General features: G+C 41.3%; 6 protein-coding genes and 1 long non-coding RNA gene across 14 annotated transcripts in view; 4 read left to right on the forward strand and 3 right to left on the reverse strand.

Moving 5' to 3' along the window:
- Positions 1–1,655: 1,655 nt before the first annotated feature.
- Positions 1,656–21,427, forward strand: LOC135260970 (E3 ubiquitin-protein ligase MYLIP-A-like). The gene is made up of 7 exons (XM_064346749.1): positions 1,656–2,003; positions 3,516–3,706; positions 15,718–15,903; positions 17,416–17,613; positions 18,075–18,239; positions 18,781–19,189; positions 19,824–21,427. Exons 1-7 carry the CDS (start codon positions 1,917–1,919, stop codon positions 20,001–20,003), a joined length of 1,416 nt encoding a protein of 471 aa, XP_064202819.1. The 5' UTR covers positions 1,656–1,916; the 3' UTR covers positions 20,004–21,427.
- A 2,423-nt stretch (positions 21,428–23,850) lies between these two features.
- Positions 23,851–34,945, forward strand: LOC135260978 (GMP reductase 1-like). Its single transcript, XM_064346763.1, has 9 exons — positions 23,851–24,777; positions 28,317–28,436; positions 28,716–28,799; positions 29,216–29,389; positions 29,740–29,821; positions 30,439–30,545; positions 31,773–31,815; positions 33,010–33,169; positions 33,723–34,945. Exons 1-9 carry the CDS (start codon positions 24,691–24,693, stop codon positions 33,901–33,903), a joined length of 1,038 nt encoding a protein of 345 aa, XP_064202833.1. The 5' UTR covers positions 23,851–24,690; the 3' UTR covers positions 33,904–34,945.
- Positions 34,946–35,800: 855 nt separating this feature from the next.
- On the reverse strand, positions 35,801–99,415 carry LOC135260985 (ataxin-1-like). 6 transcript variants are annotated; one of them, XM_064346803.1, is made up of 5 exons: positions 99,325–99,389; positions 80,074–80,124; positions 74,357–74,466; positions 45,658–47,709; positions 35,801–45,155 (listed from the first exon to the last, which is right to left on the reverse strand). In XM_064346803.1, exons 4-5 carry the CDS (start codon positions 47,419–47,421, stop codon positions 44,607–44,609), a joined length of 2,313 nt encoding a protein of 770 aa, XP_064202873.1. In that variant the 5' UTR covers positions 47,422–47,709; positions 74,357–74,466; positions 80,074–80,124; positions 99,325–99,389; the 3' UTR covers positions 35,801–44,606. The 6 variants fall into 6 exon arrangements, with proteins under 6 accessions (XP_064202873.1, XP_064202865.1, XP_064202891.1 ...); XM_064346795.1 differs by lacking the exon at positions 80,074–80,124 and having other exon boundaries at positions 99,325–99,415; XM_064346821.1 differs by lacking the exons at positions 74,357–74,466; positions 80,074–80,124 and having other exon boundaries at positions 99,325–99,398.
- Positions 57,213–63,525, forward strand: LOC135261007 (uncharacterized). The gene is made up of 3 exons (XR_010331806.1): positions 57,213–57,808; positions 58,820–58,988; positions 63,347–63,525. It is a non-coding gene; the product is annotated as an uncharacterized LOC135261007 (long non-coding RNA).
- Positions 99,416–105,036: 5,621 nt separating the features above from the next.
- On the reverse strand, positions 105,037–111,279 carry LOC135261009 (protein FAM8A1-like). Its single transcript, XM_064346843.1, has 5 exons — positions 110,576–111,279; positions 110,090–110,210; positions 109,819–109,942; positions 108,814–108,953; positions 105,037–107,594 (listed from the first exon to the last, which is right to left on the reverse strand). The coding sequence occupies exons 1-5, from the start codon at positions 111,072–111,074 to the stop codon at positions 107,450–107,452; spliced, it is 1,029 nt and encodes a 342-aa protein (XP_064202913.1). The 5' UTR covers positions 111,075–111,279; the 3' UTR covers positions 105,037–107,449.
- A 13,244-nt stretch (positions 111,280–124,523) lies between these two features.
- On the reverse strand, positions 124,524–126,316 carry LOC135261017 (fatty acid-binding protein, adipocyte-like). Its single transcript, XM_064346855.1, has 4 exons — positions 126,155–126,316; positions 125,369–125,541; positions 125,188–125,289; positions 124,524–124,769 (listed from the first exon to the last, which is right to left on the reverse strand). Exons 1-4 carry the CDS (start codon positions 126,225–126,227, stop codon positions 124,716–124,718), a joined length of 402 nt encoding a protein of 133 aa, XP_064202925.1. The 5' UTR covers positions 126,228–126,316; the 3' UTR covers positions 124,524–124,715.
- Positions 126,317–134,285: 7,969 nt separating this feature from the next.
- Positions 134,286–144,179, forward strand: part of LOC135261025 (zinc finger protein 704-like) — a 26,059-nt gene continuing 16,165 nt past the window's right edge. For 2 of the 3 annotated variants that reach the window (XM_064346876.1, XM_064346884.1), the window contains exons 1-2: positions 134,287–135,288; positions 137,262–137,485. In XM_064346876.1, the coding sequence (XP_064202946.1) occupies positions 135,031–135,288; positions 137,262–137,485 (482 nt within the window). In that variant the 5' untranslated portion in view covers positions 134,287–135,030. Of the gene's footprint in view, positions 135,289–137,261; positions 137,486–144,179 lie in introns of all 3 variants that reach the window. The other variant, XM_064346867.1, reaches the window with a different exon arrangement.

A 144,179-nucleotide genomic window follows, 5' to 3' on the forward strand; every position in this document is an offset into this window, starting at 1 on the left:
CAGCTATTGGCTCACTGCAGCAGAAGGAAATGGGTTTGATCATCTTTGCCATCCCAGAGTCTTCACACTCGGGGTTCCTGAGTTGTGCTTGTGATTTATGTCCACTGGACTCGCGGGCCGTCTGACTTGTCATTTCTCCTTTCTCCGATGGTGTCGTCCAGCAGCAGACCGGCTAACTTTTAGCTTCTTGCTGTTGTGATGCACAGCTTAGTCCAAGATGCTTCTCTCACAAAGGAAGCACATAATGTTACTGCGCATCCAGCAGCCTCCTTGGATAACTGTCTTTAATGACATCATCTCTGCTATCAGTGACACATCCCTTATCGAAATTCAGGTGACATCACAGAATCTCAGTTCCTTGGGTCTCTATGCCTGTGATGTCACTCAGGGTGATGTCATCAGCTGTCCATCTGGCAAGCACATGGTAATAAGCATTGTGTTGTGTTACAGTATTACACAGGAAACATGGGGAAACCATAAAGGAACACAATATTAAAGGCTCTGTATTGATTGCCTGAAACAACTCATAATGTTAATGTTTTTCTTCTGTCTAAAAAATCTATTGTTTTTCAATTATATTAGTAGCAGTGATGCGGGGGTAGCACTCCAAAGGACTGTTGCATATGCTTTACAAGAAAATTTAGTTTTTGGTTGAAAATGTTTTCATAGCTTCACATGCATTATAAGCAGGCATTTTAATTACCCTTAGTTGTTATTGTCCATATCGGCATAAACACACTACTCAGCAATTAACTCCCCTCTCAGTGCCTTTGTAAGTAGCACAACACTATTATTAAAGGACTGAGTTGACATGGAACGGCATGAAAAAAGATGGAAATCAACTGGCCTGGCTCCAGGTCTGCAGTGGATAGCCTAAGGGGTGTAATTAGTCAGCCAGGTTCCAGCTCAGTAGTGGGAAGACTAATGTAAATCAGACGGCCTGCATTCAGCTAACTGTTAAATGGGTATTTCTGAGTGCTGTCAATGGTTCAGGCAGAACAAGACCAAGCACTCTGCAAGCACAGGAGGGTACTAAGCTGTTATATAATGCCCCGCTACTTATCTCCCATAGGCCTATGATTCCAGAGATATGAACAGCTTTCATCTGAGGTTTTATTTCACACCATCTCCTGTTCAAATATTTATTTAACTACGATGGTAGTCAGCTGAAAGTAGACAGTAGAAATCAACATTAGGTTACAAACAGTTCCCTGAGACCTAGGCTGGTTTTTTCCCACGCCGTGCAGGAACTGCCGCAATGGGCTATGGGTGGCAAATTGTTCACTCACTCACTCACTCACTCCCGACCGTTGAGGGACGTTTTGTGGGACGCATGCGCAGCTGGTGCCAACTAAAATGTGTCTGCGGAAGGGAGTTGCGCCTTGGGTCTGGTCGGTTACGTGCTTGTGTTTATAGGCTACCCAATGCGAATTGTCATATGCTAACCTGATATGGGTTGTTTATGACGTCTTTAGTAATTTGGGCTTCAGCTCAAAATCTGTTACAATAAACAGAAGGCGCAAATCAGATGCAAAACTGTGGCAGATCCCAGTCAAAATTTGATATGGCAATAATATCTTTGACCGGTGTACCCGGACACGTTGAGTCAATTTTCTGTATTTACCAGAGGGGGGCTCCAAGATGTTGTCGATGGCATTTCTAGTGAGAAGGTCCGGCGCAGCTTGTATGAAAAATAGCCTATGCTGTGCTGAGCTTCGGTCTGACGTTTTGCAGGCGGTGCTTGTTCGCAAAGCAATGCATTAAATAGTAAGTACTGAGAGCGAGGAGTTAAGATAGAATGAGTCGGGAAGAGGTGCATGTCTTGGTGTAGGGGTTTCAGTGAAAAAGACCGAGACTCGTTCATTTACTTTTCATTAAGAAAGGCAAAACCAAAGACATAATTTATTCAATCCAAAATGCTTTGCCATATAACACGTCCGGATTCGGTGGTAATGGAGGTGGAGGTTGATGCAAAGGCGAATGGAGAGGACTGTCTGAACAAGGTAGGTGATTGTGGCATCCATTCGCTTAGTAGCCTGCTTCTTTTTTCATATGAAAACACCAATCTGTATGTGCTCACAATAAGAAAGTTTAATAAAGACGGGTTGATTGCTTGACTATGTTACACTTTATATGCTGTTTGTTGAAAGTTGGCAGGTCGGTTAGGTGTAGGCTACTATAGTTTTGAAAGGTAACTTGGTCACTGTTTTGTCTGAAGATTAAATATGAAATCTTATCGCTAAGTATGTTTGCAGCACTTTTCAGACGTGTGCAATTCATGTTTTGTAGCAAAATGAAGAGAAAGTCACTGTTTATTCTAGGAATAGCACCTTGATTTGCATGATAGTTAAATGGTTGATGAATATGATCGGGGAAATGCGTTTTGTCATGTGTCATAGCCTATGTAAAAGGAAGCGGTATTCCATGAAGCTGCTTAAGGAAACTCTGTAAACAATACGTGTGGAAAATGTAAGCTATGTAGCTGGATAGTATAGGCTAACTTACTATAACTCATATCTTTTTCGCCACGAGACTTTATGCATTGTCAACCGAACGTTATTCGGCTGTATGTGTGTGCGTGCATGTATTGTGGCACACACACACACGTTTTCTCTTCCTAAAGCGAGTACTGGGTACGGGTATGGGACTGCTATTTTTAAACAGTAACACCTACAACAAATAATTGTTTCTGGAGTCAGAGTCAGTGGATTGGATGTTTAATTAAATATGAATGCCCATGTGGATCGCGTAAATGATCCATTCAGAGATCTCGGAGCATTTTGAAGGCGCGTGGCCGGTTACGTAATAGCTCCGGTGTTCTTTCGTTCTGACAATTGGAAGCTACAGCTTTTTAGCTTTTGGTACAGGATGCACATTTCTAACACCAAACGATTAACTGTCCTACCATTTCCGGTTCTGATGTGATGAGCTCATATTTTTTCCGAGGCTTTAAACCTTTAAACGAGTAGCGATTTTGACGTCAATGTCAAAGACGAAGCCAAACACTAGCGTCATAAATTGTTACTATATCTGTACTTCATTGGTATGGATTTCAAAAGTTTATTCATCCAAAATGTGATGTTTTTTCTGTTAGTGATTAACTTAAGTTAACTTAAATCCTTGTTATGGTGATGCTTGTATTTTGGGCAACTTCTGTGTTTTAATATTTCGTATTATCCTTTTATACAGTTGTACATTGGCATTTCTGGCTATTTAGACTGCATAGTGTAATAGTGTAGCACAGCAGGGCAACCTAAACTTGGTTCTGGAATCGCCCATGATGGGGGAGTTTCAAGTCGGCTGGAATCACAGTGCCTCATTGCTCACTAGGCAAGTTGGCCTGTGTCAAGTGTCTTCCTCCAACTCCTGCCAGACTTACAAACCTTAGTGTGATAACAAGCAGGCACTTGCTTTGGTGGAGAGCACATTCATGTCTACACTGTCGAAATTGATAGCAGTATTTGCAGCGATGATTCTTGATGAATCCTTCTTCATTCCTTTACTTTGTTTTTCAGGTGTGCAGGAAGCTGGGGATCATTGAGACAGACTATTTTGGGCTGCAGTTTACTGGCAGTAAAGGGGAGAGCCTGTGGCTGAATCTGAGGAACAGGATCTCCCAGCAGATGGACAACCTGACACCCTGTAGACTGAGGCTGAGGGTCAAGTTCTTTGTGGAGCCCCATCTCATCCTGCAAGAGCAGACCAGGTATGCATGCTAACGTTGCCTTAGGGGTCTGAGGGACAGGGATGCTGGAAGCACTGTATTGAGGAGGGTTCAGTTGTCTAAGAAAGTGAGATTATCTTGGACAACACACATAGTTTTACAAAAGATCCATCAATACACATGGACATTTACTGAAGCAATTCCCATTATGTACAACTCCCAACAGTTTGGTTTCAGGTCTTTAACTACTAATCTTTTATTACCATAGTAGCACTGTGTAAACCCATGACAACCTTTCTTTGTAATACTTTAAGCATGAAGGTGACACAAATGTGTTATTTTTTCAGCCAGAATGTAAAGTTGAATAGTGAATCCAAACCACGACAATGATTACATGCTCATTTTGTGCACATCGGTAAATCTTATTTATCTTTGAGAGTTTTCTTGAAAATGTTCTTACTTTTGAATGTTGAGTAATTGCTATCAGTTAACCTTGACCTTGCCTGATAAGTGCAAGACTGAGGCACTTTTGATATGGAGCTGTGACACTGACACCATTGCCAGAAGTTAGCTGTATGACTGCCAAGCGAAGGCATTTGGTGGTTTCCTTGTACAGTAGAATGCCCTATAGTAACCTCAGTCCTGTGGGTGTTTAAGCCATTTTTTTGGTCAGAGCTACAGCCTGGTGGCAACAGGAATCTCTCTCTCTCTCTTTCTCTCTTTCTGTCTCTTACACACACTCCCACACTCCCACACGCACATGCACACGTACACGCATGCACACACTCAAACCTGATAGTTGAGTATATAGATTCCATATGTTAGAATATTAGAACGGAATCTTGAATATTAGAGCAGTCATCGTGAGTTAAGAGACCTTTGATGCCTGCCCCTATGTGTCCAGAGTTTTCTGGGTCAGTGGTTGTAAAGGCACAGTGTCAGATGAGGTTTAGGCTCAGTCAGATATAAGCTTGCCTAGGTTTTACAATTTGAAGGAATACAATGGTTGTAGGAAAAGGCAGAAATTCATTCCTCACCTGGATTAAAATGTTATATTTTTACTGGAAGTAAAGTGAGCTCCAAACCTGTGACAGGTGATGTAGTTTACAATCATGCTTTATACCAGAGGTGTCCAATCTTATCTGAAAAAAGGAACAGTGTGGTGATTCTGCATTGAATAAAACAAATAAAACAATAAATAATTTCATTTTTTGAAGCTTTTTAGCCATTTTTTGAGTGCAAACCAATTTCCTTTCAATTGATGATATTTCACTGGTTTCAACGCACCAAACAAATTAAAACGGGTGAGCACGGTGATTTCGCATTGGTTACATCCATAACTATAATAAAGAAGGTGTTGTCTGTGTATTTTATATCAATATCAGAATTATGACAGGAAAAAAAAAAAGAATTCTTGTAGAATTTTGGTTAAATAAATCTTTTTGTAGTGTGCTCCATGGTTAGGCTGAGGAGAGTGGTTTTGTCAGCAATTCTTCCTTTGAGGTTTCCTAACTTGACCTCTGACCTGATAAACAGATGGTCGTCTGTTAAGCTGGGGGAATGAGTCAGACTCAATGAAGACTGCGAATTAAACACTCATGGTATATTCGTTACACATATTTTGTGGGGACACAGACTGAATTTTTAACAGTATGCAACAGTGTTGACCTGTGTAATTAATATAGAGGATCCATGTATAATGCGTGGGCTTTTTCTGTCAGGGGTTCCTCTTTCTATTGAATCAGGCTTAATTTAAAAAAAAAACATTGTGGCCCAGTTTCTTCTTTCAGTTTAGCTTCACAGACTTCAGGACACGTGAAAGCCTGCACACACATGCGGTGATATAAATGTAATGTGAACCATCCTCTTGAACTTGTGCAGTCATGCTTGAATAACTGGCTATTTAAAATCCCTGCTCAAATGCAGTTCTTACTCATGTGGGGACACTTATGAAATGGTCCAAATGTCTTACTGGATAATATCGCTGGATGCTGTTGCATTTAATTAGCCAGGAGGTATCTGCAGCTGTGAAAGTCCTTTTGTTCTCCTAGCAGTATGCATACTGATGTGTGAAGTGCTGCTACATGCCAGGGTTTATCATAGGGTTCATCCTCTCTGTCCATTACCCCCCCATCCTTGGCTTTTCCCTACTGCCTCATGAACATAGACCCAACACCAACTGCAGCGCTTGCCAAAAGGAAATCATACCCTCCATCTTCTTAAAGAATTATTCAAAATTGTTTCAGATCGTGAATTGTGGTCTTTTCAAGCAGACAGACCAGACAGTATTAACTCTGAACATTCACGGAGGCTGTGAGGTGGGCCTCTCAGATGACGTAAGATCTATAGGGTTAGACTCACAATGCAGAGCACATTCTGTTCCCGGCAAGGGAAAGGGTGGGGGGCGGTGTGGGCTGAGGGGGAAACGTGCACGTTTTACATGCTCTTTGCCTAAAGCAGGCAAGCCTGTGATGGGATGGGTGGGAGTGGTTTTTTTTGGGGGGGGGGGGCAGTATGGAGTGCTGACAGAGCGCTTCTTTCTCACTGTAGTTACATAACTCCACTCTGGGATGTTAAATGGTTGTAAAGTGCTTATATAAGGTTAAATGCCCTCTTACCAGAACTCCTGGTTTAGTATTTCATTATATTCATAATCATGTGTCAAGGACTTTTCCCAGACAGAAGCACTGTTTTGCTGAGTCCTACATAGAACTTTCAAATGCAATTTAATTTGATAACATGCAAAAAACATTCTCTTACTTGGGTGGAGTTTTCCTGTCAATATCTCTCCTCTCATTAGCCCACTGTGCTTATTGAAAATCATGAAATCCTTCAGTTTCGTGGACAGGCCATGTTTGCTGTAATGATTTATGTCTTTGAAATCAATGGGTAAGAGCTTCCGGTTCTCAAGCTAACAACACAACACTGCTACTATTTTGTAACCGTGAACGTCATACATGACTAAGAGACAAGTACTCACTTGAAGGGATCGTCAAAATGAACTAGAATGGAAAGTCTTGCATTTATTATTTCTCTGCATCATTGACTTCCCTTGGGTAGTTTGCTGTTAATGTTTGTCAGTGCTGTTAAATCCCCAAATCTTTCCTCTGTTTGTTGACTATTTAACATTCCGATCAGGATTCTAAGGTTAAACGGAGCATCTACAGTGTTAATGTGGCCTCTATTTCCATGAATGTGCTCAAAAGAGAGGCTTATAATTAGCCGTCTTAAGCGTTTTTTTTTTACAGCTCTTGGTAAATTGTTTATTTGCTCCACTATATTGAAGGAGTGATGTAGACTCCTTTAATGTAGAAGAAGCCATGCATGTTTGTGCAGCTGTGTTGTGTGTGGCCTTACTTAGAGATGCATGATGGGAAGCGGTTCACAGACCCCTGTGTTTTTGACTTCTGCGTTGTCGCTGGGTGAAGTGGCTGGAGCTAGGTTGGTCTTAGATGAGCTGGGCCCATGGGCAATAAAGTTTCCGATAGCTGGATCTGAGTCAGACTTAGGAAAACTGGTTTCATAGGCAGTAAAGCAGCTAAACAAACTTTGGAATGGCCTGAAGTAGATGTCCTCAGTCATCCTCTTGTCCTTGTTTAAACCACAGTCATCTCCCTGCCTTCAAATTCTGGAGAGTTTAGAAGCTGGGAATGATGAGTAACCAGATCTCCTTTGTTTTATTTATTGACATGCCCCTTTTGAAGTTACTACAATGATTATTATGATTATCATTATTATAAAACCCAGGGCCAGACCAGAAAAGTAATTTAGATTTTTTTTCTTTTATTCCCTCTGTTTTTAGTTCAGATTAAAGGACATAAATTCTATTGACTTTGTTGTTTCTTTGCATCTGTTGTCTTTCACAGCTTTTCTTGGGGCTTAAGGGAAAAATGACCCAGACACCAAACATACCCAGTTACCAACAATTTGCAGCACTTTGACCAGAATGGTCTTTTATGAGCAAGCATTAACAGGCCTGTAATGTATTGGGCTGTGTTCATAGTGGTCTGTGAGGGTGATCTGATGTCCCGTGAATCGCTCAACCGCTTTATTGTGCAGAAATGTATCTCCCATTTTAAGAACAATCTTCCCTGTTGGAGAAAAAAGGCCTAGCCTAGCACCCAGCCTAGTTTCCACTCAACTGCTCTGGTGTATGTGTCCTGTGATCTAATACTGTGATACCATTTAAACTGATAATTTCGGCTAATTTCTACTGAATTATTTAATGGCACATTAAATAATTAATACATTCTTTACATAGTGTAAACCTACTTTCACTGTACTGTACATGCCTGGTCACCAGACTTTATCATATGCTAAACATGCTACCAACTCGCCTTAGATATAGCTGACACACAGCTAAGGTGGGTCAGCTGCCTCATGGCTGTCAAACAGCTCAGTTAGGAAAATGTCATTGAAATTCAGCCCATGAGCCTCCATTAGCAGTCTCCTGTCTGCCCTACTTCAGTCATATCAGTTTGTTTTTCTACTCAATGAATGTTTGCTTTATATTTTATTATTTGCTGGGTGGGTTTTTCCCTAGGGAAGTGATTAACCTTCTGGTTAAGTTCCTTAAGATGTACATCACAACCATAATAGAAAAATCAACAGTGGCCCCATCAACTTGTGCCGGTAAGTGGTATAAACAAGTGCTAGAATCAGAATTAAAATCTTAGCATGGAATGTTCAGTGCTGGCAGTGTGGTTCAGTGTTTTCAAGCTGCAAGGATGTGGAATATAAAGATGTGAAAAATAAAAATAAGAATAATGAAAAGAAGAATAAAATTTTAAGTGTAAGTTGTATCAGTGCAGTGTATAGGTGTAGACATTTGTCTATTATATAGGTGTCACACGGCAGCATGACACCCCTGGGAGGGAGATTGGTAGTTCTGGGGAACACCGTTGGTTGCCGCATGGGGAGAGAGAGAGTGCACCCGCACAAACACAAATAAGCAAACATCTTCACCCTTCTCCTTCACGGGTGCCAGGCGAAAACAATAAACTAAAACAACGAACTAAAATAAGAAATACAAAAAGAAAGTAAAACGGAGCGTCCACTTTTCAGTGTGCTGCTCGTAGCTGGCCCGCTTTCCACCTACAGTCCTTTCCTTGGCGGTTTACTTTCTCCGTAATGTTCAAAGAAACAAAATTGAAACGAAACAAAACTAAAACCAAAACTACTCTCTCGGTGTGCTCCCGATCTCGGCCCCGAACTGTGGAGAGGAACACACCTTTAAGCACTTGGGCTGATTCGTTACAGTAACACAACCCAGGTGTGTGTGCTCTCTCCAACAACCGGTGCAGCCTAGACCAATCCGGTTCACCGCTGGACCAAATGCCACAATAGGTCATTGTGTATATTTGCCTCCCTCCTTCCTTCTTTTACAAGTCTTTAAAGACATAGTTCGAACCCAGTGTCTTGTCTTTATTCTAAACACATTCTTGAGTGACATTAGGAGTCTTGAGTGCCCAAGGCATTGTGTGATTTTATAATAACTATGCACAATTGTATATGAATATTCTTCACCAACAAGACAAGGCATGGAAAACAGTTTTTGTGTCGTTAAGACTGAGTATGGAAATAAGTCTATCTGTTTTATCTGAATAAGTAGGACATACATTTTTGAATCCTTTTAATAAAAGCTGAAAAAATAACAAAAGCATTTCATGATGGAAAATGGGAACTTAATGTACACTTTAAAGTTTAAGCCAAAATGCAAATCCAGATGATATCTAAGTGATATATCACTGTATTTAAGGCACTGTAGATTTTACAGTGCCTTAGCAGCTTGGGCAGGTAAAGTCCTCTGAGGTTACTGCAGTTCATTGACTTAGAGTAACCTCCAGGAAACTGGTCCAAACTGTTATCAGACGCCACGCACATTCTTCTGACAGCACATTGTTGCCAAAGCTACTGGAGGATATTTTTTTTTTCATTATAACCACTATAGTATGTTAACTTAAAACAAGGCTTCTATTCCTGATTTCTGTAATGTTCAGAACACCGGACACTGTGTCTCAGTAGAACATTTGTGGTCTATCATTGTCAAAAATACAACCCGCTTTTTTCAGGCAGAAAGTTTTGTGTCCTCAGAAATACTTGGAAATATAATAGAACATGAAACCAAAAACCCCAAGACTCAGTCAGAAGAAAAAAAATCAGTCAAATCAAATTCAGTAAAGAAATTAGGCCATTTCAGCCTCCTTGAGCATCTCCTTCCTCCTGGTTTCCATATTGACCAGTGACCCATTTTCTGCCAGTATAAGATTATGAGCTTGTAATGTAATTATTCTTGCTCGTGGGGTGAGCACTTCACTGCCGTATCTAGGTATCCTTCTCTGTATGAAAGCTGACTATTATCAGAACACATTGGCTCTGCCAGGGGCCTTTAGCAGCTGTGTGTTAGAACTAATTTACAAGGCAGGGAAAATGAGTTCTATCAGTTATTCCCTTAACAGGGTTGTTAAAAAGACCAATGTACAGTCATTTCGGGTGATTTGCAATTACAGGGCTTCCACACAAAAAAGAATAATGTTGCATTTCTTCAAAGAAAACAAAGCAATGCTTTCCACACCACTCCCACCATTTTCCCTTTGTTACACAATCTACCATATTGATATGATTTTTTTTTTGCCTATTTGGAAAAAAATCCAGCAATGTCACTGGCCAACCCATGAGACTTCCCAAAATATGCAGTTTTTAAATGATATTCTGATATAGATGCACAGTGTGGAACTGATAGTCACCCTAAACTTTGTTGTGATTATTGTAATTACAAATTGTTGTAGTTGTCTGGTTTGGGAGCAGTGTAATACTACTGCGGGATGAGTGGGGGTGGTGGTAGTTTGGTGTGTGGTGAGGGGTGTTCAGGACAAAAATAACCCCTGCAGGATTTACCTTGAGTCTTTGGTCACTGCGTCTGCTTGCCTGACTGGTAGTTCATCTGGAACTGTGTGTTTGTGTGTGTGTGTTTGTGTGTGTCCGTCTGTGCATGCACACCTGCACGTGCGTTCAAGAGAAAAAGAGGGAGACGTGAGCTGAATGCGTCCTGGTGTTTGCTTTATTTTATTTTTTCCCCTGTTGGACATGCTTAGAGGCTATAATGGCATGACCCAGGCTATCGGAACAGAGCTCTAAATAGCATGAAAGTCTTAAGAGCTGAAACACAGGACTCAGGTTAAAAAACTGTCAGCCTTTTTTGGTGTTGTATTGCCAGTATTTGTTTTTTGAAAAGAGTAAAAATCCCCCTCTAGCACTGTCGAGGGTGCGGTAAATAGAAATAAGCCTCGCTTTGCTGTTCACCCCACCCAGTAAGTCCAACTATGTTGAAATTGATTCTTTTCATATGGTAGCTGCAGTGTCAAGAGCTGACAGAATCAGACTTTTACTTTCATAAACCCTCTTGAGAACAAAAAAGGAACCAAAATAACTTGTTTTGTAGATACATGGATTAAAGAGTACTGATGTTTTCAGAATCTATGTTGTTTTGGAAACCAAATGCAGCAACGAATGTATACAGCACCTCACTCTGTTTGAATCTAAGTTGGGAGAGGGTGGTTAGTTTTCTTTACCTCTTGTTAGCCTTGTTTACCCCTACAGGGAACTGACATATTTTCTTGCTGAGAAACAGTGTAGCTTGCTCAATAAATCTTTAATTTTGTGGTTGTGGAAATATGTCTTTGCTCTAAGATAGAGGATTTTACCAGCCACAATGTCTACAACCTGTTGAACTGGGTTGACCCTCTTAAAATCAGACTTTTTTCTAGGTTATTGGATTCTCAGATGCTGCTACTGGATGTCTTGTACATACAGTAACTGACTGACAACTATTTTCATGGCCCTTGAAATGCAGTCAGTACTGGTCATTGGGCCTGTCAGTCACATGTGCAGTTTCTCACAAATGAATCACAGGCTACTCCATAACCTATGTTGAATTTGTGGATTGATAGAGTTTCACTGCCTCTTTGTGAATGTGGAACATGAAAAAATGCCCTCTAGCTTTGTGTCGTTGCAGTGCACCGTTTGGATCTCTAACTGAGATGGAGCCAGGCTGACAGGGCACATGGTCCCATGCGGGGAGTGTTGGAGAGGGGAGCCTGGTTCCTTTTATGCTCATACACAGGGCCCTTTTCTACCAGAGACAACAGACAGGGAAGCTTAATGAGTGCCGCCTGCTCTTCATTTACGCAGTGAAAGGGGGGCCAGTGTCAAACTGACCTCTAACAACACCAGAGATTGTGTCGGAGGTGGAAAGAGATGCATGGATTTGCTCTGGTCTACTTACGCCAGGTTTCGGAGAGAACATGTGGGGCCTGTCTATGAAGTTCTGGCTATACTATAATGTTTTTCACGTAGTAGCATTGTTTTCATGTTGTTCAAATGTGTTTATCAAAATAAAATATATTAATGTATTTGTTTGTTGAATAGCTGTTGTTCTGTATCTCCAGATGTCCAGCAGCTTAACATAAACAGGTGATTTGCATCTAGCCTAATCAAAGTAATGATTTGGTGTGATCTTAACTTAAGTTCTGGTTGGATTTATCTTTAGTTGATGTATTGCTTGTGTGCCAGAGTTTCATTTGAGCATTTAATTCACTGACCTCTTAGCCTTTGTGGTTTCAAAAACAGCCAAAGGTCACTCCAGGAATTTTCATTCAACACAAGCGTTTCTTGTTTAGTTAATTTGCTTAACTGTGAACAGCCATTGGCTCAGACTTACTGAAAATCCATGAATATTAAGCAGGATATCGACTCTTTAAGCTTTTGTCATAGAGTTTGTTTTGTAAGTCACACTTCTTGAATAGGTAATTAAATAATCGCGGTTTTTAATGAGGTGTCCCAGCTCAGTCAATCATAGACTAAACTATCAAACTATAAACAGTGGAACAGCCACCACAAACAAGCACGAATGTGCAAGGAGCATTGCTCTTTCATGCTCCAGTGCTTAAGGGAATGCAAAGTGCCCTGTAGTAACCCCCAGGTATTGCCTTTGTTTGTGAGTAATGCCATCCTGTGGGTGGCTGTGAGATCAGGTTCTCCCTCCCTAAGAGAGCTGCACTGGTGCAGTCAGACATTGCTACTTTTGTTCTGACTCAAAAGAAGCACTCTTATCAAGGTCATGAGTTTGGCTATGCGCTTTTGGTTTTTTTTAAAAACTCTCAGTACTGTTTCTCTATATTTCACTCTTACATGCTGTCTAGAGAGAGTATATCCTGAAATCAGACGAAGCAAAACGAAACACTGCTTAAAGTGCATTTTCAAATGAGTGTGCGGTTGTATTCCTCGGGTTGAGATCAAGGGTTTATATGCAGAAATAACTGGTGTTTTCAGGAAGTGTGTAGGATGTTAGTGTTAGGGGAGGTCTGAACTGGACCAGACCAAGCAGTTGGTGTTCCACACCCTTCAGCGTATCGTGGAACAGGCATAATTGGAACAAGTTGTTCCTTGTAAACTAACGAAGGATTGGTCTTGGTGGGACCGTTGTTTACCTCCAGCAGAAGTAGGCGGAGTGGAGGTTCTGTGAATATCCTGCTATGTCTCTGTGTCTCTGTCTGTCGGAAACGTAACTAAAAAGGTTGTGGTCAAATAATAATGGGTGCCAGAGAAATTAGAGGTCCACAAATTCAAATCTTAATGCTACATACTAGCATACAATCACATTCTAGACAGTTCTGTGCTTCCCCAACAGTTTGGGAAAGGCCCGTTCCTGTTTCAGCATGACAATGCACCCGAGCACAGAGCAGAAAGGGTTTTTGGCAAGAACGGTGTGGAAGAACTAGACTGGACTGCACAGAGCCCTGACCTCAACCCCATCCAACACTTTTGGGATCAATTGGACAGCCAACTGCGAGCCGGGCCTAATCACCCAATCAGTGACTGACCTCACTAATGTTCTTCTGGCTTAATGGAAGCAAATCCGTGCAGCAATTCCCGAACGTCTAGCCTAGTATAAAGCTTTCCCAGAAGAGTGGAGGTTGTTTGTTGCAGCAAAGGATGGACTAACTCCATATTACATTACATTACATTATAGGTATTTAGCGCGCCTATCCGGCACTACAACAGAGTAACCAAACTCAGGATCAAGTCCGCTTCATATTAATGCCCATAATTCTGGTTGGGCTGTCAGATGTCCACATACTTTTGGCCATGTAGTGTATGAAGTGGCCAATCATGAACAATTCGAAAAGAAGCCAGAAATTAAACACTAATGGTTTACAGTACCCATAGTTGCAGATCCTTAGCTTACCTATAAACATGAATGTTCTGTACCTAAATTAAGAAGACTAAATGAAACTTGAGCCATATCTAGATGGTTAATACAGTTCATGACATATATCCAAACATTTTACGTGGATACTGAATATTTACATAAGAAATTCAGATGAATAATCTTGCTCAAGGGTGCAACAGGAGTGCATGTCATGGAAAGAAGTGCCTATCTTTGGCCAGGCTGCTGCATCACTTTTGAAGATTCAGAAATGTGTTTGAGTAGTGCAGTCTGAGGTCATCCCTGAAAGCCTCCATAAAGTAGAGCTGAAATCACAGTTTATTGATTGAATGTCCTTGAGAGGAGAATAGTGCAGCGGTCTGCTTGTAGAATTTAATCTTTTCAAAATTGACTTTTTGGCTCCGACTCAGTCAAACCATAGTGTGTTTTATCCATAACTAGGGAGCTATGTTTTTGTTGTCTGTGATATATTTAGACTGTTTTGCCATTCATTTCCACTTATAACCTCATAATTTTGTATGTACTTCTTAGTATGTTTACGTATAGTTACAATGTAGTATAGCTAAGTGTAAGTGGTGAGCATTGTCTAACTCTCAATCTGCTGTGGCTTGATTGAAGGCCAACCAGTTGCACAGTTAGTGGGAAAACAAAATGAGAAAAACAAAATATGCTCCTTTCCTCAGATCTTCCCCTCAAAAACACACATGCAGCAAGAGAGTCTGACCCAAATTCCCAAGGTTGGACAACTAACCACGCTAAATCAACAGGGTGGAACCAAGCCGTCAGGTTTCTATTTGGAGTGTAGATGATGGTGTCTGAGTGAGAAGCCAGGCATGTTCAGCTCCAGAGATGACCCATGAGCCCTTTTGGTTATCACTTGGCAGCATACCTCCGGGGTCACAGACCTCTAGCAATACTAGGGTGACACCGGTTCCCAAACACCCTGGCCAATCGATAAGGGCTGGAGTTGTTTTCCAAGCCACGTTTCCAGAACAAACAGCTTGGTAAACATTCTGAAAATGAGTTGTTATCTACGTTGCTATTTTTGTGCGCTCTGGAGGGTTCGCATTCTTCTTTTGTCTAGCAGTGAGAGTGCATCTTAAAAAGCAGACAGTCAGCTGCTCTATCTTGTGTTTCATTAAAGCCAGTGAGTTGAAAAGAAACACGTACTCACTTGAAAAACATAGTGGGGAACAGTGTGCACAGCTTGTTTTCTGGGATGGTATTCTGAAATCTTTACTTCGATTGCACCACCAGGCACACAAGTATTTATTCTGTCGATGCTGATTCATAGACACGGATGCTTCCCTTGCTGGTCTTTTGTTGCATCATGCTTGATGAGATGAGGTTGCTCTCTCTAATTGTTATTGGCATGCATATTATTTAATAACAGAATTAAGAAAAATACAGTTGCTCTTGCTTGAGGCTGTTCATGTTCATGTCTATTCTACACTTTCATGGAGGAGAGCGTAAGAATGCTGCAAAAATGACAGTATAGTATATTGGAGTAAGGAGTATTGTAACCTAAAGGTTGCAGGATCAAGGCCCTGCTAGGACAGTGCTGTTGTACCCTTAAGCAAGGTACTTAACCTGCATTGCTTCAGTATATATTCAGCTGTATAAATGAATGTAAATGCTGTTTAAAATGCTGTATGCCTGTAATAATGACATAATTCATTGATATTACTCATTCCCTAGGTGAGTCGATTTGCAGTGAGGCATTTGCACAGAAAAAACTGCAGCTTCATGTGGCGCTTGTTTTGAAGGTGGAATTATTCCAAATGTCCCTAATTTTATTCCTCACTCGCGCTCTCTCCCCCATCAGGCGCCTCTTCTTCCTGCACATGAAACAGGAAGCTGTCAGCGGAAGGCTGAAGATGGGTCCTGAGCAGGCCGAGGAGCTGAGCGCCTTGCTAGCACAGGCTGAGTTTGGGGACTACAACCAGAACACAGCTGAGTACTACTACTCCCAGCTCTGCGGGAACGAGCCCAGCCAGGCCACCATCAACAGGTGAGATTGAATTGCAGGAAAAAGGCCTACAGGGTTCACCCCTGTGTGTAGTTAAACCTAATACAGAGCTCATACGATCATGTGTTTCAGCCATTATTCAAGCAGTGAGGAGCCATTTCTGGTAATTAGTGGTTTTTATCATGAGCAATGACAAGGTTGGTCAAAGTGGAAGCTTTAATGTGTTTTAAACCCTTTGTACATGTCCTCTTATTCAATTTATTCCCAATCACGGAATATGTTTTAGTGAACTGCGTTTAGTGAGCTTTACTAAAAATAGAACTGCTAAGAGTGTGAGATGAAATGTAGAAATGTGTAGAAAACCTAAGAACATTCTGGAAAGATATTTTCCTTCTGCACCTCACTGCTTCTCTCAGCAACTCATGTCATTTTAATGTTGTTTTTTTAAAATTTAGCATTTCTTTATCCATAGTGTTACACAATATTACCAAATGTACAAGTTACATTTTTAATTGATATATATTTTTATATGCAGTATTATTTTTATGTTTTAAAATAAGTATTTAACATTACAAAAACAATCATTCTATTGGGCGGAGGTAAAGAAACATGTAAGCTGATACTAACTAGGTGAAAGGGCACGACTATCACTGTCGCTAGACTGCATATCCACCAGACAGTCCTGAGAGAGCACAAAAATATATGACTCCCAAACAAGAAAAAAACCTTGGCTGTGTGACTCAGGTTAAACTAGTTTATTGGCTTTGCTTTATTGCCTTCATGTTAATCTCATATAAGTTGTTCTTTTGGTGATTTATGATCAGGACGTTGATGTTATTATCACAGTACGTCCAGCACTGTTGTTCCAGTTTACTGCATCAACAAAATTATTTTAAATTTTCACATACATGGAGCTGTACTGTAGCTCAGTGTATAATCACAAGTGATGCATTTCCCTGTAAGTAGTGTGGTCTGTTGAAGCAGTTTTTGCAGGAGTTTAAAAGAAAACTTGTGCTTGAATATTTTGAAGAGAATAAATGAAGGAGAAAAGTGTCCTCATCAAAGGCATTTTCTTTCAGGCTGCAGTTGTTGAAGTTCTTTGAACAAATCACATCTGTTTTTGTTTGGACGCTGCCAATTGTCAAGGAAATAGGATGTAACAAGTGCTGCATGGTTCAAATATTATGGACGTTTTATTTGGGATATTGTCTCTGTTTTGTTTGTCTATGAAAGGGGGTGTTAAATTTATGCACTGCCTGAATCATTTTTATGCAATTAGCTGGTAATGCTTCTCATCTGACAGTCTGCAGAGCCCATGTGTTTCTCTGTAGTTCTGTAGTGATGTGCAGGTGTGCGTGCGCTGGTGCGTGTGTGTGTGCACGTACGCAAGTGCGTGCGTGTGTGTGTGCACGTACACAAGTGCGTGTGTGTGTGCACGTACGCACACGTGTGGTGCATAAGTGTTGGGTGAAATCTGTGCGGTTCAGTATGCTTGGCTCGTCATTGTTTCTTGGTTCTGATGAACACCCTGCGCTGTGTTTTCTGCACGGACAGCGTTGTTGTGAGACACAGGGCCCTGGAGGGACTGGGCACAGCCTCCGCTGAGTACCAGGCTCTGCAGCTGCTTTCCTCGCTGGAGCACTACGGGGTGGAGTGGCACTGGGCCAGGGACGGCGAAGGCCAGAAGCTGGCCGTCGGAGTGGGCCCAGAGGGCATTGCTATCTGTAAGCAGGACTTCAGTCTTATCAACAGGTAAATACCTGAGCTGTTAAGAGCTGGCTGTGTCCTCCCGATGTCTTCACATGGTGCTTATTGAATCCTCTAATGGGTGGAACTTGCTGGGGCTGTCAGTCACTCTGAGACTAACCATTCTACGGACTTTGCTCTCTAAAGCAATACATGGATATATTTTAGATTTAAAAAACAAGAGGCTACATATGTCATGAGAATATACTGTTCAGCCCTTCTAGGATCATCATTTACTAATACTAGAGAGTATTCAGTCAAGCCTAGATTTGAATGCCCCTGACTGTATTTAAATGTATATATTTCATTCTTTTCTTATATTACATTGAGTGTGGCAGTCATTGATTTCAACAAAACATTCCCTGAAATATGCTTAGAGCCTTGAACAGAGTACACTGCCTTGAAACTGAATATAAGCTTTTAGCATGAATGTTCTCTCTTTCTTTCTCTCTCTCTCTTTGTCTAAGAATCACATACCCCATCATCCAAATAGCAACCCAGTCAGGAAAGAATGTGTATTTGACCATCACCAAGGAAACCACCAACAGTGTAGTCCTACTCTTCAAGATGATCAGCACTAGAGCAGCCAGCGGACTCTACAGGGCGATCACTGAGACACACGCCTTTTACAGGTGAGGTGCCATCTCCCAATTGTAGTTCCGAGGCTGAATGTATTCCCGTGTTCCTTGCTGAATATGTTTGTTGAAGGTGATGTTGTTGGCCAATTGCATGATTGTTGCATCAGAGACTGATATAAAGCGCTCATTATTTGTCTCTGCAACTGCCATGCTAATTCAAATAATTTCCAACCTCGAATAAATGTTTACCTCAGGTAAACACTCTTTAGGTTAAAGGCAGCAAATTATGATAGCTGCACTATTAAATTAACATTGAATAGAAGTTAGAAGGATTTTTAAACACTACCATAAAATGGTATTTGGAATGATGACCTATATCTTTAGACAGTCACTGCTTTTTAATTGAGTTGAATGTGTTACACGTCACATTATTTGCATACTAGATTCCCTTATGTAGGGCAGCATTTATAAATAGCTTTATTTGCTGACACTGTCACAGGTTCATGAGTGTGCAGTGTTTGCATTCAGTGAGCACTGTTTGCATTCGTTACCCAGTCCACGTACACTGTACTTAGTACCCCTTGTCGACCCTTAGATGTGACACAGTGACGAATGCAGTAATGATGCAGTACAGCCGTGACTTCAAGGGCCACCTGGCCTCCCTGTTCCTCAACGAGAACATCAGTCTGGGCAAGAAGTACATTTTCGACATTCGACGCACGTCTAAGGAGGTGTACGACCACGCACGGCGAGCTCTGTACAACGCCGGCTACGTGGACTTCCTTTCCCGGGGCGGTGAGCGCAGCCCGGTCCGCTCGCCTGTCAGGTCCTCCGAGGGCGGGGCCAACTGCGACAGCTGCCAGCAAAGCCAAGACCTGCAGGAGAAGCTGCAGAGCCTGAAGGAGGCGCTGTTGTGCATGCTCTGCTGCGAGGATCAGATTGACTCCGCCTTCTGCCCCTGTGGTCACATGGTCTGCTGTCAGAACTGCGTCACCCAGCTCCAGGTAAATATATCATATATGCCTTATGCTGCACAACTATTAATCACCTATAACTTTCATCTGGTACGCGCGTATAGGTATATCACCACCTATTTACTTCTCTTACTGTGTATCCCACATATTAACAAAAGTGGTTCATTCTGTTGTCTCTGATTCATGCAGTGTTGAATATATTTATTATCTGTACCTGTCTCCTGTTGCATAGATATTCATTATGTATGCCAGTCTCTTACTTCATATTGTGTGCATTGAAAAGCTGTATATTCCGTATATTTGAACTGATTGAAGTGATCATATGCAGTTATAAATGACCCTGCTTATTATGCATGGTCCTCATTCTGGTCCTCACAGGCCTTGAGTTTGAGACCTACGTGTTTTGTGATTCCCTTCCTGATATTGGAAGTCTCAATGTTAAGCATATAAAGGTTCAGTCTCACTTCTTCATAATATATAAGCATTAGTCCTGTCATGTATAATCATTACAGTATATCAAATGTGGAAAGTGGTATAATAGTGCATGCTTTAGCTTGCAAGACTCTGCCCCACAGTGCTGCCTGCCTGTAGCTGATTGATGTGTTTTGGTGAAGGCAATAACACGTTCTGGCTAAAGTAATATGTTGTGCTTTTCTCCCCACAGTCCTGTCCAGTGTGCCGATCTGAGGTTGATCACATTCAGCATGTCTATCTGCCCACCTGCGCTAGCCTGTTCAATCTGGCTGTAACGGGAAGCACCAAACTCTCTATTCACCGAGGGCTGGCCTCGCACAACTGCCCCAGCAAAGACTACTCCACAGACGAGAAGCTCTACCACTCATAAAGCTTGCTACCCCTCCAGGCTTTTCTGTGTGTCTTTGCCTGTCCATTGGTTCCAAGTGTTCACAGCGCCCCCTGCCTATTCCACAGAAATCAAACCTCAAAACGATTGGTGGATCTGTTCTTAAAATAAATGTCTATATATATATTTTTAAACAAAATGTTATCAGTTGACCTGAGCAATATTTTTTGTGCGTATCCTTTCCTTTTAAAATTTTTTTTTTTTTGCCACAGCCTTGCATTATGTTTCAAAAAAGGGAATTTCTTCAATATTATTTTGCTTTTGGGGTTTGTAAGTTTTTCTACAAATGTACATTTGTGAGATTTTACTTTGTCTTGTGTTCACATTTGGAGTTGAATTTTGGGTGTGAGGGTATAAACATGGTGCAACACTTTATCTTCTACAGGGTTAGACCTCATTAAGACTCGGGCATCTTTATATTCATTAGTATGCCTCAGTGAGAAAAGCTATTTTCAATGTTTTCAGGTGAGTGTATGAACACACATATATTAGCACTGATCTGGGACTGAACCCCATTCGTTTTTCAGGGCTTTGTTCTAACCTAACCTTAATAACTGCTGGTAACTAGGTTGGAAGCAGGTTCATGAGAAAACTCACTAGGGGATTAATCCATTTTAGGGTTGGCAGTGATTGTGTTTTATGCTGGACAGATTCAATGCAAATTCACTGATCCTGAAATGATCTAATTTGCAGTTCCCAGCTGATCCACATACCGTAAGGATCATGTGAATCTGCACAGAGTCAGCACAACATCTGCAGCAGGACAATGCCATAAAACACAACCAATAGGCTATATCCTGGATGTTTCAAAAGAACCTTTATTATGAGTAGTACTTTGCAATTGAATGCCAAGATATGATACATTTTAAACTTTCTTAAACTCAAGGACGCAGATAATTATTGATCAAAGTGCAGCTTATTATTTGCTTTAAATTTCACTGTTTTCCATTATGTAGCTTTCTGTACCAAGTGTTGATTTCTCTGCGGTTGACTAGTGAGTTCTCCACAATTTAAAGTGTGCTAGTACATACACCAGTGCAATACTACCTGCTTCTGAATGCTTAGAGATTTTGGTAGGAGACAAAACAAACAAAACACAACATTGTCACTTTACCAAGGAAGGTTGCTATTTGGATTCCTAGGGCTTGCCATAATGTAGCAATGGGTGAATCCTGTGTGCATTTTCTTTCTTTGCACAAAAATATGTTCTGTTTGTTGACCTATTAAATCTGAGTATTTGAATATTTTTTTTAAATAGTTTTTTTAATCTTGTTTTGTCATGAAATTGCATAGCAGACAAAGCTTTGTTTTTGTTCTTCTGAAGCTAAAGATGACACTGTAAATCTAGAAGTATTTTATCTTTTATATTACGTATTGGAAGACAAATAAAGTGTTTTATATCCTAATTGTGTGTGTTAATGTATCTGATATTTCAATGGCTTGCCTTTGCTGTGGAGTTTTCCACTGTAGCTTATATCCTTATCACAGCTCATGAGTACATTGGTCAAAGTTTGCATTGGGTCAATGAACAAAAATGTTCAGGTCTTACACAGAATGACAATGCCACCTGTACAGTAAGTTAGTTATAATATAGGTTATAGTGGTTCTGTACACATGAGCAAACATGACCGATGACTGATTTTTTGCTTTGCAATGCACATGGTCAATGATCAACGTTTATTGATCATTGAGCTAATTTGCAGAGTCTTTGTGGTCACATTGAGGTTACCAGTAGCATCTCTGTGGGTGTTTGGTTGCAACCATTACACGTGGAGCTGCTAATAGACCTTAAACTCATTTATGTGTAATCTCATGTTGAAATGAAGTTTTCAGAAAAGTTAGAAAAAGATCACCTCTAAAAGTGTTCAGTTGGAAATGCCAAGCACAATCCACAAAATAGGTAGAACCCATGCAATATTGTAGCAGATCTTCACATGATTTTAGCCAAAGCTGAATGATGTGGAGTACCTGTTACCAGAGCCACTGTTCAGTAAATATCCCATAAAAATCTGTACATATATTAAGATGTGTCCCTACATTACATAATGGGAAGAGACAGGGGAGAAATGTTCTGGAGATGAAGAATGTTACGTTTTGTACGTGGGCCACCTTTGAAAGGGCAATATATTCCCGGACATCAGCTGCTATGTACATGTTACTATCAACTGCTCACAAATCGTTATGGCAGGGGGTGATTAACAGATGTGTTATGCAATATGTAGGCCTTCAGGCACAGCAGGTCTTATATAAGGTATTGGCAAATTTCACAAGACCACTGACTGATATTTAATGTATCTTTTTTATCTGTGCCTGTTCTTCTTTCTGTACTGAGCTGGACATGGTGATAGAGCACATAGAATAGGTCAGAAGGCACTCACCACCAAAGCTACAGGTGTGATTTTCCTGTCAATAATCTATCCCCTAGACTACTACTAGATTATTCAGTTGGTGTGGTAAGGGAAAGTGATGCCTTTTAAGGTACTTGCCGTTAAAAAAAATGGTCCAAAATTAAGTGTAAATGCAATCTGAAACAAAAATTGTCACAATGTTTTCTTTAGAATTATTTTTTCTATGAACTTAATGGGATAATTTAAACAAAGCTTGCCCATTTGAGCAAAGAGTTATAAATATATTGCAATTTAATAAAATAATGAATGTCATATGTCATACTCATGAGTTGATTAAAGGGATATACACGGCTTTTGGAGTTACTGGGCATTTTCACATAACTTTCATTTACATTCCTAGTTAGGCTATATTGTCTTGTTATATTGTATCAACAGCTATATTCAACACAATCCTCTAAAAACATACTATGGGCACCCTGAAATATGTGATACACAGTAATACAATTTTCATTCACAAGTAATGCAAAGCATGTATTCCTCTTAACACAATGTTACTATTAGCCATAAAAAAAAAGTGTGGCCAGACACTTTCAAATTTGAATAAACGATCAAGAATGAATGCTGCAGTGCATTTGTACTAATGTTTAGGGGATTTTTTTTAGTGGGTTCAACCAAACAGGAATACTGTCTTTAACCCTTGCCAGCCTCTTTCAGTGCGGTTCCACATGAACAGTCTGTATAAACTAAATCAATGGCGTGCGTGATGTATTTGCTCTGCATACGTCCTGCTGACCCCAGAGAGTCTTGCATACAGTACAGTGGCTTATTAGGTGCATGCAACAAGTAAGGTACTTCACTTCAGTGAATATCCTCTATGGTGATTGTGCCCCTGAATACCAGTCACCAGCCCCCATGTCCCAGGTGGGACTCAACTATACTGCAGTAACACAAAGTACACCAACAGCTGTGGTTCAGTCTATACTGCAGTAACACAAAGTACACCAACAGCTGTGGTTCAGTCTATACTGCAGTAACACAAAGTACACCAACAGCTGTGGTTCAGTCTATACTGCAGTAACACAAAGTACACCACCAGCTGTGGTTCAGTCTATACTGCAGTAACACAAAGTACACCAACAGCTGTGGTTCAGTCTATACTGCAGTAACACAAAGTACACCACCAGCTGTGGTTCAGTGAGGAAGCTTGTCTTTGCCGAGTGGGGCCTTTTTTCTTTTTGCCCTTCTGCCATCTTGTGGCCAAATGTCATGTGGGCTTAAAGCACAAAAGGATATGTCACACAAAAATTATACATTTACTATTATATAACACACAAAATATTTAGTAAATCAGGTTATCGGGTCTCTTTCACACTTATATAAATATTACAGTTATACCTGCTGTATATTCTGCAATTGTATCTATATTTTCAGAGCTAAAATATGTACAAATATATTTATTTATTTCACACACTTCAGGAGGTAGCAAATGAAATATGCTCATGTACTGGCACAAATTACAGAAACACTGCATTTATAAACAGATGAAAATTAGTTGAAAACAGTTTTTTGGCATAATATGTAATAATTAAAAAAGAATAATAATAACAATTATTTTTCGCTTGTATTATTTCAAATTAAAAAGAAATAGAAGATAACTATATACATCTTTACAGATGAAAATGGCTCAGATACAACAACAGAAGGGCACAGATGAAAGTTTCAAGAGTAGTAAACTTGTTTAAGCAGTGTTTCCACAATTTGCATCAGTTCTGTATGTTATACAGTGGGGGTATCCTTTGTGTGTCTGTCTCAATATGTTTCTCCCTACAGTATGCGTTTTGAAAGCCCTCATTATTCTCCCTCTTCTCACTTGCTGCAGTATGTCCCAGCATCACTGTCACCTATTTCTCTTTCTCTCTTTCTCCTCCCATCTCCTGCCTTTCTCCTCTCGCCCCGCCCCTCTCTCTCTCTCTCCACGCCCCCACTGCAGGGTATTGATTTCAGCAGGTTCTGCCCTGTGCAGCAGTCCCTCAGTCAGACCGCAGAGGTGCTGTTCTGTGCAGTGGCTCTGGGACCTCCTCGCACGCCGTGCCCCCCCGATCACTGCACTGCAGCCGCGCTAGCAACGAGCCCGAGAGAGAGGGGGGGAGGAACGCAACTGAGCACGCCCGGGGAAGACATGGGGACTCGGCCGAGGACGCTGGCTCGCTCCCACGCGCAGTAAACCCTTCCTTTCACGCCCTGGTTTGAGTTCGGGTCCGGTGGCGGCGTTTATAGCGGCCAGGCTCCGCAGGACTGCCCAGTGCCTCAGGTATGCCATCATGCCCAGGCTGGACGTGGATCTCAAGCTGGACTTTAAAGACGTCCTGGTCCGGCCCAAGAGGAGCAGCCTGCAGAGCAGAGCAGAGGTAAAGCATCTTTATCTTCAGCGCACTTCACAGACCTCAGATTCACGCTCTCTTACAATGACCATCGTTTATTATTGTGCATATGCACTTATGTAGGGCAATGTACGGTACAGAGCATTACAAATAACATGACAGAACACAAATGGCACATAAGCAACTCCAATATAACTGAACCCTGTAGTGAGTGTAACTCCAGCATGAGTCACACAGTCATAACTTGCCATTAACCATTCATTTCAATAAAACTCACCTGCTTCATAATTATTATGGCATGTATAATATTTCAGGGACAGAGAAGTAGAATGTGTGCAGAGTCTCAGATGCCTGGACTGTTCTGTGGCTGCCAGAAAGTTTTCAGATTTGAGGGATCCCTTAAATGTGTCCCCCTCAACAGCAACACTTCTGGGCCTGTGACTCAAATAGCATCTGCATGTAGTTGACCTTCCCTTAGTTGTAGGCCAGCTGTGCCAGTAGGGAACTGCTGGTGTGTCTGCAGTCAGTTGCCAAATGTAAACTGGACAGCTGAAGATAAGACACCAGGGTTGGAGTGAGCCCAGGTGAGCCAATAAGTCAGCAGGTTTTCTTTTCCTCTAAAAAAAAATACCAAGCCAGATGTCATCTATGGTTACTTACAGGCAGGTAAGTTAGGTTAGCCCTGCACAAAATCATTGATTGCTTAAGGTAAAAAATTAACGAGTGCTTTGCCTCCAGGGATGTATGTGCGTATAATACTGTGTACTGTATCTCATTTTGTGCAGGTCTCTTATAAAATCAGGAATGGCCAAAGTTGAAGCATCAGGATTTCTGACTTCGTCCAAACTAGAAAGCAGCAAAAAAAGGTCTTGTTGATTCAAAAGAAATGTAATTCTAAAGAACACTAAAGTAATTCTGCACTCAAGAGCATAATAGCAGTAGGTGAGACCTGCAACACACACTGTAGTTTTTGGTCGTATTGGAAAAACACACATGTACAGTAGTTGAGATGGATCAGTTGAAAGGTGGCCCAGGTGATGGAGCCATCAGGTGAAGTCTAACAATTACATGTACAGGGAAAGTGACCAACAGTAGAACAAGCATGTGGGATGCATCTGTGTACTTTACAAAGCAGTGAAAAATTGTCTTGTTGCATAAGTATGTTCCCAGTCCATCATATGTCTTAAAACAAACCACAGGGCATTTCCTCATGCTTCACAACCTCTGCTTTCAGTCAGAACGTGGAGCTATGCTCTTGTACTCTGTCACCTCTTGAAAACCAAACACCCTGTTTTGTCTGCAGTGACCTACACTGAAATTTCAGGCTTGTTAAACATTGCACCAGGTCACATGCATTGCAAATGCACATTATGTCCAACTGGAAAAGCAATGATTTTAATTCCATAACTGTGCTGTCTAAGCCACATATGTGGTCTATATTCTATTTTTGTATCTATTTATATAAATGATAAATACATTGTAACATATAGATATGGTTTACTGAATATATTTGTTGAACAAGACTTGATCGCAACCAGTGTTGCAGCAGGGAACATGAGGAGTGGCTGGTGGCCACTCCCTCTTTTCCCAATGCAGCATTATGACATCACAAAGTAATCGCGCCATATCTTGGCTGGCTGATTTTAATAGCCCTGCTGCCCCTGTCCTGTGCAGGCTGCTGCAGAGCCTAAGTGATAAACAACCCAGACTCGCTCAAAGAGAACTGCAGATGGGGCCATTTTGACAGGCCACTGCTCTCCAAGGTAGAGTGGACTCAACTGTCCAGAATTCATCAGCTTACATTTACATCCCTAATCTTTATTTCCAATCATTTCCCATCAGACTAAAACAATGCAATATCCCATCCTTTACTCTCATGCCCACACTATAACATGGCTGTTATCTTAGGACTTTCTACTGTTTTAGCATAAATCCATTAGCGTAAATCACAGGTACCGGAGGCAGAGGCAGTGGTGGCATTTAATGAGATCCAAGGGAATCATGGAGGACTGGAGGCAAGCTTTTTTTTCCTCAGATGAGCACAGAATATTCCTATGGCACAATGGACAAAAGAGAATTCTGTCTATCATTGTTCGCTCTCGCTGGTGTATTTTTACAGCGTATTTGAAATTTGCGCTGCCATGCCTCCCTAGATTCTGTGATCTCGTCATGTACCCACCATCTCATTGTGTGTTTATCTGTATGCTGTCATTGAGTGATCAATTTATTTAAAAACGAAGAGCTTTCTTTGCTGTGCAAAGCCAGTACAAAGCTGAGAGGGAAAAGCAGTTAGGGAATGGAACTTCAGGTTTTCAGGCTATGTCCCGTGAGAAATGTGAGGCAGGTAACCTGAGTTGATTCTGTAAAAATGAAACTTTATGATCTGATAACAAACTATGTGGGCTATATAAACTTCACTGGTTAAGCGCATATTGAGGACCAATATAGTACCTAAATATGATGTTGGTGGTTTTAATTCTGTGTACCTGTGCATTAGATTTAGACTTTGGATTGGGCTCAGTACTGGAAGATCTGATTTCAGAGTCCTGAATGCTATCTCGGATTACAGGACTCACCTCAGTTGCCTCTCTGAATGATTCAGTGAGTCTTCAGAATAATGATCCCTGTCCTGCATCTTTCATGATTATAGTGGGCTCAGCAGTTTGGAGATTCTGCTGACGGTACACTGCACCTAGAAAGAAAAATAGAATGGATCCTATCCAAGTGTATTGCAGTGAAACATCTAGACGAACTGGATGTGCGCTATGTAAGGTATACCCAGTCAGTGTATGTGTAATTATGCTGTCATTTTAAACCTATTTTCTGTATCTACATTTTTTTCTTTCTGCTTCCATTTTGGAATAGTCAGTCATAACTGTTCACCTGTTCCATTGCTGCAGGGCCACCTGTCGATCCAGACTGACATTGTCCAATGAGTGTGTGTGCTGCAAGCCATTGCTTCTTTCCAGTCTCTGGGCCACTTCTGCAATTATTTTGTCAAATAACCATCCTTCATGAGCAGCTTGAGCTTATGTACAGTAGATGCTTTGTTGAAAAATCTCTAAGACAATGGGCGACACTCATTAACTAGATATGTTAAAATGAACACAATAACCTATCCTTGGACCCCTAGCAATAAAAAGATGTCCAGTCTGTTGGCATGACGCTGAAGCTGGCAGATATCCTATATCACAGTGTCTGTGAAGGAACAGCGTGAAAGATTTGTATTGCATTTAAAAAAATAAATATCTGTAACTACAGTTATGCCTATATGGCTTGGGTTAGCTTCATGACACCTCATTGTTTGTGATCAACCCCAAAGTAAACACAGAAATTGTTAATTGTGTTGTACCTGAAACTGGCTTTTACACAGAGCATTTACACTTATGTCCAACATACTATGAGCTGAAAGTATAATATTGAGGTTCACCTTAAATAAAATTTTTTTTTTTTTTTTTTTGCTGCACTGCCAGAGCTGAACCATTGTCTTGTATTCTGTTCCTGTGGAGCAAAGGTCCTGCTGCAGCAAGTTCCCTAAATCCCGTCACCTGATGTGTTAAACGCAGGTGGACCTGCAAAGAACCTTCACATTCCGCAACTCCAGGCAGACCTACCATGGAATTCCCATTATTGCCGCCAACATGGACTCCACTGGCACCTTCCAGATTGCACAGGCCCTGAGCAAAGTGAGTTCTGTCTCTGTCTTTGTCGACTGACAAAGTGCATAAAAGTTAAAGACAGCAGGCCAATCACAAAATGGTTTTATACTGACTCACTTAACTTTTTTAGGACTTGAATAGCTGTTCCTAATCTTGCTCAGTGCTCAGTTTAGAAGTTGGTGCTTTAGAGAGGTTTAAAACCCAGCTAAGGCTTTTGATTGTGGAAAACATGTTCACTGCAGGTGACAAAACTTTTTTTTACTGATTTATTTGTGAAAATACTGTATGTATATTCTGTTGTTCTAGCACACACTCTTCACAGCCATTCAGAAACATTACTCCGTGGAGGATTGGAAGGCTTTTGCCGCCCAGAGTCCTGACTGTCTGGAGGTGAGGGTCATGATGGACCTGACCACACACAAAGAGAAAAAAAATGCCATTTCTTCGAAAAGAGGGATGAGAAACAGTCTCTCCATGATGAAGTTTCATGTACAGTAGCACATGTGTCGTGGGTCAGTTCAGTGTGGTGGGGGGAGCATTTGAGCGTCATCATTATTCTTATTATACAGCATATTTTTGTTGTGATATGTTCAGTCACTTTGTTATTGGATGCTCAATGCAACATTGAGCATCCAATAACAAACATTTATACATTTATATTGTCTTGGTGTGTTTGTGTGCATGTCTTTAATTAGTCAATTGTGTTGTCAGTACATTCTTAAGGCCATTGGTGTTTTAGAGGTCAGTGTGTTTAGTCAATGGTCAGTGATCTCCTGGATGTCATGGTCTCCATTTCTCTTCCCCAGTATGTGGCAGCCAGCTCAGGGACCAGTAAGGCTGACCTGGAGAGGCTGTGCAGTATCCTGGAGAGTGTGCCTGGAGTCAAGTACATCTGCCTGGATGTGGCTAACGGCTACTCAGAGCATTTTGTGGAGTTTGTCAAGACCGTCAGAGACAGATTTCCTGACCACACCATTATGGTGAGGCCTCAAGTTGTTTTTGCAATGGCATTTTTTAATGCTTTCAATATGCATCTTGCCATGCATGTAATGGCAATATTTCTTTACTTAAATCACTATGTTGCATTTCTGCTTGCTTCTACTTTGCCCAGAACAATCTACTGCACTGTAAATGTCTGAGTGTTTGTTCTTTTATGCACTTATAGTTTATGTATTACCCACATTATACAGTTGGATGGTTTTCAGCAGCAGTTCTGTTATCTGATTAAAACCCAGTGGTCTCTCACTCGACTTCATGGCATGTGACCAGAATTTTTGTCCCTATATCTTATGTTTTCAAATCCCATGGTGCTCTGCTTGGTGCCTGATAGGCTGGCAATGTGGTGACAGGGGAGATGGTGGAGGAACTGATCCTTTCTGGAGCTGACATCGTAAAAGTGGGCATTGGACCAGGTGAGTGTATGTATCTTATGAAAATGTGTTTTGCTTTACATGCAATGGTTTTAGATAAGAATCATTATCTATATCCAGAAAGACTGATTAGGATAGTGGTTGTGTATGATGATTCTGGATAATTTGATAGGAGCTGTAACTGCCAGGAACATGTATTCGCTGAGAGTAAAAATTGTTACACGTCATTATAATACAATCTATTATAACCACCTCAAATATGCAGTATCTGTTTAAAAATACTTTGAAATACTGGAATTTGAAATATGTTTTATTGTAAGAAGCTTAAAAAGGACACTGCTGGAAGTATCAATAACATACCAAGAAAATTAATTTTTGTGTTTTTTTTAAACATTGGTACATCTCTCCATTTTCCTAGAACTTTAATGTAACAATCTCATGTGCCTAAAAATGGGTTGATTAGTGGAAATTTGATATCCCCTTGAGTCCCAGCATGAAATTACAGCACAGTCCAATCTTTGGAAGTTGTTTTTTACAGCTGTTCTGTGACTGGGCAATGTCCACTCAGAGACTGACAGTAATGGGGTGTGATGAACTGCACCAGTGGTATAAATTACAATACCTTTCATAGCAACATGCTACTGCTACACTGTCTGCAGGTTCTGTGTGCACAACACGCATCAAGACAGGGGTGGGGTACCCCCAGCTCAGCGCTGTTATGGAGTGTGCTGACTCCGCCCATGGACTGAAAGGCCACATTATCTCAGTGAGTCCTCCCATGACTTTGCCTGAAGACCTTGCCCTCTGACTCCTGATCCTTGTTACTGAGGCACAGTAGGGAGTAGGGACAAAAAAAAGTTTTAAAATACATAATTCAGTGCAATTCAGCATTGATTTGTTTGTTATTGTTACTTACCATTTCTGATGTTTATTTTTTAGAAGACTTAATGGCATGGATCTGAGAAGATATGTAAATAAAAGTAAATATTTCTTTAGGCCCACCAGGGGGCAGTGTTGTCCTTTCAGATGTCTGTCAGTTTCACTCTTAAATAATGCATTTGCCTTGCAGACACTTTGATAAATATTGCCTCACAAAGTCAGCGCAACATGTAACTCTTTATACAGCTATATTTCTTTCTGGTTCTACTGTGGTAATGTGTCTTCCCTCAAGCTCAAGTGCAAACCCATTATCCCAAGGTTATCAGATTAGCACTGGGCCAATTATTTTAAAAGGAAGCCTGCATTCCAACAAAGCACTTGCATATTGCAATTGCTTTGGTAGATTTAATTAATTTGATAGTTCAGGTAAAATAATCATACAGTCCTGGAATGAAAGTAACCTTTACAGTCTAACCTCAATATCAAAACAAGAAAATGTATCTGCACTAACTAGTTAAGTACCGCACAGCACTCAAAGCATTAAAAATGCATGTCTCATCAGTCTACAACAGAAACACACAGTTAGACTATTCAAAGGAGAATATCAAAAGTCTTTACCTGAAAACAATTGTTCAGTTCTGGTGTTGAGGAGCATCACCTTCTTTGGTGAAAACAACTACGAGTACATCAAATGGTAAACGGACTGCATTTATATAGCGCTTTTATCCAAAGCGCTTTACAATTGATGCCTCTCATTCGCCAGAGCAGTTAGGGTGAGGTCTGCTAAAGGACACTTAACGCAGGCAGGGTTTGAACCGGCAACCCTCCGACTGCCAGACAATCGGTCTTACCTCCTGAGCTATGTCGCTCCATCAGGCTGTTAAAAAAGGTGAAATACATAATATTGGGTCATATCCCTACAGTTTCAAAAAGCATAAATGTGAACAATAAATGTGAAAGAAACTGATTTATAGAGGCAAGGTATGCCGATTTTATCATCGCTGTTATGTTCTACCAAGCGTTTCCTAGTGATCTTTACCACTGAGAGTTGTCTCTGAGAGTCCGATGTTCCAATGACAGTTGCGGTTTCCTCACAGTGTCCTTTTCTCACCAGGATGGAGGATGCAGCTGCCCAGGTGATGTGGCCAAAGCCTTCGGTATGCACTGTGTGCCTGTCTGCTTGCAAAGGTCCAAATCAAAGACTTCTTCCATATCAAAGTCAAACAAACATCCTGAGTAAGACTATGCTTTCTAAAAACCCAAAGGCTTGAATGGCTGAGTGTTAATTTAGGTAAATAATAAATGTGCTCCCTAAACCTAAATTGGAGTTAAGAAAGTGAAAAGTTTTACATTGGATTATTTAATTTACATTATGGCATGATTCATACAGCTTCAGTGGATAGAGTCCAACATAGAAAATGACAAAACTTTAGTAATCCCAGAGGGAAAATACAGTTGGTAATTTCTGCAACAGCAGAATCATTTAATATCGTAAACCTTTTGTATTCAGATTTACTTCTGAATACAAATCTACACCCCCAGCCACAAACTGAGATTAGGCTACCAGTACAAATCATGCATAGGGCGTTTGCTTGATGTTAGTAGGCTGGGGCTTCTCTTTCCATACCAGTGAGCCAGTTTAAAATGAGGAATGTACAGTAGGCACATAGTACAGTACTGAAAGCTATCAAGCTGGCTAATGTCAGAACCTCACAGGAACCAGACCTGCTCTATGGATTCAGAGGGCTTTGAGTGGTTAGGCTTCCAAGATGCAGACTGCAGGACTGGCCTTTTCTGCTCGAATTGGTAGCATCAGTTTCACAAGTGGGGAAATAACATATTGACCTGGCGAGGAGAAGCCTGTGAGAAATGTGACAGCCCTTTACTGCCTGCTGTGGTTGCCATGCCTACCAGGTGTCCAATGAAGCCTAAGTGCCATTTGTGTGGGCGGGGGGACTGTCTCAGCTAGGAGACATGGACTAATTATGGACAAAAATTTAGAAGTTTGTTTCACTGCAGGTTGAAACTGGAATTGAATCATTACAACCCAATTTACATACACATGACACTATGCAAATTTTACTAATTCAATAATGTGGCGTCCACTGCTTCCACTGGTCATGGTAAATACACCTATAAACAGACTCTCTACCACACCAGTGACTGGAGTTCATCATTTTTTGTCACTGCCACCATCCATACTTACCTGTCTATAGGAGGTTCCAGATTTTAGTTCCAGTGCTGCCTAAAAAAACATCAAAACAAATTATTAATTTTGTTGGCAATTGGCAATTGTCAGTCTGTCTCCTCTCTCCTGGAATCTCGACCCCTGTGCTCATGCTTGTCCGCAGCGGCGGGGGCAGATTTCGTGATGCTGGGGGGCATGCTAGCGGGGCATGACCAGTGTGCTGGTGACATCATTGAGAAGAACGGGGTGAAGATGAAGCTGTTTTACGGGATGAGCTCTGACACAGCAATGAAGAAGTACATGGGAGGAGTTGCAGGATACAGGTAGGGAGGGGTCCTCTCAGTGAACTGGCTCAAGCATGTACTTACATGCAGTATATCATGTATAGGGACAGTTTTGCATTTTTTCTCTCTAAATTTTGGCATTGGACGTAGGACCGAGCATCTCCATTCTCCAAACCAAATTTTAAATGGCCATTCATCTGCAACTGCAGCCAAAACCCCACTGCTGATTCGAGAGAGTGTGGACATGCACAGTTCCCCAAAATGTGCAGTGTCAGTATTGGGCAAATTTGAGCATCTATACCTGCACTAAACATTTGCTAGCAGGTAAAGACATTAAAAACATGCCCTGTCCTGTGTCAACTCTGCCTAGAGGCACCAGACTGTCAGTGGTCAGTCTGGCTAAGGTCCTTTCTGAGCTGACAGGCTTAGAATGTTGCAATAAAGCACACACATTCCTATGCAATTAGCATCAACACAGTGATTTTGAAGGCTTCTGATTGTAACTGAAAAGTGCAACCCAGCAGATGACCTTAGCACAATAGGAACAGATGTGATATGATCCAGTCCATCATGGTTTATTCTCTTTCACCAGGGCTTCTGAGGGTAGGACAGTGGAGGTCCCCTATAAGGGCAATGTGGAAGATACCATTCTGGACATACTGGGGGGACTACGCTCCACATGCACTTATGTGGGGGCCACTGAACTGAAGGAGTTGAGTCGCCGGACCACATTCATCCGGGTTTCACAGCAATTCAGTAGTATGTTCACCTGAAATGCAATGCAGAGACACCTTTGCGCAAATGAACATGACAAGCATGTATGCACATACATACACACACATGCAGACACACGCACACACACATACATGCACATACATGCACACACACACACACACACAAACACACACACACCCATTTCAGTAAGTCAGGTTTCACACCTCTTCTTTTTATAGTTAATATGAGAGACATAAAGTATGTTCTCCTCACAGCTTTGGCCTGTGTACTTTGGTGAAACACTACTTTTTACTCAAAAACGGTTGCTCAGTGTTGCTTCTGGGCCATAGGCTGGTATCAAAAGCAACACACTTCTTTCTCTCAGGACCCTTGGTGCCAGTGACTTGACTAATTTTATTCAATGCGACCACTGTGTGAAGAAGCATGGTTCAGATCTCCAAACAGGTCAAGGTTACAGACAACTCTTCCACATTATCACAGATTTAATTGTAGATTCAGTTTAAAGACAGGGACATATCTGTGCTTTACACATTATATCCTCCAACTATCCCTTCTTTTTAACTGATGAGGGTTTAGGAATAGAGGAAAGTTATGAGAATGGTACAATGGATAGCAGTGTGGTGGAGTGGTAACAGGAATGGAGCTTTAGATGGGTTCAAATCATTTAACAGCCCTTTATTTTGCTGCTTTGAGCAAGGTACATAATGTGAATGGCTACAGAAATTAGTCAGCTGCATAGCTAAATGGATCATATGTTGAAATGTAAGCTCATGGGACTGTGAAGTAGATAATTACTGTAATGTATGCTGGCTTTCATTTCTGAACTTCTCTTCTTCGAATGGATGAATGTTTTTATTAGCTTTGGTCTCTAATTTTGCATGTATGTGTAAAATGCGTTGCTCTGTGCGTGCTCTTCTCTGCTGATGCAGACGACCCATTCATTGGGTGGGTTGGTTCCCTGTAATGAAAAGCTTGTGGGCTGGGTCATTCTGGAAGGCTCGGGAGATAATAAACATGTGAACAAAGGGACGAAGCAACTTGTCTTGAACAGCAACGTTAAATAAACTGTTCAAAATGGCAGTGTGGTGTCATGAGTCATGAACTGGGCTTATAAGCATTAAGTTTTTGGTTACAAATGGGGTGCTGTAAATCAATATTATATGTATACATGAAAGAAACATATCATTTAAACAGGTTAGACTGGAACTGTCTGTACGTAACACGTATTACACAACAAGGAAGATGCACATGAAATCATCAGTCTTCTATACTGATCCATGGTCTTCGTATTGGACCCCTTTTAATTCTGCATTTCAGGGTGCATTTGCTTCGAGGGACGATTTCATCTGGATACTATCATGTCCACTGATATCTTTTTAAAGCAATCTATTTATTAACTGAGTAAGAACCTTGCCTCTCTCATCACCAGCATAGACAAGCATGTAGGTGTATGTTGGCGATGGTCTTAAGTTTGTGTGAGGTCAAATCCAAACAGGATGTAAAAACACTTTCATAGGGCATTTAGTCTGACCACAATAGTGGCTTGTCGTGTTTGTAATAAGCTTGTTCTAAGCTTTTTAGTAAGCATTACATATTATTAATAGTATTTATAATTTTATTTCAATGAGTGCTAACTTGAAAATTACATTACAGTGCATGTACTTTAAAATATGTTAAAGAAACAAGCACTCTATCAGTTAAATACAATAGTCTCTTAATTAGGTCATATCCTCCAAAACTGACCTTTACAAAATGGTATTTGTATGTTTACATTTACCTGTTAAACTAATTGTTAAATAAATCACCTTTAACGGTCCATTTTGATAGGGTTAAATGGACAGGAAGGAAGCTGATTATCAGAAAGTTCATTCTAATCAATTTCTCTCCAAAAACCATAAATACATTTTAATGCAAATATTAATAAAGAAAGGCAACTGCAATTGGCACTGTTATTTTATTAGTACGAGTATACTGAAACAATAAACTTGTACTGGTATACAGACATTTTTTTTTTCTTTTTTTAAAACAAATTTGTTCAAATCATGAAACAAATATTGTTTTATTATTCATAATAATGAAATAATTTCTAACTAGAAAACCTGCAAGCACCATCAAAGAAAAGGACCATAAAATCCAATAAACAGACTTGAGTGTATCCTACAAATAGACACACCACAATTAGAAAATATAACTTGAATTCTTCCATTTTTTTATATTTGTTGTTTTTTTTATATAAAAAAGCTAGTGCAAGTACAATATATTACACTGAAATTACAGAGAGTTTGCACGCATATGAGGAGAAACAGAAGAGAAAAAAGATTCCTTTCAATATAAGCTCTCTACTCAAGATAATTCTGCTTTTAATAGTACGGTGCAAAGCATTTCCCCTCTTCCATGGTCTCTTGCCATGTGGCAGAGCTGCTTGTAGTATACTTTCTCTGTCTGATGGCAAGAAATGAGAAAACAGACACACCCTCTGTAGCTACGCCAACGGAAGACTTCACCTCGTCACATCAACACCTGTACTTCACTGCCCAGGGCTATGACACTTTCAATAGAACACCGTCACCATGTTACATAATCATGGCTTCCTCTGTCTTTCATTCTTCTCAACATAACCAACAAAAATAAAAAGTAAAATAAAAAACGATTGAAAGAACAAACAACAGGAACAGCGTGCATGTCAGTAAAATTTGTGGGAAATGTGGGGGGGGGGGGGGAGAGAGAGACTACAACATCATATTCGCCATCATTCGACCAGCCAAAACACAAGGGGGACACATTGCACTTTAAGTTAACAGCCACAAGATGAGGCCCTACTTTTATGTCATACATTTAAATGACTGAAACACAAGCCACAACATTTCCTGACACTCTCCATTCGGATTAATTGATAATTACACCCTATACCCATATATCTTTAACAAGATAACAAGAGGGCAATCTGTTTCACAGGCTAGGTGGGTGAGTTTTTGGAGAAACGCTAATGTGTAAAAAAAAAGACATTCAAATGTGTTACTCATTTAGATATGCTGTGTTTTCAATGAGATTACATTGTTATAATACCGGTGGAATTCCCACACTGTCTATATGATGGCTTTGAGAGCATAGACCTCAGCAATTCTGTTGTCTGGTGATTTTAGCCTGACAAGGACCCCAGATTTGTCTGCCTGATGGCCTGTTTTTCTTTTTTTTTCTTTATAAAGCGGAGGAAGGGTGTCTGGATGACATAAAATCAAGTCAAGAGTGAAACAAACAGTGTAATTCAATAACGCCGCTTGAACAAAGTGCCTGCTGTGTGGACTCGCCGGCGAAGCAGCGGCTAAGAAAGGAATGGTTTCATATGACCAGGCCAATAAACAGTGTTAGCTGTGCTCCTCGCTAACTTGTCACTTGGAGACAGTAAGGTACGGTTTGATAAGGAGCCTAAAATGGGAGTGCAGACACTCGGTCATTTAAAGGAAGAACAACAGTGCTATCTTGTGACGACCACTGCCATAAAACTAGAGCTAGACCTTCCAGTCAACTTTACGGTCACACAAGCATAGCCTGTGTCCTATGTGACTTTTTTCTGCTGTTAAGCAACTTTGGCCAGTTCAAACAGATTCAATTCCTAATAAAAATGCTAATAACTATGCTTATAAAATAATATGACTCAAAAGAGACCAGTCCACATAAAACAGTCCTAATGTAGGGCTAAACAAAAACAAGCAGTGGGCTTGTCTGTGTCAGGGCCTGAGTGTTACTTCCAGCAAATTGCCTGAACATCGTCAAGACGTCAACAACAGTCAAGCTCAACAGTGGATCTGGGTGAGTGCCAAATTGATAGCAAATTTGAAAAACAAACACCTCAAAATGCATACTTATTCTCTCCAAATACTGAACGTCACATCGAATTCTCTATTTCATTTGTGCAACTGAAAATGAAAACAATGAAACAACCACAACAGATGTATAAACCTCAAATGAGTGCATTCCAACAGTTCTGCACCTGCTCCATCAAAACATTCAAAAAGCAGATCTATACATCCCTACTAAAAGGTGACAATGCTACATATAATAATAATGATAATAATAATAATAATAATAATACATTGTAATTATCATTTTACCACTAATTATTATGATATTATCATATCTATAAAAAAAACAACCCGCAACAAATCAAAAACAGAAGGTAAGCCAGAGAGAAGAGGTGTGCAATTTGTTTTGAATTGGTGAACCATGAGGCTACAGCAGCCACCCGTAAACCCTCTACTATTGCTCCGTAGACTCAGGAATGAGCGAGGGGGCTTGGGAGAGGGGCAGTGGATGGGGTGGAACGGCTGTTTCTGCAAAGTAACAGTAACTCTGCTACTTCCTATGACAATGTTCATCACACAGCGCATATTACTCATAGTCTTATCTCATAGCCTCTCTCTCTCTCTCTCTCTATCATTTCTGTATTTTTGAAAAAAGTGTCAGACTTCAAAAGGACCAGGCCTTATAAACAACGGACGAGGCCTTTCTCGGCATCAAAAGTGCATAAACAGTATTACTAAATCTACACTAATAAACAAGTTTATGTGCATTTTTTAAAAGTGGTCCCCACTTTATGAGGTTTTTTTCATTGTCAGTCTCTCACCATGACAACAGTATCACTACTCACAAAGGGTTATGAACAAATGCAAGCTATTAGGGTACATAATGAGGTTACAGTGACAAAGCACGGCCACTAGAGGTGCTGGCGAGATGCAGACAGACCCCCAGAGAGTCTGTCTCGGCATTACTAAGTGTTCAACACTTTGAGGTCTGTCGTCCGGGAACAATCCCATCAAATAAGGACCAAAAAAGGCCAAAAGCAAGTTAGGAGGTTAGGCAATCAAAATGACATTTTTTCTGCATTTCAAGGGGAAAGAGGACCACCTCTGCTCCTGGGCCATAAAAGTGCTGCTTCCGTGCACCATATCTACTGTATGAGCACACGCCCCTGCTAATGCACACACACGCACACACAAACGCATACGCACACACACCAGCCCCTTCCCTGAGTAAAATCTAAGATTTTTGGCCTTCGGTGGGGAGTGAGGGATGATGTCACATGCAATTGGTTTTATCATGTGACCAAAAATAATTTTCCTCCATATTGTTAAAACATTTCACACTGAAAATGTTGCCCATGAAAAGTAAAGGTGGAGGGGATGCTGAGGTGTTAAGAATAGAAGACACCAGATGCACTCAGTAAGGCATCCCTGCTCAGTGACAGCCTGCTAGAGAATGATTCTACAGTCTGCCTTCCATCACACATACTGCTACTAGCCTTGTACTTGGGAGACAAAACATTGCTGAACATATATTGTTGCGTTCACTTTGGCAAGTGACATCATTATCAGCTCCCTAAAGCACTGATCTATTCTGTACAAAAATAAAAAATAAAAAACAACTCCTAAGTACAATGCTTTTCAGGAAAAGTTAATTACTCCTCCTTTCGTGTCTACTTTCTGAAAATAAAGGAAAATAAAAAGCTCTCAGGAACGTACGCTGATAGCTTGACTATGTGAAGATGTTCATGTGTACAGAAAATTGCATGTTTTAATGTTTTAAGATCATTGAAGGGCGGGATGCTGTTTGGGGATGATGTATTGCAAGCTGGAAGTGGTTAAGAGGCACATGGATAACCAGGTATGACACTCCCTGTCTGCATATTCTCCAGTTTGAGGCAAGAGCTTTGTGCTGAGGACTGTAAAAGACAAATCTCCAGAAACACAGAAAGATAAGTCAATGGGGGTGGGGGTAGGGATGGGGGGGGGGGGCAGGCAGAGGGTAATGACTCACTCACCACTCTGAGTTGGCACAACGGGAGAGAGAAATTATTGGTATTGCACATAGTAAAAATGAAACCAAATGGCTGAACTGATGCCAAGATAGAGATGGCCTTACAACCTCATACGTCACTTCCAAAGCATCCCATTACCATACCTCGACTGGGAGGAAGAAAAAAAAAAACACTAAAGGTTGCTTTATTTCATAGCTTCTCACTATACTATTGTACATTCAATCAGCTGTTAAAGACTGCAGTGGAGCAGTGACAGCCTCAAGCATCTTTTCTGCCTTTGCGTCACCGATTCTCCAGCCGTGGCCTGCTCATCTACAGCCTGATAATCGAAAATCAAATCAAGGTGAATCGATCAGAATCAAAACAAATAAACAAATGGCGCGATACTGAAAGTTCCCGAACTGGGGAAATTAGGCTGGTCAAGCACTAATCATAAAGGGCTGATAAGGTCATTACGTGGAGTGGGGTTGTCGGGACACACAAGTCCTATCAAAATAAAATACCAAGAAATACCAAAAATACCAAGACCATCACTGCATATTGTATCATAAGAGTGTTATTATTACATTTCCCTGAATTTTCTAAATGGTAGGCCATGCAACTGTAAAACAAAACAGTCAAACAATCTAAACAGAATCCTGTCTCTGTTCATTTCTGCTAAGAATAATTTGGGGTACTCTTTTGGTTGAGTTAATTCATTCAACAATGAAGACAAGAGTTCCACTCAGATTTTGCTTGTGCTGGTAGATTTGATTAGCACACTTTCCAGATAGCAAGCGACTCCGAACCAGTTCCGCGCTGGCTGTGCTGACTTCGGGCCAGAATTAGCACAGGTCCGCCATGGAGTCGCTTGCTATCTGGGTTGTTAAATAACTTCTACACATTAAAAAACCCTAGATCGATAAACCTCATAAATGTAAAGAATTCCCTGAAAGTTACATACACTAACAGCATTATTGTTGTGGATCATGAAATGACTGCATCTATGCACAACCAGGATCTAAGATGATGTGTAAATTCTGCAAGCAAACAGAACTGCTCTATCCAAACAGTCTCCCTCAAATCAATCTCTCAAAGACAATATTACTAAATGTTGTATTAACAATCCAAGAAACCCTGTTTCACTGCAAAAATAAAGCATTTCAAATCTGTATGGGTGTATTCGATCATGCACTTGACTCATGTACATTGATTCACTGTGTTGTATCACAAGAGAACACACCTCTCTCTTGGCTGGCAGGCCTCTTGGGCCAATCAGAGAGCCACATAACTGTAATTGTTTACGTGTAGTTCTTCCTGTTCCTTTTCTACATGATAATAGGGACTTTAAGCATTGAAGGCTGTAGCTACGGTGAGCAGAAATAAATCTGTGCCCTTATTGCACATGTGTGAATTGGACTTGATCCCATCTGCCCCCGTAGCCTGCTTATCTGCTACATGAAAGTAATGCCTTCCTCAAAGTAGATGAGCAGATCAAGTCAAATTCACACATGGGCACAAGGGCACAGATTTACTTCTGCCCACTGTAGCCGTGACCGCAGCAGTCAATGCTTGAAGTCCTTATAAAGAGAAGAGAAGACCCGCATGTAGGGCTTGCGGGCAGAACTTGTCACTGTAAAGTACTGGTCACTGCTACATTTAGGTAAATTAATTCCCAACATTCATTGCATCCCCAAGACCCCCCCCCCCCCCCCACAAAAAAGAAAAGTCTCAAACTCTCCAGCTGTGCAAATTGCAAGATTCTAAAAGTATAACGTTAAACAGAAAACACTGTATCTTTTCATTATATATACTGTGTGTATACTGTACAATACAGTATATACACAAATATGCACACAAACTACAGTACAGAACAGGGAAATCACTACATATTGTTTCCAATCACAAAACACAGGCAGGCCATTTCAGTGTTTCATGGAAAAGTGTGCATGTGTATATGTGCACACATGCATTTATGAATGCATATTCCAGAAAACAATATGCATGCACAAAATATACATGTGCCATAAATACATATGTGTATGCATAAACCTACAAACATACACATACATATATATGAAGATACATATATGTAGGAGACAGACACCTCTCACATGTTTGTGGATAGACCCTTGAACATTGATAAGGGAACAATTTCCATTATCAAATAATCTTTTCAGTCTCTGACTTCTTTTCACATAGTTTCCATATCCCTCTGATGTTCAAAGTGAGAACGTTCTTATTAACAAATCCTTCCTGTCAGATATCCCACAAAACACTGAAAAGATCATGAGGGTTAAACCAAGTAGGAACAAACAGGCAACACAACAACAAAGAAAATAGAATTATCAGAGTTAAAAACACACTCCAAAATTCTCTTGTAAAATATTAGTAAAAAGGAAGGAAAGAAAAAAATAAATAAAAGCCCTCTCCATCACTAGGGATGACTGCTGCTGTTTCATGACATCATATGGCAGGACTGATTGTCTGGTCAGGGACTGGCCGGTGGCCTGCACCTTCAACTGTGAGGAAAATTGTAACAGGGCGGTATCATTCAAAGGGGTCTCTCTAATCAGACACTTAAAACTATATGACAAGCAGGATATGTTTCACATAACTGGTCCAAACTCCAGTGATCCTGCACTCGTGAGGGAGTGGACAAGTGATAATTCCGTTTATGGATCAATTACACGAGATAAATTCTACAAGAAAATAATCTCTGTTTGATTCCTTAGCACACTCAGTTTCTCAAACAAAACCCCCTTTGTACCTTTCCCTACCAGCACATTGTGATTGTACATTGCACTTTTGGGCTGTGGACATTAACTAAGAGAACAGTTTGGACATACTGTACAAGAGAGATTTGAAATCATTCGATCATCTTGAGTTGTCTACCAACAGGTTGTGTTCCTAAAAATGTGAGGGGCCAATTATACATAAAAAGCATTTGAAAAAAAGGAAGATGAAAACCTTTTCTGTGCACCATCATGAGAAAGAGTCTTAAAATGTCCAGCTACTGAAATTGGAACAAACATAAAAATTCATTGTGCTACGGAGATGCCTCTTAGGCCAGAGAGTAGTGTAAAATGATTCATATCATTTCTATTGAAACTGCCCCATTTGCAGTTTCAACAGTAGGGGCCAAGAGGAAATCTGCTTATTAAAGTAAATCAGTGGCTAGGGGATAAATACCACCCAAAGAGTGTATAATGTTCAGATAATGGGAACGTGACATTACAAATTAAATGTGCTTTGAATGTAAAATATCTGACAGAGAGGCAGTGTCTCTATGTAGGCAAAGCCAGTTCTATAGCAAAAACAATGTAAACATAGTGCTGTGTGTAGAGATCCTCCACCCCCTCTCTGATCAGCATTGTTTCCCTTTATAAAGTGACCTTCTGACTCCACCATCTCTGGGGCTGTACAACAGACACATCAAAGTTCAGCAGTGGATTCTGTGAGCATTGGAAAAGGCACCCAGAATGGTACCAAACCCAGGGAAAAAGTGTTTGGTTGAACATTGCCAAGCCTTTAAAAGTTGTCCAACTTTACAATGCTTGGTTTGCTTCACAAAACAATTTCTTGTGGTTCAAAATGTTTGCTTTGCTTTCAAAACGGATTTTTCCTTTTAAATCCAACAGAATATATATGTTCATACTTGCAAGATTAACTCCAGATAATTTTTTGCAGAACCACCCCCAGGTGCTCTTTAGGTTTGTGCCTTTGCCTGCCACCCACAGTGAACTGAAACTTGTCTTCATATTGAGTACAGTGACAGCGAGGCCCTGGGTGCCCCTGCCCTTACTAATAGGAGAGTGAGGCAGTCAGACTCGCTGACTTGATCAAATCAAAGTGCTTTGACATGGAGAAAAAAACGTGTTGAAACGTGTTGTGTAAGTCAATCAATGAAAGCGTGTGGCAGTTTGATCCATTATGAGCCTGATGAGGCCTCACTCTCCTCCCACAGTCTGCACTCTGCTACTGAGGCGTATGTCGTCCTCGGTCTCTGGCTGCCACCACATATCTCTGAGACATAAGCAGTGTATCCAAGGCGTCCACTGTCTTTCCACACGATGTGTAATCCAGACAGGGCCCCATGAAAAGGTAAATGCTATCTATGAGACTAACATATGACAAACAAAAAAATAGACACACAAACCTTAAAAAAGGGATAGAACGCATGAGCTGGCTGACATCATGTCAACTCCCACCTGCATCCCCCATTGCCATGGAAACAGTGATCTTGGGGGAAGGGAGGGTGCATGGCAGGAGTGGTTCCGCCATTCCACCAAATGCGGTAGGTAAAGTGCTGACATTCCACATTCTGCAGCCTCAGAGCACAGATGCTATGAGGAGGTGAGCTCAAGGTGATGTTCTGCCCTCGCCTCCGTCGAGCAAGAGGGGTGTGGTCAGAATACAAGGGGTGAAAGAATACTCGGCACCAATAACATGACTGAGCTAGTCATGTGACATGAACTCTACCCCCATCTCTCAGTGACACTCAGAACTGGACCATAGCCTTTCAACATCCTGTGTCTCCTGCAACCTTGGACAATGTGCCGAACAGTCTGTTCATGTCGGGCCCTTTAAAGGTGATGATAATGTACATGTAAATGGGCTATAAAGCAAGGAGACCAGCTTATTTTTCATAATAGAGTCAAGCGGTGCTCAAGCCACCTGCCTATGTATATATGTTTGATACACTGCAATCCCTCAAACAAACTTGCCCAAGAATTGTGGAACTATTTCAACAGCCTGTGCAATATCAAACAATGTCAAAACTCTATGTGTAGGTATTACACGGACCTAAAGTAAAATTATAGCATGAAAATATGTAGTAAATGTAGCCTACAGTACAGTAATCTGGATAGGAAAAACAAAACAAAAAAATCACACGTAAGTGAATCGTTGCTCTCATTCCCCCATTTGCAAAAATCCTGTGACTGTTCACTTGCCTATATTTGATCTGCCTTCGATGCAGATCTTAACCTCCTGAGGGATAAATGTGGTTTTGGGCAGGGGTGGGGATGGCCCCTCACCGGACTTCTCCACCTGTCGACCTTCTGGGGCTGACCATCTCCTCTTGCGACCAGAAGGTCGATCAGTGCCTCCAGATTCTGTTTTTAGTGCCTCGGGTGAGCAGGTCTTTTCCCCAGACTTCAGTTCTCCATTCTCAGAGATGATGCCCCCCACCCTGCCTTCCACCCCTCCTGCCCACTGCCCTAGTCCATTCTCCTGCTCTCTGCAGTTGCCCCCCCTGTCCCTGTGCTGTGTTTCTGCCTTGGGGGGCTTCAGTGGGACTCCAGCAGCCTGAGACTGGCTCTTCCTCAGAGAGCCATTCTTCAGGTTCTTCAGGGTGAGGGAAATGCAGACGTCACCCACTGACAGCTTGGCACACGACAGCTCAAACAGCTGGGTGGTCCTGTCCGGGCAGCAGGACGACCAACCCTGCCCGAAAACGAAGAAGGGATACTCCACCAACACCTCCACACTCACCTGTGTTTGACAGAGGGGGGGGAGAGAGGCAGGGGGTTCATACCACTGGTACAAATGCTGGTAACTCAGAGGAGACATCACAATTCAGTTAAATTCGATTCATCTTACCTTAATGGGGTGACAAAGAGGCCATCAGAGTATAATGAGTCTATAATGGGAGCTTGATCGGTTTGAAAAAAAAAGACTCCCTTGCTGAAGTTCTAGGTTCTTTTTTCCTATGAAGGAGACTGGAAGAGCTATACTGTAGAAAATTCAGATGCCTGCTCTCATCCTCTCAAGGGTGGAACCACGCTGCCGACTAACATGACACAGACAAGGTAATTTCCATAAATTTTATGGAAAAATCTACCTTGAAAAATAAGTGCAAGGGCTAATTTGACTCTTGAATTTCAAGCGTGGTAAGCCCTATATAAGGCTATATCCAACACTTTGAAAGCTATTAAATCATCATTTTAATGCTTTTAACTCTTTGTCATGAAAAATGGTCTGGCTTTCAGCTCACCTGCACTCTGTGCTCTCCCACAGCGAACTGGATGATGGCGGAGTTGGGCGTGGGGCTTCCGTCGATGCGCTCCACCGTGCTGGAGTCGATCTTCAGCTCTCCACTGATCTCGGCGCTCTGGATGAAGTCCTCTGTCCGCAGGTCCTCCACCCGCTTCAGCTCCCCGTCCGCTAGCTGGATGATGGAGCCCTTCATGAAGTAGGGGGGCAGCAAGGGGGCAGGGGCTGCAGGCACAGGCAGGTTGAGCTGGGCTTGCACCAGGCCTCCGGCGGTGGCGGTAGCCGGGTAGGCTCCTGTGGCCTGCTGCTCACTCACCCCCACGAGCTCACACTTTGGGATCGCCGTGGCGATGTAGGAGTGCGAGGCAGACACAGCGTTTTGCTGGGGGGAGGTAACCACAGCATGGGGGGGCTCCTGCTCCCCTCCGCCACTGGCGCTGACTGGGACCAGCAGGGACTGCCCGCTCGGGATGAGCAGGTGCTGGGGCAGGGTGGCGTGGTAACTGACCGTCTGCTGCTGCTGCCCGCCACTTGCGATGTAGCCGATGATGGGCGGCTGGGGGGCGTGGTAGAAGCTGGGGGCGGTGACGCCCATGGAGATCTGTTCGGCGGCACTGGGAGTGGTCTGGATGACGGTGTGTGGGGACAGAGAGGCGATGTGCGTCTTCAGCCCCTCTGAGGACGTGGAAGAGGGGAAGGTAAAGGATGAAGCCTTGCCAGAGATGGGCTTGGTCAGAGCTGCACCCCCCTTCTCACTGTGAGCCACAGAGGATGGGGGCTTCTCTGGGCCGCAGTCCTGCTCAGCACCGCCGCTGTTGCCATGGCTGTTGGGCACCAGCATCAGAGAGGTTCGAAGCCCTGATGTTTCCTGTGTGTAGTCGGCTGGGATGACCACGTGCTGGGTCTCGTAGTGCTGCTGCGGCTGGCCGTGCGCTGCCTTGGCCACTCCACTCTGCTTGATCAGGCTGGCCTCCAGCAGCAGCCCGTAGCGCCGACCCTTCTCCACCTCGCCATTCAGCAGCTCCCTTGTCCGGCCCTCGTCTTTCTTGGCCACCGGGCTATCGGCGTACTGGACGACCACCTGCGAAGGCGTGAGGGTGAGGGTGTGGGGCAGGACGGCCGAATGCAAGGGCAGATGGCCGCCAGGTGAGGCCACCGTCCCCGCCGTCACACTCAGAGGGGAGCCGGCCATCTGGACGTACTGGTGGGTAGACTGGGGTGGAGGAGGGGTGCCCAGCAGGTGGTGCTGGTCCCCTTTAGAGGCCTGTGAAACCACAGCGCTACCATAGGCCTCCAGGTGAGGGCGCTGGACCAGGGCAGGGGTGGACGTGGCCGTTGGGGAGATGAGCTGGGAGGAGATGTAGCCGGCGTAGTGCCCCCCGTAGGCTGGGCTGATGAACTGCACGTTGGGTGGCAGCTGGGTATACTGGATGGTCCCGGCAGCTTGGGAGAGGGGCGAAGAGTACACCGTAGGCAGAGTGGTCAGCGCTGTTCCAGCCACTGCGACTCTGGACTGGGAGGACAAGGAGGATGAAGAGCAGGAGGAAGAGGAGTACTCCGTTGTTGAGGAGAGGGGTTTGTGTATGTGTCCATCGTGCTGCCCTCCAGTGTTCTGCCCACTGGCCACGCTTGCAAGCCATGCCAGGTTTTCCCCTCGTTGGCTCTCGCTGGCCGATGCCACCACCACAGCCTTCTCTTCCATGGCCAGAATTTCCCGTTTCTTTGGGGGCAAACACTCATTACTCCTCTCCTGGTTGGACTTCATGTTGTTCTACTGCTGGTAAGTCCAGTCTCGTTTTCTAATGTCAGTTTTCTCCCTCTCTTCCTTTTCTCTCTAACTCTTAATCTCTCTTTATCTGTCCGGTAGTTGTAGTTATCACTGTAGCGGGGTCCTCCCGCTAACTCGTTAGCCACTCCGGCGTCCTCAGCGTCTGACTGATGCAGATCTCAGTCTGAAGCTTGTGGAGTCTTGTCTGCTGTCAGAGGAGGATCCATGGATTTCATGAGGAATCATCTCCCTCTGAGTGTGGGCCTCCTCAGCTGTAACTGTACTCTGTGGAGGGAATCACACACACACACACACATATATTAGTCACCGCTCACAATAAAATGATGACTGATGGAAGCCCTAAGTGCCTCAGAGTGGGAGCTGGCTTTTCACATGAGGTAGAAAGGTGCTGCAAGCATCCATTACTTCTGCTTGGAAGTGCAGCATTTGGACTGTAAGAGAAGACTCTCGTGTGAGTGCGAATAAGAGAGAGAGACAGAAAGATTGTGTGTGTGTGTGTCTGTGTGTACATGCTTGTGTGTGTGCCTGGGTGCATGCACAGTGCACAGTATGTGTGTGGGAAAGCATGAGTGAGAGATCGAGTGAGACAGCGCACAGTAGCCTCTCAGCATTAGCTTTATTAATAATGCACCAGCAGCTCTGTTCTCAATGCACATTTAAAAGCCTGCACCCACAGCAGCAGGCCAGCATACATGTGCAGCCACTGTCATGCTCTCTGACACACATGCACACAGCACACTGACTCTAACACACAGTAGAAACAGGGTGCATTTATGTTTTTGGACTTCAGCATCATTCTGTGGTGTCAAAATGAAAAGGTTTCAATAAGCACCCACAGGAAGGTGTGTGAATCTGAAGAAGAACTTATTTTAAGCAATGTTTTCTAGGTAACTGTGCATAAAGGCACACATGTTTTCTCTCTAATACCTCTAATCATAACTAGTATACAGTTATAGTTCGTATTCTTCTATGAAGCTCTGGAAAGTTTTTTGTCCAAGTCTCCTCCAAAGCACATGTGTCAGCCAGCCACTTCACATCACAATGTAGCTCGCAACTCTGCCCCACACAGACATGAGTTGTAAGAGGACACTTCCGAGAGGACAATGTGCAGTTTACCTCTATAAATTCCCGTCGGTATGAATGTACAGTATGTGTATGTAGACCAGCCTGTATGAGTGTCTCCTATGCATATACAACAAGACAAGTAAAAACCTTAAGCTTCCAATAATATTCTAACTCTTTATTCCACAGCATTTTAATGTATTTCAAAACACCCTCACTTCCAGTCAGGTATTCTGACATGACTTAGAATAGAAAATGTGTATACTGCTAGTGCTTTTGAAATAAGCTGTAGAGCATAAGCTATTCAGGGGCAATGCATGCATCTGGATAATTCAGGTGATTCAGAAGTTCAGACATTATATCCCACTTTGGGAAATGCTCCACTGAAAATAATGGTTGTTTGTGTAGTGTATTACTGACAGAACCAAATTGCTCAAAGAAACATGCAAAATAGCTAAATATTGCCCTAGAAGTGCACACTATATACTCATATATACTTCAGATGAAATGGTTGTACATTGCCAAGTTTTGTGAATACAATTAAAGACAATTCAGAAATAGGTCTGCTCTGTGTTGCATGTGGGAGGGTTGCTTTGAATATAAAATAAGCTGGACGTTTTGAGACATTAGGAGAGCCAGAGACCCAGCTGAGTTCTCATTCAGAATGGGACATTCCTCCAGTTCTGGGCCCTTATCAGCCTCTTATCTGCTGTGTCTCTGGAGCATTCTGAGGCCTCTCTTGGCACAAAGATGGAAAGGCTCTGTGTTTTTTCCCCTTGGTTGTTTTGGTTCACAGAAAATTGTGAGACAAAACCACAGCACTCTGCGTTCAGACAAATTGAGCTGTGAAGAAATGACATGCGATGGCTGGATTTTCACTGGGTTGGCTGTGACTCAGAAAGAAGCATCCAAGGAAAAGGCAGATGGTCTTTCTTCTGCTATGAGAACCATTACCTGCTTGTTATGTAACTGCAAGTAAATGTCATTACAAAGGTAACCACTGTGTCTGGCTGCCACTGCATTTATACCTGACTGTGAAGAGTAAACCTGTGGATATTTAAATGATTAAATGAACTGCAAGTAAAGCTGTCTTTAGCCATCTTTCCAGTGCATCCTTGTTGTATTATAGTAGTGGTACATTGCTAGAGAACCTAGCACCATCCATGTTTGCAAGTGAAACTGGTCCTGGAACACAATAACTGAGTGTGACAAGGGCCTGGAGGCCAGAGTCAATGAGTGCTGAGATTAGCTATTTATTTCTGCTTCACACTAGAGGTCATCACCATTGTTAATGGAAATTGCACAGTTAGACACTGGGTTACTGAAAAGTACTGTGTAAACAAGCCAACAGCAGCAGATGGGGCTCTATCTTTTTCACTCTCTCCCTCTCTATTTTTCTTCCTTTTGACCCTCAATTTCTCTCTTTTGCTTATTCCCCCTTTTTGTTTATTCTCTTTATCTCTGCATTTTCCCCTTCCCCTTTCTGTCTGTTTCTATCATTTCTTCATAGTCTACCTTTCTCTCTGCCTTAGACTTTATGTCTCTACTTCTCTTTCCCTCTGCCTCTCTCTTTTTCCGTCTCTCTAATTCAGAGTTCGGTCTGCAGTGCACACAGTCATTAGAGCATGCTAATTAGCTGAAGGCAATTTCCACAGCTATTGTGAACAGGCACAACAACATACATTCTACACAAAGGAGATTTTGAAAGAGAAGAAAGAAATAATAATTTCATACCAATACTTTAGTAGTATTTGGTAAGATGAACCATTTCCATTTCAATTTTGTCTATGATAGGTTGCTGCAGATGAACAACATAATATTACAATCTCTACAACTGGTAGTGACTGTTTGAAACAGGATCTCTGCATATCGCCAAACGTGGTCTATGTTGTATCCATCACAAGTTCAATCACTAAAGCCCATGCAAGCACTTCAGACTATTTTAATCAGGCTTGTACAACCCTGTTGTGAGTACTAGTCTTAATTTTGTCATTATTTCAATGATAATAAAAACAAAAGAGAGAGTTTCATCTTTAATCCTCTCACCAAACTGTGCACCATTCATTTCTTCCCACATTCACTTCTGTTCCTGGTATACTGCCAGGAATCAGCCGGCAAGGATTAATGGAGAGTTGGCTGCCACAATACTACCCTAAACCCACAAGTATAAATATGCCAATGAACATGGCTAAGCTAGAACTGAAGTGTGAACTGGCAAAAGACAGTCCTTAATACTATTTATAGGGGGGTGGTTTCAAGGAGGCAGTGATAGAGCAGGGGTTTCAACCTTTTCTGATGCAGGGACCCCCACCCAAGCTCAAAGACATCCAGAAGGCCCCTCTCATAAGTTGAAAAGAGTTAGGAGGGGGAAATTGCAATTGCGGATCAGGGTGGGGGGGGGGGAAGATTCTATCTGTGCAAGTGCCAGCTGGACAGGGATTCCCTACAGTACCTTCACAGACTCTGAAAACCTGAAAACCCAGGAGATAAGGTAACAAACCCTGGTCTTCCACTCCACAACACAATGCCACATCGGCACCAAGTCAGGCCTGGTGAGATGGAAAAATGCCCTGCAGTATGTCATTCTACCTCACAAGCGGGATCACTGTATTCTATTCACCTTTACGTACTGTAGACAAGTACCATTGAATCCAGCTCACATGGCCACATACTGTACGAGACTGAAACCAATGTGGTGATGATTTATTCTGCAGGAGGCAAAGAGCTTACTGTCCGAGCGTGGGAGCCAAATTTTGGTCTCCTTCACCATACCAAGGACATTAACACATTGCAGAAAGGCCAGGCCTCTTGGGAGGTGGAACTGTCCTGCTGCAAAGTCCTTCCTTCCAATGTCACAATTCTTGATTTTCACTACAGTATTATAAGAAATTCATCCCCAGTAATGGCCTCACCTAGCTGAAGATGTCATTGATGGTGTTGTAAGCAAGTGCAAGATCAGTCACAGATATCATTTTTGATTGTGAATGAAGTATCACCAAGTTACAGTATTTAATTCAGGACTACATTTACAAGGGTCTATTAAATCAGGAGCAGATGTGAGTAATTATAAAGTACTGAATTTAATAGGCAGAGAAGATGGTTATTTCTACCATTATTTGGTGAATTTTAGTGCCATGCTACATGGCTTTCCAACTATTCAGCACTGGAGTACCTGAGCTGCCCCGGTGTCAGGAAATCGGAATGTCTGTCAAAGCATATTACTTGACAACAAAGCACTGGATCATCCTATTTAAATGTGCTACTGTGCAAATTTGCAGCAGGGCCAGGGAACTCTCAGGGCTTATTTACATACACTGCATGTCAAAAGTATGTGAACCCCCTTTCTAATGAGTGGTTTTGGCTATTTCAGCCACACCCATTGCTAACAGGTGCATAAAATCAAGCACACAGTCATGCAATCTCCACTGACAAACAGTGTCTATAGAATGTGACGTACTGAAGAGCTCAGTGACTTTCAAAGTGGCACTGTCATAGGATGCCACCTTTGCAACAAGTCAGTTCATCAAATTTCTGCTCTGCTAGAGCTGCCCCAGTCAACTGTAAGTGCTGCCATTGTGAAGTGAAAACATATCGGAGCAACAACAGCCCAGTCACGAAATGGTAGGCCACACAAGCTCACAGAACAAGAGCTGAAGCATGTAGCGCAAAAAGATAGAATAGAAACACGTTCTTTGGAGTGATGAATCACGCTTCACTATTTGGCAGTCTGATGGACAAATCTGGGTTTGGCGGAATGCATAGTGCCAACTGTACTGGCCCGAATGGTGCCAACTGTAAAGTTTGGGGCAGGAGGAATAATGGTCTTGGTCTATATTTAATGGTTTCGGCTAGTCCCCTTAGTTCCAGTGATGGGAAATCTCAACGCTACCACATACAATGACATTCTAGAGAATTGTGTGCTTCCAACTTTGTGGCAACAGTTTGGGGAAGGCTCTTTCCTGTTTCAGCATGACAATGCCCCTCGTGCACAAACCAAGGTCCACAAAGAAATGGTTTGCTGAGTTTGGTGGGGATGAACTTGACTGGCCGGCACAGAACCCTTACCTCTACCCCATCAAACTCCTTTGGGATGAACTGGAATGCCAACTGTGAGTCAGGCCTTATGCCCAACATCACTGCCCAATCTCAATGATGCTTTTGTGGCTGAGTGGAAGCGAATCCTCGCAGCCATGTTCCAAAATCTACTGGAAAGCCTTCCCAGAAGAGTACAGACTGTTACAGCAGCAAATATTAATGCCCATGGTTTTGGAATGAGATGTTCAACAAGTACATATGGGTGCGATGTTCAGGTGTCCGCATACTTTTGGAAATATAGTGTGCAGTATCAACATGTACACATTCGCCCCCCCCCCCCCACTAAACAGGTCAGGATACAGCAGAGCATAAGCTTTCCCCCACTAATCATTCCTCCTCTGGATTAAACTGCAGAAACAAAGGAGGGGCTCTGGCCCTGGGAGAGAGAGTGACCCACATTGAGCGGCGCCTGCAGCAACAGCACCAGAGTCTGGGAATACCCCACTCTACAGCAGCACCAGAGTCTGGGAATACCCCACTCTACAGCAGCACCAGAGTCTGGGAATACCCCACTCTACAGCACACAGAGCTGGAATACCCACTTCGCAGCCAGAGCCTGGAATACCCACTCTACAGCAGCACAGAGCTGGAATACCCACTCTACAGCAGCACCAGAGTCTGGAATACTCCACTCTACAGCAGCACCAGAGCCTGGAATACTCCACTCTACAGCAGCACCAGAGCTGGAACACCACAGGCCACTGGAATACCCCACTCTACAGCAGCACCAGAGTCTGGGAATACCCCACTCTACAGCAGCATCAGAGTCTGGAATACTCCACTCTACAGCAGCACCAGAGCCTGGAATACTCCACTCTACAGCAGCACCAGAGCCTGGAATACTCCACTCTACAGCAGCACCAGAGCCTGGAAACTCCACTCTCAGCAGCACCAGGTTGGAATACTCCACTCTACAGCAGCACCAGAGCCTGGAATACCCCACTCTACAGCAGCACAGAGCCTGGAATACCCCACTACGCAGCACTAGAGCCTGGAATACTCCACTCTACAGCAGCACCAGAGCCTGGAATACTCCACTCTACAGCAGCACCAGAGCCTGGAATACTCCACTCTACAGCAGCACCAGAGCCTGGAGTACTCCACTCTACAGCAGCACTAGAGCCTGGAATACTCCACTCTACAGCAGCACCAGAGCCTGGAATACTCCACTCTACAGCAGCACCAGAGCCTGGAATACTCCACTCTACAGCAGCACCAGAGCCTGGAATACTCCACTCTACAGCAGCACCAGAGCCTGGAATACCCCACTCTACAGCAGCACCAGAGCCTGGAATACTCCACTCTACAGCAGCACCAGAGCCTGGAATACTCCACTCTACAGCAGCACTAGAGCCTGGAGTACTCCACTCTACAGCAGCACCAGAGCCTGGAATACTCCACTCTACAGCAGCACCAGAGCCTGGAATACTCCACTCTACAGCAGCACCAGAGCCTGGAATACTCCACTCTACAGCAGCACCAGAGCCTGGAATACTCCACTCTACAGCAGCACCAGAGCCTGGAATACTCCACTCTACAGCAGCATCAGAGTCTGGAATACTCCACTTTACAGCAGCACTAGAGCCTGGAGTACTCCACTCTACAGCAGCACCAGAGCCTGGAGTACTCCACTCTACAGCAGCACTAGAGCCTGGAATACTCCACTCTACAGCAGCACCAGAGCCTGGAATACTCCACTCTACAGCAGCACCAGAGTCTGGAATACTCCACTCTACAGCAGCACCAGAGCCTGGAATACTCCACTCTACAGCAGCATCAGAGTCTGGAATACTCCACTCTACAGCAGCACTAGAGCCTGGAATACTCCACTCTACAGCAGCACCAGAGCCTGGAATACTCCACTCTACAGCAGCATCAGAGTCTGGAATACTCCACTTTACAGCAGCACTAGAGTCTGGAATACTCCACTCTACAGCAGCACCAGAGCCTGGAGTACTCCACTCTACAGCAGCACCAGAGCCTGGAATACTCCACTCTACAGCAGCACTAGAGTCTGGAATACTCCACTCTACAGCAGCACCAGAGCCTGGAATACTCCACTCTACAGCAGCACTAGAGCCTGGAATACTCCACTCTACAGCAGCACCAGAGCCTGGAGTACTCCACTCTACAGCAGCACCAGAGCCTGGAGTACTCCACTCTACAGCAGCACTAGAGCCTGGAATACTCCATTCTACAGCAGCACCAGAGCCTGGAATACTCCACTCTACAGCAGCACCAGAGCCTGGAGTACTCCACTCTACAGCAGCATCAGTAATAAATGCATCTTAAAATGCAGCAGTTGCAGTGTCATCAACAGCAGTAGTAATAATAATAATAATAATAATAATAGTAATAATAATAATAATAAACCAAAATATAAGTAAATAAAAAGGATATTAAATAAACTATTAAATAAAATAGCATGTGAATACATAAAAAAACTAATTAAATAAATAATCACAAGTAAAAACAGAAAACACTTTTTAAAATATTGCTAAAACAATGATAAAATAACAAAAATAGTATTTAAAAGCCAACCAAAATAGTTAGGATTTAAGTTTGCTTTTTGAAGTCCCACTAAGGCCAATGGGCTAATGGACTCCTGAATGCTTTTGCAGAGTTAGTCAATACCGTACAGAACACAGAACTTTCACATGGAGAAAAATGGAAAGCGGGGAATCTGATTGTCTGTACTGATCCTCATTAATTCCTACGGTGTGAATTATAGTCTCTCGTGTTTCTTAATTAAAGGAACCTTGATTAATTTGACTGAAAAAGATAATACACCCAAAAATCACAGAGGCAATGATAAGGAAAGCTGATACCAACATGCATCAAATCTCACAATTACTGTACCGTATCTCAGACTACAAAGTCAGTATGCAAATGTGATATTGTAAAAAACTGTAATAAGATTATAAAATTTACTATCAACCTGTAAATCCCCCAGATTACTGTGTTGGTAGCAGCTGAGACAAACCCCTTCAAAGAAAAAATCCTCACACAAACCAGCCAGAGCAGAGCGGCCTTAATACCCCACACACTCCTCTTCCACAAAGGCCTAAATCCCCAGCATGATACACTATCTGCCTTCTAATTTTAACCAGAGAGGTTTGCATCTGCGTCCGTCTGGTCCTCGTAGTGCGTGAGCAGGAACCCTCCCCCTTGACTAGAGCTGGTGCCTGGCCCTTTAAGAGGCGGGTACAGGTTTCCGTCCAGACAGCCAGCACAAACACCGCTGTCTCTGTCTTCACAATGACTACAGACTCCTGCATCGCTGCTCTCTAAAACCATGCACAATGCCGAGAGAGAGAGAGAGAGCGAGCAAGAGACAGAGAGACACAGAGAGAGAGAGATAGAGAGAGAGAGAAAAAGAGAGGGAGAAAGAGAGAGAGAGGACACAGAGTACCCGCAGCAAGGCTGCATGACTTGCGTTTTTTTACCCCCCCTCTCAGTTGTCCTCTCTCCGGGAGTCCCCAGCCTTGTTAAAAGACGATAGATGCTCTCACCCCTCAGGGGACAGAAAGCAAGGGTGTATGTCGGGGTGGATGAAAAACACCACAAGAAAAACACTGCAGTGCAAAAACAGCGCATAAGACATTCTCTGGTGCTGCCGTGTTTGGGAAAAACTTACCAATCTCTCCAGAGTCTCTGCTTGCATAGCCTGTTAAAAAAAATCCTCTCTGGGTCTCTATGCCTTTTCGCGTCCCTGAGAAAAAAAAGCTTAGCCCCTCTCCAATTCTTCCCTTTCATGCAGAGCGTTTCCTTAAAGCAAATTTAGCAATGGAAATTCACCCTTTTCCTCGTTCCGGTACGCGATCTCCCCGCTGCCCCCTCCGCTAAGCCGTTTCCATGGGCTGGCGATAAGGAAGTCCCCCCGCGCTCCTGGCTCACATGAAGCAGTACGTGTGCAACACTCCGGCGTATGTTATGCAAGGCCACTCGACTGCCAGAGCTCCGAGCAGTACTCCCCTCCCGGTGCTCCGCCCACAACGCACTTCATCAGCTTCATCAGGTATTCATTCAAAAAACACACACTCGGCTTGGCAGCATGCCCAGACTACGCTTACAAGGAGAGAGAGGGAGGAGAGCAGGGAGTGAGAGGGGAATAGAGAAACAGGGAGAACGAGAGAGAGAGAGAGAGAGAGTGTGTGAGTGAGAGAGGAGGCGAGTGAAAAAAGGGGAGGAGGGAAGAGAAAATGAGAGTTTGCAAGAGAGGTGCACACGGACAAACAGATAGTGAGACAGACAGATGGAAACACGCGTACGCACACACGTATTGAAAATCCCACAGGGAGGTAATTATGCAAGGCTTTTCTCTGCTCGCACACACAATACGCTTCATTTTTTCTGCTGGCAGAGAAGAGAATCCCCCCTCATTCTCCCTTCACCTTCATTCTAGTGTGAGCCCTTTGCATCGCACCCCGAGGAGCAGCTCCGTGGATTCTGTCCTAAAATAACCCCACACCTCCTCCCAGCCCCATCCAGCATCTATCACACCCAACAGGAGGGGCGGGCGCAGATAACCACCCTCTCTGCCTGTCTGGCAGTGGGCCCGCCCTGCACCCAGGTTCTTTATCCACATACACACACACACACACACATGCGCGCGTGCGCACACACACACACGCATACACACACGCGCGCGCGCGCGAGAGCGCATACATTACACAGACTCACACATGCGCATGCACACACACACGCACACACGCATATGCACGCAAACAAACACACACATACACACTCGCGCTTGCACACACACACGCACACACACACCTCCCTTAAACCCTCACCAATTTATGCAAACCCCCTCCTGCTCCTTTCACCCATGATGAGGTCTGAACTCTGGGCTGGGAATGGAAGAGCATTCTAAAGGACACACATACGAGTTCACACACACATATTCACATGCACAAACACAGCTACACACAAAAGCCCCTGTACAAAGGCCCTGCCAAACGGATATGATAGCTATTGTAGTCAGCATGCATATTAAAGATTGTTAAATGCCACATGTTGAAATAAGCGTGACTGTTTTAATGACAGGACTGACAGTCTGTTGGCGTATCAGAGATCGGGCGAATGTTTTCATCTGCAGTAGCCGGCTACAGACCAGTCTGTGATTGCATGATTTTTTTTTTCATCCACAGAACCGACTGACTGCTGATTGGTCTGGGATCACGCAATCCCCTGTCTGCATACGGTGAGTACGTGCATACAATAGACGAGGAAATTAATTCAGCTTCTGTTTAAATTAATACATTGACCACTAGAGGGCATCACACATTGTATCTGAGTAGTGTAAATGAGCCGCCTGCGATAGTACAAGCTATGGTGTTTGTTTAGCTGACCTACTTTCTCTGAAGGTTTTTTTTTTTTGCTATAAATTTTCAGACTGAAAGCACAAATTGGACTCAGAGCAGGTTTAAATTGTGCAGTGATGAGTGCTGTATGTATAATGCAGCGTGGGTGACATTACTTGAATAATAATCAGTCCACTTACACTGGCACCACCCTCCTTTTTCCCCAGTTGTTCAATTGCACTGTCCTAGACACCGCTAGCGGACTTGTAATTTAGTCCTCTTTGGGAAGGAGGGGGTTACCTGTAGGACAGGCAAAATTGAGCACTGTCCTTTTATCTTAATTTAGGTCCTTTTATATTCACCTGCAAGACTTATTTATACTTTTAAGGAACACATTAATGTATAAATGTCTTACTTTAAGTATGATTAAGGAGGTACCAAAAAGATATTGAGGTTATTAAGCGTAACGTCACTACCGACTCATAACACAGTTCTGCCTTAAGAAAAATAATCAATATTTTTCATGAATTAACATGATGTAAGAGTACAGACTGCCTGTAGTACACTGCATGTAAGGCGTTCTAACACTTTGGCAGGACTAAAGAGGGCTGAGCAGCACAGTCACTAATCAAGCAATTTGACAAGGGCTAACAGCACGAGACCCAAGCTTGACCACAACAGCTAGTATGAGACAGTCTGTCTGGAGACATCACTGAGGGAAAAGAGAGGTGTGGGGTGGACTGCAGGACCCTGTACGCATGCCCCGCATCGCTGAGGCCCAGGGACCCCTGAGCTAGGAGGGGCAGCCCGCCCCCCAGGTTACTGCCCCAGATCCCACTCCTCTCCCTCCCTCTATGCAGTGCACACTCAGATGCAGCATGTAAGCCTTTCATTGTTTTGACCATCTACAGGGAAGTCCTCGAGGGGGGGGGGGTGCTGCTCCATTATTAACAACAGGCACAATAAATAAAACAACACAGGGATTTTCAGCGCTCTGATGTGGTGAAGGAAAACATCCGGCCTGTCCCCTCCCTACCCAACACACACCTTCAACCTCACTCAGAGGTCACTGAGTCCAAGGTTAGTGCTCCTCCTCTATATGAGTGCAACATGTACAGCATTCTATTAGACACAGCCTGAAGCAATCGCATCCACCCTGGGTACAAAACCAAGGAACAGCAACAAATACACTGTACACACGCACACAGACACAAACACACACGTACAAACACAAAACATATATAAATATATATATACACACACACACACACACGCACCTACACACAAATTCAAACAAACAAATGCCACACAGAGTAGGCCTTTCTAGACTGGGACTGTTTGTCCAGGTCATCTGCCAATGTGGTTTCAGTCTGAATGAAAATATACAAAGATTCTGCAAACCATGCAAACCCACTCCCAAAGCCAGCGCTCAATTTTATGACTAGCCACTGCATTGGTATAGTAACTATTTCATCATTAAGGTAATCATTTTAATTGTACAATACATTTTTTTAAATCAAAATGACCACTTCTATTGGTGAGAATCATATTTTTGAAAAATAACCAAAAGAACAATTCTATTGGAAATTAGGACAATGGCAGTTATGAAACACATTTTTACACATGTTGATGATTACCCAAGGCACTCGCATGAGCAGGCAATGTGCCTGTATAGTGTAGGAACCTATATTCTTAGTACTGAACATATCTTCATATCTGCTGTGGCTGTGCCTTTTGGGCAAGAGGCTAAAATTCTATGCAGTGAGCTCACAGTAACTGGCCCTGTGTGTTCTGAATAAGAGCATGTTCAGCTGTGAGCTGACAGTAGCTGGGCCTGTGCGGTTTGGATTAGAGTATTCCAAGAAATGAGCTCACAATAGCCGGCCCAGTGCATTTTTGGAAAAGAGCATTCCATGCAGTTAGCTCACAGTAGCTGGCCCTGTGCAATGTGGATAAGAGCATTCCATGCAGTTAGCTCACAGTAGCTGGCCTTACGCATTTCGGATAAGAGTATTCCATGCTATAAGCTTGTCCCCAGTTCACACTGCATCCCAAACAGCTATCCAATCTTGCAGAAAATGAAGGGGAGAGACTCCCTTATTTTAATTGGAAGAGATTTCCAGTATTGTTGCTATAATTTTTCATTTCTATATTACACTGTTCAAAGCAAGGCATCTAATGAGTCACCAAGGTGACAGAAAGCACCTGTAGGTGTATGCAGGTCTATAGTATATATTTAGTATCTGAGCATGCCCACTCAAATTATTAGCTGTGTTATAGCACTGAAGTACAGTAGTACAGTACACACATTCACTGCCACAAGCATCTAATCTCAGGACTAGCCACTGCCCTCTCTCTCTCTCTCTCTCTCTCTCATCTGAAAAAGAGCTTTCATAGCACACTTCAGTATGAGAACAGTCAGGCCCATCCTGACAAAGCAGGTCTTCTTTCCTTCCTTTGATCGCTTCACCATCGTAATCACTGCTCCTGCTTTGAGCAGAAAACAAAGACGATTCTAATTAAGACCAATTAAACCATTTTCTGAACATTTAACGGCTGAGATGAATTAGCAATCTCAGCACAAGACTTTGAAACAAACACCCACAGCTGATAAAATCTGAAGAATACACTGTAAACCAGCCAAAGATTTGTTGGAAATTGCTCAATACGACACAAAATGTAATTGTTCCTGTCAGCGTTGACAGCCTTTCCAAAGGCATATCTTGATGGAACCACATACGGTTTACTCCTGTCCTTGAGCCAACAGAATATATGAATTGGTGCTTGAGTTTGAGAACAAAGCCACACGCATGCACACACGCACACACACACACACACACACACACACACACACACACACACAAAGCTCTGAAGGTTTGAGGCCTTGGAGCCCGGCCTTGTGCACAGAGGTCAGAGACGTGGGAGATATAAAACGGAGAAAAAAGAAAGGAATGCCTCACAAACAGCAGAGCAGATTGAACACTATAAATAGTGCAAATGCCTCTTCGAGGAAAACACTCCGAGCTATGAAGCAGGAATCGAAAAACTCGCAAAAAACACCAGACTGCCACCTCAAACATGTTTATTTAGGTTTGTTAAATTAAATATGAACACACAAATTTTAAATAATATGCTTTCTCTCAAAACACAAAACACAGATATATATATATATACAAGAAGACCGGGAAAAGAGAGCTAGAGAGGTAACACACATACCATTGTACTTACAGCTGCCAAACTCATTAAGAACACTTCCCTACTAACATTACCATGCATTATTTCCTACAAATATCACAAAGCAAACCAAAGATCAAAGATTGAACCCAGAAAAACCAATACAGCACATAAAAACACCCACAGACTCACTAGAGTAAGCACAGCTGCACCTTACCCTCGTCTGACAATGCCAATGGTAACTGTCCAGAAAGGGTATCCTCTGGACACTGATTTTCCCTCCATATGTCCAGTTAAAAGGACCTGTGAACTCTTGTCTATGCTATACTCGGAGTGTGGGAGAGAGCTCAGCCAGCCCTTTATGTTCCTCATACAAAAGGAAACATGTCCAGACATGTAGAGACACACACGGTACAATTAGACTGCTGTATAAATACTTACATATAGATTAAGAGATGGAGGGTTGGGCAAGGATATCATGCACAGGCGCACCTAAACGCAGATTCTATAGGCAGATGGAGGACCCGGCTGTGTGACCGCGTTGGGTCAGAAGGGAGGGGCCGGCAAACTGCCAGGTATAAGAGAAGAGAGGGATCCAGGTTCACTCAGCACTGACTGTGAGGGATCCAGGCTCACTCAGCTCTGACTGAGAGGGATCCAGGCTCACTCAGCACTGACTGAGAGGGATCCAGGCTCACTCAGCACTGACTGAGAGGGATCCAGGCTCACTCAGCTCTGACTGAGAGGGATCCAGGCTCACTCAGCTCTGACTGAGAGGGATCCAGGCTCACTCAGCACTGACTGAGAGGGATCCAGGCTCACTCAGCACTGACTGAGAGGGATCCAGGCTCACTCAGCACTGACTGAGAGGGATCCAGGCTCACTCAGCACTGACTGAGAGGGATCCAGGCTCACTCAGCACTGACTGAGAGGGATCCAGGCTCACTCAGCTCTGACTGTGAGGGATCCAGGCTCACTCAGCACTGACTGAGAGGGATCCAGGCTCACTCAGCACTGACTGAGAGGGATCCAGGCTCACTCAGCACTGACTGAGAGGGATCCAGGCTCACTCAGCACTGACTGAGAGGGATCCAGGCTCACTCAGCTCTGACTGAGAGGGATCCAGACTCACTCAGCTCTGACTGAGAGGGATCCAGACTCACTCAGCTCTGACTGAGAGGGATCCAGACTCACTCAGCTCTGACTGAGAGGGATCCAGGCTCACTCAGCTCTGACTGAGAGGGATCCAGGCTCACTTAGCACTGACTGAGAGGGATCCAGGCTCACTCAGCACTGACTGAGAGGGATCCAGGCTCACTCAGCACTGACTGAGAGGGATCCAGGCTCACTCAGCTCTGACTGAGAGGGATCCAGACTCACTCAGCTCTGACTGTGAGGGATCCAGGCTCACTCAGCTCTGACTGAGAGGGATCCAGACTCACTCAGCTCTGACTGTGAGGGATCCAGACTCACTCAGCTCTGACTGTGAGGGATCCAGGCTCACTCAGCTCTGACTGAGAGGGATCCAGGCTCACTCAGCTCTGACTGAGAGGGATCCAGTCCTCAGCTCTGACTGAGAGGGATCCAGACTCACTCAGCACTGACTGTGAGGGATCCAGGCTCACTCAGCTCTGACTGAGAGGGATCCAGACTCACTCAGCACTGACTGAGAGGGATCCAGGCTCACTCAGCTCTGACTGAGAGGGATTCAGGCTCACTCAGCTCTGACTGAGAGGGATCCGGGCTCACTCAGCTCTGACTGAGAGGGATCCAGACTCACTCAGCACTGACTGAGAGGGATCCAGGCTCACTCAGCTCTGACTGAGAGGGATCCAGGCTCACTCAGCTCTGACTGAGAGGGATCCAGGCTCACTCAGCTCTGACTGAGAGGGATCCAGGCTCACTCAGCTCTGACTGAGAGGGATCCAGACTCACAATCTAGAGTACCTTTCCTTCCGAGCAGAAAACTGTCAGAAACACGTGTACATGTTTGAAAAAAACCTTCAACATCAAACAACCAGCAAGTTTATCTCTTTTCTTATCTCTTTAGTGTTTTGCTGTGTTGCATGATTCCATGTCATCTTATAGTCTGTACATGTACTTTATTTCCACTGCTTTATTCTTGGATTTATACTTTGATTTCAGTTCTCTGTACAGTATATCTATGCATTTTACCTGTTTTATGTTTCTGTAAACATAGTGACCATGGGTCTGAGAAAGGCGCTATATAAATAAAACATTATTTTTGTTGTTATTATTTGCAGACAGTGGAAATGGGCTGGTTGCAGATACATATTTCCCACGAGGCTATGCAGAAACAGCATGAAGGACAGCTACAGAAGCTGAACTCAAGTAATGCAACTTGGAAAAAAAAAAGATGGAACGATGCAGAACAAGTCAGCACGAGCATGAGATGTCAAATCCAGGACAGTGCTCAATGAACAGCCAGATCAAATAAGATTAATAAAGGATGCTGTTTGGAGTTAAAGCCAGCGGGTCCCCAGGACCGAGCCTGGGAAACACTACTCAGCACAACCGACATCAACATTCCCAATGGCTCACTGCACTCACTGTACACAGTGTATTTTAACTCAAAAGTAGTACTTCTATTTCTGGAAGCAGGGCAGTTGTAGAGGAGCTTAAAATAAGGACTCAGGGGCCAGCCCCCCCTGGCAGAGGTGAGAAAGGGGTGAGAGGATACAGGCAGAGGCGGTGCTGAGGGACACAGTGAGAGAAGCCAAAGGGAGCACCAGGCTGATGCTGACAGGTTTGTGAGTGACTCGGCAGGATTAGGGAGGGTGTGGGAGCAAAACCCCAACGTAATTCTGTAATCCAGAATAAGACAAAATAGCTCATCCAGGGCCATCCAGTCAGCCTTTATTCTCCAGGTGGCTATGTTCTGGCAGCTGCTGTGGGTGTTACTAGGAATAGATATTATTTATACAGTAATAAATATGAACCAGTTTGTCATGTTCATATTTAAAATTTCCCTCTGACTAGCAGTGCAACCAGGAAATGGTACTGAGAAAAATGACAGTACCTTACTGTACAGCAGGTAAGGTTTAACAAAGGCTGCATGTCAAGTGCAAAATGAGTAGTTTGAAGGTGTACTACAGAAGCTCCACACAAAGTGTTCTTATTGGACTTGGTTCATACTGAGAGGAGTGAATGCAAAAGTAGAGGGTTCAGGCTGAAGCTGGAAGCAAAGTTCCAGGGTATTGGCTTTGTTAGTATCCAGGGCCCACTGGAGCGGCACACTCTAAATCTTGCCTGAAGGATAATCAGTGACCCTTGCATAGTTTCTTCTCTGCAAATTTACATCCTTAATATGCATTGCCTTTCACCAAGCCTAAAAGAACCCAGACCTCTTTCATGCCACAGAGCATACAGTTTTGTAGACCTGTAGATTCAATGCTGGGGCTCTTCCTACATATACATATAGCATGCACCTGATGTCAGGTCTTCGCTAGGTCAAAAGTTAACAGTGCTTTATGTCTATATGAAATGGTAGGTACAGTATACCCTCATGATTGCTATGTAATTTCAAGAACACAACTTATGAATATACATTGATTAAAATAGACTCTGAGACTAAAACTACCACCAAAACAAGAGCCCTAAGCCGGAGCAAAGCCTGCATTTGCCTGGTTATTTATGTGTAACTGCTAACCACCATTCCACAGCACTGCCACTTAACAAGAATATTTACTGTTGCCAAAAGGCCACCAGGGGGACAATGAGTCAAACAGAGTCTGCTTCCTCTTACGGACAGCAGGAGAAGGATCAAAGCCTTTGAGGTGGGCATGCAGATTACAGAGAGGAGAATGAAACCACAAGAGATACAGAGCAACAGTGTTTCTGAGTGTGTATGAAGGCTCTAAGACGTGCATGAGTGAGGACAGCCTGCGCTCGCCATCCTCAAATAATGAAAAACATGGCCCCTGCAGTACAGGTGTCGATGCTGGCCTGTTCATTTCCGCCATCATCCAGGGACCCAGCTGCAAACACAACTGAGCCACAAGTGGAAGGTTGTTATGTTGTTGACATAACAATTCACTTTTTTTTTTTGTATTCACCCATTTTTCAAAAACTTGTTTCTAGGGCACATAACCCACTTTTTTTTTTTTTTTTACTGCTGTTTACTTCTATTCAAACATCAGACTTGTCACCAGGAAACAAAGTATATTTTTATCCAACTCCATTTCTAATAAGTTTTTGCTTTCCATTCTTCTTTTTATGATGCCTATAATACAATACGACTGTATACCGGTTTAATGAGTTGTGTGTATATTGTTGTAAAAGGAAAGTATGCCCACAATGATAATAAGCTCACAAGAAAGCTTACAACATTCTACTTTGAAATACACCCTTTCTTGGCATGCATAATAATTTGCTGTAAGTGTGACAGAGTACTATGATAATTCTATAATACTGCATGTCCAAACATTTCAATAAACAATGTGTTAATATCATTAGCCATTTATGCAATACATTTTCATATTCGAAAAGGGTAGCTCATATTGTAACTTAATACTTAGGTGTTACTGAAATTTGAAATTCACAACAAATCAATTGTTGACTTCCATAATTACTGATTCCATTCAAATAAGCAAAGACTATGGTCTACCCCAAACTAACTGTCCTTCAAAGTAAACCACATCCCCTTCACACCCCTCTTTTGTGTACCAAACCCCATAACAATTTAAGGTCAAAAGTTGTTTGAAAAAAGATTTGAAACTGAAAAAAACATTGCAAGCAAAAAAGGAAAAAAATCTAAACTGAAAATTAGATATTTTGTGCAAGCAACAGTCAAAAGAAATGCACTTACTTTGTCAACACTGTTTCAAATGATACTCATTTTCTGACCATTTTGGTGGGTTGGTTTAAAAAAAGATTTTTGGCTACAAAGTGTGTTTCAACCATTTCCTTTTCAGTTTTTTTTTTTGTTTGTTTCAAATTAAGGAATGTTTTAGCTCCAAATCTTTTGGAACATGTCATAGAAGAACTGGAAATGTTGCATGCTGGTTGTATTTCTGTCACTAGTCCAATATGCCTTCCCAGCAATGTTACGAAATACAATAAATACGGACATTTGTGTATTACAAAATAGAGATTGCGGACCAGGGGGCAGAGACGAAAACGGGTGGATTTCTCTTCAGATGGACGGTGCCCTAGGCCCTCGTCGCCTATGCCTAGAACCAGCCCCGCCTGACATCCCATGTTGCTTTCAGTTTAGTGACTACCCTACTGTGTCATTGCACAGGCATTACAGAATACACTTTATACATGCTGCCCAATGAATAAAATAAATTTTAATTCAGACAAAAATGGACCTACAGTATATCATAAGGTTGAATATAAGTTGAAATCTGCCATGTCATTTTAATATAACTTCAGTTGCTATCCTAGCATACTTGATACAAAATGCTGGACCCCATATGAACAACTGTGGTCTAATGGGCCATTCACATATTTAAGACATAAGACTGCCGAATGACACAAGAAAACACATCACAAATTAACTGAAGATGAGAAATAAAAAATGTATTTAGACATTTGAACAGGGAGTTATTAGATGGACCGGAGGAACTAAATTTAATCAGTTTCTTGCCAGTCCTTTTTCTATGAATGGAAAACTCATCATCTTTGATATGGAGAAGCCATTTTCCAAGAGGATCTTCTGGTCATGAGTAATGACACAGTCAACTGAGAAGACCATGAACAATTGGTTAAAAAAAGAATGGGTTTGACTCTGTAATTCTAGAAGCAGCTGATTGTGGAACTAAAGACATATGGAAATGTTATACCTGTAGAGAAATCTGGTTTAGCAAGTTCAGGTAATAGTGCATGGGGTTTACTGTAATTTTTTTGTCCAAAGCTTCATTTAAAACCACTTGAACAACAATGAATAAAAAAGCTTTCATATACAAGAACCAAGGAATCCCCCTTCTACAAACATAAACACAAAGGAAATAAACCCTAGAGACCAAAAATGATAGGGTAGGAACTGAAAATGTGGCACCAGCAACAAACATCACCAATCACTTGTGCTTGTTGATGAATTAGATAACAAAAATCTTTTAGACAACCATGGCAAGCACTAAAAACACTGAGCCATGCCATAAATCCCCACCGCTCTGCAGTCAGAACCATAAAAGCCTGGCTCTGCGATTTAAAGACAACACATCCGTTTTGAATAATTGTTTAGAGGTCACTGGACCAGCATCTCAAAAATGTATCCCTTCCCCTGCCACAGTATAAGGTGTTTACCTGGAAATACTTAACCTAAAGCCATTGAAACCCACTGAGGTCTGATGCTGCCACTGACTCATTTTTAAAGCATTTATCCTCAGACAAAAGGGGAAACAAGGCTACACGGACTGAAAGGCACGTTATTTCTGCTCACAAATCCACACGCGTCCTTCAACCACCAACAACACAAAGCCTCATTGCTGCCATGCTGGCATGCTCGCCTCTGATTCCTTCAGTTGTTCTTAATGAGGAGAATATTTAATTAGGAATTAGAGGAAGATGGATTCTGGAATACTGTGGAGACACTCTGAAAAACCAGCCAGACTACAGTTTGTGTTACTCACACAAACAGCCAAATCTGAACATGCTTCTTGAAGGGACTTGTGACCATGCAGTGGCCTACAGGGGGTAGGCATACCAGAGATCATCCACCACGGTTTCCTGAATATTTATTGTCTGACCTGAATGACCTGCCCTATCCCTTTCTCAGTCTCAAGTATGTGACTAATTACAGTGTTTTAACATTGTTATGAATGCCTCCCACACAACAAATGTACTCCAGACCTGTCTCATTATCAAACAAAAAGAGCTAGTCATCTATTATTGAGAATGACCTGCTGCCTGTTACTACTGATTAAGAGCATGAGTGCTGAGCTCTATGAGTGCTCTGTCTGTTGGTGGCACCACTGTGAGCAACAATGGCTAAGAGGTGACAGAATGAGGGATTAACAAGAGAAAGATTTATAGTAAAGATCCTTTTCCTCTCTCTGCAGCAAGGCACCCAGCCTGTGTTGTGGCTCGGGAAGAAAATATCCGAGGGAGCAGCATGCTCTCCAAGCATGCGCTGAGAATACGAAAAGGCTGGCTGCCATGGCAACAGGACCACACCACATCTCCCAGGCCCTGTAAAAACAACGTGCCGCTCTGTGTGACATTGTAACTCTGGAAGCGTGGCTTTGAAACTGAGAGCACGGTCCACAAATCTGGAGTGCAGGTGGCACACACTTTACCCGTCAATGAATAATTTACCTGTAAATTAACACTTTGTCTCACCTGTAAATCAGTGCCTTAACTCCAGCTTTGCTTCAACACACTGGACTAGAGTCAGATTTATTCTGAGATTTTACTTTAACTTCTGTGCAAATACACACGCAAGCATACATGCACGCACGCTTGAACACACACACACACACACACAGATACACACACACAGACACTGCAATTTCCAAAAAAACATCTCAGTACTATACAAGCCTGTTGTAAAACTGAGGGTGACTAAACGTCAGAACAGAGCCTTGAGTTGTGCCAGTCTGGGTATCAAAGACATGCTATGATCATGGTTGACAGGGAGAGTAATGTCATGCACGCCCTGTTCTATACTGCCAAACTTAATGCAATCACATGAGGCTTGTCAGTACTGTTTAGGGCTACCACAGCCAGCACACTCCACTGGATTTTGATGTAAATGAGAAAAATAATTGAAACAATGTCCAGAAAATTTGCTTGATGTCCCTTCTTTCCATTTTTATTGTTACATTGTAATGGAATGTACAACTTACAAGCATTTATTTGTCAATCTGTCACACGATACAAAATGTGCCGAGAGTGGAGGTTTTGGTGCTCACTTCTCTTATCTGTGCTGATAGGCATCAGAATATAAGTCGATTAGGAAATCATGTTATAAAAAAAAAATATATAATATATAAAAATATATAATAAATAACAGGCAATGTTTCAATGCAAATACAAGAGTATATGGATGTATGGGTCAGAATAATCCCCCCAAAATATTGACTAAACAAATGCTTTCACTCATTTTAGAAATTACTGAACATGCACACAAGTACAAGTCAGGTAAGTGTTGATTAAATCCATGTTTGCAACCTAAAATGTGAAATCCATATGACACTTCCACAAGAGTGCTCTGTGACACAGCACTAATGTGGTAATGCACTTTATTTTCCTCTCTATCTTGCTGTCTATCCATCCCAATCTCTCTTCCCTGCTTTCTGTACCTCTGAATCCCCAACCTCTCTCTCTCTCTCTCTCTCTCATTCTCTCTCTCTGTAGATGACAGTGTTCTGTGTTACAAGCAATAAATGTAACATATATATAGATCAGATTGAAGAGCACTGAAATGATATGTTATAAAATGCCCACATTTCAGCATCTCTATTGTGAGAAACAGGGCAATACTCTGACAAGCTTCCATTTTGTAAGCAATTTAAGGCCATGGCTTTAGGCAACCTAATGCAATTCAGTCTCTGGCCAGTTGGCAAGGTTTAAATGACAACACTTCCCTTCACAGTGCCATTATCCACTGTTTCAGAAACTATTGCGTTTGCAAAGAAAATAACAAAACATGTTAGGTTCTAGATAGGGTTACACAATGCTGAGCTAGAGATGCATCATCTGATAAACCTTCTGTGACATTTATCGAGGTAATATACACATCTGAGGGAACTACACTAGAGCTGAAATCTCTGAATCTTGAAGAATCAAAATGAACACAGTCCTACGCATTTTAAAGATTTCCTTTATAATGAAAGATGGGTCTGCTTTCTGCAAAAGTGTGAGGGTGATGTGTGTGAAATGGGGATCCGTAGGAAAGCGCAGAATATAATCGATGCTTAGAAGAGTCAGACACCTAAGCTCTATATCCACCTCCAGAGGACAACACTAAACCATAATGTAGCTTGTGAACACACATACACATACACTAGAGTTGCCAGATGCCCAGTTTTGGACTGGAATATCTGATTTCTAAATTATATGTACAGGTCTCCAAATGATTTGTCCGGTTTTTGCCACAATCGGTTTCGGCATTCTCTACACCCCCGCCCCAGTCTGCAATCAGTGCAATCTGTTTTTGTTTTTTTCATATTTCTCAGCTTCGTAATGCTTCCTGGACATTCACTGGCACAACTCGGGTTCTTATGCAAACAAAACAAACACTAATAACAGACTCCAAAGGGAATAAAAAAACATACATACTAGATAGTGAAAGCATACTTGCAGTAAAGAAGCAATTTGAAGTATCTGTGTGTATATGTGTGTCTGCATCTGTGTATCCCACTATAGTCAACATTATAACAAGAGCAGCTGTATAAAGCAAGAGCAGCGCTAAATCTCTTGCTGCCACTGTACACCACAGACCAATAGATCCATTTCACCCATTCATCCATTCCTTGCTCCCTTCACCCTCAGACTAGGGAACAGGCCAAAAGAGGTGGGACAAGCTGGAGGGTGCCTGCTAGGGGACACACAGAGTAGATACCTTGTTTTGAGATTTGGCTCTGTCATCTCCAATACGAAAAGGAAGGAGATCTGAAACTTTCATTTTATTAAATTCCATGTCAAGACTGGTGGTTGCTGGGAAATTTGGCTCAGAGCATCAAGGCAAACTAGGAGCTTTGCTCCATTTAATGGGATGCCCTGGCAACAGACTCTGTTTTACAATAACAGTTGGAGACAACAGTATCCCTGGAGGTTTGGCAACAGCATGGTCAAGAAATACAAAAACAAAAAGCACATGTAATATCTTTTACATAATTGTGTTTGCCTTGTTTACTGCACACTGCATCCTCCCATGTTAAAAGATATTGTATCATTTTTATTGTATCTTTGCAAAAGTTCCCATGGACGCTAAAAATCCATTAGGAATAATGCACGCATTTGTCCCTGGTTGGGTAATTATCATCAGATTATGCGGGCAAAGATTCATCAATGCTTTTAACTGTAGTCAGTGTTTGAAACCATGGAAACATGTTTTGTCAGCTTCATGGGTTTCTGCTGTTTTTATCTGGAGATCTGCCGCATGTATCTACATTAATTGGAAAAACAGATGTCAGACAATATGATACAATATCACAATCACATATATCGCAATCACATTACCATAGCAATCTGTATATACTGGACTATTGAATAGATGGTGAAGTTTTTGAGGCCAACAGTAAATTTAAGGTGGTCGGTTTTGAAGGCAATACTTTTCCAGTGGCTGAGATGAGAGCCACCAGAGCAACTGCCAGAACAGCAAAAAATGTATAGCACACAGGTTGTGCCTGAGAGAATGAACTGCCTTAAACCTCACAGTTACACATGAATATAATCCATAGCTGCAGAGATAGCAACATATCAACAAGGACAGAAGATACTTACAGAACCCAATGCATAATCTTGTATGATATATCATTTATATTTTTATTGCATTTGTGGGCAAAGCACAAAGAAAATACTGCATAGCTGAATGGAAAATACAGGGAGAAAGGACTTTCTGTATAGCATTAATGGTGCTTTATTCAGAGCAATAAATCATGTCTCCTACAGTATTACAGTAGGCACTGGGAACCAGCAGAAGATGCTGGACTCATAAGCTTAAAGCCATTTCAGTGTGGGATGTGGAGTCTCATTCAGTTGAGAAAAATGTAATATGCGGCCCTTAGCTTTAACATGCAAATGTGGCCATCCTATAGGAACACTACAAAGTATATTTATATTCAATTCTGCCATTGTGTAATGTGGATTCCTAATCAAAATTGGTGCTGCAATAACACCATGAAGGGTTAAAGCAAAACTAGAGAACAAAAGGAACTGCCCAAGATCCAAAGCACCCCCCCTCCTCATCTGTGCTATAATTTATACATAGTTAAACCAAAATGCATAAACCATATAAAAGTGCCCTTAAGTAAAAACTGAGAATGTGCACTGTAACTATGTGTGAATTGTTTCATTACAAATCTAAAACTGTGGACTACACAGCCAAATCAAGAAAAAAATGTCTTTGTCCTAAACATTATGGAGCTCACTGTATATATTCAGCAACTGAAGCAATTCAGAATTAATACCATGAGAGGGTACAACCCCACCACCATACCTAAACTAGCAGCCTTCTGATTATAAGCCCAGTTCCATCAACACTACTTCAAGTATATTTTAAAACCACAGTACATTTGCAAGGTCTGTAGTGAACTCTGGGATATGTGGCAGTATGTTCCTAACATTCTTACTGTTCGCTTCCTGTCGTAAACTTGGGGGAGGTCAAGGCAAAGTCTTCTCTTTATGGATCACATTGCCAGTAACCAAGCCCCAGCCAATGAGGCTCTGGGGGCCATGGGGAGGAGGGGCAGCCCCTTATGTGTGGGACATGCTGTTAGAGCAAACAGTGCAGCCTGCTAATATAACTGCCAAAACTGGGGGTCCAAAGATATATTACTAATGCATCAGCACATGTTCATGCTCAATGCTGATTCAATTAAAAGGCTATTTACATTTTTGTTGTAAATAAATATGTTTTCACAACTCAGTTTTTTAGAACCTTAAGTCCTGGTGCAGGGCTTCAGTTGAACAGTGTCTGACATTTTCTTCAATACAGCTTGACTCCAGAAAGTCAGAACGCAGGAGCATTCCCTCTGCTGGACAATAACCATTTGCAGTAAATGCTGTTCTAGCGTATTCATGATTTCAGTACTACACACAAACAGCAGGGGGCAGTAGAGATGAACATATGTAACAATCCAATCCAGCGTTAAAGCTATATATTGCTGCCTCATCAAATAGAGCAGCGGGGAAAAGAAAAATCTCCATTTTGTGTAAAATTTAGCAAAATACTGATGTTGTCATTGTGATGTCAAATGTCTTGGACAGCCACACCCGAGCATAGACCAATCATTCACCAAGTTCCCTTTATATTAAAGTAGATCAATAAATGTGTGGTAAATACAAGACGCTTTGTATTCGCTTTATTCTGTCAAATAGTAGAGCCACCCCAGGAAACTCTAAGGTGATTTAATCTTCGTACCATAATAAGAGAACCCCTCACCTGGTGACTTCTAAAACCCGGCATCATTTTTTCACACTCACAAAATTCATAAAGGATCCATTTTCATCCTAAACAGAGCCCGATCTCCCCTTTGTTCACTGTGCAGACGGAGTGGACCCATCCTGAACACAGTCAGCATGAGGGTAGGGCTGTTTTGTAAACAGCGAAGCTGTCTCCAGGCAGAACCCAATTTCTCTTTTCCAACACTCAGGGGTAAAGTCAAGCGATGGAATGACTTCACAGAGCATGAATTATAGCTTAGCAGAACCCACTGTAATCCTGAGCGGAAGGCTGATCGGTTGAAAACAGGATTGCCATTGTGCCACGAGCACGGCTCTGTTAGGAACGCACCAGAGCCTGTAATTAAGAACATACCTCTTTAAGAGATGTGAGATGTGAGAGTAAACATTGTATGAATGCTGGGTAGTGACCTGGGCATGTAACATGGAGGATGTAGGCTTGATTCTCAGGTAGGATGCAGGGGCCTTTGAGAAAAAAATGTCCTTATCTGGAATTTATGCAGCGAATATCCAGCTATATAAATATATTACATATGAAAAGAAACGCTGTCTGAGTCACCCCGGCCATTAGCTAAGCAAGAGAATTTACACTTGGTTAAAAAAAAATAGGAATAATGAAACTAGAAAAAAAAACTGATAGACTGCACAATACGGCAGTTAAAAACAAATCACCTGATTCAAGTATGCCCCTGAGTATTTGTCTCGCCTTGTTTCATAAAAACAAGGACAAAAAAGCTGACATTTTAATACTGTGGTTTCCCACTGATACTTTCTGCGCTTTACTGGTTGAGTATGTGCTAAAAATCCCACATTAAATGTGCATAATACCCCCGGTCTTACCTCTGCTTTCTAATTTACATCCTCTGTCTAACTCAGGACCATTCTCATAATTCAGCAAGAAAACAAAGGGGCCAAACCAGGCCCTACTGCAGCCTCTGAGCACCCAAACATTCCCATTCTGACTGTGTGCACCAATCACAATTCCTGCTGTATGCTCCAAGAACTGCCTATGTAGGGATCTTTTGGTATAGCACAGTAAACCTCAGCCAATTTAAACCAATCCTGACAAGTTTGCCAAGCCATTATTCTGACTCCAAAAATTATGTGTAAAAAGCTTGAACTGTTTCTGGGCCAATGACTAAAGACAGGTTGAAAGGGAGATGAGAAGATTACGGTCTTACCACATTTGACCAAATCCTCTGGCTCAGGTCTCCCTTAGTTGTGTTGACGGGTAGGGTATCATTAGTGGGAAAGGCCCATGGATGTCCTCACCAGAACCAGGCAAACAAGCCTGGAGAAGCACAGAAAAGTTACATTTACCAGCACAAACAAACAACACACCGACATACACACACATACAGTACAAGCACTCATAAACACACAATCTCTGGAGACTTAGCCCATAATCAGGCTTCTTAAAGGAGTAAAGAGGGGGAATACCCATAATTAAAGCTATGCACAATGCTCCCTTAATTTCAGGTGTAAGAGAAGCTTCACGTGTTTGAAATGTGTGCATTTCTGAAGAGCCTTGGCAATGACTCACTGTCACTCCGGGATTAATTAAATTAAGCAATTATGACAAAGATGGCAGCTGACGGTTTTATACCTTCGATTCGGCGACCGTGTGTGTGCGTGAGTGTGTGCGTGCGTGCGTGTGTGTGTGCATGTACGTTCTGCCGGCTGAAACACACCAATAGTCATAGTGTTAACCAGGAAGTGACTAACAATGACAGTAACAGAAAGGTTGTGCATGTGCCCTGGGCAACGTGCACTTCCTCTTTCTGCTCAGACAAGCTTTCCATGTGCCACAAATTCTTGGAGACATATTTAGTTAAGAATATGCACATTTTGTGAGTGAAGCTGACAAGCCCTTGAGTCAATTTCTTGATTTTGGTTCACAAACAAATTGATCATTTGTGCATTGTAATTTTGACAGATTTCATTTAGGTAAATATGAAACATACGGGAACTAAAATAAAAAGGCACCGACCAACAGGAAATCCAAAGAGCACTATTGTAACTTTCGTTTTGTTGCTTTGATTCTCCTTCTGTTCCCTGAGTTTTGGATTAATATCACCAGGCAGCCAGAATGTACAATCAATAGCTGTGTAATAAAACTTTAGATGCCATGGGTCCACTGTAATCCAACCGAATGTCACAAAGATAATGCCTTCTGACAGGACAAAAACCTCTCTCCACCTGGTCACATGACCTTCCTATGACAGCAGAGTCAATCTCTCTCTCAAAGATCCCCGTCCTCCCTGTCTTTTATACTGCATAACAAAGTAAAAAGTTAGCCAAAAAAAAGGAAACTTGAGAAGAAATGAGATCTGATAGGCCAATCAAATTGGCCCTGATTGCTTCTGTAAACCACCAATACCATCCACAAGGGACACATAAATATGCTCTAAAAATGTTTAAGCATGTGCCTTATAGCAATTATGTACAGTATTAACACATTTATATATTCATTCATGTATTCATGTTTTTCAAAAGGTTTGGTAGGGTTGAGTGCCCTTCTTCTTTGACAGGAGGAAGACCTAAAGAATCCTGGTTTTGGTCTTACTAGTCACATTTTCATTTCAAGCCAGAATTCCCATTTCAATACACTGTAGTTAGCAGCACTCATTGCAAAGGCCATTGTTTGTCATTTCTGACTCCCTGTTATGTTACATATCCAGCACAAACCAGGGATAAACGCAGACCATGTGCTCTGATGTCCAAGGAGCATACTCGCAGCTCCTCAAAGCAACCTTACATATTAAATGGCTTTTACGATGTTGCTTTGTGAAGGCAGGCAGACTTAAGACAAAGGAAGAGCAACAGTGAGCTGGGGAACCCAGACAGGGTGGGTCTGGAGACGTGAGAAACCACACGGCGTTTCAGGATTAGCAGTGCCTTGTGGGAAATAAATCCATAACATGGTATTAAAATGGCAGGGAAGGGAAGAAAAAGGGAAGAGGAAGACAGCAGTGAGGAGATATTGCAACGCTGGCTGAAACATTTAAGATTTCTTTTTTAAGCCTACCCAGCATGCTTTGCTTGCCATTGCCCAAAACTGATATGCTGAAGATTTTTCATTTTGATAAAATTGTTTTTGTCCTGCAATCAGACAGAAAATTAATTAGGGGAAAAAACACTGCCCAAATTGTACAGGAAAAGTGGTTCACAAATTCTATTAACTATATAATTATATAAATAGACAAGGGAGTACTGCTGACACAATGTCCGATTGCAATGAATCTGGCTAGATCTACTGACTGTGGGGAATAATACAACCTCCATACAGCCCTAAAACATCTGTTGGTTAAATAGGGCCTCAGTCACAATCCAATTGTTCACTTAAATTAATGCCTACCCCATGAATTTTTCCTCTCCTCTAGCTATTCCTCTTCTCCTGAGAGAACAGTCACATTATTAACCTTGGTTTAATTAAAACCAGCTCTTCTCACCTACTGCAGTGGCAGTAATTAAAGCCTCCACTTGTGGCAGACAAACACAAACCAATCCATGTACTGTAAAACTCAAACGAAACTACAGCAAGCTCCATAATCTATGGGACAAATACATATTTTCTTGGGTTAGCTTTGTACTCGACAATTTTAGATTTCAGGGTACCATAATATTTGTGACATATTAATGTTATGTGAATGAAAGTAGTCATGTTTTTCATATTGTCACATATCCTTTGCACGCAATGACTCTTTGAAGTCTGTGACCCATAGACATACAGTAACCAAGTGATGCTCAGCCAGGCTTATATTGCAGCCACTTTCAGCTCCTGCTTGTTTGCGGTGCTAGGTTTTCTCTTCAGCATATGAAATGCACATTCAGTTGGATTCACAGCAGGTGAATTACTTGGCCAATCAAGAATGTTCTAGTTTTAGGCTTTAGCTGTATGTTTGGGATCATTATCTTGCCGTAGGATGAAGCATCATCCAATGAGTTCTGAGGCATTTGTTTGAACTTGAGCAGAGGCGCCTGTACACTTCAAGATTCATTTTGCTACTGGTATCAGCAGTTGGCATATGTCTCCCTGATACAGAATGAGGGGGGAAGCCTTGTGTTTAAATATGCTTAAATTCTGCAAAGTTCAATCAAAACAATTCAATCAACCCATAAAAGAAACCTTTACTTTAGATGCCTCTCACACAGAAAACCACACATTTTCAGTTACCATGCATTTACAACAGACAAGTAGGCCGACAGCACTTGAAATTACTGGTGATTGTTTTGTCTTTTCCACACAATAAAAATGCTATGATTCTCTCTTCTGCTGTTGGGACTGAGATAGAAAGATGCACAGTGAAAAGTGAGATAGAAGGTCACTGTGAGATGGAGTGAAAACAAAATATATTCAGTATTCAGTTTGTGCTTAGAATTCCCCCACACAGACACAGCACACAAGGGATTGTATTTTTATTTTCATTCTTCCTTAATTTTGTTCAGTGTTGAAAGGCAAACAGCCATATGTGAAGCCATAGACTTTCAATGACAGCTTACCCAGATTCCTCACAGGAGGACTGGAGTAGAACCGCCCACAAAACTCCACACTCATGCCATTGCTACAGTATCCATTACGTATTGCATTTTTTTTTCTGAAAATGGCCAGACAGGAAACAATTTTTCACTGTTGTATGGTAATACAGCTGCATTTCAAAAGGTTCCCACTAGAGGGAGAAGAGAAAGAGAGATCTAACAAAGTCATTGCAAGCGTTGCCTAGTCTGGTTTATGAAAGGATTCCGGATTTGGTCAGGACACCAGGTTTAACACCTGCTCTGTAATAATGATGGCGATGATTTTCCTGGGAGGGCCCACGTCCAAGTATTAACCTAGCTTCAAACTTTGCCTCAGCTGGAAAGAAAGGACAATGGCAGTATTGCCACACACAGTCCCCTGTCATAGCTCAGGCACTTCCTGTGGTTTTCTCTCACTCCTGTGGGACTCTCTAGGGCATACAACACCATAACATTGAAAGGAATTTTCCTCTGCTTTCCCACCAAACTGTATTTCCTTCTCATGCAACAGTGCACAATCAAGAGAGAGCACCAACATCAAAACATCCACTTACTTATTTATATAAGGTTCTAAATCCCTCTAGACATGTTGCCTGAGGCTGTTATATCAAACCATTAAATGTTTGTTTACTCTGATATGAATTATGCCTGTAGTAATTAAACCACTGCTTGGGGAGAATAGATCTAGTGGTCTGAATGGTGATTAATGTTCTAAAACTCTCCTAATTCACAGAAGCTCCTGGGGTAGGAATGATCACGAGTTACCAGTAGATTAATCAACTAATGTAACAATCAATCAAATCGACATTTTAAGCACATGACAATACTGTGGTTTAAAAACAAACCCCCAGAAAATACAACCCAAAATTAACAATTTGGACCACCTGGAAGAAACAAGAAACAGCGTAACAAAATCAGCAGCTGATCATTTTCACTGAAAAAGTGTTTTGTTCTGCTGAAGTAAAACAAACAGGGCCATTACAATTAAAACAGATTTACCAATTCAAGACAACCCCTGTCAAAATTATTCTTCATAGATAGCCTTTAAGTAATGCAACAGTCCAGTGACATCTTTCATTTTCCAAAAATATTCTCTCCAAATTTTTCAACGAACAGAGAGAAATTGTTAGGAGACTCAATATCAATGACAGTGTGCCTAAGGAACTGGACGAGGTCATCATATTACACCATTTCAAATTGTTGCATCTTCTTTATAGACATGCACCTCAGGGTCAAGGGATCTTATATATTTTGCTGCATATGTGTTTATATCCATACAGGGATGATGTTCACATAGAAGCTCACATAGGTAGTCACTTCAAAAACACAACCTTATTTTGTGCAAGTGATTCTTGTGTATGTGGGCGTGGTTATGTAGACTTTCTGTGACTCCTGCCTCCCCAAACACAGAGCAGCTGATTCCTGTTGGCCAAGACCCAGAATATTTTGTCTGCCATATTGCGTAACGGATGCATAATCCCAAGTCTAGATAAACGGATGTATAGTCTAGATAAATCTTGAGCACTTCAATCATATAAAAAATGTCATGTAATCTTCTGACATGTGCCTTGAACATCATTACCCCTATGCCTTTTTTTACTCTTAGAAGCAATTTCCCACATACTAAAGGGTCTGAGGCAAGCACCTTTAAAAAGGCCCATTAATCAAAATGACCAGTATCCTCTTTGTATTTTCAGGAGAGCTTTCATTCAGAATTATGTAGGAACTGTCAATATACATACACCAGACAGCAGCGTTCTGGGCTTTCCTGAGCAAGGAGAACCACTTTGTAGGGCACAATTACACAGACAGCAGCGGGAATACAACACTAGGAACAGCACAGGCTGAGAACTGCAGGCCAAGAAGACATCAGACAGCCAGCGTGGATTATGTCTTCATTAAAGCTGTTGTGCCAGCGGTTATTAACAAAGCAGGAGAAAGACTGATCTGTAACATGGACAGGCTCTGTGAGAAAAACATGTACTGTGACCTTCTATCTCACTTTCGCTCTCCATCATTCTGTCTCAGGAGTCCAGATTCAAACGAGCTTTATTAGCATGGCAAAAAAAAGTTTGTGGCCTTGACAAAGCATTTTAGGCATAAACCTATGGATATAGAGAAAAATCAACCCTCCATACATCACAGAGATTTAAATCTGTAACGGCTGGGGATGGATGCTTGATAATATGTGCACATTATAGGACTGTCCCAAAAAAAATGAAAGGGAGGATGTTTACATTTTGGCCATTTTCCCAAAATTTGATTGTTTTTTTTCTGCCCTCCTAAATTCATTCAGTTACTGTCGTTAACACCCAGCTCTGTTTTCTCTGAAACATGGAGGCAGACGATATGATTACACATTGAAAATAAGCACACTTACACAGCCTGGAGCACTCAGAGTGATCACCACTCATTCCCCACCTCCAGAACCCTGCAGAACAAGACAATCCCACATCAATCCAATCTATACAACAGAAACAGCACTGAAGAGCAGGTCGGGCACTGATTGAGCGATTAGGCCTGGCTCGCAGTTGGATTTCCAACTGATCCCAAGGGTGTTGGATGGGGTTAAGGTCAGGGCTCTCTGCAGGCCAGTCAAGTTCTTCCACACTGTTTTCAACAAAACCATTTCTATATGGACCTCGCTGTGTGCCCAGGGGTATTGTCATGCTGAAACAGAAAAGGGCCTTTCCCAAACTGTAAGTACAGAATCGTTTATAGAATGTGTGCTGTAGCATTAAGATTTGCCTTCACTGGAACAAAGGGGCCTAGCTCAAACCATGAAAAACAGCCCCAGACCAAGGAGTGTCCACATACATTTGGTCATACAGTGTACATAAATACATTTATTGAAAAAGCTAAATGAATTGACCTGTGCATGGCCTGCTAGAACTAGTGATAGCAGGCTACAGTTATTGCATGGATTTTCAAAGATGTGTGAGGATAACCATTTTGATCTGAGGTAAACCATAACCACAACAATAAATAGTCCAGGCAAATGACAAATGTGTTGGCTTGTTTCACATGCAAACTAATTAGACAACAGAGCTGCAGGGATTTGTCTCCACTCTCTTTTTTGCTTAAGCTTATGAAACAATTCCAAAGGAGAAAAAATGTAGCAGTGGAGACAGAATGAATTAATTACAAATGAGTGGCCAAATTTCAATAAATTATTTAGACCTGACATTTATATTGTCTGGTCGGGGCCACAAACCAGACATTCCGGTAAAAACCGGGCATGTGCCAACTCTAGTCACCTGTAATGTTGAACTCGTCACTAGCTAACAGTTACAGCAGCAGCTATTATATTGTGCAAAATGGCTAAAATGACTACCTTCACTTGACTTCCTTGTATGTATGCTACCCTCATCTCAAGGATTCTTCTGTGGGTAGCATAAATGCATATCTATGGTGGGTAGTCTAGCCAAAGGTCTGACCTCGGAACTGTATCAGTTCTGTTTCTCACAGAGGTCACGGAGCTGAGTGTACATAGGAACTGGAGAGGGTAGGAGGGGGCAGGCGGTGAAGCCTAGGAAATAAAGGGAAACAGCCTCTACTATGCACATTGCAGGCAGAAGAGCTTGCTGCCCATTGAATTCAATGTAGAAAACCAAGGTGATATAGCAAACAAAGAAAACCTTATCGGTCATTTTTTTTTGTGATAATAAATTTCATTATGTACAGCAGATTGTAAAACAGTTGTTTTGATCCAAAAGTTTTGGGAGAATATTCAATAAATGTACATATTTCATATGAGAGTCTTCCTCCAACTCCACTCAATTCAAGCTCAGCTGTAGTTTGAGGTGCGAAAGGAAGCAGCTGGTGACACCGTGTGTTTCTGCGGAGAAGCGCAGACGTCTACACTGTCCTGAATCGGCAGCGGGGGTCACGCTTGAACATGGCTGCGGATGCAGATTTGTTGCTGTGTTGGGTTAGATGTCAAATCCCACTCATGGACATCCAACCCTGCTCCTCCTACTTCCTACAGTCAGATGCATGTGCAGACAGCTAATTTAATATAGCCATGGCACAGGCACCGCCAGTGTTGTTATTGAACCACTCTTGCCTAATTCCCAAGTGTTTCACTTTTGCGTACACAAAATGTGTAGGCTACTGTATATAGTTTATATCATCAGTGGGTTTGTTTTGTTGTTTGGCATCCCAACCAGCCTCATTTGTAGGCCAATGTTCCAAGATGTTTGCAGTGTTTTAATAATGCTTGTTTATCAATGTAGTGAGTTTTAGAGTACTCACGTTGTGCTTTAGTTAGGCTTGCTAGAATTTAGGTGAAAGCCTAATGTCTGCTTAGATTAAGAAAATCAAGGAGAAGAAAGAAAAGAGATTCTGGTGCTGTTAGCTCCTTATGTTACTCTTTTAAAAGAACGAGGCAGCAAACTTGCCATGTAAGCACAGCATCATAGCAAGTGAGCAACGGTTAGCTAATGACTGGCTATTGTTAGGTATACCAGCACATACACACACACACACACACATACACACACAGGCATGCACACACACACACTCCCACACACAAACAAGAGCTAAAGAGCTGTGGCAAGTTAAATGGTACTTGACTTCAAAGTTGTTATAATAACTGTGCAAGGGATGCAGCTGTCGGTGAAAACGCATCCTTCCACGGGAGCGCCAGAGAATGCCCCGGCTGTGAGCAAGCTGCCTTCTCATTCCACACGCAGCCGACTGAAGACTGGAAAATCACACTGGTGCGAATTCACGCAATACGGCCAGACAGATCTAGGCCTCACACAGGCCAGATTCCTTGTTATGGACAAAAATTTCAGATCATAATTCAGTCCTTTCAGGTAAAAATACTCCCTCGGCACTCGCCCACACAATGAAGCACTACGCCACGCACACCTACATTATTAACCCTTACGCCATGACAAAAACGCACACAGCACCCTGTCCAAGGCCACCACCACCATGCCAACTGGTCACCGTGGGGAACTGTGGGACATTAAGCACGTAGGGAAGGCCACTCCAGTGCCCTCCAGCATTGCAGAGAGCAGTAAGCACTCCCCTTCCCCTCCCCTCCTCCTCCCTCCTTTACTCCCACACTCCCTCTCTCCCACACGGAGGAGTTCTCTATTCTAAGCCTTACTCTGATCTCTTATTTATCCACAGCTAGCTCTCCTGCAAAAAGCCCCTCGGGCCACTGTTCATTCCACTCCATTGGTGAATTAAAGAGACACAGCTCTCTCTCTCTCTCTCTCTCTCTCTAGCTCTTTTGCCTCTTTTCTCTCCTTCCACCTCTCTCAATTAAATTCTGTTTGTTTTATCAACATGTCCAACATACTTGGACCAATTATCACAGGACAAGAACACAATAATACAACCGCAGATTATTTTACAGTGCAAATAAATAGGTGTAAGAACAGAATAGAAATGAAAAGACTGTCCAACTCGCTTTCAAAATGCAAGCCAAAAAAGAGAGGGAGGAAGATTAATGAAGGGACAGAGAAAAGAGGTGTCATTAATACAGCAGGACAGGGGGTAGACAAGACCCTTTATCACCATCTCTGAGAAATACAGAGATAGTATAGAAAAAAAGGGATTCTGAAGAAAGTGACCCTGCCTCTCATTGCATTTAAACAGGTCTAAACCCCAGCCGCTCACTGAAAACAAAGATCTTACTGCAGGGGTGTCAAACTGAATCCCAAGGGGGCCGCAGTATCTGTGGGTTTTTGTGTTTTTCTTTCAGTCAGCTGCCACTTAAGGCCTTGAGAACAAGGTGTGTAGATTATTTAGCCAATAAATGACTTAAACACTTGTCGAGAACACCCCAAAAACCAGCAGACACTGCGGCCCTCCGGGACTGGAGTTTGACACCTGTGTCCTACTGTCAGGACAAAAAGAGGAGGTGCAGTGTGATGCTACTGCACTGCACCTCCTGTGGGGCTTTGCACCTCCCTGAGACCACCTCTCTCATGTTAGCCAGCGAAGCCCTGGTGGCAGGGCTAGTGAGTACTGGATGACAAATGGGTCACCGTGACAACAAAAAGAACAGTGATGAGCCACAACGATGATTGATGATGCATGCAAGAGCAGTTAAGCCTGGCCTCTTGAAAACACTAAAACAGTGGTACAGTATGAAGCAGCTCAGTTTTGGCATTCAAGACCAACACAGCAATTTGTACCTATACTAATGCGCTGCTGAGTAGGATCTTTTTTTCATTTATAGATTTTCACTGCCATATAGCACTACATCTATATGGTTTTCAATATTGCTGCTACAATGCGAAAACAATGTACATAAAATTCATATGAACTAAATCAAAAGAATTTAACTGAACTTGAGAATGTATCCGGTCAAAAATTCAATAGTGGCTCAGTCTAAGCAAACCACACACTTAAAATAAAAGGACCAACCTTACTGCAGATAGTATCTTTAATGATAATAGTAACATTAAAGGTGTAATAAGGATATTTCTGTCAGTCTCATCAATGTGAGACTAGAGGTTAGGCCTATAACCTGTGAGGTGTTGCCAAAACAGCAGATTCAGATAGATTATCTGATGGCTTCTGTCAGCCAGTGCTCTGGGATGCAGAGGCATCTTTATGTTGAATTTTGTTATGAATAAAGTTGCGGACAGTGAGGCGGCAGTGTTACATCTTTGGTCTGAAGAGGTGCATTGTGGGCCTACCCCTTGTCCATTTAGATGAGTGGACCTCTGCAGACTCACAATGATGCTCTGTTCTGCAGACATAAAGATGAGGTCTCAACCCCCTCATGAGAAAAAGAAATGAAGAGGCCTGAAATGAAGGAAAGTGATCAAACTTTCCAGTAAACAGCGTAGAGCAAACAGCATGTCTCATCGGAGAACAAATGCCTTTTCAAAAACAGCTATCCTCGGAGTGCCTCTTGGAGCTGCAGAAATTGTATAACTAGAATGTGAGAAAGATTTCAAAAAGTGACCCTCATTAAAATATCAACTATGATTTATACAAGACACTCATGTCAGACATGCTTTATTGAATATTATCTTCTTGTACACAAAATAATGTAATAGCTGGAACAGCAATACCATGAAGTTAAAACAAAAAATCCATGAATAAAACTATGAGACAGTTCAGTTGTGTTGAATTAGGAAAAACCCTTCCTGATGAGCAGTGTGATTCATTTTTTGGCAGTTTGGTGTGGTTTTGAACAGAAAGGCATCACTAAAATACTTTCATCCCATTCACGTCACCCACGCAAATTCTGCAAAGGCCCAGAGTGAAGAGGGGGGGATAATAACTACATACTATTAGCTGAATAAACAGCAGAAGAACATAACAAAAATACAATTTACAAACAAAAAAATACATTTTCCCAAGACTGTATACAAGACAAGAAGTCTTAAACTATGTATGTACGTTTTACTTAAATTATCTATAAAAATCATATGAACGAGTCTTTTCTACATTAACTGAATGACAACGAATCAAGTGCAATTAAACAGCTACAGTAATCATATGTTTTTGTGAGCACAAACATCAGTCATAAACATCAGAACAAGGGACTGATACTGATCCACACACTTTGTTCATGACAAATGACTGAGATACAATGTGCCGGAACACAGGTACAGACCTACGCATACACAGACTCTGCAGTCAGAGGGTCAGCTCTGTCAGGGTAATTGGTCTGTGTGCTGGAGGAGCCATGAGTGATCATGGCTTGCTATGCCACTGGTACACACTCAAGGGCCCTGGATGCCTGAGAAAATCTGATCACCTGATGTCGTTCTGCCAATTGTTTGTACTGATTTATTTATTTTATTATTTTTTATATTTATTTAACAATTATTTTTATTTTTGGTTTCATTTTTGGTAATAGTCAAAGTCTCTCTCACACAAATATACAAACACACACGCACACACACACACACACACACACACACACATAAATGCGTGTGTGGGTGGGTTGGGAGGTGATTGGAAAGCTTGCATGTAAATGGAAGACCTCAATGGTGGGGTTATAAATAGCTTCTTAGTGTAGCTGACTGAGAATATGTCTCTCTTGTTTAAAGGAACATACACCTCCCTCTGTTTGTTTCATACTGGGAGGATCAAAATCATATACAGCTTTTCTGCATAAGGTCTGTCCCTCCAGAGAAAACAGTGTGGATCTGGCTCTGCTACAGCTTTACACCCATTCAGCTTCAATGCTGCAGAATCTTTGAGCAGAACTGATGCTTGCATATGGGCAACACATAGTGTTGTAATCTACATATGAAACCGTAGCAGAAACTGTGATTTGTAATCGTAAAGAAATGGCACAAAGGCATGCCTTGGCTTCACGAAAACCTAATTTGTACAATTACACATAAACACACGCAGACATGCACACACGCACGCATATACACACACACACACACACACACACATACACACACAAATGTGTGATGCAGAATAAAGGGTACATTTTAAACACTATCAGACTCTCATGCTTGCAGTAAGGTGGTTCTGTACACTCATATAGCTAGGTAATTTCATGCAGTCATGTTCCTTAATTAGAGCTTTCCATAGGGAGTGATTAACTGTGACAACCATAAACTATTGATTTAATATTTCTGAAGCATATACATAAACAGACCAACACAGGGAATAAACAAACGATTATGCTTTCTGCAAGGTTAACAGAGGCCCGTTCTATGCATTCTCTAGGAAACAGCTGGGCATAGCTGAAGCAGTGTGAAGCGCTTTACTATCTGTGATTACACACAACATTTAAGCAGGGAGAAAATACCCCGAATGTCACTGACCAAAAGGAAGGGCTGACTGCACCCATCAGACTGTAGAATGCTGAACGCGGTTAGCGTAGTCCGGATAGCGGCAGTGCACACCCCTATCGAGGGGGCACCCTGGAACAAAGCCTTTGAGGCTGCCACACGCCTGGCGGACAGTGTGTGATACTGAAGGTGGGCCAGGAAGGCGAGACCACTCATATGACAAATTAATCAATGCCACCCTCCAGTGGGACAGCCAGCTTTTTAAAGGGGCATGCCCAACACCTCGGTTTCATAACAGACAAAAAGCTGCGCCATTGGTCAAAGTGTGGGTTTTATCTACATACACAGCAAGTGGCCAAACCGTGCATTACAGGGTGACAATCCATACCTGAAGTGACGGGAGGAAGATGAAAGGCAGGTAATCTAAGGATCATGCCGTGTTGGAGGGAGACTACCCCTGGCATGAAATACAGTGAGGCTCAGTTTCACCTCTAAACCATGTGGCCTGAGCCTGAAAGGGCCTGTGTGGGAAGATAAGCTGTGCACTCAGTACATGCTTGCCTGATGTAAACAGAAATGCAGTATTCACAAGAAACTATAAGTCAGCCTCATGCAGAGGTTTAAATGGTGCCTGTGAGGGAGCTGTACCATCATCAGTGCCACAAAGCCTACTGCACCTCTCTAAGGTAGGTGACTTCTGTCCACAGTGCCCCTCCAAGCAAAAAGAACTGCACGGTGACCGTCCACTTGATTTGCAAAAACAGCACCATTGCTATCCTCAACCCCCTGGGGAAATATGGATAGGTCTGTGGCCAGTGGCTCACAATTGGCAGTTACCCTCAGTTTAAGGATGGCTTCACTGTCTGCACTTTCCAGGGAAACTGGAATCTGGAGTCACCACAACAATGAGAAAAGCCCCCACTTTCTAGTCAGCCTGCTCATCGTTGGGATGAGGTCCACATCAGACATAACCATAAGGAATTAACTTGTAGCTTGTTCCAAGGCATCTGAGGTAGCAAGTGAGATGACCAGCAGGTGGAAAATTCATTCCAAATCAGCCGGTACTGGTCCTATCCCTTTCTGCTGACAGATGGTGAATACACCCTGAGGTAGACAGGCCCTGCTGTTGCCACAAGGTAAATGAAGCAGCCCAGTTTATACACCTGTCATGTTTCTCATCATATCAGACCTTGTGGTGCCATGCGCTGCAGTCGATTCCTGCACCAGCAGTGAGGAACTACTACAGTTGACTAATTAATAATTCATTTTAAATGGTTAATATGCATAATACATACATAATAAAACAAATTTGTGGAAAATAAGTGCAGTAAACCAGGCCGTGTAATTGGTTCGTCAGGCAGCTGAGAGAGAGAGAGAGAAAGAGAGAGAGAGAGAGAGAGAGAGTGTGTGTGTGTATGCGTATGTGTGCGTCTCAGCGCGTTACTGTCTCCTTGTTACTAAGGGAAGGGTGGGTGCCCCTGGTAACAGAAGGCAGCGTGTGGGTTTCCATATACCCTGCTGACAGAATATACACAAATAGGCCTGAACAGCTAAATGAACAGCTAAATGGATCACTTTGACTGGAGAATTTCCCAAATTTTAAGAGCTTACGGAGCAAATGTTTTTAAAAAAAATATATATATACAGCAAGATGTGGCACAATTTAATAGTTTTTCTGGAGAGCTAAGATTGTGTCTGTTTTTAGACAGCAGAGCCATGGTTATGTACAACCATACAGGAACTATGATGGTTGTAACAAACCCAGGGGAGCCTAGGGACAACCTAGCTAGCTAGTAACTGAGACACGTTCTGCAAGCACTCACAACCAGACAGAGTCATACAGCAGGGTAGGTGCAACTGAATTTCCAGCTGTCAGTCCTATCTGCTTTCCCAGGAGATGATGTATAGTGCCCGTGGAGAGCAGGACTGCCGCAGCTATAAGATAACAGGGTTAGGTTACACTGGCTAGCTACTGAGACAAGCAGCAGAGTGAGGGTGAGAGATACAGTACTGGCCCTACACACCTTCAGAAGGTAACTGAGAAGTGTGCAGACTGCCAGCTCTGTCAGGAGAAAGCCATGATTTTCTTGTTTACCATACAGCGTAGTAAATAGAAAATTCAAAGCGAAGGCTCTTTCAGATGAACTGACCCGAGGCAGAAACTCATTCATACCATGAGCATAATGGTATGTGCACTGTTCAGGCCATTTATAAAAAGTGTGAGTTACAGTCACAGACGTATACACACCCATATATAAGCATTTTATAAAACATATCAAAAAGCTTTTTTTATCAATTAATTCAAATGAGTTAGTACTCAACCTCCCTTGGGTCTCCATGTCTGTGATAACCGTGTCCCGCCCTATGTATCTCAACACATCATCCTATACAAGTGATAACTGTAGCAGTTGGAATGGCACTACTTTTTTCACCAGATTACCATCTAATCAAGGGTAGATATGAAATGAACTGAGCGAATGCAGGAAGAGCTGCACAGATGACATTAGCTGTGAAATTATCCCACCAAGGCCTGAGAAGCATATTTGTTTGTGTCTGTTTTATAGCCGGACCATGAAATATGTTTTTAAAGGCAGAGAATAAAGAGGAAGACTGTGGCTGGGGAGTCACACCCACTCTCCATTTCTCCATTTTTCTAAATTATCATTTTTTTAAATGTTTCTCTTAAAGGTGAACTGAAAGGGGAAATAAATGAACAAGTGAACCATCCCCATGGCAACTCCAAAAAAAAAATGGTCAATCGTCTAGTAACTATATTGTTTGGAGACAGAGGTCAAGTCGAAAAATAGCAAATAGCTGATGTCATCGCCAAGAGGGAATCTTGAGATTTTCAGCTTCAGAAATGACAGAACTTAGACAAGCCCTCTGAAGAATGTACAATTCCAGCCAGAGACTTAGTCTCTTAGTCTCTCAGGAATGACGAGTAAGGCGTACAGTATATCAGAGGTACGTTGTGGATCGCTTCCACAGTATGAAACTACAGTACATGTAGCAACAGAAGCAGAAGCAGGTGATCCTATGGCAGCCATATCTATCCACAGAGGGATTCCTGTTCAAATCCTGACCTGTCTGAGGATGGTCAGAAGGCATAATTTCAAATGACCAATCAAAGTCAGCAGCCCTGCCATCTGTATGCAGACATGGATACTTACTTTGAATTCTGATATATATATATTTAAATTATATTGACACACATTCCTGCCTGCTTGTTTACATGGACAATGTATGGGTCGCCACCTTGAAAAATACTTTAAACATAATCCAGACACAAAATCTTCTATTCTAATCAGTCAGTTTCCTGGAGAACTGTTGGCCTCAACAGGAATAATCCATTAGTAAACCAGAACAGCTTTATCGGGCCGTCTGCACAAATGTCACTCCATCTCTTCGATCACACCCCAGTTTGTCACAGAAGCACACCTGTAAACACGTTTTAAGCTTGCCTGGTGCAGCAAAGATGAAGAACAAAAAACAAAAAACTTTTTAAATCTTACCAAACACAGACCCAATATTTTTATTGCCAGCCTATGTTTGCAGGAGAATTCATTACATAAAATGTATGTGTGTGTGTGCGTTCATGTGTATGAGAGTGTGTTTCCGCATAGTGTGTGAGTGTCAGTGTGCATCTGTGTGTAGGGTAAACACAATTCAGACAGGGTGTGTTTATAGACTTAGGACGTTACGTAACATTTTCCCAGGGTTTTTCCTCCCAAGGGACTTCTGCCTTGAGTTTCGTGGTGGAGCGCAAGATCCGACACTCGGACTGTAACACCATTACATCAAGGTGCGCCTGCCTGTCAACACCTCACAATGCCGGCATCCACATTGTGTGGGTAACGTTTTCCGCAGTGCATTTACTCAACGCCCACACCGGATAGCGCCCACCCCTCCCCTGCAGAGATCTGCAGCCCTCAGGCTACGCTTCACAGCCACTACCCAGGTGCATTGGACTACCGGCGTAAGGATACAGGCATACATAAATGAGGTAGTGAGAAACACATTTCACACATTAGCAGATGCTCTTACCCTCAGCGCCATACACAGATTTTTTTTAAATGTTAAAATTTCACGCGCAATCCATTTATGCACTTTATACTGGAGCAATTCAGGATAAATATTGTACCTTGCTCAAGAGTACAATAGCAGTGCCCCAGCTGATAAATTCTGACCCCATAAACAGAGCACAAGTAGTCACTCAGTAGTTTGAGGAGCACAACAATGACATCATCCACATGGCATGGCCTCAGTGACCAGATCTCAATCCAGTCAAGATTTTATGGGATGTTATGCTGTGTTTTTGTGAGATTTCCTGGAAGAGTGAAAACATATTCCTCCTGCAGAATTCCAGACGCTGGTAGAATCTGTCCCAATGCATACGGGCTGTACTGACCAAATGTAGTGGCCTAACATCCTATTAAATTACATTAGTTTGTCCTGATCGTTGCATTAGCGACTCCTACTGGTTGGTCGGGGCACCTGTTCAGCAGGGAGGGGATTGAACCTCCGCACGCATTACGTTCTCCCAGTGAAACTCCTCGCTGTCAGGTGAAAAGAGGCATGTGGTAGTCTACACCCTCCCCAGACCAACAGAGGATAGCGCATCGACCAAGACCGTGATTCACACGGGGAATTGGTATAACGACTAAATTGGGGAGAAAATGGGAGAAAAATGGCAAAATATCTTACAGTCAATTATAACTTTGATTGGTAAGTAAGTAAGCAACAATTAAACCTGTTACTTACCAGCTAGGTAATACTTGCCAGTCTTTGTCTAATTTTATTTTATTTAGGAGGTGTTTTTTAGAAATGAATCAGGACACAACATAAATATCGGCCTTAAAGTATTTTAGCACTCCAACTGCAGAGAAAAAGGTCTCCTTCACATCATAATGCAAGTAAACCATCTGCATAAGAATCTCTATGATTTGATTTACTAAATAGGACAGATACCACACTAAAGAACATAGAGAATGAGGACATGTATTCTGGGAAAGAAAAAAAGAAGAAATACATATACTAACTACTATGCCTTCCTTCTGGTTCAAAGATAGTGTTTCTTTCCAGAAATGGCATTAAATTATTGACAAATTTTCCAGCAGCCCTGAGGTGCTGGTTTTGGTGCAGAGCCAAGTTCTGACTGCTGGCAGCTGGTGTGTCTGGAAAGTCTGGACACTGTGCACTGTGATGCTCTCCACTGTGGATCAGTACTGCTTTATAACTGATGGAGGGTAGACTGTCTTCACGGCTGCATCATAAATATATATATTTTAAAAGTACCAGCAGACATCCACCCTGCCTGCTCTTAGGGCACTGGTTATACATTTCAGTAGATAAATACTCCTATACATTTCAGTAAAAATGATTAATATTAAAAAATATATATAATAAAATAATAAAAAATGTTAAATTATAAAATATTTTGTAATTAAAATTTAACTAATAACAATATTCCCTGGCATACAGGACTAACTGACAATTTTCCAGATGACCTACTGTATATAACTGACAGAATCCTACAACTCTTCTTTCCCTGGTCACACAGTACAAATGACCTCAGTGATAATTCTACAAATGTATACAGGCATTGTCGGTTTCACATTAATGATAAAAAGCCATTATTGGGTCAGTAACATTCAGAGTATATTCAGACATAGCAAAATGATATGAAAGATTCCTGAAGGTCAGTGGTGGCATGACTAAACTCATTAAAATGGCACTGGTGCCCTTTTCCAGCAGTTCATTTGAGGCACACCACTTCTATAATCAGATTTCACTAATTACATGAACTCTGTGAACTAATGCTAATAGGCTTTTTGGTGTAGTGCTCCCATTGTGTAGGCAGGTTGTCACAGGCTAAAGAATACACTCTAAAGGGCAAATGACATGCCTGCTAAAGAGCACTACCGTCAGTGTTGCCAACTTAGCAATTCTGTCACCAAATCTAAAGACATTTTGAGCAGCAAAGTGAATCGTCCAATAGTTATCTTCAGAAAAGAACTACTCTACTGTATGTGACGGTAATGTTTTAATCACATCAGCAATGAGTGTCAATAATGTTGGAAACATGAAAATGTTGTCCGATCTGAAGAGTTGGCACCACAGACTATGTGGCTGATGGTAGCGTGCCAAGCCTCCTTTACTGAAGAAACACTTTGCTGAGAGGCAGAAGGGTGAGATAACGTAACATTGCCGGTTCTTGAGATACAGCATGACGTAGGCTGACAGATAATTTAGGCCTCATGGGGGGTTGTGTGAAATCCCGGGGGTTGTGTGCAAACCCATGCTCAAAAAACAAGTTTTACTTATACCCAAACCCACTTGGACCCCGGGTATTTTGATTTTTGGTCACCCATGAAGACCTCTAGCACCAGATTCTATTAACATGTTCTTGCTGACATCGCTAGGGATGTGTCTGAGTCGCTTTCTGTTTTGTTAAAACCAAGGGGGTTTTGATAAAGAAACAAAATCACTCCTTAATACTTCTGCCTCAACATTTTAAGTTACATTTTTGCTTTTTATCAATTTCTCTTTCAATTTACTACCTAGTAGGTATACCCTGACAACCCACTGACAGCCTGCATCATCTAAGTAGCCTTTTCAAAACTAGTCTCCCAAAGGAAATGCATGGGTTTTGTACATTACATGAATGAAATTGCAGATTTAGAGTCCTTCTGTGAACACACTTTGTTGACAGGAAGGGGTCAGCTAAGCTAAGGCTAAGCTAAAGTGCTGGAATATAGCCATGTTACCTTCTTACACATTTATACAATCACTGAGCCTTGGACCAAGCACTCCGAAAGGACAGTTGGTCCTAAGTCTGACCTTAGAGTCCCAGATAGTGTGCCTGGCTCCCCCACCCACACACAGACACAGACACACACACATACTTTTTTCTGGGGGAGCCCCTTACAAGGAGGAAGTAGTCTAAACACTATCTTGGAGATCAAAGCTCAATCAAGCTGTTCTGCAGACCTATCCTGCTGAATTTTTAGTCTGATTATCTGGCAGCTATTTTAAGTTCAAGAGAATGGTATGGTTTCCTGCATCACCCTATCCTGTTATAACAGACACTAATCCTGTCATTGAAATATTTAAACAATTAGAGTAATATACTGCATATGGCCAAATACCAGCCTGCCTCAAATAATGTACACTTTACTTTTGTTGTTTTATTCCTCTATCACTGCCTCAAGCCTCCATCCTAATGCATACTCACACTAGAGTTTAGATTAGTCATGCTTGACAGCTTTGAGGCCAATCAGTGCACTGTTCACGCATTAGGCTAAATACTATCCAATCCCCATGAACACATCTACTAACTAAATTAAAATGAATTACATGTCTATGCATGTATAATAATTGGGGATATGCTTGTGTTAGTATTAGCTACTAAAAAGGAAAATATATACATGCTCTTGAGAATGAGCTGCCATGCTCATTCTCAAATACTAATGTGACATTCTTACATGATTTAAAACAAGCAGGGTCTACATATTATTGGATATTTTTTTTTAAATTATTGGATGCAAAGAAAATTTGAGCAGAAACTAGACCCATTATCTCCAAACTCCCGTGTGTTCACCATTTTTGATCAGAAATATTAAAATTATTAGAACAGAAGGCTTCCTCTGTAAAGCAGCATTGTCGTACATCAGTGTCACATCCAAATGTTGACTGCATTAAAATTAGCATAAAGTACAGATACCTTTAAAAGTAATGGTTGGTATCAGAGTAAAATGGTGGCAAATGTCCAGAAAACGTCTAATATTGTAATTATTATGTAAGTTAAAATCTCAAGTCTGGTACAACCAAAGCTTGAGCAGTCTGAATTTCAGTACATTTCAAATTGTATAAATAGATATTTCTGAAAGTATTAGTTAAAAGGGAAGTGTATATTGATAATGAGCATAGCTTTGCTGCTTTAAATGAGCTTATACACTGTAGAAACAAATAGATTCTTCCAGTAATCTCCCCACCACATACACATCCAATATGAGGGCAGAGAATAAAGTCACAAAGACAAGCCCCACAGAAGTGAACAGCAATAACAATAAGTACTCATACATAATATTCTAAAATGTATCTTTTTTTATTATCAGTGAGGTAGAGTATGCATTTGCAAGTTACTTTCATAAATGACATAAATGAAAAGTACATATTGACATAAAATATCGTAACACAAAAAGTACACTTCACTCAAATGTGTAGGTACGTCAGCAGTCACCTAGTCCACTTAAGTGATGTGTAGTTCTGTAAATAACTGTAAGTGAACTGCACACCTCTTGAATTGCGAGGCAATTCATTCCTAGGTGAAATAAAGCAGGATTCCTAACCAGAGGGGTGAGATTTGGAAATCAGGGAGGGATGTTAATCCATAATGATGTATCCATAATCATACTTCACATCAAATGTTTAGTAAATATCCTGCAGCATAAATAGATACTTTCCAAAAGTCAAGTGATGAAAGCTACTGTATGCATCGTTGCTCAGTGAATAAACAATACAATAGTAACTGTGTTTATTTGGTCAATTCTATATATAAATATGTATGTCAATAAAAGTTATCACAGCTTCAGCTTGCTACACTTGATCATGCTCTCAGCAGCAGAATAACACAAGCCCTGCTGGAGATAAGTGACAGCTCTCTGGCATGCAGAAAATCTATTCTGACTGGCACCGCTTTCTATGCCTGCCTCAGTGAGCTGTGCATTTACCTCATCATTGTTTGCATTAATGGACACGCCTTCCCAGTGGAAGGATTCTCTTGAATATTGCTTTCTCAGTGCATCGTCTGCAACTGCATTTTTACTGCTAGCGTGTGGCAGTGGTTAAAGAACACAACTTGCTTTTCTCTTGCACTTCTGTCACTTCTGACTCAGCTTGCCGGAGAGTTACTGGAACATTCCGTTTTGGAATGGTTACGTCTCATTCACAGTGGCAGCCCTTCTCATACTCCAGTTATGAAACCTGACACTGAAGGTGATTCAGGCAAACGTTTTCTGACTTGCTGGTAATGAAACTGCAGGATGTAAGTCTCTATAAGGGAAATGATCACAACTCATAATCACCTTACAGCATTTGGAGTGTGTCTGTCACTCTCCTCCTCAAGTCCCATTGCACAGGCAACCGTTTCAATGAATAATGTTCAGACTGAGTTGTCTCTTCCAAAGCTTACGCACCAGTGGTCAGGACTGTATTGTGTTTACATGTTTAACTGTTTGCAAAACGCAAAAAAACCATCCTAATAGAAATATCAATAGCTCAGAGGGTCAGAGGAAGGTTATATAAATTCCAACAGAGGTTTTTGATATTTTCTCAGCTGTGAAGTTGACTTCCCCAGAGAAAAGTGAGGCATTAGGCCCTGCATGCCACAGATGCACAACTCAGTACAACAGACACATCATGGATCTTTCAGTGGCCTGAGATGAACTGACTGCTTGTGCCATTCAAAGGCCATCCTCATTTGAGAGTCTCTGGAATCAGCTGGAGATGACATTGATTTAAACTGTTCCCCAGAGCTGTAAGCACATCGGACCAAGGGGGACATATTGACCTGTACCACTTGGAGACTATTAACATTAACTATTTTAACTATGCCCCAGGCAAACTCCTGTGGATCAGAGCTACCTGGTAGGCTGCTAGTGGCTGATTTTTCGACTTGTGTGGGAGTTCAATGTTGCTGTACTACGTCAGCACACACCACTGTGTTTTGTTCCTCTGCAAAGCAACAGGTGACACTTTTGAAGCATGTCCTAAAAACAGCGTGTCAATCAAAGCTTCTTTTTTCATCCCACTCACTGAGTCAGAGTTTAGACATTCAACTGCAGACACAGAAAAGTGAGATCCCACTATGTGTAAAGATTATGACAGACATGTCATGCTAATGCACAAGTGTTTACTTTGTGTGTGCAAGTCAACTCAGGTTTTACTTCCTCCACGCTTGGTGGCTGAAAACTTTCAGTCAGTTGGTTTCTGCCAGCTGTCTTCAACTGTTCAACTCCTAGATGCCTCAGGGCCCCATCTGCAGCAGCAGACAGGGTCTTTTCACAACTCTGATTCCCTGCTGATCTCAAGGTCAACCTCTGTAATTTAGCAGCCTGCAGATTCCTCTGTTAATCCTAAAAAGCCTTCTACCTTATTTTGTGCACATGCATAATTTGCAGCAGAAGAGCAACCCTTAATGTTCTTGAAGAGGTAATGAGTCAGAATCAGGCTAGGAGTTTTGAATGGGGAAAGTCCAAAGTAGCCTAACCCTTAGATCGCGGTTTATCACTACAACCTTCAAAGAGTTGACATTCCAAAGCTCTTTGTTCATAGTCTGTACAAAGTATGCCATGTTGCCATGTTAATTAATCCCCTGAATGTTAACATTGTTGCTACTGATGGTGAAACACGAAAGCAAAGAATCATTTGCCAGATTTAACATTAATGTCTCCCTCTTGCTTGTGTTTACAGGTTTTGTGTGTTATCAGTAGAGGTATCAGCAGAACATGTCCCGATTAGCTTAGCACACTTCGACCTTGCAAGCAGAGGTCAATTAAGCACAAGTCTGCATATTCATCCACTGATCTGGGGCAGTTCAGGCAAGTGGTTCACAGCCTGTGCTGTGTCAATGAAGACTGTCCCCACCGAACTCAGGTCAGTATCAACCTCCTGTCATTCTCACACATTAAAAGACTGATAACGCACAGGGCTGAACCTGGTTATTATTTAGATGTAACATCTCTAAAGAAAATCTGTATTAAGTAAGCTGTAGTAAGAGGTGTCAGTGGCTCTTCTCCAGTGAAGAAGGACTAGTGGGTATAAAACAGATGACAGACACAAAGGAGCAATGTACTGCTCAGTCCTTCCCCATCTCCCTTTGTTTCCCCCTGCCCTTCTTCACACATTCAGCACATAAACAGCAGAATGTAATGAAATAATAATAGCTGCAAGCAGCAATGCCTTGGGACCATAAAATGGCTATCGACTGTCATGACTGTCAACAGAGAGATGAGAAAAACATGCAATTGAAGTGGCAGGATTTAAACTTTAATTCAGGTAAAACTGTATTTTTTTATACATTTGTCATTATTATTATTATTATTATTATAAATAATAAGAAGAAGAAGAACAGCAACAACGAGAACTACAAGCCCAGGACAACACTTCCAAGGAAATGCTTTCTCCTTCAGGTTAATTTATGAATGGCAAATCCACTGTTTTTTATTCTCAAAATACCACTCTCGATAACTTTTTATAAACGGTAATCTACTAGAATAGGTAGGTGTGTGTGTGCGTGTGTGTGCGTGCGTGTGCGTGTGCTTCCATTGGGAGTTTCAGTGTTCACCACATTCTGCAAACTTAATTAAGCATATATTTTTGGAGCATTTTCGTTTCCTGATATTGTGATTAAAACATCCGCGTTGCAACAACATACACCATATACATATAATTGTTTCAGGTTCTTATAGCCTAACACAATAAGACTTGAAACGTTGAATGAAATAAGAAAGATGATGGGTGACTTCAGCGAGGATTCATGTACTTGTCTAGAATACATTGTTGCAAGACAAAACACACGAGCGAAAGTTATAAATACGACCTATTGCCTCAGCAGTCGAAGCTAATTGGCTGATTGATCATGGAAGAAAGCGCGCTGCAAACGTACGTTGACACAATCCACAGTTAAAGCAATTCGGATTCTCGACAAATCTACCAGCCGGCCAAACTGCGATCAAATGCCTTTAATATCCTGGACAGTGTCGAAAGAACGCATGGAAAATAAAAATTGCATGCAGTGTCAGCCTAATTGCTATTGTTCAACTGAGATAGCAATTTACTGAATTCATCGTGCACAAGCACAACACGGGTGATGTGACAGCCTAACACATTCTTTCAAGGTTTATACTCATAAACCCGCCAGGTAGGCTACAGTGATCACTATCGACGAAGTACAAAATAGTATACTATTGTACAGTATTGCATAACAGGTTACTGTGAGATCTACAGCTACTTATAAAATATAGGCTAACCAGACCAATGACATCATGGTTACTCGAGCAATATTACTGTTCACTCGTGTCGTTTTCCATCACTGTATCAGTTAAGACGTAGCCAAGCGTTTTTACGTTTTAAAATAAGGTATTTTAAAAAGTCAGCTACGACTGTATTGTTTTTCTTTTCGTTTTTTTCTTTTTCTTTTTTGGCTGATTTGAGACTTTCAACAATGAAAAATACAAAGGCGTTTTCTTTTTTTTTAAATGTAATAAATAAAAAATAAGATACAAAATAAAATTCAAGATCCGGATATTCATGCCATAGGCTATTTAACTAACGTGAGTGGCACCCAATGCCCCTTTACCCCACCCGAGAGTAGCCTACAGCATGAATAGTTCCCAGAGAGTAGCCTAGGCTATTATTTGTACGTAGGCTACTATAAAAACAACGACTATATGAGGAAGTAGCCTACTGTATTTTCTGTAATACGACGTAAAACCACTAGAGGAGGGGAGTAGCAGCATCGAAGAACTGAAGATAGCGAGGCTGTCCTACGCTAGCACCGAGTGTGTGCATTCCATTTTCGGCTACAATTCCCCGCGACACCCGCTCTTTAGTTTGACAATCCAATAGCAGCGCGTTTTGGGTATAGACTGACAAGCGCACCGTTACACAGCCGAACACGTAGGCTATACACTTTCGGTTAAGTTCTAGATCTCAGTTTCCCAAAAGTAAAAATCAGAGAAAGAAAAGAAAAACTGCAATAAAATACATTTTTAAAAAATGCATAGACTAATATTCCTTTCTCGTCAAAGAGAGCCATTTTCTCACTTCTGGCTGAGAGGACTGCACATGCAGGACAACTACAGAAGCACATATCAGGGTAGAATAATTGCACTCACTGCGCGGCGTGTTGGATGCCAAGGAAGCAGTGCGATTTCTTGTTGCCAGGGCCTTTTCCAGCAGTGACGTGAGTGAATGAGCTCCCACCACTACTAGAATAATGTCTGCGGTAAAGCCTCTCTCTCACTCGCTGTCTTAAGCCCCCCCCCCCCCCCCTCTCTCTCTCTCTCTCTCTCTCTGGTGCAAGGACACCTAAAGATCTAGGCCAGTAGTAGGCTACCGTATTTGTTTTCAGCACAGATATCATCATTACCGACAGGCAGGGCATACAAGTTTTAGTGTATCAATTCTTCAGTATAACACATTTCCAGATAAACAGACCTCATGACACGTTCATACAGCATCTTTTAAGGATCAGTCGGGTGATGTCTGGCAGCCAGTTTACATCATTATTTTGGTTTGGTGGGGGAGGTAAGGGTTTGTTTTGCCTAATTAATGGGGACAATTGGACAGCTTGAAATAAACGTTTGGCCTGGACACTAGAGCATATCCCCTGTCTGGACCATCTATCCAATGGTGCAATTAGTATCCATATTGATGTGATAGAATCAAAGTTGCAGCAATAGTCAGGCTTTTCATTGATAATTTAAAGGGATTGGCGAAAATCATGATGATAAGACAATGTCTAAGAATGAGTAATCTTACATTGTATTGCAAGCCTGAACTCAAGATTTCAGAAAAGGAAGGATATGTTTTCAGCTCAAACTTGAAATGATTCAGATTTCAGAAGAGAAATTTAGTAGGACTGTCTTGCATAAATGTTGTACTTATGATAACTTCTGAAAATAGCCTGAAGCAGACAGAAAGACAAGTTCTGCAGATTTCATAAGACTTCATAATCAGCACAGTGGGGTATTCTCTTTCAAAGCTGATATCACCTTGGCATAGTTGTGAAATTCTGTGACTCAAAGATACAAATTCTGATGAGACAGTTAAGCCACATTGTATTGTGCATAATGTAATAGTAAATTGCACTTGCAAACATGGATGGCATTGATTTACCTTTGATTGTATTCTGTCTGCTAGCTGGTGTCTGTTAGCTGGAATGGCTCAGCTCTTCTGTGAAGGCCTGAGTAAATGAGTAAATGAGGCACAAACTAGTATGTAGTCCCCCTACTGGTGGAAAGCTGGTGCAGCATTTGAACTTGAATCTGAGAACTACTTTCAGTGACCTTAAGTGGAGAAAAAGCAGCCATATAGAAAAAATGAATTTAATTTATTCCAGTTAAAACTCAAAATAGTTTTTAAAAAAGGCATTTATTTTTCTGGACATTTTTTTCTAAGAAAAATATAGTGCCCTGCAAAATTATTCTCACCCTCCCAAAATCCAAAAACATGCGGAAAATAACATTTTATCCAAATTATATATTTATTTCCCAAAACCAAAAAGTGTCACAACTATTCATTCACTACTTTATGCATCCTCCATCTACGAAGGTAACATTACCAAGTTATCTTCTATAATATTTTATAGGATTGTTAAACATGTTGTTGGGGATTTTTCAGCATTCCTCCATGTAGACTCTTTCAGGATATTTCGAGCTATGCTTGTGGACTGCCCACTTAAACCATAAAACCTGAAATATTTTTGACACAATTGTGTGCGTCCCCCCCCCCCCCCCCTCTTTCATACACACTTTTTCTGTCTATCTGTCTATCTCCATGTGAGAGTTTCTGTCTTCTTGTGGCCTTATTCACTGCATGCACATATGTGCGTTTTCTCACTTGGATTAGCTGCCGCACACAGGGTTCCACTGCTTTAAACACTGTCCTGTCAGAATAATTGTTTTTCAATAGTTTTCTATACACATCCAATTAAAACAAATATTATAAGATGCTTTATTTGGCTGAGATGTCACTTGCACATTTTTTATGTGCAAGTGCAATGAAGTTCTTTTCAGTGTAAGCATCTTTCCCTGACACCAAAACGACCACTGGAATGCATGACTATTTTAGTCTTTCAACAGCCTACACACTGTAAACTGGGGTATTCACTGAATATGTCTCTACTACACAGACTACTATATTTCCTCAAAATGTATTTATTATCTTGATGAATAAAAATGTAATACGCAATGCACTCCAAAATTATTTGCACTCTTAATAAAGATGAGCAAAGAAGGCTACACTCAAAAAATGAACAGCTGGATTTGGTTAATGAAATTATGAACAATGGTTGCACACAATATCATTAGGCATATGTGACTTTAACTGATTAAGTACAATTACTTAATCAGTTCAAGTCACATATACTTAATACTATTGCGTGCAACCACTGTCCATAATTTTAAATAAATACAATTCATTTTTGAGTGTATATAAAATAAACAATATAGTAAATGAGCTATGCTGCATAGGCTGACTCAAAAATATGGAAAAAAATGTATTGTTTTTATACTAATATAATTGCTTGAAGAAAACAATTGTATTTAACAAGTAATGTATTTTCCCCCTTACTAACAACATATAAGTCTACATTAACATGCTACTTTCTAAAGTTCATCTCAGTTTTATGGAACTGTACTGTGGCCTCCTGTGGCTTCCTGTTTCACTGGGGTATAAAACTAAGGGAACACACATGCAGAATGCATGGCATCCATCACCACTGGAAAAGGCAAAGACATCTCAGGCTAAACAATGCTGTTGTCCTTCATAAGATTGTTACAAAAAAAAAACAATAAAGACACCACTATTAGCTCAGCAGTTAAGAACCATAAAATCACCGAAAAAGTGGTGCATACGCCTGCCATTGGCCACTGTTGGAGATGTACAAAACTTCGTTACACAGAATTCCCCAAATGTGCCATATGATCTCTATGGCAATACCCTTTTTGAAAGCATTGTCAGAAAAAAAGCTTCCTTTGAGTGTAATCAGCAAAAACAAGTGTCTGGAGTTCACTAAATGCCAGTGGAACCAGACATTATGTCACAAAGCTATTGCAAAATATGCTATGTCATAAATCTACATATAAAAAAGAATGTTACAAAGCCTTTTCCATTTCCACTTTCATGCTGACGAGAAAAATGTAATTCCTGGATTAAATGTTATGAGCTCTGCACTGAAAGCTCAACTCAATTAATTACTTCCAGACAGATTGGCACTAATCAGGGCAGATCAAAACACTCAAAATGGTCTTTTGCCCATCTTTGCCATACACTTTTGAAGTCTGAATGCTACAACAAACTATGTCACATTACATTAATTGAGCAGATGTTCTTATGCAGGATGACTACAAGGTGACATTCAAAAACCAGCTTGTGCAGTGTCTGAAGGTGCAGCCAGATGTGGTTGAATTGACGATGCCCTGGTTGTGAAACACAAGTAGAATAAATCCTCTGGGTACAACGCCATGACATAAATCTTTGCTGCTCTCACACTGAGGATAGGTCCCTTATTAACCTGTACCACAGACCTAAAATTACTGTGTCTCTGTAGTCGGCAGTGTAATGCGAGTTTCTATTTGTTTTTGTCTTGTCCCAGGGGGTATAAAACCTAGAGCCGGCAGTGACCTCTTCTCCTTAGATAAAGTGCTTTATTTCACCTTAAATAGCTATTACAACTTAGCAAAAGAATCAAGAATACATTTACCATTTTACAGCAGGATGTTTGGAAAACACTGCTGTTTTTAGTCTTTGCCAATCACAGGTTTTTATTTAATCCTGACATATTGTACCGTAATGAATCTCTAGCTTCCCACTCAAAAAGCTCTCAACAACTTCTACCTGGTAGAGCTTGTTGAGTCTTCACAACAATGATGTACATCACAGCAATGTCCTCACAGCATTGATGTCTAATTGGATCCACAGGGGTGCTGTCAATATGTTTGTGCTTTAGCCAGTTGATTACATCTAAAAACCACTGCAAGATAGAGAAGGACACTCTCCTACCTATTTCCCCTGTGATAGGCAATACTGAGTGGAGTGCAGCTTTGGCTACAGCTTTATATAAAAGCACAACCAGTTTTGCCAAAGTGCTCAGGATTTATTAACCCCCTACTTCATCAATAGCACTACAGTACATACTGTAGCTGACAGGACTTTCCATAGAAGCACACTGTAACTTCAGATTTTTCCAGAATTCTTCAGATGTTTGCCTCTGATTTCCCTTTGATTGGTGGGACAGAAGACAGGGGCAGCCAGTCAGAAATGGCCTCTGGAGAACACAGAGAAAATGTATTGCCCATTTATCTGAAAAACAAGCTGCCTTTATAGAATGATTGACTGAAATCATCTAATTCCTGCTCAGACTGTGAACACTAAGCGCAGAATGCAAAGTTGGTTTTGTGAGCTTTCTCGGAGCACTGTTTCCTAAAAGAACCAATATTTCTGTTTAATTTCATTCCATTCAAGTAACTTATTGCCATGGAAATAACGCATTCCTTTTGCCAGATCATATCCATAATAAACAAAGTGACTAGTGGAGACTAATGGACTACTTTCAGTAGATTAAGAAAATTAAAAATGAGGAAAGCTGTCTTGCAATTAGGAAAGTAAAGTATGTGAGGTCAGAACGATGTACTTTTGTGTCAATAGTTATAAATAAAATATTTGTGACCGCTATTGTGCACTCCTCTCGGCTCACTCAGGAGAACAGGAAGTAGTTTTTCTTCTCTGATGGACAACTTCCTGTAGGTTGGTGAGTAGTTAGGAGGCACTTAGGACTCCTGTTTGATTTAAGACCCGTTCCTGTAGAGGGCTGAACCCAAATGAATTCAGTCATAGTCAGCTAATGACATAACACAGACTTGAACTAGTGATGTCTATGCTATTGGGCTCTGCAGCACTCATGATAAGTGCGTTTACTGAATGAAGTACTAAGAATTTAATTATTTTTATACATTTTAATCAAGACAGAGAATTTCTGAAATAAGGCTATGACAAAAACAATACATAAACAATAGGATTTAATAATACTCTTGGTAATGGTTTGGTCAGATCTGAAACATCTCCCAGAATTGCAATTTAGCTGAACTTTCCATGTCACAAACAGACTTGCACTACTGCAAACTCATTTTGTTCATTTGTCTGGGGAACTATTGCACCTGCAGGTAACATATGCAGGGCATACCTCTGCCTTAATGTTGCATATTGAGTGAACATTCCATTTATGTTTGATATGTTTAGCAGGAATTCTTATGTATCTGGGTAACTGTTTCGAGATTGGAAGAGAACACTGAATCATGGGTATGGGCTTAATTTGTCTTCTAGTAGTTTACTTCTAGTAGGTTACTGAGTCTTTGCTGTCATTCTGTTGGCTTGCTTTTGTTGCTCGTGCTCCTTTTTTGCCGCTGTATTTCAGCAAACAGACTCGGATATTCAGCAGAGCTTTCTATATTTCTCTGCCTCTCCTGCTCTCTTGTTACTATTGTGTAATTACTGTGTAACCCCAATATTGGTCCAAAGTGGAGAAAAATGTCAACACCATTGCCAATATATTCATTTTTGCAAGGATCAGTGTGCCAAGCACTCTTTCACACCAATACTGCAAAGGTCTGTATGTTCAAAGAACATAGAGCAAAGTTCTCCAGGTGTAGTTATCTATTCTTAATTGCATGAAGTATCATAGAAAATGAATTAATTAACATGAATTTACATTTATTTCTGTCAACATTTTTTTTAAAAGCAACATTAATACAGAAGTCAATATGTTAAATTTAAATTTTTGAAAATGTGTGCTGTAATTCAACACAAAATTCTAATTATTTCTAAAATAATTAGAAGCGTAACTTTTTTATTCTGTTGTTTTCTCAGTTACAATAGACACCACTGCTGCTATGTAAATACCAAATTAGACAGCACAAACCGGTCTTTCAGCTCAAGCCCTCAGAGCTTTGTCTATAAAATCCTTGTAAATTCATAGAAAGCATGACAAAGCAGAAAATGAACTGTGCCAGTTTACATACTGGTATGAGCATCACAATTAAATAAGTCAAAAGATAAAAACAGCATAATCTGAAAGCAGCAGATAACATTATGTCCTCTTTCTCTATAAATAAATGTCCTGCATGGATACACTTGCTTTTTATATGACAGAGATCATGTAGTTAAAATATACACTTTTTCAATTTTCAACATTCGTTACACAGAATGTGCATAGTGAAACTGAACTCATGGTGCCATTTAGTTTTTTGAGTAAAGAAAAAAAAAACACTGATTTACCTTCATCCACATATTAAATTAAACATAAGAACATAACATGAGCTAAAGGACCAAACAAGTATGTTGGACCACCAACATATATCATACACATGTCCCAAAGAGTGGAATTTGCTGCATTAATTAGAAACTGTGAATATATCATGCGTAGATAGTTAGAGTAATGTTGCACTTGTATCAAAATTGATTTATAAACCTTATTTATCTTGAGAATTGAACAATCAAAAATATGTACACATTGTTATAGCCAAACTGTACATCAAATAGTCCTGATCAAAACAATACTGCACAGGGAAGATTAATCAAACAAATAATTCACAAAACTATAATAAATTAGAGGAAAGTAGAGCTCAAAGTTGTGATTTTACAGACTGCATAACAGTGATGTGAAATGAAGTTTCAAGGAGGACAACATGGGTGGAGCTCCATACAATGTGCTGCTGGCCCCCAGCTTTTCCATGAGGGTACAAACAGGGACAGAACAAAATGAAATATTTTTAGAATTGTTTATGAATGGGATTGGGCATAAAGAAAAATATTTGGCCATTTCAAAGGGTCACAAACCGTTTTCATGACCACCTCATTTACTGATCAGCAACTGGAGAGACAATGACTGAAGTTGGCAGCTAAATTGTTTTAAAAGATACAATCACTGGGAGTGCATATACTGACTAGCATTTAGCTACACTACACAACACAGGAAGCGCAAATTAACCTGACCGAGACATTCTGCATCTATGCTTGATGCTCCGTCACGCTCATGCCATTAGCATGTTTCACAAAATCTTTTTTTTGCGACAGCTCCACCCGGTTTAGGGTTCATAAACCATCGGCCTCCAATCTACACATTTCAGCTGTCAGAGGCACAAAGATGTCGCTGCTGCTGCAGGCGGTAAAAATAATACTCCAGATATCCACAGCCTCTAGTCTCCCCTTCCCTGCTAAGGTATGTGGGGAGCCAATACAACAAAACTGCAGGCCTTACTGTATGTCTGATTTAAAAATAAAAAAACTAAGCCCACGCACATGAGGTTCAAAGGCTGAGTATTGCTTAGCAACCAGAGAGGGCAGCAACCCCAACTAAGTGCATTCAAAGGGAATTTTGTAGCACACGTAAGAAAGTACAAATGACTCCAGAGACGGGAGATAAGGAGCGAGGGAAGCCATTCCTGTGCTTGGCAAGAACACTGAATTCGAGTGTTATCAGTATCATAGGGTTTACCACAGGGGATTGTAAAGGCAGTTTATTCACTGTTAAGATGAAAGCCAGGCTGTGGAAAATAACAGAAATGTGGGAGTAAAAATGATGCTTAAGGAGTTCAGTCAGAACATGTTAGAGATTTATTCACTGTCAGTCAGACAGTCAGTATAAAGGCATGAGGCAAACGGGAAGTTTTTGATATGATAATAAAAATACAATATTTATAATATTCATCCTCAATGCACTCATCTGCCTTGTAACAATACAACCTCATCCAATTAAGTAAAATGTGATGAAGTTACTGATGCATAATATTCTCTAATCTTGTGTATTAGCAAGTCTCTATCAGTGACAACAGTAGTTCCCTGCGTAACCTCAAAGTGCATTAACAAATCATCAGCAACCAAGATGGTGGACTCAACACTTAAGACAGAAAGTTCTGTCCCTGCTTTGATTGAACCTGAAGTTCCATTACCTGAACTGATAAGATTCAACAACTTAAACAGTGACCTAACCTCCTTTAGTGTGTCCAAGAAAGAATTCAGCATGTGCGGTCTGCCAATCAATACATCTTCTCTGGAGCAAGTCTCTCCCCCCCCCTCTACTTCACCCTCTCCTCATGTTGCCAGTCTCTCTAGGGAGATTCCCGGAAATTTCTGGGTTGTGCTGCTCCTGCCCCAACATCCCAGCCTTCTGAAGCTGATCAGGGACCGTAAGACCCAAATTACCCACCCCAAGGCCTGAGTCAAAACCCTGCTCTGGTTTGGTCATCTCGCTCGGCTTCGCTTCACCACAATGGTGCCAGCTACGATGTCATACACGGTCCTGTTGTGCTGGAAGAAGAGGAGGGTGATGAAGGCCGGGAAGAAGAAGGCAATGGAGAAATTCTTGTTGAGGGCTCGGACCGTTGATCTAGAGTCAGAGGGAGACATATCAGCTGTAGCACTGAGGGTGAGCTGGGAGAAAGGTTAAAAAAAAAAACAAGTAAAAATACAAGCACAAAGTTGGTGGGGCATTAATATCCGATGGCTCAAACTACAAAACTTCTCTGCAGCCCTGTGGCTTGACAATTGGCTAAAATACATTTTGATGAAATGGCACAAGGCAAACTATCATTGGAATCAATTCCGATGTTTAATCAAAAGAACCTTTAAAGTTTCATTTGAATTTCTACATTTTCTAAACTTTCTGACTGACAGAGGATTACCAAAGAAACATTACTGCATAGGCCTAATTCAAATAAGAAATGAACTCAGCCCTGACCTATATGGTACGATAAAATTTGCGTGCTAATCCCATACTTTCCAAACAGGTCATATACAGTTATATATACAAGGCAACAAAAAATGGATAGGGGGAAACCAGGTACAAGTAGCAAGGCAACCCCAAGGAAAGGAATTTAAATTCACAAATCAGGAAATACATTGTGGAATACACAGCAGTAGTGAGAATAGTAAATCTTGGGTGACATTGCAATCAAAATCAAATCATTAATTGGTTGATTGCAACAGTAAATCCGACACAGACGCTGCAACCTTCAGCAACTGCTCGTGAAGGCAAGAAATTGTTGTTGAAGATCAAAAATTAAGAGTAATCTTGTGAAAGGCACATTATTCATTTTTCATGGTACATTCATTTTAAGTGTATGAAGTGGTATTGAGCCTAAATAATGTTTAAGCAATGTTACTTATCATTAAGGCATAGAAACATGAACATTAAAAAATTCATACTTACACCAAACAACATTTCAGGGGTGTAAATTTATCAATCTTGATTAAAAGCACATAATTATCATTTTGCATGGAATCAAATATAGGAATGCACAGGTAAAACTCACATTATGTGAATTTGCAGTTTTCAGCATTGCCCTTCTGAAAGCCTAATCCGTCATTTACCCATACAGATGCAACAGGATTAAATGCACTCTGCTTTAAATACCCCTTCCTCATACTGTGGATTCACAACTGTGGAATTTACCTACATCCCGTGTTCCGAAAGAGGAGAAGAAATTGAATGAACAGTAAAAGTTTCAGGTTAAAAAAGTCCAAGAACTTTTATGGCTGTCTGTTCCAAAGTCCAAAGATAAGCGTCGACAGTTTAGGAAGAGCTGATGTCATAACATTCTACTTACGCAGACAGGGTGACATTGGATGCAGGTACCACTAGCACCCGGTTGGGACGGACCAAGACCGAGGTGTCACATGTAACCACTCTGAGACCAAGGAGAAACTTCCCTGGAGTGGCTCCCCCGGCTCCCCAGATACAGATGATCTGTGACACACACACACAGTGGTGTTGGGAGACTAGAGCTGTGACCAGAAGCTGTTAAGCCCTTCAAAAAACCCACATCCACAATGAGGAACATCTTGGCATTTATGTCAGTTGGGCAGCAGTGTAACATACTGGCCAGAGAACATGGCTAAGGTGGGACAGTGCCATCACACTTTTGAGGAACCTGAATTGTCACAATTCAGGTTCCTCAAGGGTAGAAGGGCACAAACCACAACCACCTCCAGCTTCATCCAGCTGTATAAAAGAACTGGATATAAAGAATGTAAGCTGTGCAAGTGACAGCATAAGATGCCTAAATGTAAATGTAATCAACCATATCAATTTTATGATTGACAAATATTTAGGGCTAAACTGTGTAGGACACTGAATACAGGCATAACCTATGTAAATATTGGAATGCAAAAATCAAAGACTCGCTTTATCAGTTTAACTCTGCAAACTGCCCACAATATGAAAAAATATGTTTTGGGCAGAAGCGTTTGTTTTATACATTTCTTTCCTCAAATGTTTGAAGTAAAGGTCCGTATCCACCAAACTGACTGCTCCTTAATTGTGGGCAAAATAAGCACTCACAATCATATGTTCAACCTCGTCAGAGAATAATTCAGTTCGGCATTTTTCAGCAGGCTGAGTTGAGAAATACTATTCATTAATTTTTACAACTGCATGAATAGCATTTCTTAAGTTAACATCCCTGAAAAAAACCCCAGTGAATTTCTGGTGCAAAATTTGAAAGGGAAAGGTAATAAAATGTCCTTGTTGAAATTGCATGGAATGACCAATTTAACTAATTGGAAATTCAAGAAAGGACACATATTCTCAAAGATTCAACTCAGAAACGCACCTCATAGAAGCAGACCAGTATCCTGTAAACCAGAGCCACCAGCATCATTTTCTGTAGTTCTTCCATTGAAGTGTCTTCATCTATTTCTTCCACGATAAAATGCATGGCAAATTTGGAAATGTCTCTAAGGATACAAGATGAAAGCCATGATACACTGCTGAAACCTTTCAAAATTCAAACAAACATCAGTGTTTCGCTCTCAAAAAAACATTTTCAATTATGTTTTAATGTGTAGAATAGAAAAACAACCTGCACATTATTTTATACTCACTTCATTCCACTCATGTGCATAATGCTCAGTATTATAGTTGCTTTAATGAAGAAAAGGATGAAAAAATCTAGCATTTCTGCAAGGAATCTCTGCAGGGGAGAAGGGATAGTGTATTCCCGACCTGCAATGAACGAATGAAGACTTCAGCAGAGACACAGGTGTGCCACTGAAATAACATTTCAAATAGGTAATATATTGAAGTTCACCGACCTGTATGTTGCTAAAAACAAAGTACAACATTAATCTGTGTAACTATATGGAACAGCTTGTTTAAAAAAATCCGAACATAGTAGTAACTAGCTATAAAAGACCATGCATACTAATTACATACATACCGATCTGCTTTTTCAGACACTGATATATTTAGCTAGCTACTACAGAAACACGGTCTCGTATACAAAATATACACAGTATGTATTTATAGCTATGTAAAACAGATATAAAAATGTTCAAATCACCATTTCAAAGCAAGCTAGCCAAGGTTACCTGCTTGCTGCACATTTCCATTTTGTTGCTGTTGTGGCAGTGGCCTTTCGTTGGACACGGGAGTGGTTCCAGGTGTCACTTCCCCCGTTTGACCACCTGGGTTAGCACTCGTCGCGAAATACGGAGGTACAGGGAAGTTAAACTGATTGTTGTACCAATTGCGAGCATCTGAGGAGGACTGACCCATTCCCCAGAGAGGTACCGTAGGGGCTTCACTCCCTGCCTGGGGTGGATAGTAAGGAAACGGATACGTAGACATCGCCATCCAGCCCTGCCAGTGCACACATCCGCCGTAGTATTGCCACATCCACTCCTGCAACTTTGCGCAGTATTCCGTGGTCGTCATGCTTCCAGCTGTCTTTTGCCTATTCGCAGATGTCTGTTTTTCTTCTCCTTGCTTAGTTATTGCGATATTTGGCCCAGACCTTTGCTCTATCTTACTATTGCAAAGGCTCTTCCCGTTAACGTTTCTACATCTCTCTCCCTCCAAGTCGGCCATGTTTAATGCTTGCCCAGAACATCGAATAACAGAGACAAGCCGGGGCGAATTTACTCAGTTATAGCAAACTGTCCTCAAAATATCGATTATATTATTATAAATAGCGGCATGTTTAATTAATAGATTATATTCTGTTGAGGTGGTACGGTAAAATGGTACAATACAAACAATAATAGCGTTTATCTAAACCTGATTTAAAAAAAACACACCTCTACGTCAAAGGTGGTATGGACCAAAACGTTCCAGACGCGTTCTCGTTTGGACTTTCGCGAGAATCAATTCAGATTATTGCCAATGAAACGTGGTGTTCACAGACCTGTCTTTATACAGTTCTCCAGTTATGCGGTGGTGGTGCACTTCAACACGCAAATTGGCTAATTCCAACGAGTGCTGTAAATAGTTTATCTTGAAAAACGCCTAATTAGGCACTGTATAGTAAAGAAAAGCTTTTGTTTTATAGCATGCGCTAAAATGTGTCCCATTATTGACGCCAGAGCTAGACTTTGCACAACGCGACATGCCTGTTAGAAGTTGAAATACATTTACTCGATTATGGCCTGGGCATCTAAATTATAATCCCCCTCTGTGTTGCATTGAAGTTATAGACATTTTTTACGATCAGTGTGCGATTTCAATAATTCACATTGGAGTGAAATTGTTGTTGGCTGCCTGGTTAACCCCAGTTCGAGTTGTTCACTGGGTTGTCTCAGATAGCAATGTGTAGGTTTTATATTAAAATCTAGAGATATAATATCCTATAGAATACTACCTGGCAGTTCACTCCTATGCGATTTCTAATTATATTTTCTTATTGTTTTATATAAGCTACATTCTCATTGTTTCCATGTTAATTATCCCTACAACATGTTAAGGAAACACTGAAGTTGTTTAGATGCAACTATTTTTTTCCCTTCTTTTTTAAAAAAGGGGTTCCTTGAATATAATTTTAAGGGCAAACTTAGCCTTAGTAGCTTGAAAGGAGGCAGATGAAAATAAAACTGCCTGCAGTTTGAAGTAGTAATGTATTTTTAAAAACTTCTTAATATCATAAATATAAATATCATAAATATAGTTATTGCAAGAGTATTTGAAACATCATGATATTTTTCGACCATATCGCCCAACTCTAATCTGACCTCTCGCGTGTAGGAGGGAGGTGATGCCAAAATCCGGGAGATTCATGGAGCTACCAGGGGAGATGGAATGTTGTCAGATTAAAGCCAAATTCCTAAATAAATAACTCCTAAATCAGATTGGAAGCTAATCGGCACATGTCTGCAATTTTACCACAAGAGGGCAGCAGCGTCTTTTCTCGGCAAACGCTTGGTGAACTTCCAGTGCGACTGCTTTGTGATCTGCTGTGAAATGAATGACAGAGAACGAATCTTTCTCTCTATATATTTTAGTTTGTATGACAATGCAAGTAATTTCCAGAAAATATGGTGTGTAAATGAGACTATTTGTGTGGTGCAACAGTATGTAAGACATGGGTAGAATTGGAATGGTTTTGTTTTTTTACTCTGCTTTTATTGTGTTTTTACTTATTTAATTTAATTTATTTATTGGTTTTACCTTTGTCTTACTGCATGTCAGTTTTCTGATGATTTTATTGATTTTATTTATCTATATTGGGATTTCATTTGTTTCTTTTGAAATCTTTCTTTGTCCCATTCTTAGTGTATTTTAGGAACATTGCTATAGACTGAAGGTTACTGATTATTTATTTGTTTCTGCAATTATTTCTTGTGATGTTCAAATAAATGGGACATAAAAATCTCTGTCTCTCTCTCTCTAATATCAATGCTTCTCTTACTTTTGTGGGGATCTGCTGATAGACACAATCTGTGTAAACAGATTATAAAAACATAGTAGATAGATAGTATATAGATAGATAAGATAGATAATAGATAGATAGATAATTATATTATAAAGTGATGTTTTTTCTGCTGTTGGAGACAGGGTAAATACTGGTATTTTTTCTCTCTCCTCAGTGGTTCTTCTGTCCCTCTTTATCACAGAGCCCTTATTCTCAGCCCTTGGAATGTTCGGTCATGAAAGGTCTTCTGTTTCACACAAAAGGGGAGAAAGTATCTGATTGGTGAAGGACAGGGAAATGCAATCACTTCATTATATTACAGTGTTCACTATGGAGATATATTCTTCTGCTATATAGGTACAACTAGACAGTTGAGATAGAAAAAAACTTGGTGACCTTCACTTGCGCACTCACACAGATATGTGCTCTGGTGACCTCAGAATTCAGTCCAAAATGAATAGTCATTGTGACTGAGGTCTTTTAGAACAGTGGTGTCAAACTCGTGCCATGGAGGGCCGTGTGTATGCAGGTTTTCATTCCAGCCTCAGATCTTGATTATATAATTAGTTAAATTATTTGCTGAATTAGGGATGCAGGTTTGTGCACAATGGTGACCCGACGTCTATGGTGACCCGCATTGTCTAAATAAAAAATTTCTTATATTCTGTGCTTCAATGCAGTTAAACGCATATGGCTGAATGATTAATTGGACTCAATTAAGGCAGCATTAATTGGTTGGAATGAAAACCTGCATACACACGGCCCTCCATGGCACGAGTTTGACACCACTGTTTTAGAAAATCCATATCTAAAATATGTTTGGTGTTATGCCCTTGTGTTTCGGTTGTCATGTGTATTTCCTCGTGTTCCTGTTATTTATGTTCCTTGTGCTTTTATGTTCCTCACCATGTCTTTGCTTTTCCCCACAGGGTGGGCGTGACCTTATTCCCCCATGCACACCCTAATGACCTTCAGCCATTTTCTCACTCGTTCAGGTTGCATTCCTCACACCCTCCCTTATTAGTTCTAATTAGTACCAGATTATAAAGCCACGCTTTTTGTTTTGCCCCTGGCCAGATCGTTGATTTGTCGCCTAGCTTCGAACCACGCAATCTGCGCGTAACCTAAGCCTAGTTCTATTTTCCGTACCCCAACTCTCTGCACCTTCTTCGTTTCCCTTACCTTGCACTGTTCTCTTGGCCACTGAGTTTTGTTCATGCACCTTGTTTCAGTGTTCCCCTGTCTGTCGAACCTATGTGTTTGTCTTTGTTGCGTCTTGTTTCGTGTTCCCTTGTTTTCCCTGGTTTACCTCCCCAGCTCCAACCTCCCAGTCCAGCCCGTCCTTCGCCAGCCTCCCAGTCCCCAGTCCAGCTCCGCCGCCGACCCCGGAGGAATCCCTTCCAGCACCACGTCCAGCCAGATCCCGGACCACCTCCTCACAAACCCTCACGGTCCCTGCTCCTAGCCTGCCCTGGTTTCTACCGCATCCCGTTCAGCGCCAAGCCGGATTCCGGACCTCCTCACCAACCCTCACGGTCCCTGTTAAGTCTGCCCTGGTCCCTACCGTCCCCTGCCTGTGTACTCCGTGTACTCAATAAACTCCTTTCCTGAATTCCATTAACTTGCTGTCTCTGAGTCCTGCATTTGGGTCCAGGCCGAGCACGGCTCATAACATTTGGATTGAATTTAAAGTTGATCTCTTGGATATTATTGAAATGACCTGCATTTGGCATGGTCTATAGGGATGGGGGGATTTCAACTGGCTATTGGTGAATATTGCGAAAGGAAATTATAAAGGGGAACAAGATCAGTCTTCATTTTTTAAATTGGTGATCTATGCCAAAAGCTATGTCTTCTGGGGGCTGCTAAGATGTTAACAATTAGTCTGTTGATATCCCAGAAAGAAATATGCTCAAATATGCTCAAGAAATGATCAAATATTGGCATGTAAAAATCTCTGATGGGCTGATATTCTCACTGCGTCACACCAGTAAATGTGCATGGAAAACAAAGAGGTGACAGGGAATACATTCTGATCTGTCCAGGACTCCGCCCACCTTGCAGGGTCTAATCTTTTTCAGACTGAGAATCCCAGCTTATTTAAAAATTCCTCCCTCAATAAAAACCTAAAGATGCCCAGAGGCAGGTTCATTTTCTTTCCCTCCACACACTGGAGTTCATGCAGAGCACCCAAAAATTAATTAAACCGCCTAGTTCTGTTTGAGGCTCTGTACATCTTTTAAAAAAGAAGGATATAGACCCCCAAATTGACTTTTCAGGCAAGAGCCGGCATGTTCCCATTCATCAGCGAACTTCCTTCAGCGGCTCCACCACACCACAGGATCCACAGGCAAAATCCCTTGCATTGTGTAGCACTACAATGTTTAGCTACTTGTGTGGCTTGAATCTACTTTTTTTGGCAACATTTATAAATAAATACCTCAGTGTTTACCACATTTAAAATTAGAAGTAAATCATATACAGTATCAGAACTCAGCCAAAAAATCAATAGAGCAGGAGATTGTCAGTTATGACAGGTTAATGCATTTATAAAGGTATCAAAGGTGTTTGAATATTTAAGAGAAATTTTTTTTAAATTATTGTCACAAATATATTGTTCAAATAAAACAAAGAGATTGTACTTCATTGCTGTGGTGGTTCAAATGTGGTCATTTTAGAGCTGTCTGTTTAGCTGCATTGCAGTCAGTTAAAGTCCTAAGTTTAAATGTTGTCACAGTCTGTTTGGATATGTGACCCTGGTACAACATTCCACCACACAGGACAAATATCTTTTTAGTATGAATACCTTTCTTAAGTATATCCAGTCACTGTGAGCTGTACGGCTGTCATAGGATTCAGTGAACTATGGGTATCATAGTTATGTGGCGTCAGTTAACAGGTTGAGTGTTGCAGACCCATACAGATGTAGAGCACACCAGGCATGTAACTTGGGGCGCTGTAATTGTTTGTAATTGTTAGGGAACAGGGCTAGTAACCAAGCGGTTGCTAATACAGAACTGAGGAGAGATAATAGACAATAAATGTAGTATAGCTGTACCCTTGTACAAAGCTGTGAAACTGATTTGTTTCAGTACATCTCCAGCTGTGAGAATGTGTGCTATGTATTGTATGTTACTCTGGATAAGGCATTTGCTGAGTGAAAAATGAAGCTTTGGCTTCTGCCCTTCCTGTGCATTCCCATGTAGATCTTTAGTCTTTTCTTTTCTGAACATCACATGACATAGCTCCCTTTGCTTTCCTGCTGGAAAGTCACTCATGTGAAAGAGTCCATGGGTCAGTTCAAATGTTTGACCCTGTGTTCACATCTGCTCATTGGTTTTATGTGCAGCTGTGTATTGTCATGACAGTTAAGAGCTATGGTCCCTGGGCTGGGGCTGAACTCAAGGGTATCCGAGCTACATCCTGATTGGCTAACACATGTTCACACCATCATCCCAGTATTCTGGAAAAGAGAAGCATATGTATCCCATAAAAATATGACAAAGACTTTACTGCCACTCCCCCCGGACACACCCATGCCTCCAGTGAGTTTACCAGTGAGTCTCCCTATTTTGTTGAGACCCTGAAAATCTTCCATGATGGCCAGTTTTCAGCACAGCCTCCACTGAAATCTATGCATAGTTTAACAACCATTCTGTTGCCATACACGGTGCCCCAATGTTCATTTTCAACTGGCATCATCTCATTCAGCTGTCCTATCACCTTCAACCATAAAAATATGAATGTCTCTGGAATTGATCTTGGAATTGCCCTGTGACATGGAGAAAGCTCCTTTTCTCCTTCTGGCTTTTACCCACCTGCCTTTACACTACTTTAGTATGGGAGATGTTCCTATTTCCCTGAAAGAGAAGTTAAAAGCATTAAGACATCACCACAGGGTTACAGCTGTGGCTATTGGCAGAGTTATGGATTCTTATGAATGATTTATCATCCCATGCACTTCTGAGCCATTAGGAGCCATTAGGCCACTCAGCCTGTGACCGGAACAGACCAGAAGACAAAACTCATTGCATATCATCTTTTGCACTAATCTTACAAAGAACAGAATGCAATGTCATTTCCCCTTTTGATTGCGTTTGCTTACACAGAGGCTGTCATGACTACAGGAATTGACCAGAATGTTGCTGGTTTCAATCCCAGGCTGGGGCCATCGTAAACCCTTTAGTCTGGTAACTAACCAAAGCAAATGTTTGGTTGTGTAAACAAGTGCTAAATACATATATAAATATGGTTTTCCTGGATGAAGGTGTTTGCTGAATAAATACATTAAAATCAACAAATATACCAGTTTGCGCCCGATTTACTTCAAAATGTGGGAAACTCCTTTTGTTCATTGTAGGACAAAAGAGCTTTAGATAATGAGAAACCCAAAGAAGGGTCAACATACAACAGAACTTCCTTTTCCTTGTGGGTTGTCACAAGTAGTTGGTGTGCGACTAACCAGGACACACGTTGAGGAAGCGTGTTTAGTGCAGTATTCTAGAGTGTGTGCATTCCCACTGTTTCTGTTTGTATGCTTAAAATAACTAGGATCCTTGGAGGTGAGAAAACCTTCATGCACATAGCTATTGAAAAAACAAAGTTGAAAGTTTTCCATTAGTGTGCATTCACACTTGTTAGAAAAGAATGGCATGGCTGTGCATTTATAAAACTGATAGAAGGTTATATTGACATTGACAAACGTGCTTTTGTTGCTTGTTGTTAATCTGAGGTTTCTACAGTTGCAGATTTCCTGTAAGAGTCAATTTAATGAACAATCACAGCCACACCATACCACACTTTAGATAAACAGTTCATCAGTTCTTTGTTGATGAGTCAAATCCCTTTTGAAATCCTACTTAACTGTTGGGGAATTGTGATTGGTGAAAATAATGTCATGACATGCATATTCTACATTAGGATACTAGGTAGTGTTTGAGTTGATGTGCCTGCAAGTGGGTATCCTTTTGCAGCTGTTTTGTGCCTGTGTTTTAGTGTGCAAACACTAGATTCTAATCAAGAACAGGCTCGCTGCATGCCTTGGATTCCGACTCCTACACTGCAGTATCGTAACTGTGCAAGCAAGACAAAACCTTCCTTTCTCTTCTCTCCTACTGTGTAAAACGTTCCTATTCCAAGCAACAACAAAACACAGGGTACTTAAATTCAGATTCATCAGCTGAGTAAGTGGTTGTGGAGATCCACACACTGACACATCGTATGCTGACAAAGACAGCCCTACCCAGTGGGCTTAGGCCAGCTGATTAAACCTGTTTGCACACTGTTATGAATTGTTCATTTCCACCCTGAATGTGGTGAATATAAACCTGAGATTACAACACACAGTTTGTAACTAAGCATAAAAAGACCGTACTGCTTGAGTAAAATGTTCAGAACATAGCATTTGCAAAGTAGAGACCTTCCTTCTCATCATGCTCCGAGGATTTTATTTGCTGAGCAGACACTTCCATTCTGCCATTCTTTAAATCTCCTTATGTATACGCCACACGAATGCATCAGTGAGAACCGCAGCATGGCTTAAACAAACAGGTCAATGGAGTACCCAGGAGTTATGTTGCCAGACAGCGACACCACAGCACTGCCCTGGATTGTTTGTTTCGTTTTAAAGTTCTATTTGGGCAAGTTTGCGCTCAAGCAAACAATCCGAGGTGCCAGATTAAAATGATAATAGGTATGTATAAAAAGGGCTGTAATTGTTATGCAGATTACTCATGTGGATGTAAATACCCTCAAATTAAAATCCAATGTGCCAGAGTCAAAACAACATAAAATGTCACTGTCCCAGTACTTTTGCATTAAACTGTATATTGTCATATGCACAAGTCTCCCAAGTTTCCCATAGGCACAGACTTTTTACCCACTCTAAGGTATAATTTAGACCATGGACTACTTATGTTCACAGTATATACCAATAATATTTTGGGTGTTATTCACCATTGACTTGAACTGAGGTCATGTGCATCCGAGACTAAAGTCCCAAGAGAAAGGATTTGCCTCATTTTGACAAGAAAACCTCACAAGAATGGCAGAATTCACAAACGGCATTCATCATCCCTCTCAGACAGTCCCCACCTGGCAGCTAAACTACTTTTAATCCAGAGGGTTTAGGGTCTTTCTATTCTGAGTTCCATCCTGATTTAGGCTCCCTGATTTTGGTTCTGGCGAGGATTAGAAGTCACATGATATTATGGGTGGAAGAGGAGGGGGAGAGAGGTGAAGCCTTGTGGAAGCTCTTGTGTTTTCTTTTCAGGACACAAATATGCTTACCACATTAATATGGCCGGATTTCTGCTCTTACTGGAAAGAACATTTGGCACAAGGCCTTGCACCTGAATTCATTAGACATACAGAAATTGTTCAGAATCTGTCAAAACTGGACTGCCATGGCAAGGCTGTGGTCACATTATCCTGTTCTACAGTAGCTGCTTACTATATTTTTTAGCTTCTGCAAACAAGATGCTCTCCACTTGTTCCTGCAATCCAACAGCCTCACAAGCAAGACATTCCAGAGCTGAAAGTGAAAAGATGCCATGCCATTCAACACACCGCAATTGAATTAAATACATATTTTAATTCCATGAAAAGAGATCCATGTCTCCTTTTACTCTGGATCTGTATTGATAAACGATCAATGGAAACCGAAAAATTAGGAGTTACAAAGGGATGGTTTCCAGGTGTACAGGCAGTAAAGCAACAGTAAAAGAATTTGCCGCTGAGGCTGGAATAGATAAATTATTGGCCATACATAAATAAGCGTTCCAAGTCATCTTTATAACGTTGTAGGACACAAATCTGATAGGCCATAATTTCACATATGAAACCTGTTGAGGAAATTTTCAGTGCATAACTGAAACCTTTGAGTGACAAATTGTGTAATATTTCTCTTGTGCTTAGTTGTGACAGCAAAAATCATTGAGCTCAACTACAATCATTTTGTAAGAACAGAAACTGTGTAATACCTGCTTAAATCTGTCAATAGAAAGCTAAGATTTTCCATAGCAGTTTGGAGTAAATCCCCTTCTTATAAACAAAACATGTTAAGGCAAAACCAAAAGGATACAAGTAAAATAACGTTTAAATGTCATAAAGACACTGCAAACCCATGGTAAAATTCATGAAAAAGGGCCACCGTCCATCAGGTCCAGATCTGAAATATTTTGTTCTAAGTTAGTTAGTAGCACAAGACATGTGTTTTTGTCTTGTGAAACAGAACCACAGCTATCATTGGTTTATTGTAAACAATTGCCATACTGTCCAGCAGCATTATTCCAGAATCAGCAATAGCATCTTGTGCAGCAGTTGTTGATAAAGAGAGCATTATTGATGAGGTGATTGAGCTGATGTTGTTGTCCCTCATAATCATTACTAAATTTGGAGTCCTGGTGTAACTATGCAGTGGCCATGGCAACATAACTCTCAACAGCCTGGCAGGGTCAGATGCTGACATAAAAATTCAGTGCCATCCTGGCTCTCTGCCCAGATTCTGTGTTATACAGATACTGTGTTATACAGACACAGATACATTTCTGGATTTTTTATCTCCCAAATTTGTACTCATCCATTGTGGCTCACCCTCCTTGTGTAAGGAGCACTGCAGCTGAAGCAGTGATGCACTCACCAGCAAGCCAACTGATTTTCCCACCTCAGAACAACAGGAGAATCATTGAAGAACAACTTGTGTCTCTCACAGCCGGGAGCCAGAGGACACCTGGAGTCTGCAGTGTCTCAGATATGGGATCTTCAGTCCTGGCGAGCCAGTTTGCTAAAATTGCCACGCACCATGACTAACACGTTGAAACTGCAATCAGGCCCATTACCAAACAAAACAAAGGCAGGCAGTATTAGCTACAATCCATATTACATACAATATTGTGAATAAAAATTGTATGAGAAAATTTTATTCTCCTTGTTTTTTTAAAAAACAAAAATTCCAAAAGAAATTCCAATACACTAACATGCATTTAAGTTATGTGCATAATTATACAGTATTAAGGTTATTGAGGTACAGACAGATGTGGACATGGAAACTTTGGGAAAAGCCGGGAAAAAGAATTACATGATTGCCAGATGGGTTGTAGAAAATGGGATGCTGACTGCAGGAATGCCAATGTCCAGGATTGGCATTGTTTAACCTACAGTCATGAACAACTGAAAAATGACAATCTTTTCTGTAGTTACATTGCACAAGAACACTTCACACAACACAATGCCCTGTTTGTTGAATGAAAACGGCTAATGAGAAGGTAGTAAACAACTGTTTTTGTGTAACTCGGGTTGCGACCTTGGTCTTGGCCTTATTTTTGACTATGTAGACATGACAATGAAAAACACAATAGAACTTTGTAATTGTGTCATGGAGGACAATGGGAGGGCAGGAACAGTCTACTTAAATCATGAGTTCCAGATGTTCCAAAGTCACACAAAGGATGTGATCTCATTCGAGCTGATATATCTATCAAGCAAAAAACAACTACCCCAGGGCTAGCAGGATCAACGAGTACCCTGGTTTCATGCAAACCCCAGCATCCTGTTGGGTGTGTAACTGCACATGAAAAACCGATTATGTGAAAATCAAGAGTAAATAGATTCCCAAATGATTGAAAACTGCATATTATAGTCTTAACATAGATATGGAAATATATGTCGAATGACAATAGAATGAATCTGTCAGTTCAATAAGTATTCTTTATTGTATGTTATGGCTTTATCAAGACCCCTGTTTTATATCAGAAAGAAAACATTTTGGAGCATTAGGATTTATCTAATATGATAGTTTTATCTTTCCCCCTATTTTGACAGCTTGTTCCCAAGCTTGCTTGGAATTTGGAAGCCCCTCAGTTTCCTGTCCTTGAAATTACTCTCTGCCATTATGCAAGTGCAAGCAATTCTGGGTATTGTACCTTTTGCCGTTTGAATGAAATTTTATCCCTTCATATTGAAAAATGATTTTTTTCCATGTAAAAACAAACTTGTGTAATTGATTTCAGAAAACCCATTCTTGGTATCGTTTACTTGTTGCAGTATGTGTAAAAATGTGTAAATTGTTTCATATGACCCAATATAGGTCCGATTAACACAGCAGTTCATAATGATTTTAAATTTGAAATAATGAATCCCAATGGAATAGTTTAGTTGTGCCTTAAAAATTGTATTTAATCCATAACACTTTCAAATGTTTTCAGCACAAATAGGTGAATTTTGTTCATTATCAAAATATGATCATGGCACACAGTTCCACCTGTTCTAGTTGCTTCCGTGGTTAACAGCTATAAACAGTGTCTGGCCCTGTTCATGTCCCAGGAGCAGTCCCTCTGGGACAATTCTGGGACAAAGTACGGATAATTTTTGGCTTAAGGCTGTAATTCCCAGGGTCTCTGAAAATATAGTCACACAGCATAGCTACAAATAAGGGAATGTTTACAGGAAATGCTATATAACCTTTTCATTTAACACAAGTATACAGCAGAAAATCTGTCAATAAGGTCATCCGGCTGCATATCATGTACCATGGGGTTTGGGATATGTTGGTACTCATACATATAATAGAATATATAACATGCTTACATTTACATAGCACTTTTCCGAATGCTTAAAGTGCTTTACAGTGAAGGGGAACTCACCTCACCCACCACCAATGTGTAGCACCCACCTGGGTGATACATGGCAGCCATTTCGCACCAGAAAGCTCACCACACATTAAGGACATCATTCACTTCATGCAGAATGTGAAAGCATGTAGCCTATGTAATTTAAACATGCATCATAAGCAGTGTAAAAGGTATGTGGCCTATCTTTTATATTAATTTCTAAAAAATCAAGCACAAAATTTAAAAATTGTTCACTAAATTGATGAAGTACTGTACAGCATGAAGTCTACGGACAGGAGTTCTAAAGCTCAAAATTAAATCTGTGCAGATTTTCAATTCAAGAGAGCATGGATTTCTGTTTGAAGGCATTTCAGACAGCTACGCATGCCATGTCCATTGCATAATCTGTCAGACAGACATAAAATCTAGATTTACTGTCTTTGTTATAGCATGTTATCAACCGAGAATATTTTGCATCCCCCTACCTTTCGCAGCTTAAGCATCACAAAATGTAAACAGAGCTAGCATTGTAGTGTATGGGGAGTACAAAGGCCGTGCAGAAGTCAGACAGCACAGGGGTGAACTGATGGCACAGACCTCACACTGCAGAGAATGAATCGGAATTGCTCGACCTGACAGACAAGCTGTGTCCAGTTCAGTGGATGAGAGCAACTACTCGGTACAAACCCCGCATGACTTGGTTAAAGGGGCCTAAATGTGTTTCACGTCTACACTTTCAGCTCTGTACCTACGAAATCAGGTTATCACAATCAATATTATGAATGCGGCCAGCTCACCGAAGGGATCAGGTGCACATACTGCATTAATCAGAATCTTTTACTACGGTAGTTCTGCGTAATTAACATTGGTGATACAGTAAAAGCAAACTGGAAATCACCTTCCGCACTTTTTGTCAGGGTAAAATAACAGGTTAATTCTAGTAATCGTCCCTTAGCTTTCAGACTGCGTAATTTTACTCATACTGCCATTCTTCAATCCAGAAAAGACCAGGAGACTATGGACTAATTTAGTGCATGGTTCGCATTGGAGCACACCGCTGCTCGGCAATCATACTCAAGAAAGCAATGGTTCACGCAAGTCCGAGTTTTCGTTCTATTCTTGTCATTTTGCGATTAGCCTATATGGAATTGACGATGAGAAAGTAATCAAACAGCAAATTGTTTACGTGTGCATGTTTTCTGCTGTTGTTGCCAGTTATATTGGAAATGTGAATGCATTCTGTCGCTTTGGATGTCAAGACATGAAAGCGAATGTTCGCATAAATACATAATGAATGTTTGAGAGGATATATAAAACAGTTACAATCTGACTATTGGCCTGCTATATACTATTTGTTGCATAACGGTCCAAGTTCAACTACAAACGACATTTTTGCTTGACAACGGTAAAATATGCCCAAACGGCTGCAGAAGAATATTTCAATTCCAGGTGATTAAATCGATAAAAATCAATAAATACAAAAGTAACCATATACAGTCATTGTTGGTAGCCCGTTGTATACAAGTGGAATAAACCCCTCCGGGCTGTCCCGGTTATTAGAAAATAATGTAGGCTACTTCGGTGGTAGTATGGGGTTACAGAAGAAATCATAGGACAGATGGACCGATGACAACGTCGCTTTTTCATACGTCAGTGGGCTAATTTGCCTAATCTTCGCGGGACTTTAGACCGCGGTGGAAACGCAGACAACCATGGGCTGAAGGAACCTTTTAGTTCCTTGAAAAGTAGTTCCTGGGACTAAAAGTTCCGGGTAATTTTGGTGGAAACACGGCTTTAGTGCCCCATTCACAACCAAATCACCAGTGGCAGCCACGATGGGAATTTCCAAGGGGAACACATACAGTAATTAATGCAATACATCAACTCAGAAGTGCACATTTACATGTTAGACTACTGACCAAGTATACTGGACTAGAAGAGAAACAACATCAAGTACCTGTAATTGAAAACTGTAGTCATCTACAACACTTGGTTTTATTAGCCATAACTATTTACAAAAGACCATTTTCAATTTTTTATTAATTTTTATTTGGAGCACCACAGCAGTTAACACTGGACACAAACTCCCACAATATAGAATACAGTGCATGTTGTAGGTCTGGTTTTGGTGACACAAAAAGGCAGTATTTCTGCCTTGCGAGATTTGGGGAGGTCTTCAGTCTTCAGAAATTCAGCCACCACAGGGGCTGGAACGCTTTAATCTTCCTTCGCATACGTCCTCACAGCCACAACGTCATTCATAATGCATTTCTGGAACAAAAACAGTTTCTAGGTTAGTTGCCTTTTCAATGACGAAAAATATAGTTGCACTTACAAAAGAGTACATTTCAGAGAAACAACACAGCAGCCATTACCATTTAATTTTAGATTAAGCTGAATCACATCTGTGAAGAACGTTGGCATCAAATTCCAGAAATTATAGCCCTATACTAAAAGGAATTCACTGGAAATGGCCACGGGAGGACAACTGTATATTTGTTCAGCACTGTCCTTGCGCTTCTGGACAATACAGTACATTTAATGTTTCGGCATAATGCACCCAAGAAAATAATTACGTACAATAAAATTAGTTTCACCAATTCAAAGCGAAACAAAATGTGGTCAACCCGGGGTCGATTTCTACAGAACTATTCACACAAGCCACCAATTTCGGAATTAAAATACTTACCGCAATTAATTTACCATCCTCCAGACTTCTCTCTATCGTCGTGCTTTTTCCATCCCAATTCTGTTTTTGCACAAGCTTGCCGTTTTCCAAGGTAAATACGGTCTGTAAAACAGACACGACCTATTACTACAAAGCCGTTGCGCTCCAACGTAAACTCAATGAGAGCTTCGAAGATACCTACCTTGGTTTTTCTGTCATCGGCTGTAGTTTCATCGAATTCTTCGTTCAATTTGAATTTGACTTCTGTGGTTTTGAATGTACTCTGCGATTTCATACTGATCATTCCTTGGTCAACGCTGATGATCAGGCTTGGTTTAGCCATATTGCCCATCTGCCGGGTGGCAAAACCTACGCCTGCAAAACCGAGATGTTACCATGACAGTCATTTCTACAGCCTATTTATACAGCGCTTTTCACTCATTCTGTCCCAAAAGATATACAAAAAAAACGCTCCAAAGGGAATGAAATGCAATACGTTGGAATGAATTTGATCTACAGCAGTCTGCATGCCACGAAAGCAAATTTGGCGAGCTAGCAACGGGAATTTGTAAACGTATTTAAATGGTGAGCTAGTAGCCCAACCAAGAGATGAAATTAGATAGCCAGGGCTAGTTTGCGAATAATTCGGAGCGCATCATCAGGGCTAGGTCTAGTTATCGCGCCAAATGGGAAAACACTAGCCAAAACTCTTGCCTATGTAAACGTTACACGCATAGGCATAGCAGGTGCCCGAGCACATGTAAAAAGACAAATAAATATATCACAATAGAACAAAGGAAACAAGTCAATGAAACAAATTCCTTCAGAAAATTCAGCAGCCGCGTTAGTAAAGTAGATGACAAAAAATAGCTAGCTACTCCAATTTAGCCAGGAAAACACTAGTAACCAGTTGGCTAGTTAGCGTAGTCGAATTGCTGACTAGATAATGTTCACCAATTTTGATATATTAGTCTTTGGCACTTCTTACCCAAAGCCTTCATATAGTCATCGAAATTTTCACTGGAAATCATTTTCCACGTTCCTGCAAATAGGTCAACCATCTTGTCCGTTAAATTAGCGAGCAAACAATCAAACGACACTTCTCTTCACACCTACTACTACTGCTAACACCGTTCAGAAGAACCTCAGAAAATGCAGGTTTCCAAATATAAAGGCAGCCCTCCTACACGTGCCTCTCTCTGCAAACCAGTCATGAGATCCGACGTCACATCGAGTGATTTTATTGGCGTAAAATGTAAGCAGTTAAAAATGGGGAAAATGACAGTCACTGGAATTACTTGCACCTGGTATTTTTCCTATATCTAACTGTATTTATTAAAGGAAAAAAGCATTTTATTTTAACTCTGCCATGAGGTATAGTTTCTTGAAAACATGGGCAGAGTAATCATAATTTTATACGCATTTATGACTTGATTTTAAATCAGCCATATTGCGTCATACAAGATGGTTTGAACAATCGATTTCTTCTGTTTCTGAGATTTGTCGAAAAATGGTCTTTTGATTATATCCATATCAGTCCAATCAGCAGTAGTAGAATAGATTATTGCCTGGAATTTTATTTTCCATACCAGTTTTGTTAGATATACCAATAAACTTCAGTTCAGTAAAGTGTGTTACCCAAAGTGATGTAATGAAAGTGCAACTTTAAAGTGATTATGAAAATAACCCAGATACTATACTATATAATTGAGAATGTTTTGTCCATTTTATCCTTTGTTGCGATAAATTAATTCCAGATTACGATCATATTGGCACAAGACATTAAATATGTCAGCCTAATCCTTCGTCCTGCTGAAATCCCTTCTGTTTTGTTTGGTTACATGTTTTTGGAGACCCAGAGTGGCGCATATTCTTGTATCTAGCAATAAAGAAATGCTGTATGATGTAAATGTAACGGTAGCTTCCCCTAATGGAAACACGTGGAAACACTACTGTCATAATATCAGATAAAGGCACACTTCAAAAATGAACAATAATAATAATAATAATAATAATAATTTGGTGTGGACAGATGACCCCTTTAGGAACTAGACATTAGTTCTATATTAATTCTATCAGTGCTTCTATTATTATTCATCTCTGCAAAGCTGTATTTTTAGTCTAATATAAAATACAATATTATATATATTAAATATTATAACTCTCCTACAGTTTTGTAGATCTTGTGAATTTTTATTATCTCACACAAAAGCCTGATCGTACTTAATGATATACAGTAGCCATGAGGAAATTTTATTTTATTTTATTTTATTTTACATATGTGCAATCAGAGGCTGTCTCTAACGGTGCAAATGACCTGAAACCAGAATGAGAGAGCCAAAATACAAAGTAGGCACTTTCTTGTGCAGGCACAGGGTCATATTATTGATTGGTGTTCTTTGCAATGTGTACTCTCAGGGCTCCACATAGACAGACTTTACTCTGTAACCTCTAACATGTTTTTGTTTTATCCCTCGCAAAATCTCTTCAGTTTCAGATGACAGAGAGTCATCTACAACACACACGCGCACACACGCATGCACACACACACACGCACACACACACACACACACACACACACACACACACACACACACACTTGTAGACACACTGTCTATACTTTCAAAAGGTTGGCCATTAATTAGAACAGGTTTTGTTGAAAAGTCCTGTTCAGTGAAGATGATCAGGTCTTTGGTTTTACCAGCCTTCATCTCTGTTACCAGCCTAAGGCACTGTTCTGACACCATGCTTGAAGAGCCAGTGCGAAAGTCAAATAGCCTTCTGTGGTTAAGGAGTCTCCCTTCTTTAGAAGGTCAGATAAGGTCATGTCAGCATCAGCATACTTGTACAAATGGTATAATTGTTCTTGAATCATGATTTCATTAGTATTTCCTTGTGCCTGCCTGTGCTAATGGTGTGTTGATCAGACAGGAGAGGAAGTCTCTTATCCAAGGCCATCCTTAACCCCAAATTCAATGAAACTTTGCAAAAAGATTTCCTCATAGCATAAAAGGCAGAACCAGAATATTACCATTAATAATACTCTAGCACATCCCTTAGGCTACTGGAGATGTGTTGTGACAATATTGAGCAGGATTAAAATTGCATTGCCTTAGGTTAAGTCACCATGTTGTGGTGCAAGTCTCAGACTGAATCTGGACTCAGATTGAAATGGTGATTTTGTTGCTCAGGGTACGGGACAGTTCAGTCAGTTAGGCATCTGCATTCATTGCTCTCACGCGGCCTGTGCTGGTCAATCAGGCGTCCATGGACTGCATATCAAAGCCTAAATAAATACTGTAAATAAATAAATAAATAAATATTGCATCATCTGTGCCCCTATGACTTTTATAAGCTAAGTGAAGCTAGTCTAAACAGCTAGCAAGAGAGCAAGCTGGGGGATTGGCTAAAACTCCTTCCATCGTCTTGCAAAACATAGAATGCAATTGGTCCAAAATCAGTCAGCACACAGGTTTAGGTATAGGTTTAATGATGGTAAGTTTCCATGATTTAGCTACATTAGAAGGTGTCCAACAAGTACTGGATAAGCCAAGTAAAAAAACTTTTAAATTTGGCGAGACAAATTATTATTATTTGTCGTTAGCTGTGCAAGCAAACAATCGCATCCTCTTTTAACATAGGAGGAGTCAAATGGGTACAGCTACATAGGTTATCACATTCACAACATTGTCAGTAACAAATTTATTTGTGCACTAAAGCTTTCCCAAGCCTGTCTCACATTTCTTGTACAAAACATTATTTCCATCATGTCCTTATAAGCCATTTTAGCTTTCAAAATCTTTCCCCTTAACTCCTTAACACCACTACAAAAGGCTATTTTCTTTTCATTAAGACATCCCTGGAGCTCTTTAGATACCCATAACTTATAATTTGGGAAAATCCTGACCGTTTTTTGTCTCAGGTACATTGCTTTCACAGAACTTGATATCAGAGAAAATGTGTGCATATGTGAGTTCATGACCATCTGTGCAGGTGTCCCATACTGTTTCTTCCAAACAGTCACTGAGTTCCTCTTTGCTCCTCTCTGATCATGCTAGCGTCACTTCGGTGGCGGGTTTCACTTGCTTCACTATAGTTCTTTACAGCAGACAATGAATATCATTGTGGTCTGACCTACAGGGGGTGGTCTGCATGCAGCCCTGTCAGCATCCGGGATGTTCCTGAAGCAATGGTCCAGCAGAATGAGTGGGGCAGTCCGCATACTGCTGAAGGGAATCGCACGTATTTAAAACTCCAGAAATATAAAAGTGTTTGTCCAGAGAGCGAGAGCGCATTCTTATAGTTCTCCAGGTACATAAGTGAGGATTATAGTAGTCTGGCCAAACTCGTGCAGAAGGTAAAAGCCGAAAGAAACAATCAATATCTCAAAGCCTGTTGTGCACACTTGTTCACATAAACAGAATCGTTTTGCCATGTTTTCATCCACAAACATAGACAGGCCAACTCGTATTGATTTGTGTGAGCTCAGTCCCTGTCTGCTCTGATCATTATGTAACCTCACAGAATAGGGGTCACCTGTTCTTTGAGCCAAGTATGCGAATATTCACAGGTTGCAGGCATAACTGTGCAGTAACATTCATGCGACATATACTCTGATTTGTATGCAGCTGAAACTCTGCCAGTAGTCATGTGAATCATGCAATCAGTACAGGCATCCCGCCAATGGGAAGTACAGTGTGCACAATGAGCAGTCATAGCAATATATGCAGTGATTATATATACTTGATCTTGATGGACTAAAAGTAAACACACTGTAAGTATCATTAAATTGGAAGGACCAGCAAGAGAAGATTGGTATAACTGGGAAGTAATCATACTCTTGTCCTGACTACATCCATCCATCCATTATTTACACCCACTTATCCTCATCAGGGTCGCGGGGAGTGCTGGAGCCTATCCCAGCGTGCATTGGGCGAGAGGCAGGAGTACACCCTGGACAGATTGCCAATCTATCGCAAGACACACACAACATTAATTTGCACATTCATACCTATGGGCAATTTAGAGTCTCCAATTAGCCTACCTGCGTGACATTGGACTGTGGAAGAAAACCGGAGTACCCGAGGGAAACCCACATGGACACGAGAAGAACATGCAAACTCCGCACAGAAAGTTCCAGGCCGAGATTCAAACCCAGGACCTTTTTGGTGTGAGGTGACAATGCTGACTCTAACGGTTAAAATCACTTTCAGTATCCAGAGTTCAGTATGTCAGATCAGACATGCTGATAATTAAGGCTAAGTGTTCCAGAGAACAGGAGAGGCTCCTGACTCCCCAAGACAAGAAGCTGGATGAAAACAAGCATCACCAGACTCTCGTGGCACATGTCCCTCAGAGGCAATAACAGCACGTCTGCAGTGGCCATGAAATTTATGGCACGTTGTGCATCTTTGATTTTATATTTTAAGAACTTAGTTTTGGATGTAGAGTACAGTACCTTCAGAGAATGAAACAGCAGTGTTTTTATCCAATGATTGTCTTTCAACGGGCCTGGTTTTCAGAGCATTTATAGCACACAGAGGAGGCTGTCAAGGGGCAGAGAGCTAATTTGCTAGTACAGCAAGCCCCTCCCTGTCTCTCAGCATGAGCTTTCTCAATGCTGCATTACATCATGCAGTGCAATCGGTATAACAGTTAATCTGATGTTTGCTCCCACCTATTTATATTGCCACCCAGTTACAAAAATTTAAATCCTTTGGAGTCTTTCTCTAGCTTTGGATATAATGATACTAAGGTAAAACGTTCCAAACTAACCAGTGTGGTGCATCAGCACAAGACCTTTGTGAAGAGATCTTTTATGAGTTTATTTGGTGAAATAAGATGGTTGTTACCCTCTGCAGTGTTCCTGGTCGAATGTGACTTCATGGTTTGATGAGATGGCGAAATCAGTCCGTTAATGTCTGAGGAAGTTTCCTCACTCCCTGCCACTTTATGACAGTGACTCGGGGGAAGGTAACGATCTGCCTATGAAATGGCTTGAGGTGATCATGTTTCATGTTAGCCAGAAAGCCTGATTGAAACTAGCCTGATCTATATTATTCAATATACAACAAAGTAGGGAAACTTTCACTGGTTCCGCAATTGTATAAATTAGACAAGCAAGTTGAGCGGTTTGTTTGAGCTTACTGAAGAGGCGGTCTGTAAAGATGCTTGAAGGCGCTTTTGTCAGTAAGGAAAGTTGAGCGTGTATGTTTGTTTGTGCTTATACTTTATTCTGTACTTCCTTCTGTATTATAGTCATATGTATCTGTTTTGCTTTTTGTACTTACTGTATACTTACTGTTTTTACCTTTTTAACTTTGTTAAACATCCATGGGTTCTGGAAAGGCACTATAGAAATAAAATGTATTATTATTATTATTATTATTATTATTATTATTATTATTATTATTATCAGGTGTGAGATTCAATTTGACTTAAATAGGCTTCCAACCCATAATATTATGGTTATTATCTGGTGACATTCAGTTCTCATATTATTACCAAAACTGTATTTATGTAATGTACAGTATATTAGACTATAATTGTATGCTAATTTAGAGGCTCTTTACAGGCTCTTCTCCAATGCTAGTCTCCTTTTTCTGTCCTCCGATTACACAAAAAAACTTCAGACTGGTCTGAATCGGTAAATTAGAGGTGTTTTTTCACCTATCTTGAAAATAAGTAACTTGCCCCTCTGTATTGAAGGCATCCTAAGTTTAATGCACCATTGGATTCACACCCTGAAGGCAGATTTGGCGTCGATGTAACAATGGGGGGCCTAACTCACGAGTCTCATCTCGTTCCCCCTCAGCGTCTCTGAGGCAGCGAAGCTGTTGTGCAGTACAATGACTGTAGGACAAGTAATGACTCGAGTCGGACTTCCCCATTCCTGCTGAGGCAGCACCGTGCCTGTTGGCCTCCCCTGAGGCATGGAGTACAGCGGATGCACAGGGAGATTCTCCACGCTGGGGGGGTGCGATGAGCTGAGAAGAATGTGTTTTGACAGGCAGTCAATGGCCATGGTATCTGTTAATGGGGTATGGGGATTAAGGAGTGCGGACTGGCGCTTGCAGGGCTGTTGCTGTTGTGAACAAAGCAAAAACATGCGCTTTGGATGGGCGTAGAAATAGAGACATCAAGAGATCTATTGTGGAGAAATTAGCTGAATTCCTCAGTCTGGCTTCTCTGCTGATTTTGTGCTGCATCAATGTTGGAGCTTCATGATGAGGAAGTTTAACCGGTGAATTTTCTAAACAGATTTTCTATTCATTTTTAATGGTTTGCTTCAGTTTTGGCTCCTGTCACACTGTGCTTTATGCTCATAGCACAGCTTCAGAGTAATTCTACATATTAATACTGTCCTCTATTATTAATTCACCTGTGATAATTTATACTCACCAAAAATGTGAGGGGGTATGTGCCTTGACTAACAAATACTGTATTATTAGAACTGAGCTCATGTCAGTCTTTTACTGAAAAATCTCCTTAAAGTGTACAGCATAGCTGAATGACTACTACATACTCAACTATGGTGGAACAATAGATCAAATACGTGGAGTGGATCACTTATTTAATGCTCTCCAGTCAGGAAATGTATTTTATTGTATTTTCATAATACAAAATCCTGTACTTAATTTTGGGTAGTTTATTTTTATACATTTACCTTTGAGGTATTTTGTATCAAAAAACATTTTAATGTATTTTTGCCCAGCCCAGCCCTAGGCTGAATGCCCAATTTATTGTTGCATCATGGTAAAGGTAAATAAGAGCAAACTAATCTGGACATTTGATTTAAAAGACTCAAGCAGTAGAATCAAGTACTGCTCTGTTTTATTCTCACTACAGATACATATCTGCATAAACAAACAGCATTTTGGTCAAAAAATCTCTAATAAAGGTCATGTAAGCAGGCTACATGTGAACTTAAGGATATTGACCATACAGAGCAACGGCTACTCGAAGAGTTACTTTGCATGTGCTCATTGCAGCTAACATGGGAAAATCAATTTGAATTTGTAATCAGTGGGCTAACTGTGCAGTGACGATGTACAGTCGTTCTGAGTAAGTGGAATAAAGTCACTGTCCGTCAATGCATTCGCAGAATCTGATTCATCCTGCAGAGGGCCCAAGTGAGCTAGAGTCAAACCCAGGAATCACAGGGAAGGAAACAGAGCTGATGCCTGAATGGGATCCTCAAACAAACCACACTCACATGCACTTGGAGCAAAGTTGTGGGTATACCCATTTTGGGAGGGATCCAGGTAAGCCCTATGCAAACACGGGGGGAACATGCAAACTCCAAGGGTCCCCGACGAGATCGATCCGGAACAGCCGTCACCAAGGAGACAAGCATACGCCAGTGCTGTATTTATCCATGCATGTTTAGCTTGGAAATGGGACCAGGTTGAGGTTCTCACACAATCATTCAATTTAAAGCTAAACAAAGTTACCCACTGAACATTGTTTTTTTTTTTTTTTCGTTTTTTAAACTGTGCAGAAGTATTTTTGGAATGTTTGGGATAACCAAACACTTAACTAGGCTGCAGTGAAAGCAAATGCTGAAATTCTACTAAGTACAGTTAAAGTACTGCTGGTGGCGAACTGGGGGAAGAGGCGGCGGATGCAAGACTGCAGGATACAGCTCTGTGAATGAGGTCGTGGGCCTCTGTACAACCTCTTAAGTGGGTCAAGCAGATCAATGTTAATTTGAGAATAAAATATAAAGGACACATTTGAAACCAAACGTGAAATTCATGTTCAGTGTAAACGCTAGGCTTTTAATAATTTGTTTTGCATCGTACATGCATAATCAACTTGCGCATGGTACAGTAGACTATTGGCTACAGTATGCTAACCAAATAGGCTACATTAAAGCACAAAACAACAATTTTTTGGTAAACTATACAGAAGTGGCCGATTGAGAACAGCTGTTATTTCATTTACTAGCATGAATGCATCACCTCTCGAGATTGTTATGGTGATGATCTCCATTTTTTTCTTTTCTTTTTCATCCACCGGCTGTGCTTCATCTCTGCGTCATTGTTGTAACGAAGCTTCCTCCATCTCTCCTAGACTAACCCAGGTTTGTAGGGAGAAATGACATATCTGCAAATCCAAGTAACCGTGGAGGCGTGTGCGTCGTCGTCCAATCAGAGAGCCGAGATTCCGTGACACTGCACATGTTTACGGGAGCATCCCGCCGGTAGAAGCATGGACTGGAAAAGGTTCCCGGCGGAATGGATTTTAATCCTGGATCAGGAGTTGTCAGACGTGCCGCCTCTGCTTCTTGCGGGTAAATTTTGTTTAGGTCAGGGTAACTGATTGTTGGAAGATTGCGGCATAGCTTCACTGTCAAATTCGACTTTGTATACATGACAATGCGAGTAACATTTAGCGAATGTAAACTGAAAGAATTTTAATCCGATATAAATTTGCTCCATGCCACGTTTTCATCTACGTATGAACTTAAGGGAACGGCTAGGAAAACAAACAGGCCGAATATAGAAAGATCAGTAGCCGGTTGAAAGAAGGGGCTGAACCACGAATTAAAACAGTCTGTTGAGTTCAGTCACATGCGCTCGGCGGACGCTTTTCACGTGTGATACCGTAGCTTTCCTTTTGTGTGTGCGCTATAGTTGTAGATCGTTCGTTTGTGATAATAAATAAATTAATTTTAAAAAACAGTGTAAAAACAAGAATAGCTTACTAGTTAAAATGGCATTAGTACCGGATGCTTTTGGCTATCTAGCAAGCTAGCTAGTAATTCTAGACAACTAGGTCAATCGGCTACATTCTCTCGCATAATTTCCATAGCCATCGACGTTTTCGGCTGCCAATAACAAGCTACCTTAAACTGACGGTATGCATTCAAGGCGTTTGGCGAAGCGTTCTGTCCTCGGGAGTCGCGTCTGTGCACCAAGCGTGGCGGGGGACGGAGTGCTTCTCCCAGGGGTGGTCCAAGCTGTCAAACAAGAAAACAACGATGCATCGACGGGACTTCGACGAAATGTTTACACTGTGCTGATGCAAGACGGCAGTTTAATAGAATATTCAGAAGACGAGATCGTCGTGTGTCCCGCTCAGATGACTGCAAAAGGACCGCTGAAGTCCAATTTAAAGGTGTGCAACTGGCTTTGTGTTTGTGAGCTGCATGTCTAGTGTGCTGAAGGTCTGTACTCGTGGCTCTCGATGAGTGCAGTAGGGTACTACTGTATAACATTGCGGCAGAGGCAACTGCTATTTTTGTCAGTCAGGAGCTGTAATCCTATACTTTACACGTATACTTTTTCAATGTGATACAGTGAGATCTAATAAAAGAATGGTTTATTTGTGGTTGGGTGCGAAATTGGTGCGCTGCAGCATTTTATAGTTTACACTTTGGATGCTCTCTTTACATCCGCCCGTAAGGTACTTGGATAATTATGAGATGTTCTGAAATCCATCTGCCCCCGTTTGCTTTCACAGTTAAGTTACAAATGCTTCGGGTGCATTGCACTGTGAAGGTGGTCGGCTTGAGTGCAGCTACGCCAATGCGTTTGTTTTTGTTTTTTTAAACACGATTTAAAAGCAAACATGCACCAGCACACATGATTTTAAACACGTAGCCTACAGGCTAGTTAATGGATAATAGGCTATAACGTTGCTGCAGGAATTGAATACCTTTTACGCGGGCTAATAACTCAGAAAAACATCGACTGGTCAAAGGCTCCTCCTTGGTAAAAGCGATGATGTAATTGTTTTGTTAAAAGTTGAGGAAACTGACAGCTTCCCTTTGACTGGCATGTGTGACTGCAGCTGCAGAAAATGGACATATCGTGTCACTATACTGTAAGTAAAACCAATATATGAGTACACGCTCCTCTTTCTTTACTAAATGCTATGCTACCTATGCCAGAAAGCAGCTATAGGTCGTGCTGTTTATTTTACAATTTGGGTTGGTGTGCACAGAAAGCGCGCCACATTTATGAACAAATAATAAATATATAAAAGACCTGTTGTAATAGAATACGTACAAAGTCCGAAAGGGGTGATAAATCAAGCAAATCGACCAGAAGATGTAGATTTCTCTTATTATTTTGCTCTGTCATAACAGCAAGGGCTTGCGATGTCTGAAAGATTTGTACCGTTAAAAGCTATAATATATTGTAGCCTATACGCTAATTAAAATGTGATTTGGTTACATAATTCCGCAGTGCTTCATGTGATACAGTAAATGTCCTTCACTTGCAGTGTTTTTCTCTCTAGTGACAACAGAAAATTCCCAAAGCAAAAATGTTTTGAAAGGAGAGCAGCGGTGTCATGCTTTCCACCAATATTGCGGGGGACTGTATCATGACGTCACGCAGAAATAGCCGGTGAAATGATTAATCAAAGAGCTTGCGGATCGCAGTCTGTCATTTTCCTGCACACAAAAGCAGGACGTATTACGTCGCTGCAAACACTGGCGCACCCGATGAAAGACCACACTGGCATGTCCATTAATTGCCTTCCAAAATAAATTGCAAGTCGTGCTTTTATAGGAAAGATTATCCATAGATAATGTTTGGTGGCAACTGTACATTGCACGACATTGCTCATTTACTTAGTTGATACCTTTGTCCAGCTCTGCTTATTCTAGTACGTTTTTTATGGTTTTGCCACCTAGGCACTGAAACAAAACGTAGCCTGCTGAAACGGGTTGGCCTGCATGTGTTTTTACATTATCTTTTCAGAACAAAATGGTACCTATGGGTTGGTTTGCCACCTAGGTTTCAACACCACATTATGGTTTGCTTATACAGCTGGATATTGAAATAATGTGGTTGTAGAAACTTGTGAGGGGGTTTTGCATAATTTACTTCCAGCTATTTTCATGATATCCTTTAAGGTTTAGATCTGTGTATGTTTACAGAGAATTGTAGCTTCTGCCTTTGTGTTTTTGTTGAAGCTTTGTGTGTATGGGCTAGTACTGCATTCAGTTCACCTGGTACTGTTACTGTTGTTTAATTTTTGTATTTACATTGCCATTTTTTATCAATGGTTATATGTGGATGTTCATATGTATCTGTTACATCCTGGATGAGAGTGTCTTGTTGTCTGTTTCTCTGCTGCAGACTTCTTGCAACGGCCGTGACATACCCAGTCTGGCCTTGCCAATGGAAACCCAAAAAGATGAGTCAGACACTCTCACAGCAGAACCTGTTGAAAATCCACAAGGGTCTGACACCAAATGCACCGGACGAGCCTTGGACCCAGAGAAGGAACATGCTCGGTCAGTATGCCTCCTGGAACAGAAACGCAAAGTTGTCTCCTCCAGCATAGATGTCCCACAGGCCAGGTAAGGGGAACCAACATTTTTTATATTTTTTATTGTAGTCCTTTTCCTTATTTGTCTCTGCATTTGCTTAGCACACCCTATTACTGTTTGTAGCCATGTTTATTTTTTATTTTTTACTTCATCCATTCATGCAGCTGTAAAGTGATTTAGGATAATTTGATCAAAGGTGCTGTGCAACAATAGAGCTCTTAGCAGCCATTTGAAATGTCAACATTCAGGTTACAAGTCCAGGCCTTTAGACACAGCTCCACACTACCTCAAAAGAGATTCTGAATTGGATGGATTTAAAATGGCTAACTTTTTCTTGTCAAACAGAAGAGCTTTCAACACCTCAGAACCGGTTATTCAGAGAAAAGGGACAGATTTCCCACCATGCACTTTCACTTGAAATGCAATTTCTGTGTTTAGTGTGATGATTGCTGTACAGTATATTGATTTTTTTAAAAGTCGTTTTTCCTTAGATTTCTTACTTACAATTAGGAAATCTTTTAAATAATTCAAATGCAGTCTTTGTTTTTGTAAAGTCATCTTAATCTTCTTTCTCTTGTGAGGAAGTAGTTATGTGGACAGCTTTGAGGGTAGTTCAGTGGTTTTTATCAATGAATGTTGTTATCAGTTTCTTGGGCTGACTTTGGAACAATTGGGTTTTTTCTTTTTATCATGTCTTTTGCATAATTTAAAACCGTTTTTTTTTTTTTTTTTTTTTTTGGGAGGGAGTTCAGGTATAACAAGATCAGGTCAAAACCTAGTATATGGCTGGACTGGCCGACCAATGGTGTGACGTCATCACTCACTCAATCAGTCACAGACATTCGCGTTTGTAGGGCTGGCCCCGCTGTTGCGGTCCAGCCAAAAATATAATGTCATAAAGTACAGTGCCACCTCCCTATCAATTATAATGTCTGGAAAATAAGTTGATATTAGCTTGTCTCTGCTAAATAATGTAATTTCAAGATTGAGGCAAGCCTTCCAGTTAATCTCTTACATATATTTTTATTCAATTGGGGTGTGATGTCCAAAAGTGCACAGCCCGGGGCATGTGGGGACAGTCACACACACTGAGCAGGAAAACATTTCTGCAAATTAAACTCTGCTTAAAATAGAATTTTATACAGATTTAGCTGTTTTTCTGTGAATGGTATCGGCTAGCTTTTTAGTATTTGTTTGCTAATTACCAAATGGCAGCATCCAACTCATCTCCTGATTATCGTAGATTTCAACTGTGTGATCTGACAAGGTTCATGTGCTGACACCACTTTGTTTGGTTCTTGAGCATTTGATTTGTGTTGCTGGAGAAAATTACTTTAGATATTCAGCGGCCCCTGTTGAACATTTCAGGATTTTTTTATGCTAAACACGTTACTCATGTTACCTCCAGTGAAACTGTGCTAAAGTTCAGGGCCTAGTTTATGGGCTGGAAAATTACAGGGTGCATCCTTTTGAAAGTAAAATGTTCTGGATGCATTGCATCAGAGTGTTTCTTACCAGTGCGATTCATTGTTGAGTCTCAAATCCACCAAATTAATGAATTACAATATCAGTGTTTTGGAAATGTAACATGATTATTATAATCCTCAGTTACGTAGGCTACATGGTCTGCAGTTGCAAGAGAAACCTAAGAAGCAAAAACCAAATAGCAAGTTTTCCAGGAGAGCCAACCCAACCCAGATCGTAGCAACACCAAATTCTGCCTGCAATAGCCTGCCTTTAATAGCTACAATGTTTGATTAGCCTTTATTTTCACATCTTAATATAGGATTGCAAGTAATTTTGCGGTTGGTCTGCACCAGTCATTGAGTATTGATGAATGTTTTACTCTGTGGCGCTCTCTCTGTGGTTTACTTATTTTGTTTATTTTTAAACGTGTCCATTTATATGATGGTTTCTGAAGAGGGGCCTTCTGATATTTGTGTGGGTTCACTGCAGTGCTGAGGGGTACAATGACTGTAATCTGACCTCATCTGTTGTTGTGTGACTAGTAGGAATGAACAGATAGTAAGCTGTAGAGGAACAGATTTATGTAGAAATGTGGAGGATGTTTTTTGGGGGGTGCTCTGCAGTTGGGGCAGTCTTCCTGGAGTGGAGGGGGTAGGGGTGTGCAGCTGTTGTGGGAGAGGCTTGCATAAGTACCAAGGTGAAGTAGGAGGAGAGGTGCTGTTTTTTTTTCTTTGGATCTTGGACATAGAGACTCAGTAGTTGATTGTTATTTGACAACTGCTGTGTTTTGTCAAGCATTCCACAAAGTTTCTTGACTGTCACTGAGTGGCTAATGTTGTTTTCAAGGAAGATTTTGAGAAGAATAGTTATCTTCTCTGGAGAGTACTTCACTAATATGTGCAATTCACTCTAAATGACTGGCTGATCAGCACAGACTCCCCCTGATGGTCAACTGGCTGTGGTAGATGGAATCACAAGCAATCCCACAGGGAGCTGGTGGGTCAATAGAGGACAAGGGGCTTTATTTCCAGTAGTCCAATATTGTGTATTTTTTCTCTCTGATGCAAATTATACTGTTTACTTGTTTTCTGTCTTCTGTGCTCCTTTGTGTAAATTGGCCTTTTTTTATCGGAAACCTTAAGATTTATTGTTGGTTTAAAGATAAAGAAGTGCATGTATGTAATGCCAGTATATTCATAAGGACAGATTTGCTCCTGTCTGTCTGAATTAAATTTGTGAGTGCTGTGCTTGTGAGTGCATCAAAGGTATGCTATGTTTACTAGACTACAACGGTTCACCCGATTAGAACTTGATTCAGCAGCTGTGTATCTGTTTGGTCAGCTGTGTGCAAAGACCATGTCTCAGTTCTAGTAACTCCTGTGTAGAAGAGCTAAGATGTTATTTGGACCCTTTTCAAGCACAAAGAAGCTCCATTAGATTGGCCTCTTCACCTGTTACCAATTTAGAGAAAAATATAACCTGAAAACATACGGTCTTCTCCTCTGTGCTTCTAGTGTATCTACTGGACACAGGGACAAGGTTGCATGGTTATTTCCTTTCTCAGGAATGATTTTGCTTTGCTTAGTGATCTCTCTGCATTCAAAGAGTAAATGTGGTGTATCACCGAAGCTTTTGACCCTTAGTTGGTGATAACACTTTGTCATTTTGTACGGGTTGAAATGCTTAGCATTTCTCACTAAGCAATTTTAACGAACTTCTGTAAGTGAGTTGCCACTGAGCTGGGCCATGTGAGGAAGCCTGTGTGGGGGGGAGGGCTGGTGCAAGCACTGCCATTCTCACATCAACTTCTCAGGTTCTTGCAGCTGGTTTGAATATCTTCTCTGAGCATTTTTTTGCATCCAAACCCTAGTACTGTAATTTTCTATCTCTGAATTCCCTGTGGTGTTTTACTGAGTTCCCATATGTTTGCTCACTGTCCATATGGGATTTCCATGCTACATGTCTGAGACTTAAAATCGCCACAGATTTTTTTTTCCTTTTTTCCTTTTCAGTTTTTACAATTTAAAAGTGTACAGCTGTGTGGGTTTGTTCTTTGTGGGTTTATTATTATACTTTTTTTGTGAAAGCAGGAAATGGCCAATTGTAACAAGAGCTGGCTACAATGGGTGGACTTTCTCTCGAGTGCTCAAACTGTTATAAAAGGCCTTCAGATCACTGATTGCAAGCAGGGGAAGTTGAGTGGTACTCTAGGGGGAAGAACAAAGAGCCTTGCTTCTTACAGAATATTATAACAACAGATGTTGTAGCACAGGGTCAGTCTATACCAAATATTTCTGTCCTACATGTTAGCAAAATTGAAGATGACTTTTGTATTTTCACTTAATTAGCAGGTGTACTTGTTTATTTCCAAGTCAGATGTTAAAAAACTTGGTGATTACAAGACTATAAGTCTGAATGTCAGGAACTTGTGTCAAAAGGAACTTATCATTCTATTTATCAATATAATATGGTGTGGAATATTTGAGTTTACAGATTTAGGATGTTAAATAATTTTATTTTTTGGCACTAGTTTGAATTCTTAGTGATTTATTACTGACTGGGCTATACTGGAAACATTTAGATTGCACTTAGATTGCATTAAGTAGAAGAATTATTTAATCTGTCAAATGCTGCAGTTGGCTAACTGGCGAAAAATTGCAAATGCAGATCGGTAAACAGGTACCAGCCTAAATTAATTAATGAGAAGCGTATGTCCCCCAAGTACTTGACTATGAACTACTTCAGTCAAACACAAATCTGCTAAAAAACCACAGCAGCAACTGGACCGAGAGAGCAGTCACACCCCAAACACGCTGGAAGTGGAATGTTCTTGACTGGCCAAATCTATCACCTGACCTAAATCAAATTGAACATGCATTTCACTTGCTGAAGACAAGGCTGAAGGCAAAAATCACCCAGAAGAGCTGATGATAGCTGCAGTACAGGCCTGGCAGAGCATCACCAGGGAAGATACTTAGCATCTGGTGCTGTCTGTGGGTCGCAGACACCCAGCAGTCGTCAAATGCAAAGGATCTGCAGCCATATATGAAATATGACGACTTTAAAGATTTTGTTAATTTGCCCAATTACTTTTAGTCCCCTGAAATGAGTGAGATCTTATCTACCATAAGTTTTTTTTTTTTTTTTTTTTTTTTTAACCCCGGATAGCGTAATGCCTGAGTGCAAGTAAAATAGGCACTAAAGGCAAAGAAATATGGCAAAGAAGATGATGTTGGGCTTAGATGTGTGGGGCAAAGTAAACATTGTGGCAAAACGGTTATTCCCAGGGAGAAATTGCAGAAAAGTTTAAGATTTCCAGGTGCCATGCTCAGTATACACTCAAAAGGTTCCGGCTGAGGGGCAGTAATGTTAACAGGAGAAGATGAGGAAGATCAAGAGACAGAAAGCAGATTGTGTACTGTCTAATAAGCGAAACCATCATAAAACTTAATGCAACTAGAGATAAACCCGTTCCCCTGACTCTATAATCCAGTACATTGGATTTTAAATAAAACGGTGGTTTTTACACTTATCCAGAGTGACTCACATGACTTCTTTTTAAAATTTTTATATGGTACCCTTTTTTTACAGCTAGATATATACTGAAGCATTTCAGTAGCAATCCATTTGGTTACAAGTCCAGTTGCGTAACCATTATGCCACACTGCCTCAATATCTTTATTTTATTTTTATTTTTTTGCAGCGAGGGAGGCAGGAACTGTATGGTTCCACAACAGAGCTTGTGAAAAGCATTAGTCTTTCTTCAACATAGGTTAGAAACCATGTGATTACCGACTGAAAAGCTGGGAAATGTGCACTCTGTACTGAGCCTGGAGATCTGCTGTACTGGATGCCTTCCAGCTAACCCACTGTAATATAATGTATTGGCCTCCTTGATCTCAGTCATTCATTTATCTGATTGGACAGATTCTCAGACAGATGCCCTCAAGCTGCACATTGATTGAAATATTATTAAATGCTCTGGTATCGGTGATATGCTGTCAAGAAAAAATACAGCTTATTGCTTACAACAAGTTGGTGAATGGACTGAGTTTGTTAAAGATTATTTTGTGTATCTGTCAATTGAGGTAGAATTCATTGTGTCTGAATGTGAGGTCTGGTACCTGCAATCTGGTTTTAGAGCCTTCTCTGTGGTTACGTAAATGTTTATATTTCCAAACATGACAGATCAAATGCTTTTGACTGTGTTTCCTCCTGTAACTTCTCAACCAGTTGGAGTTATATAACAATGATAAGACTGCTTGAAAATGGCTTACTATGCATAGAACTGATATTTACTGTAAGTATAAACAAAAACCCTGGTCAAAAAGTGTCAACTCATCCATCTTCCTGTTTAACTCACAAATAAAGCCAGTTATTGCACCCTACAGCTCAGTCTCAGCCATGTCCCTTGTGGTTGTCAGATTATTAGTACGTTGAATAGCGGGTTTGGTCTGCTCATATTCTTTACCAACTCATAGATCACTTGGATAGCACATTCTTACCATTGAGCTCACCTGTATCTGCTGGTCTGCATACTTCAAAGATCAGGACTGAATTTAATATGAAAAGCATTCTTCAGAAGAAAAGCCCTTTATTTAAGGTGGTGGCTAGCCAGCAGGTGTCATTCCTGTTTGATTTTTAATATCTATTATTATGGTTTGGGGATGGATTTGCAATTCAGAAAATTAAAAGCAGAAGTTGCATCTCTTGTATTCAGTTTCTGCTTGATTTGGAAAGTGTAGCTATGACACAGAAATGATATCATCATCCTGGAGGGCATCTAGCTGAATTTCACTCCATAATTTGACATTGCTTCATGTACTCGTTCTGTAGGTTCTTTCAAATCTTTTGTGTAGCAAAATGAGCCTATTGCAATAAGGCCAGGAAAGACCTGTAGACAGTAACTACCATTAAAGAACTGTGGTTTGACAACTTAATTCATTAGTGTTCATTTGATAACACACAAAGCAGCTGCTTATGTACTTAATTGCAAGCGTGTTGGTTGCCTAGTTACCACTGCTTGCTTTACATCTATGCCATTGCGTCCTGACGTATCTACCTCTTCCAGAGCAACTATGCATGTTAAAATGGAATCTGAAATATAAAATAACCCTTTAAACAATAACAACTAGTAGTTGAATTCCGTATAAATTATAGGGTCAAACATGTGGTGTTCTGCAACAGTGACTGCTAGCCTTGTAGTGCTGTCCACTTGGAAAAGACCACCACCACTGGGGCCAAGGGACTGCATAAC

The sequence above is a fragment of the Anguilla rostrata genome, chromosome 1, assembly GCF_018555375.3.
Source record: "Anguilla rostrata isolate EN2019 chromosome 1, ASM1855537v3, whole genome shotgun sequence".
Classification (NCBI taxonomy): domain Eukaryota; kingdom Metazoa; phylum Chordata; class Actinopteri; order Anguilliformes; family Anguillidae; genus Anguilla; species Anguilla rostrata.

Bases quoted from the DNA above. Each gene is read 5' to 3' on its own strand.
- LOC135260970 (XM_064346749.1), top strand. From the start codon at position 1,917: ATGCTTTGCCATATAACACGTCCGGATTCGGTGGTAATGGAGGTGGAG. The intron at 18,240-18,780 runs GTGAGGTGCCAT...GTCGACCCTTAG, and splicing joins GAGACACACGCCTTTTACAG to ATGTGACACAGTGACGAATG. The intron at 19,190-19,823 runs GTAAATATATCA...TTCTCCCCACAG, and splicing joins ACTGCGTCACCCAGCTCCAG to TCCTGTCCAGTGTGCCGATC.
- LOC135260978 (XM_064346763.1), top strand. From the start codon at position 24,691: ATGCCCAGGCTGGACGTGGATCTCAAGCTGGACTTTAAAGACGTCCTG. The intron at 24,778-28,316 runs GTAAAGCATCTT...TGTTAAACGCAG, and splicing joins GCCTGCAGAGCAGAGCAGAG to GTGGACCTGCAAAGAACCTT. The intron at 28,437-28,715 runs GTGAGTTCTGTC...CTGTTGTTCTAG, and splicing joins TTGCACAGGCCCTGAGCAAA to CACACACTCTTCACAGCCAT.
- LOC135260985 (XM_064346795.1), bottom strand. From the start codon at position 47,421: ATGAAGTCCAACCAGGAGAGGAGTAATGAGTGTTTGCCCCCAAAGAAA. The intron at 45,156-45,657 runs GTGAGCTGAAAG...TGTCAAACACAG, and splicing joins TGGGAGAGCACAGAGTGCAG to GTGAGTGTGGAGGTGTTGGT.
- LOC135261009 (XM_064346843.1), bottom strand. From the start codon at position 111,074: ATGGCCGACTTGGAGGGAGAGAGATGTAGAAACGTTAACGGGAAGAGC. The intron at 109,943-110,089 runs GTGAGTATAAAA...TTGTATCCTTAG, and splicing joins ATGCACATGAGTGGAATGAA to AGACATTTCCAAATTTGCCA. The intron at 108,954-109,818 runs GTGCGTTTCTGA...TGTGTGTCACAG, and splicing joins TACTGGTCTGCTTCTATGAG to ATCATCTGTATCTGGGGAGC.
- LOC135261017 (XM_064346855.1), bottom strand. From the start codon at position 126,227: ATGGTTGACCTATTTGCAGGAACGTGGAAAATGATTTCCAGTGAAAAT. The intron at 125,290-125,368 runs GTAGGTATCTTC...TCTGTTTTACAG, and splicing joins CCGATGACAGAAAAACCAAG to ACCGTATTTACCTTGGAAAA. The intron at 124,770-125,187 runs GTAAGTATTTTA...TTTTTGTTCCAG, and splicing joins AGGATGGTAAATTAATTGCG to AAATGCATTATGAATGACGT.